The 144,179-nt window shown below is 46.7% G+C and overlaps 2 protein-coding genes and 1 long non-coding RNA gene across 3 annotated transcripts in view; 1 reads left to right on the forward strand and 2 right to left on the reverse strand.

Moving 5' to 3' along the window:
* The window catches only part of LOC134969746 (uncharacterized), a 44,865-nt gene extending 27,697 nt beyond the window's left edge, over window positions 1-17,168 (forward strand). The window contains exon 3 of the long non-coding RNA XR_010189520.1: window positions 16,955-17,168. This is a non-coding gene — a long non-coding RNA (uncharacterized LOC134969746). The remainder of the gene's footprint in view (window positions 1-16,954) is intronic.
* Window positions 17,169-24,838: 7,670 nt separating this feature from the next.
* On the reverse strand, window positions 24,839-118,109 carry LOC134969751 (fatty acyl-CoA hydrolase precursor, medium chain-like). Its single transcript, XM_063945908.1, has 13 exons — window positions 117,993-118,109; window positions 98,133-98,337; window positions 97,906-98,044; window positions 91,247-91,380; window positions 70,398-70,551; window positions 69,963-70,076; window positions 52,924-53,019; window positions 51,897-52,037; window positions 51,367-51,444; window positions 49,047-49,194; window positions 47,796-47,945; window positions 28,712-28,784; window positions 24,839-25,712 (listed from the first exon to the last, which is right to left on the reverse strand). Exons 1-13 carry the CDS (start codon window positions 118,051-118,053, stop codon window positions 25,526-25,528), a joined length of 1,680 nt encoding a protein of 559 aa, XP_063801978.1. The 5' UTR covers window positions 118,054-118,109; the 3' UTR covers window positions 24,839-25,525.
* Window positions 118,110-125,508: 7,399 nt separating this feature from the next.
* Window positions 125,509-144,179, reverse strand: part of LOC134969747 (uncharacterized) — a 56,609-nt gene continuing 37,938 nt past the window's right edge. Inside the window, exons 2-4 of the mRNA XM_063945899.1 lie at window positions 128,525-129,112; window positions 127,647-128,343; window positions 125,509-125,590 (exon numbers count right to left, since the gene is read on the reverse strand). Coding sequence (XP_063801969.1) covers window positions 127,957-128,343; window positions 128,525-129,091 — 954 coding nt within the window. The 5' untranslated portion in view covers window positions 129,092-129,112 and the 3' untranslated portion in view covers window positions 125,509-125,590; window positions 127,647-127,956. The remainder of the gene's footprint in view (window positions 125,591-127,646; window positions 128,344-128,524; window positions 129,113-144,179) is intronic.

Below are 144,179 nucleotides of genomic sequence, written 5' to 3' on the forward strand. Positions count from 1 at the left end.
CTCTCTCTCAACCCTCTCTCACCTCTATTTTTCTCCCTCTTTCTCTCTGACTGCTAATATATGGTGCTAGGCACGCCACTCCAGTCGTGCACCCCCTTATAAAATGTGCTGCGCACGCCTATGGGCCCATTACATCCACTCTCTATTCCATCTAAGCCATGGACCTACATTTACATGGATTTTGTGGTGGACTTGCCCAAATCCTTGGGGATGACAGCCATTTGGGTTGTCGTTGACAGGTTTTCGAAGATGGCGCATTTCGTTCCACTGGTTGGGTTGCCATCGGCCAGACGCCTGTCTGAGTTATTTATGCAGCATGTTGTGTGCCTCCACGGGTTGCCACTTGATGTGGTCTCTGACCGTGGATCCCAGTTTGTGGCCAAATTCTGGAGGGCATTTTGTTCTGATCTCCAGATTTCTGTGAGCTTGTCGTCAGGCTACCATCCACAGTCTAATGGGCAGACTGAGAGGGTGAACCAGTCTTTGGAGCAGTTCCTCAGGTGTTATGTCTCCAAGTGTCATACTGACTGTGTTGCTCATCTGTCCATGGCGGAGTTTGCCTATAACAACGCGGCTCACTCTGCTACAGGGATCTCTCCCTTCCTTTGTGTGTATGGGCATCATCCTAAGGTCAATTCTTTTGACCCCCTGGATTCCACGCCTGGTGGTTCCTCTGTGGTTTCGGCCCTTAGGGGTATTTGGAGGAAAGTGAAGAAAGCCCTTGTGTCTGTGTCATTAGTGACCAAAAGGGTATTTGATAAGCGGAGAAGACCCTGCAGCTTCAAATTAGGAGACTTCGTCTGGTTGTCCACCAAGAATTTGAAGTTGAGACAGCCATCTCATAAGTTAGGCCCCCGGTTCATCGGCCCTTATAAGATCACCAGGGTTATCAATCCGGTGGCATTTCAGTTAGATCTGCCCCGTTCATTGGGTATCAATAAAACATTTCATTGTTCCCTTTTAAAACTGGCGGTTAGTAATCCTTCTTCCAGTGGAAGACCTTCTCCTCTTCTGATACGGGGTCAGAGGAAGTTTGTGGTTGAAAGGGTTCTTGACTCCAAGATGGTTCGGGGTCGGCTGTCATTTTTGGTGCACTGGAAGGGGTATGGCCCGGAAGAGCGGTCGTGGGTGCGCAGTTGTGATCTTCATGCCCCCAGACTGATACGCTCTTTCTTCTCGCAGTTCCCCGATAAACCCGGTAGTAGGGGTTCTTTGACCCCTCGTCAGAGGGGGGGTACTGTTAGGATCTCCTGCTCTGTGCTGCCACGTCGCCATGGCAACCGGGAGGCAAGTGTTAGCGAAGTAACCTGAGCGCAGCTGATACTCCGGTTCGGGTTTTTACTGTGCAGTGGTTACAGGCTTTGTGCACGGCAGGGAATCCGGCGCTGGTTTTGTGCTCACAGTCTGTGAGGTCTGAGTGGGGCGTGGACAGCACCTGCTATATAAACCATCCTCTCAGGCTAGGCAAATGCTGCTGAATCTTTGTTTGTTAGTCAGTTCCAGAGAGTTAGCTAGTACTGTGTGACCTTGAATTTACTTGTTGCTTACTGCAAATAGGCCTTGGGATTCGGTACTTCATTCTGCCAATCCGGACCTAGCAGTAAGACTGGAGTCAGTTGTTTAACCTGCTCGGGTTCTTTTGCTATTCTGTGAACCCAGCAGGTTTGCGGCTGTACTCTCAGACCTGCTTGCTTAATCCTCCCTCACTGTGCAGGGCCTCCAGGTGTCAGTTTAGTGGCAGTAAGCTGAACCTGTGCCCTGCAAGTGGGGTTTAGGATTGTGGATACTCTCCTTGTGTCTATATTTCTATCTCTGACCAGGGAGTTTATTCCCACACCCGTTGGTAACCCTTTGGGGTTTTTCCTGTTGCTCTTAGCAACATCATTTCGGGTGCTCCATATGTTAAATCACTACATCTCGCTTCATTGTCCGCTCTATTCCATCTGAGCATTCCTGACACTAGGGAGACACCCAGTTCCTGAGCCTTTGGGCTTCTCCGTTCACTTTGTGTTTATTAGTTATCCCATCACCTTCTGTGTATGTTATGTTATACTGTCTGTGAGTTTGTTTGCTTTGCATCCCTCTCTGTTCATACACCGGTATACTCCTGTTAGCACTGGTGTGCGTAACAATTATTCGTTCTAATCAATGGTATTATTAGTCCAAATCACTGGAAGAAAATGACAAAATCACTGGAATTAAATGGCAGTAATGTCAGGAATTATATCAAATGGCAGTACCACTGGACATATACGAAAGTGTCAGACAGGATGGCACTTGAAAAAATAGTCCCCAAACAGCACATGATGCAAAGAAAAGAGAAAAAGAGGTGCACTGTGGTCGCTGGATGGCTAAGCTAAGCGACACAAACACCTCAATATCACAGGAATTATTTGTTCTAATCAATGGTATTATTGGTCCAAATCACTGGAAGAAAATGACAAAATCACAGGAATATTCGTTCTAATCAATGGTATTATTGGTCCAAATCACTGGAAGAAAATGACAAAATCACTGGAATTATTCGTTCTAATCAATGGTATTATTAGTCCAAATCACTGGAAGAAAATGACAAAATCACTGGAATTAAATGGCAGTAATGTCAGGAATTATATCAAATGGCAGTACCACTGGACATATACGAAAGTGTCAGACAGGATGACACTTGAAAAAATAGTCCCCAAACAGCACATGATGCAAAGAAAAGAGAAAAAGAGGTGCACTGTGGTTGCTGGATGGCTAAGCTAAGCGACACAAACACCTCAATATCACAGGAATTATTCGTTCTAATCAATGGTATTATTGGTCCAAATAACTGGACATATTGGTGGAACACCATGAGGAGGGATATACAAGACTATGTTAACTCTTGTCCACAGTGTGCTCAGCACAAAACTCCTCGTTTGCCCCCTGCCGGTTTGCTTCGTCCACTGTCCATTCCTAGGAAACCATGGACCCATATTTCTATGGACTTCATTACCGAGTTACCTCTCTCCAAGGGTTGCAATACCATCTGGGTGATTATTGACCGCTTCTCAAAAATGGCACACTTTGTTCCGTTGACAGGTCTACCAACGGTTCCCAAGTTGGCTCTACTATTTATCTGAGAACACTTTCGCTTGCATGGGTTACCTCAGGAAATAATCTCTGATCGAGGGGTACAGTTCACTGCAAGGTTTTGGAGGACTCTCTGTTCGGCGTTGCGAATAAAACTCAAGTTTTTATCTGCTTATCATCCACAAACCAATGGGCAAACCGAACGAGTCAACCAGGATTTAGAGACATTTCTCCGCATTTATCTCTCTCCTTCATAGGACAACTGGGTGGAGCTGTTACCCTGGGCTGAGTTCGCCCATAACCATCTGTATCACGCTTCCACTGGTGAGTCCCCATTCTTCATCAATTATGGATTCCATCCACAAATTCCAGAATTACCACTCCTTCCTTTAGAGCAGGCATTCCCAACCACGGTCCTCAAGGCACACCAACAGTGCAGGTTTTAGTGATATCCAGGCTGCACCACAGATGGTTAAATCAAAATAACTGAGCTACTAATTAAGTCACCTGTGCTGAAGCCTGGATATCACTAAAACCTGCACTGTTGGTGTGCCTTGAGGACCGTGGTTGGGAATGCCTGCTTTAGAGGATGTTCCTGCTGTTACTTCCACTCTTCGGCACTTCAGTCAAATTTGGAGTAAGGTTCATGCTAATCTCAAGAAAATCTCCATTCGATACAAGTTCTTTGCAGACAAAAAACGACGAGCAGCTCCTCAATACAAGGTTGGCGACAGGGTATGGCTCTCCACCCGCAACCTCCGTCTAAAAGTGCCCACTATGAAGTTTGCTCCAAGATTCATCGGGCCTTACCCAGTTTTACAAGTCCTAAACCCTGTAGTCTGCAAATTGGGTTTGCCCTCTCACTTTCGTGTACCAAATTCTTTCCATGTTTCTCTCCTCTGGCCTCTCATTTTAAATCGTTTCCAGTCAGTGTCTCCTAGTCCGGTCTCGGTGGAGACCGAAGGTGGAACAGAATTTGAGATCAAAACGATTCTTGACTCCCGCTACTACCACAAGAATCTTCAGTACCTAGTGGAGTGGAAAGGCTATGGTCCTGAGGAAAGAAGTTGGGTAAAAGCTTCTGAAGTCACTGCTCCTCGACTAGTTCGGATCTTCCATTCCAAACATCCAACGAAACCCGGAAAGTGCCCAGGGGCCACTCCTGGAGGAGGGGGTACTGTTACACGCCAGGGGCAGCGGCCGCCGCGCTTACCCCTGCGTGCCCGCTGGTCCTCCTGGCAGTCCCCGCCTCCGGTGGTCGCTGGGTCCCCGGAGCGTGGGCGCCGCCATTGCGCCCGGCTGTCACGTGGGTGGTGGGCGGGTGACGTCGCTGGCTCCCCTCCACCAATCGGAGGAAGGCGGGGAATTCAAAGGTGGACGCCGGACAGAGCCCGGCGCCTGAGTATCGTCTCTCCTTAGTGATCGACTTCAGTGCTCCCTTTGTGCAAGCGTGTTCCCTGTTTCACAGTCTCCAGTGTTCTCAGCATCTCAGTGCCTCCAAGCATCTCCGTGCCTCCAAGCACCTCCGTGCCTCCAAGCATCTCCGTGCCTCCAAGCAACTCCGTGCCTCCAAGCACCTCCGTCCCTCCAAGCATCTCCGTGCCTCCAAGCGCCTGAGCGCCTCCAAGCACCTCGGTGCCTCCAAGCACCTCCGCGCCTCCAAGCACCTCAGTCTCTCCAAGCACCCAGTGCACTTTAACACAGTTTGTTCCTCCAGCACCTGGTATTCTTCACTGATTCATCAGCGCATTTCAAGTTCTGTCTTTCAGGAGACCTTCAGCGTCCACACGTGCTTCCTGTCTGCCGACCTAATCCCGCATGAGGAAAACTTACATTCGGCCATCTCTGCTGCGGCCCAGTTGCGGTTCCTCTTCCCGGTCACCGGAAGAAACCCCGAGTCCATAACGCTCCCAAACCAGGTCAGTGATAGTAAGTTAGAGCTATGTATTTGATAATTACATGACAGGAAGTGATGCAATCACATAGGGGGTATATATAGATGCCCCTGGCTCACCCTCACTTATAGCTGTGAAGGTGATCCTGATACATTGGAAAAAGTAAGTTTTGATGCCAGCATGGTCTCTTATATGTAGGGAAGCAAGATTGTAATGACTGTTTATCAGTGCCTCTTTGTTTAAATGTTTCTTAGCTTATATGGATTATAGCTAGAGTTGAGCGGGTTCGGTTCGTTGAGATCCAAACCCCCCCGAACTTCACCTATTTTACACGGGTCCGAGGCAGCCTCGGATCTTCCCGCCTTGCTCGGTTAACCCGAACGCGGCCGAACGTCATCACCACGCTGTCGGATTCTCGAGAGATTCGTGTTCTATATAAAGAGCTGCGCGTCGCTGCCATTCTCACTCGTGCATTGGAGATTGAACGGAGAGGACGTGGCTGCGTTCTCTCCCTGAAAAGCTCTGTATCTCTGCTCAGTGTGCTGCAAATATCTGTGCTCAGTGTGCTGCAAATATCTGTGCTCAGTGTGCTGAAAATATCTACATTCTCTGCCTGAAAACGCTCCATATCTGTGCTCAGTGTGCTGCAAATATCTGTGCTCAGTGTTCTGCATTGTGGGGACCACCAGTATATAATTATAGTAGTACAGTACAGTAGGCCATTGCTGTATCTTGCAGCTCTGTGTCAAGTATACTATCCATATCTGTGCCGCATTATTGTGAGCAGTATATAGTAGGACAGTGCAGCATTTTGGTGACCAGCAGTATACATATAGTCAGGGCCGCTACGTGTGTGCCAAGGGGGCTTGGCACACAGCGCAGTTGCCCTGAGGGCGCACGGCCAGCGGCATGTAATGAGTCAAATTGACTCATTACATGCCGCCTCTGCTGTGTGCGCCGCTGCCGCGCTGTTGAGGGGAAGACAGAAGCGCCGAGCAGCGGAGAGAAGGAGGAGGAGGGAGGGGGAGCAGGGAGCCGCAGCAGCGCTATTTGATTGGTAGTAAGCGCCGCTGCAGCATCCCCCTCTCCTTCTGTATTGGCTGCCCGGCGCTGCTATGGATGCTGGGATGCGGTTCCTTCATCCCAGCATCCACAGCAGCGCCAGGCAACCAATACAGAAGAAGAGGGGGATGCTGCAGCTGCGATTACTACCAATCAAATAGCGCTGCTGCGGCTCCCTGCTCCCCCTCCCTCTTCCTCCTTCTCATCTCACTGCCCAGTGCCTGCACCGAGGGAGCTGCCAGCACGAGGAGCCTGTCAGGTAAGTATCTCTCTCTCTCTCTCTCTCTCTCTTTTAGGGGGACACCGTCTGCCATAATGTGTAAAAAGGGGTCCTGGCTGCCGCATTGTGTAAAAAGGTGTCCTGGCTGCCGCATTGTGTAAAAAGGGAGACTGGCTGCCGCAATGTGTAAAAAGGGGTCCTGGCTGCCGCATTGTGTAAAAAGGGGTCCTGGCTGCCGCATTGTGTAAAAAGGGGGACTGGCTGCCGCATTGTGTAAAAAGGGGGACTGGCTGCCGCAATGTGTAAAAAGGGGGACTGGCTGCCGCATTGTGTAAAAAGGGGGACTGGCTGCCGCATTGTGTAAAAAGGGGGACTGTCTGCCGCAATGTGTAAATAGGGGGACTGGCTGCTGCAATGTGCAAAAAGGGGGACTGGCTGCCGCAATGTGTAAAAAGGGGGACTGTCTGCCGTAATGTGTAAAAAGGGGGCCTGGCTGCCGCAATGTGTAAAAAGGGGGACTGGCTCCCGTAATGTGTAAAAAGGGGGCCTGGCTGCCGCAATGTGTATAAAGGGGGACACCGTCTGCCGTAATGTGTATAAACGGGGACGCTGTCTGCTGTAATATGTAAAAAGGGGGACTGTCTGCTGTAATGTGTCAAAAGGGGGACGCTGTCTGCTGTAATGTATAAAAGGGGCTCTACCTGGTGTAGTGGCGCTACTGTGCAGCGTAATTTGAATAATGTAGACTACTGTGCACCGTAGTATGAATTGCTATTATTTTGTGGCCACGCCCCTTCCCCATGAAGCCACGCCCCTCTACATTTTTCGCGCGCCTACGGCGCGCACTGCCCCTGTCTTACATGGGGGGGGGGGGGGGCGCCACTGTCGTTTCTTGCACACAGCGCTAAAATGCCTAGTTACGGCACTGCATATAGTACAGTACAGTAGGCCATTGCTGTATCTTGCAGCTCTGTGTCAAGTATACTATCCATATCTGTGCTGCATTATTGTGAGCAGTATATAGTAGGACAGTGCAGCATTTTGGTGACCAGCAGTATACATATAGTACAGTACAGTAGGCCATTGCTGTATCTTGCAGCTCTGTATCACTTCTAGTATCCTGATCAGTGCTCAATATCTGCTGCATTGTTGTGACCAGTATGTATACTGTACTGTGCGACGTGTGTTACACACCTGGTGATTTTATACATCATGTAATCTGTACTGAGCGATGTGTGAGATACACCTGGGGATTATACACCCTGTATACTGTACTATGCGGCGTGTGATACACCTGGTGTTTATACACCCTGTATAGTGTACTGTGTGACGTGTATTATACACCTGGTGATTATACATCCTGTAATCTGTACTGAGCTATGTGTGAGATACACCTGGGGATTATACACCCTATATACTGTACTGTGCGATGTGTGTGATACACCTGGGGATTATACACCCTATATACTGTACTGTGCGATGTGTGAGATACACCTGGCGATTATACACCCTATATACTGTACTGTGCGATGTGTGAGATACACCTGGTGATTATACACCCTATATACTGTACTGTGCGATGTGTGTGATACACCTGGTAATTAATTATACACCCTGTACACTGTACTGTACGATGTGTGTGATACACCTGGAGATTATACACCCGATATACTGTACTGTGCGATGTGTGTGATACACCTGGTAATTAATTATACACCCTGTATACTGTACTGTGCGACGTGTGTTATACACCTGGTGATTACACATCCTGTAATCTGTACTGAGCGATGTGTGAGATACACCTGGGAATTATACACCCTATGTACTCTACTGTGCGATGTGTGAGATACACCTGGGGATTATACACCCTATATACTGTACTGTGCGATGTGTGTGATACACCTGGTAATTAATTATACACCCTGTATACTGTACTGTGCGACGTGTGTTATACACCTGGTGATTATACATCCTGTAAACTGTACTGAGCGATGTGTGAGATACACCTGGGGATTATACACCCTATATACTGTACTGTGCGATGTGTGAGATACACCTGGGGATTATACACCCTATATACTGTACTGTGCGATGTGTGAGATACACCTGGGAATTATACACCCTATATACTGTATTGTGCGTTGTGTATGATACACCTGGTAATTAATTATACACCCTGTATACTGTACTGTGCAACGTGTGTTATACACCTGGTGATTATACAGCCTGTAATCTGTACTGAGCGATGTGTGAGATACACCTGGTAATATCTGTGCTCAGTGTGCTGCATTGTGGTGACCACCAGTATATTATAGTAGTACAGTACAGTAGGCCATTGCTGTATCTTGCAGCTCCGTGTCAGACTCAGTTCTAGTATCCTGATCAGCGCTCAATATCTGCTGCATTGTTGTGACCAGTATATATATAATAGTACAGTGCAGCATTGTGGTGACCACCAGTATATAGTAGTACAGTACAGTAGGCCATTGCTGTATCTTGCAGCTCTGTGTCACTTCTAGTATCCTGATCAGTGCTTAATATCTGTGCTCAGTGTCAGTGCTGCATTGTGGTGACCAGTATACTACAGTACAATAGTCCAGTCCTGTTCTCGCTGCTCAGTGTCAGTTCTCCATTGTATCATCAGTGATCAGTATAATCAGTTCTCAGTATAATCAGTGTGCTGTTAGACGTGTGCCCGTTTTCCGCCATTAGTGCAGTGGGATTTAGACAATTGATGAAGTTATTGTGTCCCCGCTACAAAATCCCATCTAGATTCCACTTCACTAGGCAGGCGATAGCGAGATTTTACCAGTTAATATCAGTGATTTATAATTTCTCTAACGTCCTAGTGGATGCTGGGGACTCCGTCAGGACCATGGGGAATAGCGGCTCCGCAGGAGACAGGGCACAAAAGCAAGCTTTTAGGATCACATGGTGTGTACTGGCTCCTCCCCCTATGACCCTCCTCCAAGCCTCAGTTAGGTTTTTGTGCCCGGCCGAGAAGGGTGCAATCTAGGTGGCTCTCTTAAAGAGTTACTTAGAAAAAGTTTTTAGGTTCTTTATTTTCAGTGAGTCCTGCTGGCAACAGGCTCACTGCATCGAGGGACTTAGGGGAGAGATTTTCAACTCACCTGCGTGCAGGATGGATTGGATTCTTAGGCTACTGGACATAGCTCCAGAGGGAGTCGGAACACAGGGCTCGCCCTGGGGTTCGTCCCGGAGCCGCGCCGCCGACCCCCCTTGCAGACGCTGAAGATGAAGAGGTCCGGAACCAGGCGGCAGAAGACTCTCAGTCTTCATCAGGTAGCGCACAGCACTGCAGCTGTGCGCCATTGTTGTCAGCACACTTCACACAGCGGTCACGGAGGGTGCAGGGCGCTGGGGGGGGGCGCCCTGGGCAGCAATGTATAATACCTGTATGGCGAAAAATACATCACATATAGCCCTTGAGGCTATATGGATGTATTTAACCCCTGCCAGATATCTAAAACTCCGGAGAAGACGCCCGCCGAAAAGGGGGCGGGGCCTATTCTCCTCAGCACACAGCGCCATTTTCCCTCACAGAAAGGCTGGTGGGAAGGCTCCCATGCTCTCCCCTGCACTGCACTACAGAAACAGGGTTAAAACAGAGAGGGGGGGCACTGATTTGGCGATATGTATATATATTAAAATGCTATAAGGGAGGAACACTTATATAAAGGTTGTCCCTGGATAATTATAGCGTTTTGGTGTGTGCTGGCAAACTCTCCCTCTGTCTCCCCAAAGGGCTAGTGGGTCCTGTCCTCTATCAGAGCATTCCCTATGTGTGTGCTGTATGTCGGTACGTGTGTGTCGACATGTATGAGGAAAATATTGGTGAGGAGGCGGAGCAAATTGCCTGTAATGGTGATGTCACTCTCTAGGGAGTCGACACCGGAATGGATGGCTTATTTATGGAAATTACGTGACAATGTCAACACGCTGCAAGCCGGTTGACGACATGAGAGGGCCGGCGAACAAATTAGTATCTGTCCAGGCGTCTCAAACACCGTCAGGGGCTGTAAAATGCCCATTTACCTCAGTCGGTCGACACAGACCCAGACACGGACACTGATTTCAGTGTCGACGGTGAAGGAACAAACGTATTTTCTTTTAGGGCCACACGTTAAGGGCAATGAAGGAGGTGTTACATATTTCTGATACTCCAAGTACCACAAAAAAGGGTATTATGTGTGAAGTGAAAAAACTACCTGTAGTTTTTCCTGAATCAGATAAATTAAATGAAGTGTGTGATGATGCGTGGGTTTCCCCCGATAGAAAATTATTGGCGGTATACCCTTTCCCGCCAGAAGTTAAGGCGCGGTGGGAAACACCCCTCAGGGTGGATAAGGCGCTCACACGCTTATCAGAACAAGTGGCGGTACCATCTACGGATAGGGCCGTACTTAAGGAGCCAGCTGATAGGAGGCTGAAAAATATCCTAAAAAGTATACACACACATGCTGGTGTTATACTGCGACCAGCGATCGCCTCAGCCTGGATGTGCAGAGCTGAGGTGGCTTGGTCTGATTCCCTGACTAAAAATATTGATACCTTTGACAGGGACAGTATTTTATTGACTATAGAGCATTTAAAGGATGCATTTCTATATATGCGAGATGCGCAGAGGGATATTTGCACTCTGGCATCAAGAGTAAATGCGATGTCCATATCTGCAAGAAGATGTTTATGGACACGACAGTGGTCAGGTGATGCAGATTCCAAACGGCACAAAGATGTATTGCCGTATAAAGGGGAGGAGTTATTTGGGGTCGGTCCATGGGACCTGGTGGCCAGGGCAACTGCTGGAAAATCCACCGTTTTTTACCCTAAGTCACATCTCTGCAGAAAAAGACACCGTCTTTTCAGCCTCAGTCCTTTCGTCCCTATAAGAGTCATATCTGCCCAGGGATAGAGGAAAGGGAAGAAGACTGCAGCAGGCAGCCCATTCCCAGGAACAGAAGCCCTCCACCGCTTCTACCAAGTTCTCAGCATGACGCTGGGAACGTACAGGACCCCTGGATCCTACAAGTAGTATCCAAGGGGTACAGATTGGAATGTCGAGAGGTTTCCCCCCTCGCAGGTTCCTGTAGTCTGCTGTACCAATGTCTCCCTCCGACAGGGAGGCAGTATTGAAAACAATTCACAAGCTGTATTCCCAGCAGGTGATAATAAATTTACCCCTCCGACAACAAGGAAAGGGGTATTACTCCACACTATATGGTGGTACTGAAGGCTAGGTGAGACCTATTCTAAATCTGAAAAATTTGAACACTTACAAGGGTTCAAATCCAGATGGAGTCACTCAGAGCAGTGATAGCAAAGAACAAGGGGACTATATGGTGTCCCGGGACATCAGGGATGCTTACCTCCATGTCCCAAAATTTGCCTTTTCTCACCAAGGGTACCTCAGGTTCGTGGTACAGAACTGTCACTATCAGTTTCAAGACGATGCCGTTGGATTGTCCAAGGCACCCCGGGTCCTTACCAAGGTAATGACCGAAAGGAGGATTCGTCTTCAAAGAAAATGGACGACCTCCTGATAAGAACAAGGTCCAGAGAACAGTTGGAGGTCGGAGTAGCACTATCTCAAGTAGTTCTACGACAGCACGGGTGGATTCTAAATATTCCAAAACCGCAGTTGTTCCGACGACACGTCTGCTGGTCCTAGGGATGATTCTGGACACAGTCCAGAAAAAGGTGTTTCTCCCAGAGGAGAAAGCCAGGGAGTTATCCGAGCTAATCGGGATCCTCCTAAAACCAGGAAAAGTGTCAGTGCATCATTGCACAAGAGTCCTGGTAAAAATGGTGGCTTATTACGAAGCGCTTCCATTCGGCAGATTTCACGCAAGAACTCTTCAGTGGGATCTGCTGGACAAATGGTCCGGATCGCATCTTCAGATGCATCAGCGGATAACCCTATATCCAAGGACAAGGGTGTCTCTCCTGTGGTGATTACAGAGTGCTCATCTTCTAGAGGGCCGCAGATTCGGCATTCAGGATTGGATGCTCGTGACCACGGAGGCCAGCCTGAGAGGCTGGGGAGCAGTCACACAAGGAGTGTGATCAAGTCTGGAGAATTCTCTCCACATAAATATACTGGAGCTAAGAGCAAATTTATAATGCTCTAAGCTTAGCAAGACCTCTGCTTCAAGGTCAGCCGGTATTGATCCAGTGGGATAACATCACGGCAGTCGCCTACGTAAACAGAAAGGGCGGCACAAGAAGCAGGAGGGCAGTGGCAAAACTGCAAGGATTTTTCGCTAGGCGGAAAATCATGTGATAGCACTGTCAGCAGTGTTCATTCCGGGAGTGGACGACTGGGAAGCAGACTTCCTCAGCAGGCACGACCTCCACCCGGGAGAGTGGGAACTTCATCGGGAAGTTTTCCCGCATGATTGTGAACCGTTGGGAAAGACCAAAGGTGGACATGATGGCGTCCCGCCCGAACAAAAAAATGGGACAGGTATTGCGCCAGGTCACGAGACCTTCAGGCGATAGCTGTGGACGTCCTGGTAACACCGTGGGTGTAACAGTCGGTGTATGTGTTCCCTTGCTCTGCTTCTCATAACCAAGGTATTGAGAATTATAAGACATAGAGGAGTAAGAACTATACTCGTGGCTCCGGATTGGCCAAGAGGGACTTGGTAACCGGAACTTCAAGAGATGCTCACAGAGGACTAATGGCCTCGGGAGCTAAGAAGGGATTTGCTTTCAGCAAGTACCATGTCTGTTCCAAGAGGAACCGTGGCATCGGCCTTTAAGAAAGGACCTGCTCCAGCAGGGACCTTGTCTGTTCCAAGACTTACCGCGACTGCGTTTGACGGCATGGCGGTTTGAACGCCGGATCCTAAGGGAAAAGGCATTCCGGAAGAGGTCATACCTACCCTGGTCAAAGCCAGGAAGGAGGTGACCGCACAACGTTATCACCACATGTGGTAAAAATATGTTGCGTGGGTGAGGCCAGGAAGGCCCCACGAAAAAATTTCAACTAGGTCGATTTCTGCACTTCCTGCAAACAGGAGTGTCTATGAGCCTCAAATTGGGGTCCATTAAGGTTCAAGTTTCGGCCCTATAGATTTTCTTCCAGAAAGAATTGGCTTCAGTTCCTGAAGTCCAGACGTTTGTCAAGGGAGTATTGCATATACAGCCCTTGTGTGCCTCCAGTGGCACCGTGGGATCTCAACGTAGTGTTGGGATTCCTCAAATCATATTGGTTTGAACCACTCAAATCTGTGGATTTGAAATATCTCACATGGAAAGTGACCATGCTGTTGGCCCTGGCCTCGGCCAGGCGATTGTCAAAATTGGCGGCTTTGTCTTACAAAAGCCCATATTTGATTTTCCATTCGGACAGGGCAGAACTGCGGACTCGTCCCCAGTTTCTTCCTAAGGTGGTGTCAGCGTTTCACCTGAAACAACCTATTGTGGTGCCTGCGGCTACTAGGGACTTGGAGGACTCCAAGTTGCTAGACGTTGTCAGGGCCCTGAAAATATATATATATATATATATAATTCCAGGACGGCTGGAGTCAGAAAGTCTGACTTGCTGTTTATATTGTAGGCACCCAAAAAGCTGGGTGCTCCTGCTTCTAAGCAGACTATTGCTCGTTGGATTTGTAGTACAATTCAGCTTGCACATTCTGTGGCAGGCCTGCCACAGCCAAAATCTGTAAATGCCCATTCCACAAGGAAGGTGGGCTCATCTTGGGCGGCTGCCCGAGGGGTCTCGGCTTTACAACTTTGCCGAGCAGCTACTTGGTCAGGGGCAAACACGTTTGCTAAATTCTACAAATTTGATACCCTGGCTGAGGAGGACCTGGAGTTCTCTCATTCGGTGCTGCAGAGTCATCCGCACTCTCCCGCCCGTTTGGGAGCTTTGGTATAATCCCCATGGTCCTGACGGAGTCCCCAGCATCCACTAGGACGTTAGAGAAAATAAGATTTTACTTACCGATAAATCTATTTCTCATAGTCCGTAGTGGATGCTGGGCGCCCATCCCAAGTGCGGATTGTCTGCATTACTTGTACATAGTTATTGTTACAAAAAAATCGGGTTATTATTGTTGTGAGCCATCTTTTCAGAGGCTACTTCATTGTTATCATACTGTTAACTGGGTTCAAATCACAAGTTGTACGGTGTGATTGGTGTGGCTGGTATGAGTCTTACCCGGGATTCAAGATCCTTCCTTATTGTGTACGCTCGTCCGGGCACAGTACCTAACTGAGGCTTGGAGGAGGGTCATAGGGGGAGGAGCCAGTACACACCATGTGATCCTAAAAGCTTGCTTTTGTGCCCTGTCTCCTGCGGAGCCGCTATTCCCCATGGTCCTGACGGAGTCCCCAGCATCCACTACGGACTATGAGAAATAGATTTATCGGTAAGTAAAATCTTATTTATTAATTACAGTGATCTTGCCAAATAATTACAGTGATTTTGTCATTTTCTTCCAGTGATTTGGACCAATAATACCATTGATTAGAACGAATAATTCCTGTGATTTTGTCATATTCTTCTAGTGATTTGGACCAATAATACCATTGATTAGAACGAATAATTCCAGTGATTTTATCATATTCTTCCAGTGATTTGGACCAATAATACCATTGATTAGAACGAATAATTCCTGTGATTTTGTCATATTCTTCCAGTGATTTGGACCAATAATACCATTGATTAGAACGAATAATTCCAGTGATTTTGTCATTTTCTTTCAGTGATTTGGACCAATAATACCATTGATTAGAACGAATAATTCCTGTGATGTTATCATTTTCTTCCAGTAATTTGGACCAATAATACCATTGATTAGAACGAATAATTCCTGTGATTTTGTAATTTTCTTCCAGTGATTTGGACCAATAATACCATTGATTAGAACGAATAATTCCTGTGATTTTGTCATTTTCTTTCAGTGATTTGGACCAATGATACCATTGATTAGAACAAATAATTCCAGTGATTTTGTCATTTTCTTCCAGTGATTTGGACCAATAATACCATTGATTAGAACAAATAATTCCAGTGATTTTGTCATTTTCTTCCAGTGATTTGGACCAATAATACCATTGATTAGAACGAAAAATTCCTGTGATTTTGTCATTTTCTTCCAGTGATTTGGACCAATAATACCATTGATTAGAACAAATAATTCCTGTGATTTTGTCATTTTCTTCCAGTGATTTGGACCAATAATACCATTGATTAGAACGAATTATTCCTGTGATTTTGTCATTTTCTTCCAGTGATTTGGACCAATAATACCATTGATTAGAACGAATTATTCCTGTGATATTGAGGTGTTTGTGTCGCTTAGCTTAGCCATCCAGCGACCACAGTGCACCTCTTTTTCTCTTTTCTTTGCATCATGTGCTGTTTGGGGCCAATTTTTTTGGGTGTAGTATGGTATGCCGGCGCTCAAGCTCCCGGCGACCAGCATACCGGCGCCGGGAGCCCGACCGCCGGCATACCGACAGCATGGCTAGCGCAAAGGAGCCCCTTGCGGGCTCGCTGCGCTCGCCATGCTGCGGGCACGGTGGCCACACTATTTTATTCTCCCTCCAGGGGGGTCGTGGACCCCCACGAGGGAGAATAGTAGCCGGTATGCCGGGTGTCGGGATTCCGGCGCCGGTATACTGTGCTCCGGGATCCCGACAGTCGGCATACAGAAGACCACCCATTTTTTGAAGTGCCATCCTGTCTGACACTGCAGTGCCTCTCCTAGATGGGCCAGGTGTTTGTGTCGGCCACTTGGGTCGCTTAGCTTAGTCATCCAGTGACCTCAGTGCAAATTTTAGGACTAAAAATAATATGGTGAGGTGTGAGGTGTTCAGAATAGACTGGAAATGAGTGTAAATTATGGTTATTGAGGTTAATAATACTATGGGATCAAAATTACTCCCACATTCTATGATTTAAGCTGTTATTGAGGGTTTTTAAAAAAAAAAAAAAAACACCCAAATCCAAAACACACCCGAATCCGACAAAAAAATTTCAGGGAGGTTTTGCCAAAACGCGTCCAAATCCAAAACACGGCCGCGGAACCGAATCCAAAACCAAAACACAAAACCCGAAAAATTTCCGGTGCACATCTCTAACTTAATCAAATAATATATACTCTGTAAATAGCAACTATCATACATTGTATACCTCCAATGGTTTTTGACTGTTATAACTGCCCAAAACAATATAGTCTTATTGATTGTTATAGCAAATTTATTAATTTATATGGGTGATGGAGATTGTATTCTTTGCTCTATATTATTATATTATTAGATTATTTGATATTGATAATTATTATCTGACCTTTTGATATATGGATCATTATTTATCATTATTTACCATATTTAAAAAATACAAAAAATACCTACTATTCCATGGTTATTGAACCATATTTTTGGATCTCTTTGATTTCCTTCCTCCTGTATATTGACTTATTTTATGATATGATTCTACTTGTATAAATATAAATTGATTTATGATATGATGGTGATATTTCAGATATCTTATGCTGTATGTCGAATATTGCATATATTTCCTGCACTTTCTGGATGTGACATATTGAGAATTACAACCAGTTATAATAATTTCCGTTGTAGAAAATTTGGTATATATGCCAACTTATTATGGTGACAATTTGTAAGTTTCTTTCTTAAACAATGGGTAAAAAAACTTACATTTTTTCCTCCTAAAACCACCTAGATCCATACCCCTGATGAAGTCCTAACGGACGAAACGCTTTGGGTTTCTACTACGATTTGGCTGATTAGAACATACATCTGAATTTACTGGTTGAAGATTGATCTTTTCCAACCAATAGCAGAGAACACCAGATTGTAATTCTTCAAATCATTGTAAAAACAACATCTTCACACACTGTTGATGTATGCAATCCTGAAAAAGATTTTTATATTTCTGCGTCATGAACGTATATAACAATGTTATGAAATTCATTGTTTATTTTATGTAAATAATAAAAAATAATTTTAATATTGTTTTGTGAATCTTGAGGTGGTATAGCTCCCATGAGAACTCTCTACACTTCTTTATCTCAATTCCTATACCTTGTCTGGCAGAAGGCATTTCTCAGAGGTGTAGCTTTGGATCTAGCGCAAATAGGGTCTTAATTTGGTGTTATTACTTACAACTGTATATCTATATATTTTTTTAATGACAGCGTTCAGCGTTACGATCCGACAATGGGGGTCATTCTGACCCATTCGCTCACTGCGTTTTAACGCAGCAGAGCGAACGGTTCTCTGCTGCGCATGCGCCGGTGCCATAGCAGGACAGCGATTGCCTCTGCCTGATTGACAGGCAGAGGCGATCGATGGGCGGGAGGGGGCGAAACGGCGGCGTTTGGCCACTGTTTCGTAGGCGTGGTCCGGCCAACGCAGGCGTGGCCGGACCGAATGGTGAGCGGGCCACAGCGACTGCGTGACTTCATACGCAACCGCTGCGGGCCAGAGAGTGAGGAGTTGCTCCCGGCCAGCACGCTAAAGCTGCGCTGGTCGGGAGCTACTCCTGAAGTGCAAAGGCATCGCCGGACTGACATGCGGGGCAGACTAGCCCCGTGCTGGGCGTCCCCCTGCATATCAGGAAAATATGATCGTAGCTGTGCTAAATTTAGCACAGCTACGATCAACTCGGAATGACCAAAGATGTGCTACAAATTTCTGAAATAAACATGCCTGTAATTTCACAAACTGACCACTAGATGTCGGTATTTTGTAACTAAACTTTTTTATGTTTTGGTGACAATGGCCCTCATTCCGAGTTGATCGGTCGCAAGGCGAATTTAGCAGAGTTACACACGCTAAGCCGCCGCCTACTGGGAGTGAATCTTAGCTTCTTAAAATTGCGACCGATGTATTCGCAATAATGTGATTACTAACTACTTAGCAGTTTCAGAGTAGCTCCAGACTTACTCTGCCTGTGCGATCATTTCAGTGCTTGTCGTTCCTGGTTGACGTCACAAACACACCCAGCGTTCGCCCAGGCACTCCCACCGTTTCTCCGGCCACTCCTGCGTTTTTTCCGGAAACGGTAGCGTTTTCAGCCACACGCCCCTGAAACGCCGTGTTTCCGCCCAGTAACACCCATTTCCTGTCAATCACATTACGTTCGCCGGAGCGAAGAAAAAGCCGTGAGTAAAAATACTTTCTTCATAGTAAAGTTACTTGGCGCAGTCGCAGTGCGAACATTGCGCATGCGTACTAAGCGGATTTTCACTGCGATGCGATGAAAAATACAGAGCGAACAACTCGGAATGAGGGCCCATAGCATTGCTTAACTGAATAGCTGTTATCACAGAGCAGAATGAATACAAATCTTGTCTCTAACATTGAATTAAAATATTTCATTAAAAATAAAAATAAGCATTATTCAATTCAGAATTTCTCATAATAATACAATAATGCACATATACACACATAATAATGAGTTCTGCTACATAATGTTGATATGCTGCGGCACCTTTTTTAAAATTTAACACAGAACCATTGAATCTTGACATACCAACAGAGCCGGCCATAGGCATAGGCAAACTAGGGCATTTTATATGTCATGGGGCATCAGCATCTTCTGCTGATTAACATGATATGCGGCATGCCTATAGTATATTCTGTGTGTAGCATTTCATATGCAGATACAGCCACAGTCTCACACAGGGGCGGATCCAGAAAAAAATTACAGGGGGGGGCGCACCATAAAGGGCGTGGCTTCGTTGAAATGGGCGTGGCTTCGTTGGAATGGGCGTGGCATTGCAGGAAAAGACTACCTTATACCCCAGTTTTGCAACCTGCACGCCCAGACGTTGGCCACCACAGGAAAGAAAAATAATCCTGATTCATGCCCCTTACATTATTTGTCATTTTTCCTCCTTATAGTAATGCCCAGTATACATTATGCCACATACTGCAATGGCCCTTAGACATTATGCCACACACAATAATGCACATGACACATAATGCACACACCGTAATGCCCCCGACACATTATGCCACACACCGTAATGCCCCCGACACATTATGCCACACACTATAATGCCTGTGACACATTATGACAGGAATTGCAATGCCCGTTATACATTATGCTACACACTGCACTGCCCCTGATACATTATAGCACATACAATGTCTGTGACACATTATGACACACACTGCAATGTCCGTGATACATTATACCACACACTGCAATGCCCGATACATTATAGCACATACAATGCCTGTGACACATTATGCCACACACTGCAATGACCTTGAGACATTATACCACAATGCCCGTGATATAGTATACCATACACCGTAATGCCTGTGACACATACCGCAATGCCCGTTATACCCTATGCCACACACCGCAATGCCCGTTATATATTATGCCACACTGCAATGACCCTGAGACATTATACCACATACCACAATGCCCGTGATATAGTATACTACACACCGTAATGCCTGACACATTATGACACACACCGCAATGTCTGTGATACATTATGCCACACACTGCAATGACCCTGAGACATTATACCACATATCACAATGCCAGCGATATAGTATACCATACACCGTAATGCCTGTGACACATTATGACACACACCGCAATGTCCGTGATACATTATGCCACACACCGTAATGCCCATTACACATTAAGTCCTACAGTAAGGCTTCTAATTACTTTTCAAATACCTGCTCGTTGTCAGGGGTTTCATTCACTGGGTGTCATGCTCGTTGCCAGGGGTTTCATGCTCTTGGTTCCATGCACGGTGCCAGGGGTTTTCATGCTCAGGGTGTCATGCTCGTTGCCAGGGGTTTCATGCACTGGGTGTCATGCTCGTTGCCAGGGGTTTCATGCACTGGGTGTCATGCTCGTTGCCAGGGGTTTCATGCACTGGGTGTCATGCTCGTTGCCAGGGGTTTCATGCACTGGGTGTCATGCTCGTTGCTAGGAGGTAGTCCTTGTTGCTAGGGCTGTGCTCCCAGTGCCACATATGTCCCCAGTGCCAGATATTGCCCCACGGTGCCAGGTACTCACATGCCCCCAGTGCCAAATATAGCCCCCCCCATGTGCCAGGTACACATATACCCCCCCCAGTGCCACATATGCCCCCAGTGCCAGATATTCCCCGAAAGTGCCACATATGCCCCCAGTGCCAGAACCCCCCCCCAGTGCTGTATATGCCCCCAGTGCCAGATATTCCCCCCCAGTGCCACATATGCCCCCAGTGCCAGATATTCCCCCCCCAGTGCCACATATGCCCCCAGTGCCAGATATTCCCCCCCCAGTGCCATATATGCCCCCAGTGCCAGATATTCCCCCCAGTGCCATATATGTCCCCAGTGCCAGATATTCTCCCCCCCCTCCCTGCCAAATATGCCCCCAGTGCCAGATATTCCCCCCCAGTGCCAGATATGCCTCCTCAGTGCGTCCCCCCCCCGTTTTCTCCGCCACCGCCGCCGCTCCCCCCGCTCCCCTGCTGTTAGGAGGGACACGGAGGGCACAGCGCACGCCTCCCTGTTTCCCTCCTGGGTCTCCGGCGGCCGCGGGTCACTCTAATAAAGGAAGTGCTCACGAACGGCACTTCCTTTATGAGACCCGCGGCCGCCGGAGACCCAGGAGGGACACAGGAGAGGCGCGCACTGTGCCCTCCGTGTCCCTCCTAACAGCAGGGGAGGGAACGAGACCGCAGACTGACATGCGGACGCTCGTCCGCATGTCAGTCTGCACTAAATCAGTGGCGCCCCCGCAGCCCCTCGCCCCCAAGCCACCGCGAGGGCTGCGGGGGCAGGAGTTACGCCACTGTAACATCCTTCAGGACCAGCAGCAGCAGCCTCATGTCGGGTGGGTGCGCCGCGGCGTGCGCACAAAAGAAAATAAAATAAAAAATACAAAAATCAACTAAAAATGACAGGGGGGGGCACGTGCCTTGGTGCCCCCCCCCCTAAATCAGCCACTGGTCTCACACAGTATGTAGGCATGCTGCATATCATTGTAATCAGCAGAATCTACTTGTGCATCCTAGCCACATAGCAATGCAAATAAGATCCATTTTCATAAAAAAAGGTGCCCGACGTTAGCATTGAGGCAAGATTTATGAGGACACATCTGTATCCAAGCAGAGGCAGAGGTCACAGTGTTAGTGGCAGTGTGAGTGTTGTGTGCATGTGAGTGGGTTGGTTGTGCAGTAGTGTTCAGAATATGTGTAAGGAGCATTATGTATGTCATGTAAAAATGCATTAATAATGTGCAACATATGTGTAAGGGGCACTGTGTGTGTCATTATGTGTATAAGGGCATTAATAATGTGCGGCTTATGTGTAACAGGGTACTACTGTATGTGTGTCATTATGTGTATAGGGGCACTAATGTGCGCCATATGTGTAAGGGCACTATGTGTGTCATTATGTGTATAAGGGCACTAATAATGTGCAGCATATATGTAAGGGACATTATGTGTAAAAGGGCATTAATAAAGGTTGTCATAATATGTAAGGTGCATTATGTTTATAAGGACATTAATAATGTCTCATGTGTAAGAGGCATTACTGTGTGGAATTATGTGTATAAATACATTACTGTGTGGCATTATGTGTATAAGGTGCTCTACTATGTGGCATTGCGTATAGAAAGGGCACTACTGTGTCGTCTAATGAGAATAAAGAGCAATAGGGTGTGGTGTAATGTGAATAAGGAGCAATTCAGTGTGATATAATGTGAATAAGGGGCTCTACTGTGAGGAGTAACGTTTATAAGGTAAAGTGATACTACTGTGGGATGTAATATGAATTATGGACACTATCGCATGATCAAATGTGAATAAAGTTGCAGTACTGCGTGGCGTAATTGGAATTGGGGTTACTATTGTGTGACCATGCCCCTTGCCAGCAAAAACACACCCCTTTTTGGGCTGTGCGCCAAATGTGCAAACTGTTCCTATTTAAAATATAGGGGGTACGAACACCAAAATAAGGACTGCTATGGGTGAGGGGTGATGGTGCTGGGAAAGAGGTGCAAGATCAGAGGCGGAGGGATGTCCGTCTAGACGAGACTCCCATCTTATAACGAAATGTCCGCCATAAAGCTAAAGTGGGCCCCACAGTAGGATGGAATGAGCGGCTAATTTTAGGAGACCAGGGTACTGCCTGTAAATTAAGATTAGTGGAAGATGCCTCCAGATCAACCCACTGTTTCCTATATGGACTGGGGCGGGACCAATCGACAATCCTATGCAGTAGTGTGGCATGATAGTATGTAGAAATCATAGGCAGTTGTTGTCCGCCCTGAGATTTCAGTCTAGATAAATGGCTATGCTTGAACCTAGGTTTCCGACCACCCAAATGAAATGGCTTATCGCCTTGGGTGCTTCAGCTAAAAAGTTAGGAGAGAGTTCCAGAGGGATGGTTTGAAAGAGATATAACAGCCTAGGAAGAATGTTCATCTTCACTATAATTTATACGGCCTAGCCATGAGAACCTCTGCGTGAGCCAGTACGCCATCTCCTGATGCAGTTTGCGGAGGAGAGGGGTGTGGTTAATGGCAACTATGGCATTGAGCGTCGAGGGGATTTGAATCCCTAGGTATGTAATATGGGATTTCTGCCATGTAAATTGAAATGATTGCGCCAAAAGGTAAGCCGTAGCAGGTGGGAGCGTAATATTAATTGCCGTAGACTTAGAATAGTTAATTTTAAAATTTGATAGGTTTCCGAATCGCGTAAATTCTTTCTTGCTGGCTGGGTAGAGAAATTAAGGGGTTCGTTATGACCGCCAATAAGTCGTCTGCGAAGAGGGCCAAGCGGTGGTCAATCTTGATCGCACGGGCCAGAGCCTCCATACATAGGACAAAGATTAAAGGTGACAGCGGGCAGCCCTGGAGTGTGCCATTGGATATCGGTATTGGTTCGGAAAGAACGCCATTCACCCTAACCCGAGCAGATGGAGCTCTATACAATGAGAGAATCCTCTGCAAGAAAACCTCCCCCAGCCCCAGGCGTCTGAGCACCGCCTCCATAAAGTCCCAGGCCACCCGATCAAAGGCCTTTTCTGCATCTGTGGAGAGGAGCATAAGAGGAACATTATTTGCCTGTACGGGCGCTATCAGATCAATGACTCTGATAGTATTATCCCTTGCCTCTCTGCTCATAACAAAGCCCACCTGATCAGGGTGTACTATATCTGGTAATAATGGCTTAAGGCGATTAGCCATAAGTTTTGCAAATAATTTGATATCTACAGTCAGCAGCGATATCGGCCTATAGCTGGAAGGGAGTGTCGGATCTTTGGATTCTTTCGGAATGACAGTAATATGGGCACTCAGGGACTGGCCCGACAGAGGGGTCGCTGATGATATGGCATTGCAGGCCTGCAGGAGAAGGGGGCGGAGCCTATCATGAAAGGCCTTATAATATGTGATCAAGTATATCGCCTTATAAAGAAAAGTACTTATAAGCTCTATAATACCAACTGTGTATAACAGTGGTTTCCAAACTATTTTGAATCACGGCACCCTAGAATATCAGAATTTTTTTCACGGCACCCCTAGGCCCAAAAATTTCTTATTGAGAAATTTAGAAAGAAATATTACATTAAGTAGATCACGTTTATATGTCATCCTTAGGGTCAGTTGTGTGGTGAGGGACAAGATTTGCTTCTGTTTGGCCACATATTGTATGACTGGCAGCCACCAGCACTGGTTTTGCCTATTATATTGACCATGAATAATTTGAATTGGTCCTGGACCACCAACCCAGGGCACCCCTGCAAGTGTCCCGAGGCACCCCAGGGAGCCACGGCACACAGTTTGGGAACCTCTGGTGTATAAGGAGATATACTTGATGTTCCTTTCTCTTTTTTATGAAAGGTTCTCTCTAACAATAACAACAGCTACTGTGATATTTACACTGATTTGTTTATAATAAAGGAAGCAGGAGTGACTTATTAGTTACATAGCATTCATTGTAACAAATGTAACTATTGCAGGAGGATATATCTCTCTACTTAAAGTGATCTCTTCAATAAAATAACTGTGTTTATTAATAACCCCACTCAATCACTATATAGATATATGAATAATGCACTTATATAATTGGTATATATATGAACATTACACAGTTTGCACTAATTATGATTATATATATATATATATATATATATATATATATATATATATATATATAAATATGTGCAATATCTATAGAACACTGGGAGAACTATTAAATATTCCTATACATTCACATCACTCACTCAATATTCAGCATTTATTTACATGCTGACACTTTCTCTTCAATAGCCACATGGCACCTTATTATAACAGCTAGAGTTACTATAGGAGATTACACTGACTGGCTTGAAATAAGGGAAGCTACTACTGAAGGAATATTGTAGTGAATGACATTTGGAACTATTGCCAAACTAATGATATAACTATCAGTATACAATTAATAAATATTATAAAGTATTCAGCATCCTAATATTGGGCTAATTATAATTAATAAGCCAATAACTGATATAATGAAGTGTACGAATACAGTACAGCCTGCTTAGGATACATTAAATTTGGATCAATAAAGACACGACACAGGTAGCGAACCTTGATTTTTATAATTTATTTTCATTCACCATATATGATAATTATATCACACAAGTTTATTGCACTTTCTTTATTTCGTGGTTAGACCATTTTAACAAATCTATTAAAAGTACATTTTTAATTTTCATCTGTGTGCCAGCAAAGAGACATTCTTTCCTCCTTTTTTCTTTTTCTTTGTATAGCTCAACTTGTCTCTGGTAGCACCCCCGAACGTCCAGTAATTAGTACCTAATCAAACTGACGGACATTTATCGTGGGTTCTCTCTCTTTTTTCTTCAAATAGCAATTATTTAGAATTAGTAGCTGGTGCAGAACATATCCCCCTCCCCTATTTCCCTACATATCCAGTAACTAGAAATGATTCGTCTTGTTGTCCATTTACTTTGTGTTAGTGACATGAGGAGATATAAAGTGAAGAAGGGAATGAAACAACGGATAAAACAATTTTTCTCTTTAATTAGTTATTTGATCATATTTCTCAGTATCATACTTAACGTTGGACCATCAATCAAACCAAATGCTTAATAGGTGTTAGTAGGAAGTTCTTCTGTTCCTGCAGCTCCGTGCATGGTGTGTTCTAGGTTATACAGAGCCCGGAACCTTCTACCTGCACGTGTTCCCCATACAGAGTACGGCTGGCGTGCATTTTGGTCTCGTTGTTCTCTAGGATGGTCTGGGGATCACCTACAGATCAGAATTGGCCTCGCCTGTCTTCTGCAGCTCCTGGAGTCTCTCGGGAAGGGAGGTCGTCCAGAATTTGTACTTATCCGCTTTCAGCCCTGTAGCAGATGCCTGCTCTAGATTAATCTTCAGATAACTTTCATCTTGGCCATATTGAGGCCAGTGGGTGAGGCCCGGCCCATTGGGATTGCTGGAAAAGATCAAATCATTGATTGTTAAATATATATCAGAAGAGATGATCATCTCAGAAACTAGAATTTCACAGTCAGCCAAACAAATCTCCAGAGTCAGCTGCACTATTACAGGTCTCAGGGAGCTTCTACACTTCAGGGGCGCCTGGTGGCCGAACAAGTGGCGGACTGAAGACTGAAAAAACATTCAACCCAAGGGGAAAGGAGAGTTGTACACAAGGAAAAAAGAAAAGTGTGTGTGAGTGTGTTAATGATAGATGTGCTAAATGTATTTATATTATATATAATATATCTATCTATCTATCTATCTATCTATCAATATATATATATATATTGGTATCAACAGCCCGGCAGTGTATATGGAGATATGAAGTGCCCCGGTGCCCTCAGGATCAAATGAACACAAACTGAAGAAAAGGACCGCGGCACTCTAGGACTTTTGAAGAATCACTGTATTAAGTGCAATACATCGTTCGACGTTTCGGGGATTTTGACCCCTTTCTCAAGATGTGGTAGATGTGTCTCTACCATATCTTGAGAAAGGGGTTAAAATCCCCGAAACGTCGATGAACGATGTATTGCACTTAATACAGTGAATCTTCAAAAGTCCTAGAGTGCCGCAGTCCTTTTCTTCAGTTTGTATATATGTATATATATATATATATATATATATATATATATATATATACACACACACACAAATATATATACATACATATATACATACATATATATATATCTAAACAAAGATACATGGGCAATTGCTCCCCCAGCCAGTGACTGAAATCATGACCATTATAGCACTAGTATATACACACACAATATGATGTATTAGTGGCCGAGCGTAGTTGGAGCTTCTCCAGCCAAATCTGCTGTGTGTCTGGATCTGAGCACTAAAATCAGTACAGTGGATCAGGAAGACCAGAGAGCAGCTGCCAGCAAGAAGAGACAGGTGTCTTACCATGGGGTGGGAGAATGTGCACATAGCAAACTCAGTTCTGTCTCCTACTGGTTATACTAGATATGAATTATTATTATGGTATGTGTAACTTCTTGGTCGTTTAAATCCACCCGTAGAGCAGGGACTTGAATTATGTAATGGTGCTCACATCCAGAAAAAACATAAACATTCAGCTCTCTTTTCCTACGGGACTAATCAGCACGGTAGCCAGGACAGGACACAGCCGCATTTCCTCTCCGCACAGTGCCAGTGGTCACCAGCAGTCTCTCTCCCCCACATATCCTACGGACGGTGCCAGTCCAGGGAGATCGAGGCGTTCCACCAAGGTACTCTCTCTGCAGCGGGTTCCCTCCAACAGCAGTCACACACCTGTCCTTCCCCACAGATTGCTACGGGCGGTGCACGCCCAGGGACAGCAGGTTTAACAGTGGGACCCCGGCTAGCACGGCCAGTGCTTCAAAATTCTGCAGCTTCATTGGAGTTTTCTGGCTTCACCCGAGGACGCTCGGGACCAGCCAGCCTACCGGAGAGGTAATCAATTAATTCACTAACACCTGTCATCGGCTCCTGGAACTTTGAGACGTTACATAACATAGCTCTTGAATACAGAGCGAGTGAGTGCATTCTACATCCATTAATTCTTTTCTTTACATCGCAACAATTGTGTCTGAATATACATTCAACATTGTTGAATAGATAGCTTGAAGATCTGATTGCAACAATTGTTACCACTATATTGCTGCTAGTTATCTAGCTGACACCTGCAATTTGATGTGAATGTAGAATAGCTCTTGGCAATAGAATTGCAGTGAGGATAAAGGGTTTTATGATAGGATATAGATCTGGTTTATTGTACAATTTTTACTGTATTATAATAAATATACTTTTACATTTAAAAATCCCCAAAGACACCTTGGTTGTTATTTAATTTTAGATCACAGGGTCAGTGAGTGTTGAGCGCTTCTATTCTATATCCACTTTTCCTTAGCTTGTTAATCTAGGAGTAACACACTACTCCTTATAGAAGCGCACACATCTCTGACACTTGGGATCTTATTTTCAAGTTATAAGCTATTTCGCTCAATTTATTAGAGGAATAGAGACACATCGGCGCAGCAAAATTATTTCTCTTCTTCATTCAGCTCAGGCAGACTAGGATCGTACCTTCTCTAGAGATATGCGGGATCAGTTTTACTCGGATTTACTCGGGGCTCGAAACGGCATCTTATTGGATCACGGAGGTCACGCGTTTTGGATAGCCAATAAGCAAAACCCGAAATACCAGAGTAAAACCGAACCTGCTCATCTCAGTGCTCCATCTAACAGCTTGCTTTAATCGCTGTCCCTATAATCTGATGTGGTTTCTGTTGGGTCAGAACTGAAGTGGGATAAAGCCTGCACATCTGCGGAATGTCTCCTGGTCTTCCTCCCCTGTAACCTCTGGTTGTTTTCATGGAGGGCCATCGTAATGTATTGGCCCACTGGGCAGCTGGCCAGGGCCCCACAATTCTAGGGGCATTCGAGCAGAGTCAGGTGGTGGTTACACAATCAGAGTGGCGAGGCAGCATTCTTTACCTGCCTCCCAGCCTGCAGCCAGACAGTGAGTGGCTGTCAGCATGCTGATTGGTGGATGGCTGGAATTTTACACCAATCAGAGTCCAGACAGCCAGTCACTGTATGGAAGCATGTGGAGAGAGGGCACAGAAGGGGCAAGTTATGTGTTTGCATTGATTCCCGTGCATTACTTTGCCCATTACCTACTGTTGGCAAGACAGCCTCCTGTCCATGCAGCATCTCACCTGTGTTATACTATTATTTGATACTATGCCGATTGTGCGCTGTGTGTTGCTGGCCTATGTAATGGCCGCTAGTGCGCACCGGGTGGTAAATGCACAATTATATCAAGATAGGGTGAAGCTGTAATGAGACCCTGGTAGAGCAAGGACCCAGGATATACAGTCCCAAGTCCGTGGCCTCAGATCTTATATCCTGACAAGCCAGACATCAGGGTGGGTGAGCAGTCAGCAGATATCTTACCCAGTGCGGGCAAAGTTGGCCCAATATTTCATCACTGTCTTACTCAGAACCTTCTCTTCTTCCTCCGCGGCACCTAGAGAAACACAATAAGAGGTTAGTACCACAGATGTGGATGTAGAACAATGAAAATGACGGGTGATGTGCACTCAGGTGACATGTAGAGTCTGCCACATACAGTAATAAAGCAATATATATGCTATGACCTCCGGGCATGTATAAGTCATCTGCAGGTGGAGGACTCCATGAAACATGCTGGATTCCACACAAGATGCTCCTCCTGGGCGTGACCCATTGGCCATTTGACAGGGATTTGGAGGACTGCCCGCTAGGAGCAGACGCCTGACGGCTACTCTGGGTTGAGGCAAATCATAGAAACATAGAATTTGACGGCAGATAAGAAACACTTGGGCCATCTAGTCTGCCCTTTTTCTTTTAACCATATTTTTATCTCAAAGCTTACTTGATCCTTATTTCTGTGTAAGGATATCCTTATCATGTTAAATTGGTCTACTGTCTTAGCTTCTACCACCTCTGATGGGAGGCTATTCCACTTGTCCACTACCCTTTCTGTGAAGTCATTTTTCCTCATATTTCTCCTGAACCTCCCCCCATCCAGTCTCAGTGCATGTCCTCATGTCCTATTGCTTCTCTTCATATGGAGAATGTTTCCCTCCTGGACTTTGTTAAAACCCTTGATATATTTGAAAGTTTCTATCATGTTTCCTCTCTCTCTTCTCTGCTCCAAACTATACATAGAGATTTTTTAGTCTTTCTGGCTATGTTTTGTGAAGGCCATGCACCATTTTAGTTGCCCTTCTTTTTTTTTTTTTACTTGAAAATTTTTATTAGAATTTTTGTTCCGTTCGAATTCGGAAGGGGAAGGGGAAGAGGATACAGAAAAGAGAAAGGGGAAAAAGGGAAGGGGTACAGGGGGAAGAGTCTGTAAATACCAAATTGCTTTCTAACAAATATTTAAAATGCCCGCTCTAATTTATACTGCGGACTCCAGGCTCATCTTTAGTACCATATACGATAAAAGTGCGCTGTACGTCGCAAAACACTACATCCCTTAAGAGAAAACAACACACCCACACATTATCTGAGTTCCAAAGCTCATTGATGTATATACTTGTTATTAAAAGGATATGTATTCAATATATCACAATGTACAGTATACATATAGTTACATGGTTACAATTTATACAGCAAGCAGTTAATACAAACTAAATCAATTACATACAGTTACAGGCCAGCATACAATACCATCTCCCTCAATGCTCACTACGCTCCCCCTCCATGCTCAAAGGAGCAGAGTATCTGCAGAACCATCTCATTCCGGATGCAGGGGAAAAAGACCAGAGACTTCTGTGTGTCTCTTCAGCAATACACTGTGTAGTTTTGGGGGAGTGCACAGACTAGTCTAGGGGAGGGAACTTTCTCATTTGTGATGAGTCACTGGTCTGTTCGTATGCTAACAAAGTTCAGCCTTGAAGACATCAAAAGGGATGGCCTGAGTTTACTGTCCACCACCTGCTTGGAATGTCCATTGTTCTAATAAGAGTGACCTTAGCTTTCATACATTTAATCATAACTACTCATAGCAATGTCCTACAACTTAACAACAAGCATCAAATTAATCTACACATTAATCTGGTTACTGTAATGCCAAACACGACATGTCTATCTTGCTCTGCTCCAATAATACACATACACGACGTTACTCAATTTTATAATTTTAAATCATTATGATGTCTGGGGCTTGATATGTTATAATTATGTGCTGTATGAAATATGTGTTGAATCTATCTCTGTGGCATGTCTGTGTAAATGCGTATGTTACCATATATTGCTGTGCTCGCTGTGCGTATTTACAAGCATAGCGACTCATATGTGTGGAGTCTGTATGTTCTCTTTATGTAAACTTTTTGACTTCGACAAGTCCAATTTACATATGCAACCGCATGGCGTAGATAAAAAAAAAATAATAATCAGAAAGTGTAATTATTCCGAATCAAATAACAAGGTCGCCCCATCTCTTGAGGACATATAAACCTGCCAGCGAGCCCACTTAATCAACGAGAGATTAGCCCCGGAAAAGGGAGATACACCCATGGTTTCCATCTGGAATGAATAATGTATTTTCCGTACAATTTTGTGGACTGAAGGCGGGGAAGGTTTCTTCCAGTCTTGAGCTATTGCTGCTCTTGTGGCAATAAAAAAGTGACCGAGAACATAACGGTCACTACTGGGTAGATGTGCAATAACGCTAAAGAGGGGGACATTTGGAGGAGGGTATGTAAAACAGTAGAAGCTAGGGCAAACACCTCACTCCACAGCTGCCGTAATTTTGGACAAGACCAAACCACATGTACGGTATCGGCCTTCTCCAAACAATTTCTCCAGCACAAATCAGAGACCGAAGGCCAGATTCTATGTAATTTAACAGGAGTGTAATAAATATTATTTATTAATTTGAAGTGCATCTCAATGTGGTTCATACATTTGGACATCTTATGAGAAGAGAGAAGTATCGCCTCCCATTGCTGCAGGGAGAGAGAACACGATAAGTCCTTTTCCCACTTAGCGTGAGCAGATGATTTGTCCCCTCTCTGATTTACTGGTACCACAGAATACCAAAATCGAATCGCTCCCCTGCAATTACCCATTAACAGTATTGTTAATAGATTGGGAGGGGGCAAAAGCACTGGACCCGAGGATATTAGCAAGCACATTAACCAGTGGCTAATACGAGTATATGTAAATAATTATTTCGCAGGGAGATGGTATTGATTTTGTAGAGTACTAAACGGAGTAATCACTGTACCATCTACCAATGGGGAGTTAGAATCAATGCCAGAGGAGATCCACTTAGTAAGGCTTAGGTCTGGAATCAATTTAGAAAGGGCAAACAGGGATAATTTGCGGGAAGGGAGAGAGATCAGTTTAGTCGAAACTACTGAGTCCCAAGCTGTGAGGGAGTCTGCAATAGTACGGAGAGGTGTAGCAGAGGAAGGCCTCTGCTGGATCGGGATCCACAACAAGTCTAACAAAGGAGCACTAGTATACAATTCTCTCTCAAGGTCCCCCCACCTTTTCTGGCCAGCCGGCAGGGACCACTCACTCAACTGGGCTACTAGTCATGCATATTGGTATTGTCTGAGGTCTGGGACTGCTATACCTCCACAAAGTCTAGGTTTAGTCAGCTGTTGATACGCTATATGGTGTGGGGGGGGTTCTTCTTCAAAAATATTCTTCAATATTAGCGAGTGTATGCGACCAATAATACGTAAGGGAACAATGTAAGGGATTGCTCTAAAAAGATACATTAGCCTGGGGAGAATCGACATTTTAAACGCAGCTATTCTACCTAGCCAAGATATTTCTAAACCAAACCAAGATTTACATAGGGAATCTATGTAAGCGAGCATCGGACTATAATACATTTCCGTCGTAGTAGACAGAGAATTGGGAATAGTAATGCCCAGATAAGTAAGAGATTCTTTCTTCCAATTATAATTATAAACAAGTTGAAGTGACAGGAGCTCCACTGGCATCAGATTGAATGGTAAGGCCTCTGTTTTAGATGTATTCAATTTGTAAAAGGAGGTTGTACTAAATCGGTCAATGATCTCATGTAAAACTGGCAGAGCGGAGACGGGTTTGGCTATAAATAGGAGCACATCATCTGCAAATAAGCTAATCTTGTGGGTAGATGTTCCCACTTCTATACCACAAAAAGTAGAGGATTGGCGAATCGCCATAGCAAGAGGTTCAATAGCCAATACATACATAAGGGGGGGGGGGGGGGGGGGGGGGATTTAGGGGCATCCCTGCCTAGTTCCATTAGTAATTGTAAAAGGAGAAGACGAGAAGCTATTACTGAAGACTATAGCATTTGGGGAGCTGTAGAGCGCTGAGATGGAAGAGAGAATGGGACCCCGGAACCCAAATTTATCTAAGGTATCATCAGAGCTGGATTAAGGCATTGGGGGGCCCGGGGTTCTTAAGATGGGGGGGCCCTAAGGTCTAAAATTATATATATATATATATAAAAACGACAATGTGTCCAGCACTCCTATAATGTGGGTTACCATCACCCGGTACCCTCGCAAATTACAGGATGCAGGCAGGCGACGGCGCGGCACTCAGGGCTTGGAGAAAGAAAACAACCAGCGACAACCAAGTCTGCAACAACGTTTCAATCAATAGATTTTCATCAGGTTATCGTGTCGTGATTCCGGTGTCTGTATTTCGAATGCTGGGATCCCGACTTCCAGGATCCCCATCCTGCTCATATATATATTGTTTATTCTGTACTATACCTCCACCCCACATTGTAGCACACTGAATGAGCCGAAATTCACATTGTAGCACACTGAATGAGCCGAAATTCACATTGTAGCACACTGAATGAGCCGAAATTCACATTGTAGCACACTGAATGAGCCGAAAATCACATTGTAGCACACTGAATGAGCCGAAATTCACATTGTAGCACACTGAATGAGCCGAAATTCACATTGTAGCACACTGAATGAGCCAGAATTCACATTGTAGCACACTGAATGAGCCGACATTCACATTGTAGCACACTGAATGAGCCGAAACTCACATTGTAGCACACTGAATGAGCCGACAGTCACATTGTAGCACAGTGAATGAGCCCAAATTCACATTGTAGCACACTGAATGAGCTGAAATTCACATTGTAGCACACTGAATGAGCTGAAATTCACATTGTAGCACACTGAATGAGCTGAAATTCACATTGTAGCACACTGAATGACACAAAATTCACATTGTAGCACACTGAATGAGCCCAAATTTACATTGTAGCACACTGAATTAGCCGAAATTCATATTATAGCACACTGAATGAGCTGAAATTGTGACAGCGGGGACAGCCAGAGTGACAATAGGGAGAGAGAGAGTGACGACAGGGAGAGAGAGTGACGACAGTGATGACAGGGAGAGAGAGTGATGACAGGGAGAGAGAGTGACGACAGGGAGAGAGAGTGACGACAGGGAGAGAGAGTGACGACAGGGAGAGAGAGTGACGATAGTGACGACAGGGAGAGAGAGTGACGACAATGAGAGAAACTGACGACAGTGACGAAAGGGTGAGAGAGTGACGACAGGGAGAGAGAGTGACGACGGAGAGAGAGTGACGACAGGGAGAGAGTGACGACAGGGAGAGAGAGTGACGACAGGGAGAGAGAGTGACGACAGGGAGAGAGTGACAACAGGGAGAGAGAGTAACGACAGTGACAGTAGGGAGAGAGAGAGTGACAGTGGGGACAGTAACGACAGGGAGAGAGGTGACAGCAGGGGAACGTTACTTCATTTGTTGCTGGTGGCGGTGAGCGGCGGGCGGCTGGTGGCTGGCGACAGTGAGCGGCTGGCGGCGGTGAGCGGCTGTGAGCTAGTACAGCGCTCTACACAGCTGCCGTGCAGGGACGGGGAGCACCATGTGCAGCAGGATGGCCACTTCCCTCGCCTCCTGCTGCACTTTTAGTTCCTCATTTCCGGGTCCACTTCGACCACTGTATATATATAAATATATCTAAAACAATCCGTCACTCCCTCGTATGCCACAGAAATAACCTGCCAGTGTGCCCTGCCAGGGACCAGCAAAGCCCATCCATTATGCAAACAACAAAGGCGGTACTCCCGGACATTTAGTACTTGGTGAAAGATAAAGTGCTTTACTGCAACGTTTTGAGGTAATCCCCCCCGTCATCAGGACACACTTGTCCTGATGACGGGGGAGAAGTATCCCAAAACGTCGAAGTAAAGCACTTTATCTTTCACCAAGTACTAAATGTCCGGGAGTACCGCCTCTGCTGTTTGTGTGTGTGTGTGTGTGTGTGTGTGTGTATATATATATATATATAGATATATAGATATATATAATGTGTGTGTATATATATATATTTTTATATATATATATATATATATATATATATATAAATTATATATATTGTGTGTATGTATATGTGTGTATATATATATATATATACATGCATATACACACACAACCCAGAGCCTACGTTTGAATGTAATACATAACTTTAAAAAAAAATTAAACAACCCATCCTGACCTTACATCAAGGATGGAGCCTGTCTCTAGTCTTCACCCGGCCAGTACACACGTGCTAGCAGGGAGCTTCCTTCTTTCCTGCAGCCTGTGTGCTGAGCCAATCGCTGAGCAGCAGGCTTGCAGGGTGATACACTATTGGGCAGCTGAGTCGTCACTCAGCAAGCAGCCCAGGAAGCGCTCAGCGGCGCCAGCGGCTCTGTGAGTGACGGCTGCTGCTGGGCTATTAGTGGGGAGGGGAGCGCAGTGCAGTGCCGCGGATCGGTTCGGATTACAGATCCGATCTGTGGCGCGCGAAGGGGGGCCCTTTCAGACAGGGGGGCCCGGGGTACTTAACCCCGGAGCCCCCCCCTTAATCCGGCTCTGGGTATCATATAGGAAGCCCCAGTGCAGCCTGTCAAAGGCCTTCTCGGCATCAAGAGAAAGAAAAAAAGTGCTGCCTCCTTCCCATTAGAGACATGTTCGGCTAGATCAAAAACCCTCCTCATGTTGTCCGATGCCTGGCATCTGGTCATAAAACCCACCTGGTCTGGATGAATCAAAGTAGGGATAAGGGGAGAGAGTCTATTGGCAATAAGTTTTGAAAAAATGTTCAAGTCTGTGCTCAACAGCGCTACTGGCCTATAGTTTTGGCAAAAAGAAGGGTCCTTGCCAGGTTTATGTATTGTAATAATACGGGCCCGGAACATTTCCTCCGGCAGAGAACCGCTAGTAGTAGCGTGATTATATAGGGTAGTTAGTAAGGGCTCAAGTTCTGAAACATTTTTTATAAAAGGAATTAATGAAACCATCTGGGCCCGGGGCCTTCTCCAATGGTAGAGATTTAATAACCGAGATTATTTCTGCCAACGACCAAGGAGCATTAAGGAGATCTAACTGGTCTGAGGTCAACTGAGGAAAATGTAAATCTGCCAGGAAAGAAGATATTATATCGGGGGTAGGTTGAGTAACAGTGGGATCTGAGGCCAAGTTATAAAAATTATTATAATAGGAAGCAAAAGCGTTAGCTATGTCGGCTGGATTCAACAACTTCCGTCCAGCTGGTGTCTGGATAAATTTAATTCTATTCCTAGTGTGGCGTAGTCGCAGTTTATGGGCTAAGAATTTACCTGATGTATTGCCCAAGGAGTAAAATTTCTGTTGGAGTTTAGCATAGGCACTTTCTAAAGTTTCTTGGAGATTCATGGATTGTCGTTTCAACCTGGCCCCCGCCTGTACAAACGTCCCCCGCAAAACCGCCTTCAAGGCACACCAATGCGTGGGAATTGATGTGTTTGAGGGGGAATTTGTAGATAAATATGTGGACAATGAGTCGGCGATAGCAGAGGACGCAAGACGTATTCCGGCAGTCTCCACGTCATATGCGAAACCCGGAAGGGGGCACTCTTCCACGACCATGTCACTGCTGCATGGTCGGACCAAGAGACCGGAAGAATACGTATTCTAAACGTAAGTTGTAGGGACCATTTGTCAACCAAGATCAGATCTATACGAGAGTATGAGTTATGGACATGAGAGAAGAAGGTATAATCTTTACCCGTAGGGGAGTGTACACGCCATTCATCATATAAATCAAATTCCACTAGTAGATGGGCTAAAGTAGTCGGGGAGCGTGACCCACGGAGGGCTCTAGTGGGAGGGGGGGGGGGGGGGGGGAGTGTTTTGTCCAGTCTTCCATCAGGGACCAGGTTGAAATCTCCCATCACAATCAATCTGCCTTTCCGTACCTTGTGGATAGTGGTAAACAATTGACGGAGAAAAGGCAGCTGATTAGTGTTAGGGGCATAGAGAGAAACTAGCGTTACCTCAACATCTTCCAATTTTCCCTCCAAAATCAAATATCTGCCCTCCTTATCTGATTGAGAATCCAAAACAAATTGAATAGAGTTATGGAAAAGGATAGCAACGCCATTTTTTTTTAGAAGAATCATTTGCAAAATAGGCTTACGGATAACGAATGAAAGACAGGTGGGGCAGAGGATATGAAATGCATCTCCTGAAGAGCAACAACTCTAGCCTGTTCCATATAAAAGGTATCTAAAGCCTGGCGTCTCTTACAAGGGGAGTTTAAGCCATTAGCATTTAATGAAAAAAAACGTAACCATTAGGGAGTGTGAAGAGTATCGTTGTAGGGTCTATGTAATCATTCGGGAGAGAGTGGACTTCAACAAAGGGAGTAAAAACAGTGGGAACAGAGAAAGTTGAGGGAAAAATGGAGAAAAGAGAAAGAACAGTGGAGAAAAAACAGAAAAAGCCCTTACTTCAGGGCCACAGCGTTTGCCACAAAAAAACCATAGTGGCAAAACAAAAACCATCGGGGAAACAGGTTCAAATGGGTCTCACACAGGCCATGGAGGAGCTCCACACAGAAGGATGAATAAACTGATAAGGGGAAAGAAACAATAATATCAACAATACCGCACATTATTCAGAACTACAGGGCCTGCATACAATCGAGAAACATTATAACATATGAGACAACAACAGGTAGAATACAGACTAACATCTATAAGATATAAGACATAAATACAAAAAATTAAACTAGGATGTAGGCAACGGCCCTGGGAACTAGAGGGCTCAGGAGGTCAATAACAAACATCTCGATCTCCATGTGTGCATCTAGAGATAGAGTAGGACAGTCGAGCTAACGACTCCGGGTGCTCAGGTATCCGACACTGGGGCCGGGGCAACAGCTTTTGGTTGCGCAATTTGAATGTCCCAGTCATCCAGTAACTTCACTCCAGCCTTAAACGTAGAGATGATATAAGTGGAAGAGTCATACGTAATAATCAACTTGACCGGGAAGCCCCACTTGTAGTGAATGTCGTTATCGCGTAGGGCTGCCGTAATCGGGCGCAACGCCCGTCGTTTATCCAAGGTAAATTGGGAAAGATCAGGGTAAATTTGCAGACCACCCATAACATCAGAGTCCTCTGCTTGTCTGGCAGCTCTGAGAATGTCCTCTTTGATATGAAAAAACTTAACTCTTAACAAAACATCTCTCGGAAAACTGGATGAGTAGCCACCCCTCGGCTTAGGTAAGCGATGGACACGATCCAGGAGCAAATCATGAGAGGATGCAGTAGGAAGAAGAGTCTTGAAGAATTTGGTGACATAATCGCGCAACTCTGCCGAAGCTACAGAGTCAGGTACTCCTCTAACTTTAAGGTTGTTTCTCCTCGATCTGTCCTCCAGATCTGTGACCTTCTCTCGCAATGAGACGACGTTGTTCTGCAATTCAGAGTGGGATGTGAGAAGGTCATTATGCAAGGTCACCAACTCCTGCATTTTTTCTTCGAGATGGTCAGTATGCCCCGCTATGCCACTGAGATCAACTGGAAGTGACTGAATTGGGGAATCAACTCCGGATAATATATCCGTGCGGAACGCCGAGAACATCTTGAGCATCTTTTGTGTGGTAAGGGAAGCTTGAGGGTCAATATCCATATCTAAATCAGATGGTGGGTAGGAAGCATAAGATTTAGACTGGTTAGTGGGGGTCCCAAAGCTCACCGCCGATGCAGCAGCGGAATTTTGATGGACTCTGGTAGCTTTAGGAAATTGTATAGGAGCAGGTTTTTTGGGGGTTTTCCCCCCTCTTTTCGGTGCCATAGTAAGAGGCGTAAATTCTCAGAGAGACCGGTCACACACGAAGAGCAGGCGGAGTGCCTATGGGAACTCGAATGCTATGGTTATTGCATGGATAAACGGGCGAGAGACCCGTAGATCATAGAAAGAGCACGTCAGAACAGGAGACCCATTTAGGAACACTATTAGTGGCAGGAGAAACAGGCAGCCATTCCAAGGGCACTTTGATTACCCTTAAGGGATAATGGCATCTCCACAGAAAGCGTAGGCTGGGTGCATGAAGGAAGCCGCAATATCCCCCCACATTAGCAGCTGAGGCAGACGTGAGATAATCAGGGCCTGGTAGTCAAAGGGCTTGTTGCCACACTATGAGGTGCGTGCGCTGGTATATGCTACACTAGTTTCTCAGCACCAATATTAATGCTGCAGGAGGGCTCTGACATCCCCTCTCACCCTCAGGAAGATTATTAAATGGGACCCCCGGAGCACCTTATAATAGGGCCGCTCACGCCAGGTCTCCGCTCTGGATCCAGCACCTGGAGGGCTCCGTGCAGCCTCTGGAGATCAACCCAGTTAGGGGGGGCAAAATGGCGGGCGGCGTCTGCAGCCGCAGATGGCCAGCCCGCAGAAGGGAACTGAGACCGCCGAGCGGGAGCTCCCGGCCGGGCCGCGGGGAGAGAGGAGATCAGTGGCAGCAGCTAGCGCAGACGCTCCCCAATCACAGCGAGGCACAAGCGGCAGGAGCAGCAGAGTCCTGTATCACGGCCCGTGGAGAAGGAGCAGAAAGCCAGACCATCCAGTGGTCCGACGGGTAGCCCCGGCGGGGGACTCAGCGGGCGGGGGAGCCACAGGAGACTGAGGTAGGCAGCGTGGAGAGGATCCCAGCGGGTCTCGGTGAGGGGAGGAACAGGACTACGGGGGAGGGTTAGGGAAATCTGGTGCGGGATCCGGCCGGAAATTGAGACCTCGGCTTCAGTAAGAAAATCAGGCCACAACCCGCAGACCCCACCCTACCCCCGGCTCCGTGAACCAGACAGCTGCAGTGGGGAAGGTGGACGGCCTCCGGGGCAATATACAGGGAGAAGATATTATGGGGAAGAATCCCAGCAAGTGGCAAATTAGGGCAGTTGAAGCCAAAGCTCATGTAAATCTAGACTGCTCTCAAGTGCACAGTGTCCCCTCGCTTCGCTCGGCACAGATTACCATTCCAATCGTAATCCACGTGGATCGTTAAGTGTGAAAAAATTCAAAAAAAGAAAAAAAAACAGTGTGAAAAACTCATGTCAACCTTTAGACCTGTCGACCTAGCACATGTCGACCTAGAAACCCTGTCGACCTTCCATCCATGTCGACCTAGTGACTGTCGACTTATAGTGGTCGACCTAGACATTGTCGACCTTCAGACCGGATTCCATTTTTGAGACCTAAGTGCATGATTTAGCATTTTTGGGCATTAAACTGTAATTGCCACTCTCTTGATCATTCCTCTAGTCTACCTAGATCCTCAGTCATTTGTTTTACCCCACCTGGTGTGTCTACCCTGTTGCATACCTTTGTGTCATCAGCAAAAAGGCATACTTTCCCTTTAATGCGATTTGCAATGTCACCAATAAAGATATTAAAAAGCACCGGTCCAAGTACAGATCCCTGGGGTACTTTTCACTCCTGTAAATGCACTCCATTTACCACAACTCTCTGTTTTCTATCCTGCAACCAAGAACCATTCAATGGCCCTCATTCCGAGTCGTTCGCTCGGTAATTTTCATCGCATCGCAGTGAAATTCCGCTTAGTACGCATGCGCAATATTCGCACTGCGACTGCGCCAAGTAAATTTGCTATGTAGATAGTATTTTTACTCACGGCTTTTTCTTCGCACCGGCGATCGTAGTGTGATTGACAGGAAATGGGTGTTACTGGGCGGAAACATGGCGTTTTATGGGCGTGTGGTTAAAAACGCTACCGTTTCCGGAAAAAACGCAGGAGTGGCTGGAGAAACGGGGGAGTGTCTGGGCGAACGCTGGGTGTGTTTATGACGTCAAACCAGGAACGACAAGCACTGAACTGATCGCAGATGCCGAGTAAGTCAGAAGCTACTGTGAAACTGCTAAGTAGTTTGTAATCGCAATATTGCGATGACATCGTTCGCAATTTTAAGAAGCTAAGATACACTCCCAGTAGGCGGCGGCTTAGCGTGAGCAACTCTGCTAAAATCGCCTTGCGAGCGATCAACTCGGAATGAGGGCCAATAATCCTAGTATCTAATCCCAAAGTCCCAAGTTTATTTAGCAGTCTGCAATGTGGAACAGTGTCAAAAGCCTTACTAAAGTCTAGATAAGCTATATCCACGGCTCCACCTTTATCCATCACTTTAGTCACATAGTTAAAAAATAAGATTTTAAACCTACCGGTAAATCTTTTTCTCCTAGTCTGTAGAGGATGCTGGGGACTCCGTAAGGACCATGGGGTATAGATGGGCTCCGCAGGAGACATGGGCACTATAAAGAACTTTTAGTATGGGTGTGCACTGGCTCCTCCCTCTATGCCCCTCCTCCAAACCTCAGTTAAAGAAACTGTGCCTAGAGGAGATGGACAATATGAGAAAAGGATTTTGTTAATCTAAGGGCAAGATTCATACCAGCCCACACCAACCACACTGTATAACCTGGAATATACGCAAACAGTCAACAGTATGAACAAAAACAGCATCAGTCAAAGACCGATCTCAACTGTAACATAACCCTTATGTAAGCAACAACTACATACAAGTCTTGCCCAGCATCCTCTACGGACTAGGAGAAAAAGATTTACCGGTATGTTTAAAATCTTATTTTCTCTTACGTCCTAAAGGATGCTGGGGACTCCGTAAGGACCATGGGGTTTATACCATAGCTCCAAACCGGGCGGGAGAGTGCGGATGACTCTGCAGCACCGATTGAGCAAACGCGAGGTCCTCATCAGCCAGGGTATCAAACTTGTAGAATTTTGCAAAAAAGGGTTTGAACCCAACCAAGTAGCTGCTCGGCAAAACTGTAATGCCGAGACGCATCGGGCAGCCGCCCAAGAAGAGCCCACCTTCCTAGTGGAATGGGCCTTTACCGAATTTGGTACCGGCAATCCAGCTGTAAAATGAGCATGCTGAATCGTGTTACAGATCCAGTGAGCAATCGTCTGCTTAGAAGCAGGAGCGCCAACTTTGTTGGCTGCATACAGGACAAACAGTGCCTCTGTTTTTCTAACCCTAGCCGTTCTGGCTACATAAATTTTTAAGCCCTGACTACATCCAGGAACTTGGAGTCCTCCAAGGCGCCCGTAGCCACAGGCACCACAATAGGTTGGTTCATATGAAATTAAGAAACCACCTTAGACAAAAATTGAGGGAGAGTCCTCAACTTGGCCCTATCCTCATGGAAAATCAAATAGGGGCTCTTGTGAGACAAGGCCGCCAACTCCGATACCCGCCTTGCAGATGCCAAGGCCAATAACATAACCACCTTCCAAGTGTGAAATTTCAATTCAACTGTTGGAAAAGGTACAAACCAGTGAAATTTCAGGAAACTTAATACCACGTTAAGGTCCCATGGTGCCACTGGAGGCACAAATGGAGGCTGTATGTGCAGCACTCCCTTCACAAAAATCTGGACTTCTGGGAGAGAAGCCAATTCCTTCTGAAAGAATATAGATAGGCTCCATTTAAGGTACAAATTTCGGCCCTAACTTCAGGCCCATATCCACTCCTGTCTGTAGAAAGTGGAGAAACCGGCCCAGATGGAAATCTTCTGTAGGAGCTTTCTTGGCTTCACACCAAGATACATACTTCCTCAAGATACGGTGATAATGTTTCTCCGTCACCTCCTTCCTAGCCTTTATCAGAGTAGCGATGACCTCTTCCGAAATACCTTTCCCAGCTAGGATTCGGCGTTCAACCACCATGCCGTCAAACGTAAGTGCGGGAAGTCTTGGAACACGCAGGGCCCCTGCTGCAACAGGTCCTCCCTGAGAGGGAGAGGCCACGGATCTTCTGTGAGCATCTCCTGAAGATCTGAATACCAGGCCCTTCGAGGCCAATCTGGAACAATGAGTATTGTGAGGCGTGATGCCATCATGTCTATCTGAGGAAGTCCCCAATGACTTATCATTTCTGCAAAAACTTCTTGATGAAGTCCCCACTCTCCTGTATGGAGATCGTGTCTGCTGAGAAGTCTGCTTCCCAGTTGTCCACTTCCGGGATGAAGACCGCTGACAGAACACTCACGTGATTTTCCGCCCAGCACAGAATCCTGGTGGCTTCCGCCATTGCCGCTCTGCTCCTTGTCCCGCCTTGGCGGTTTACATGAGCCACAGCTGTGATGTTGTCTGATTGAATTAGCACCAGTAGGTTATGCAGAAGATTCTCCGCTTGTCGTAGGCTGTTGTATATGGCCCTCAATTCCAGCATGTTGATGTGTAGACAAGCCTCCTGGCTTGACCATAGTCCCTGAAAATGTCTTTCTTGTGTGACTGCTCCCCATCCTCGGAGGCTCGCGTCCGTGGTCACCAGAACCCAGACTTGAATGCCGAACCTGCGACCCTCTAGAAGGTGAGCACTTTGCAGCCACAACAGTAGAGACACCCTGGCCCTGGGGGACAGGCTTATCTTTTGATGTATTTGTAGATGGGACCCTGACCACTTGTCCAGAAGGTCCCACTGAAAAGTCCTCGCATGGATCCTGCCGAAGAGGATGGCCTCGTAAGCTGCCACCATTTTCCCCAGAACTCGAGTGCATTGATGAACAGACACTCTTTTTGGTTTTAGCAGGTCTCTTACCATGTTCTGGAGGTCCTGGGCTTTTTCCATTGGGAGAAAAACCCTCTTCTGTTCCGTGTCCAGAATCATTCCGAGGAATGATAGTAGAGTCATTGGAATCAATTGTGACTTTGGCAGATTGAGAATCCAACCGTGCTGTTGTAGCAACCTCAGGGAGAGCGACATGCTCTTCAGCAATTGCTCTCTCGATCTCGCCTTTATCAGGAGATCGTCCAAGTATGGGAGCACCATCATCTCCGCCATCACCTTGGTGAAAATCCTCGGTGCCGTGGAAAGCCCAAATGGCAACGTCTGAAACTGGTAATGACAGTCCTGTACAGCGAATCTCAGAAACTACTGATGAGGAGGATATATGGGGACATGAAGGTATGTATCCTTTACGTCCAGTGACACCATAAAATCCCCCCTTCCAGACTGGATATCACAGTCCAGAGTGATTCCATCTTGAATTTGAACTTTTTCAAGTACAGGTTTAGGGTTTTTAGATTTAAAATGGGTCTGACCGAACCATCCGGTTTCGGGACCACGAACAGGGTTGAATAGTACCCTTTCCCCTGTTGGGCCAGGGGAACCTTTATAATCACTTGCTGTTGACACAGCTTTTGAATTGCAGCTAACACTACTTATCTCTCCTGGGGAGAAGCTGGCAACGCCGACTTGAAAATCGGCTAGGGGGCACCTCTTCGAATTCCAGTCTATAGCCTTGGGAAACAATTTCCAGCGCCCAAGGATCCACGTCTGACAGAACCCAGACCTGGCTGAAGAGTCGAAGACGTGCCCCCACCAGTGCGGACTCCTTCAGTGGAGCCCCAGCGTCATGCGATGGATTTAGTAGAAGCCGGGGAGGACTTCTCCTGGGAACTAGTTGTAGCAGGCGTTCTTTTCCCTCTGCCCTTACCTCTGGCAAGGAAGGAAGAGCCCCGACCTCTTCTGGACTTATGCGACCGAAAGGACTGCATCTGACATTGTGGAGTTTTCTTTTGCTGTGGGGGAACATAAAGCAAAAAAGTGGATTTACCCGCAGTAGCTGTGGAAACTAGGTCCGCGAGACCTTCCCCAAACAAAACCTCACCCGTGTAAGGTAAAACTTCCATATGCTTCTTTTAGTCGGCATCTCCATTCCATTGGTGGGTTCACAGAGCCCACCTAGCTAAGACCGCCATGGCGTTGGCCCTTGAACCTAGCAGTCCGACGTCTCTTTGAGCGTCTCTCTTATATAAGACTGCGTCTTTGATGTAACCCAAGGTCATCAAAATGGTATCCCTATCTAGGGTATCAATATCAGCTGACAAGGTATCTGTCCAAGCAGCTACCACACTACAGACCCAAGCCGATGCTATAGCCGGTCTGAGTAACGCACCAGTATGTGTATAAATTGATTTCAAAGTTGTTTCCTGTCTGCGATCAGCAGGATCTTTGAGAGCTTCCGTGTCAGGGGACCTTTTTGGATAAGCGTGTCAACGCCTTGTCTACCCTGGGCGAGGATTCCCACCTGTGCAGGGAAAGGATACGCCATAAGAATTCTCTTGGGAATCTGTAGCTTTTTGTCTGGAGTTTCCCAAGCTTTTTCAAAAACAGCGTTCAGCTCATAGGATGGGGGAAATGTTACCTCAGGTTTCTTTTCCTTAAACATGTGTACCCTCGTGTCAGGGACAGAGGGGTCATCTGTGATATGCAAAACATCTTTTATTGCAATAATCATATAATGAATACTTTTGGCCACCCTTGGGTGTAACCTAGCATCATCGTAGTCGACACTGGAGTCAGAATCCGTGTCGGTATCAGTGTCAGCTATCTTGGATAGGGGACGCTTTTGAGACCCTGAAGGGCCCTCTTCTCTGGACTCTGCTATGTCCAATCTCTGATGTAACAAGATCACATTCGCATTTAAAACATTCCACATGTCCAACCAATCCGGAATCGGCGTTGCCGACTGAGACCCCCCAATCATCTGCTCCGCCTCCTCTCTAGAAGAGCATTCCATTTCAGACATGCCGACACGCGTACTGACTTAAACCCCCCCCCCCCCCCCCACACACACACACACACACACACACACACACACACACACGGATTGTATATATTAATATGGAGACAATTCCCCCAATAAGGCCCTTTGGAGAGGCAGAGAGAGAGAGAGTATGCCAGAACACACCCAGCGCCAATAACCCTGGAAACAAAAATTCCCAGACACAAAACGCTTTTATATATTGATATAGATAAATCTATAACCTCACTGCGCCTTACAAAGTGCTCCCCTCCCTTTTTTTAAAGCCCCCTTTCGCAGTGTTCAGCAGGGAAGAATCCGGGGAGCCAGCTTCTGCAGTGTGCTGTGGAGAAAATGGCGCTGGTTAGTACTATGAGATCAAGCCCCGCCCCCTCAGCGGCGGGCTTCGGTCCCGCTTACTTTTATTTATACTGGCGGGGTATTAAAGAATATACTGCTGCTGTAGCCTATATATCCTATTTAGCCAGTCCTAGAGGTTTATTGCTGCCCAGGGCCTGTAGTGTGTGTGTGTAGCGTGGGAGCAATGGTGCGCAGCGTTACCTCATAGAAGATCTGAAGTCTTCTGGATGCCTTTGAAGTCTTCTCTCTTCTTATACTCACCCGGCTTCTATCTTCCGGCTCTGTGAGGAGGACGGCGGCGCGGCTCCGGGACGAACGACGAGGGTGAGACCTGCGTTCCGACTCCCTCTGGAGCTAATAGTGTCCAGTAGCCTAAGAAGCAGAGCCTATCATTTAAGTAGGCCTGCTTCTCTCCCCTCACTCCCACGATGCAGGGAGCCTGTTGCCAGCAGTGCTCCCTGAAAACAAAAAACCTAACAAAATTCTTTATTCAGAGAAACTCAGTAGAGCTCCCCTGTAGTGCACCCACTCTCTTCTGGGCACAGAATCTAACTGAGGTCTGGAGGAGGGACTTAGAGGGAGGAGCCAGTGCACACCCATACTAAAAGTTCTTTATAGTGCCCATGTCTCCTGCGGAGCCCGTCTATACCCCATGGTCCTTACGGAGTCCCCAGCATCCTCTAGGACGTAAGAGAAAACTCAATAAGATTTGTTTGACATGCATCTCCCCACAGTGAATCCATGCTGTTTGGGATCCTGTAAATTGCTAGATTTGAGATAATCTACAACTCTTTCTTTTAAGAGTGTTTCCATCAATTTCCTACTACTGATGTAAGACTCACTGGTCTGTAGTTTGCCTATTCCTTGCTTCCACTTTTGTGAAGTGAGACTACGTTCACTCTTTTCCAGTCCTCTGGAATTACTCCTGTAGCTAATGACTGGTTGAATAATTCTGTCAATGGTGCTACCAGCACCTCTTTAAGTACTTTTAGTATCCTTGGCTGTGTCCCATCTGGTCCCATAGATTTGTCCACTTTCAGCTTTGAGAGTTCTGTTAGGACCTTCTCCTTTGTAAATGTACTTGTTTCATTTTCTTGAATATCCCTGTTAATAAACTGTGGCCCCTTCCCCTCTCTTTCAGTAGTAAATACTGAGCAAAAATAATCATTAAGATGATCTGCTATTACATTGTCTCCCTCAACAAGACGCCCAGTCTCTGTCTTTAGTTTTATAATTCCACCTTTTGTTTTTCTCCTTTTGCTTATATACCTAAATAAAAGTTTTGCCTCCTTTACCCACTGCCTGGGCCATTTTCTCCTCCGCTTGTGCCTTTGCACATCTGATTACCTTCTTAGTCTCCTTCTGTCTAACAATATATACCTCTTTGTCTTCATTATTTTATGTCTGCTTATATTTCCTAAAAGCCATCTTTTTTCCTTTCACAATATTTGCTACTACTTTCGCAAATCACGTTGGCTTCCTTTTCCTTGTGTTTTTCCAAACACGCTTGATACAAAGGTCTGTTGCCTTTAATATTGCAGGCAACAGACCTTTGTATCAAAAGTGTTAGGAAAAACACAAGGAAAAGGAAGTCATTGCTCTTTGCTTCACCTTATGAAATAAGCCCCAAATGCGTGATTGTGAGAGTAATACAATCTCCTGCACTGACTGATACTTCTGCTGACAGTTATTAGGATGGTCCTAGTTTTCCACCACATTTTCCATAATGCTCCTCATCCGTATTCTGTATTAACTCACTGAGATTACTATTCCATCACCTGTAATCTCCCATCTGTGATGTCACCTCTGCCCCCAGCGACTGAGACAACCTCCGCCCTTCTGTGAGAACCAGAGACAGACGATATCCCCACATCTATTGTATGGAGCATTTACCAGTCCCATTCCATCAGATCTGCTACATTATGTCCCAGCCGCCTCTGTACTACATTGCCTGCTCTGTAATAATGCCCCCTCCTTCCTGCCTACACAACATGAGGTGCCCACATTGCCACACATCCCTATGCTGTATAATCCCTATGCCACACATTTCTATGTCACACATCTCTATGCCACACCTCCCAATACCACGCATCCCTTTGCCACACATTCCTATGCCGTACAATACCTACGTTACACATCTCTATGGTACACATCCCTATGCCACACATCTCTATGTCACACATCCCAATGCTACGATCACTATGACACCCCTTTCTTAGTTCTTATCTCAGCCACTATGGATATTACCTGTGAACAGCAGACCCTCTGGCATGAAGGGCCCTCCTATCACGAAGAACAGCTCATCTCCATGGTCGGCTTTGACAAAATCTGGTTTAGAATCCTTAAAGATTGATGGACGGCGCTGGAATTCATAGAAGTAGACTGGATTCCCGGCATCTGTTGGCCAATAATCAGAAAGCATGGAGGAAACGGGTGCATTGAGAAACCATGGAGGAAACGGGTGCATTGAGAAACCATGGAGGAAACGGGTGCATTGAGAAAGCATGGAGGAAACGGGTGCATTGAGAAAGCATGGAGGAAAAGGGTGCATTGAGAAAGCATGGAGGAACAGGTGCATTGGGAAAGCATGGAGGAACGGGTGCATTGAGAAAGCATGGAGGAACGGGTGTATTGAGTAAGCATGGAAGAACGGGTGTATTGAGTAAGCATGGAAGAACGGGTGTATTGAGTAAGCATGGGTGGAATGGAAATGGTGTAGTAAAGTAGACTGGTCACTGGGCCTATGATGTAACATACGCACTCAGTACCAAACGTGCACAGATTTATCAAGCCTTGGATAGTGATAAATTGCACGGTGATAAAGCACCAACCAATCAGCCCTTAACTGTCTTTTTTCAAACACAGCCTGTAACATGGCAGTTAGGGGCTGATTAGTCGGTACTTTATCACCGTGCAATTTTAGCACTCTCCAAGGCTTGATAACCTGGCCATGGTTTCCCCAGAGCTCCGTTTCCATAGTAGGGAGCATTTCTGTGCCCCACGCTGCCCCCTGACAGCTTAGGACAGGCCTAGTGCATTGCTACAGCTGGACTTGGCAGGAGAGTTGGGTTGGAAGAGTAGATGGCTTGCTTCTGGCCGGCTTCCTCCATAGCTCGCGGCTCTCCTGCACTGCACTCTGGAGGAAGCACACAGGGGAGAGTTAGGGATGGGACAATACAGGCATAACCTCAATGTCACCATCAACACATGACCATCGGTGTCAGAGACCCATCGGCTGCTAAACATCGATGATGTTATATGCAAAGCGATTTATGGAAACATTTTGTCCATCTCTAGGAGAACGTCGCCCCTAAGTGTCAGGGTTATTTGTTGATATATAATGCATTAGTGGACCTTGTCATGGTTCCTTTTAACTGGTCTTCATGAAGGTGTAACCTCAACACCTTATTCCATAATACAGTATAACTACCTCATATGCTAGACCCAATAGAAGCTGCTGAGACAGGGGATGTGCTACGCCCGGGGTGGGCCTCATACCTCTATGATATTTGGACTTCTTAAGCGCCGGCATCACAAACATGAAGTCTCCGCACAGGTCAAACAAGCGGTTGCGGATTACAGCGGGATCGGTGGCGTCCCCCAGGTACTCATCCAGCAGCAGAGAGGTGGAGCCGACCAGAGGACCCTGGAACATTTACAGATATTGTCACACCATTAATCCCAGTCTCCGGTTCCAGTCATGAGGCATAAACAGTGGCGGTTCTGCCGGGGTCAGGGCAGGGTCACCCCCAGCCTCGCTCACTGTGGGAAGCTGTATTACATATGTATATCAGTAGTGATGTAATAGAATTTTATAAAGGATAAGACAGGAATATGTATCACATGTATCACATAATGGTATACACCTAGAGATGGTTATTGGGCTGTGAGCCAGTCTAATTGTTCATTAAATGAGTAACATGTACTGACTAATTGTGAATAATTGTGAATAATTGTGAATAATTGGTGGGTGTCTGCCGGTGTGGTCTTCAGTATGCCGGCTCTTAGGATCCCGGCACACAGTATACCGGCGCTGGGATCCCGACAGCCCGCATACCGACACTTATTCTCCCTCGTGGGGGTCCACGACCCTCCTGGAGGGAGAATAAAATAGTGTGGTGCGTGTAGCGAGCCCGCAAGGGGCTCATTTGCGCTCGCCACACTGTCGGTAAGCCGCCGGTCGGGCGCCGGTATGCTGGTCGCCGGGAGCCCGGCCGCCGGCAGATTGTAGTGAACCCGTCTGCAGCATCCTTCCATTAGGCTACATGTCGCAGCCGGCACCGACTGTTTATACAGAACTGTGCATTATAAAGCCTGTGTGTATTATGTTTTATATCTTCTTATAACCTTACATCTGTTAACTTGCCGACAATATTTTTTCATTGTCGACATTTTGACTGCCAAAATGGTGTCTGCCGCCTCCATGACCATGTTGACCTCATGTCAGTGCCAACCTTTGAGGTGTCGCCATTTTGGGTGGGGCAGATGTAACATGTGCAGAGAGAGAGAGATTTGGGTGGGGTGTGTTCAAACTGCAATCTAATTTGCAGTGTAAAAATAAAGCAGCCAGTATTTACCCTGCACAGAAACAAAATAACCCACCCAAATCTAACTCTCTCTGCACATGTTATATCTGCAGTGCACATGGTTTTGCCCAACTGCTAACAAAATTCCTGCTGCGATCAACTTGGAATTACCCCCATGGGGAGAACAGTACATAACACAGTAAGCATTGCGTTCTATCATTCCAGGATCTAGGCTGCAACTTCATTACACTTTGCTAATCTTTATATGTTCTTCTAAAGTTCTCCTCAATGCCTTATAGTAGGTTAGGAGCATAACTGGCTCTTCTCGCCTTATACAGTATAACAATAGCATTCAGTCCTCCATACAGCCATATTCCTGCTGTCCTGGCCTTGCACTGACCTTGCGCATGTCAGGCCCTGCCCCCCCGCACAGGTACAAAAGCGTTGCACCGCGGTGATGCTTTTGTACCTGCAAGTAGCTCCCTATCTGCGCAGCTCCTGTGCACGGGCAGGGAGCTACCCGCTGCGTTCCGGGTCACAGCGGCTGTGTGACGTCACACAGCTGCCATGGCCCGCTCCCCCAATGGTCCAGGCCGCGCCCTGACAATGGCATTCTAATACCACCTCCCACCCCGCGACCACCTTTGCCTGTCAATCAGGCAGAGGCGATCGCAGCCAGTTAGATGCTGATAGCATCTCACTGGCCTCCCGGGGTGCGCAGGCGCAGTACGGCCGCTGCAGGTGCGCACTCCACATCGCTGCAGTCTGAATTACCCCCTAATTCCAGTCTCTGGTGTTATACGGAAGGTAAAATTGGGAGGAGAGGAGGAACAAGGCTCGGAAGCAACACTGAGGAGTGTAGGATGGATAGCCAGAGCTCATATAGCATATTGTTTCCTCCTGACGTAAGAGATGGGTATTGTATTACACCCGACAGAGTTACAAAACCGGATTTTATACACGTACGCGACCCGGCTGAGGCCCCTTTCAGAGTGGCGTCTGGATCTGGGCGACACAGGTGCAGTGCCGGCGCTTCGAGATGAGATCATCTCCAAGCGCCGACTCTTCCTATGCTGTGAACGGGTCCCGGATCATATCGACCCAGATTACCCATTCACACTGAGTCTTACCCGGGGTCCTCCTCACTAGCAGGGTTAGATTCCTGGGTTACTAGACCAAGATGGAGCCATTTCCACTGCCAGAAATCCCGGGTTCATGTGCAATAACCATGGACCTACACATCGGGGAATAAGGGGTATTAGTAATCAGAGAACACGGCGCACAGATCTCACCAGCAGGGGGATGTTCTCTAGCACTTTGTGGGCGGTTTCTCTGTCCATTCCTTCTCTAAAGCCGCTGATATTCAACGCCTGGCAATAACACATAAAACATGTTAAAATAGAGTTATCATCCAAAGATACCAATTGCCACGATCCTACCTTATTTCCACATTCTCTAACAACATCCACTCTAGACTTAGAGGGTTATTTAGGTTTGTCAGCGGACCCAAAAAGTTAGCAATTGGGCAAAATCATGTGCACTGCAGGGGGGGCAGATGTAACATGTGTAGAGAGAGTTAGATTTCTGTGGGTTATATTGTTTCTGTGCAGTCTAAATACTGTCCGCTTTATTTTTACACAGCAATTTAGATTTCAGCTTGAACACACCCCACCCAAATCTAACTCTCTCTGCACGTGTTACATCTGCCCCACCTGCAGTGCAGCATGGTTTTGCCCAATTGGTAACTATTTTGATTTGCTAACAAACCTGAATAAGCCCCTTTATCCGCAAAATAACTTATTGTACAGAGGGAGTAACGTACCATTGGAATCATCCAACCAAACTCCTGCTCCGTCACGCCAGTCATAAACGGAACAGGGCTAGTCTCCTTATCAGCCAGAATCTGTTCTACAGGCTTAGGAAAGAACGTTCCATCTATACTCCCGGGAAGGGGCAGGGATTTCTGCACAGATAGAGAAAGTGATAGATAGATAGATCAGGTCAGCGGCATTCATAGGGCATCATAACATGTGTGCAGAAGGCACATATATCAGATCTGTCTGTAATCATAGTGGCCTCGGGCAGTTACACAAATGGAAGTGTGTGTGTGTGTGTGTGTGTGTGTGTGTGTACGGTTACACTTCTATTATGTTTTATTGTGAGGGTAGTTTGTTAGTTTGTGTGCTTGCTGGAAGCTCAGCACTCATGGAAAAGGAGACCAGGGAAACAGGGGAAGACGTAAACCCAATTTTGATGCAGTTCTTTTATAATAGACAATGGTTTTGTGACGGCAACCACAGAGAGAATTCCCAAAATGATTGTAGGCAGCCACTGGGACACGTGAAGATACTGGTGGGCTTCTCTGTACAGACCCAGGTGGCTGCTTCTGGAGCATACGAGAGAAACAAAACAGTAGATTCTTCTTAAACAGACCAGTATGGGTGGAAGCTGGCTCAGCGTGTCTGTGGTCTCTGAATCACACTGGAACCGAGTCTGTAACTATGTGACTTTCCTTCCACATCTGTATTAAAGCTGAACCCGACGCAGAGCATCACAAGAACAGCTGTACATGTATGTGCGTATAGACTACATATGAAGAACATGCTATGTTCCTCTGCTATCAGCCAATGACCCCAGGATCCCAGCTTTACCGCAGGAAATGTAGCACTGACTCAGAGCTGGTGATCTTGTGACTGCTAGCAGCAGCTGTCTGTAGTGATGTGCATTTAGGGCTTCTTCATGTCATAGGTGAGAACTGTACGGTGGTGCTCGTTATCTGTATATATAGCCTTCCCTGTGTGCCCAGCGTTATACGGTGATACAGGGTAATATGATGACATGTACAGTACCAGGCTGGAAGCTATAGCAATGATCTCCTCTTCAGTTTTTGTCCTGAAACAGTCCAGCATCTTGTTCTGGTCACAACCGGACACATTTGAAACGATCTGCAAAATTTGCAATTATCCGGTTACAAGAAGATCTGCAGTGATTCCCAATATTCACTAGGACAGCGTTTCCACATGCATATGTTTAGCACTTGAGCTCAGCTTTGAAGTGACTATAGGGTTGGATTCCCTTGCTATAGAGCAACCTGTACCTAATCAGACAAAAACTCACCAAATGTCCAGCAGTATACACTGCTGCACCTGTGTATAATGCCCACATGTGTATATACCGCTGCACCTGTGTATAATGCCCACATGTGTATATACCGCTGCACCGATGTATGATACCCACATGTATATACTGCTGCACCTGTGTATGATATCCACATATATTATATTATATATATATATATATATATATATATTGTTGCACCTGTGTATAATGCCCACATGTATATACTGCTGCACCTGAGAATAATGCCCACATGAACCCTTTGGCTCATATATTATGTGTAAATCTGTCTCTGGTACTAGCCAGTGCCTCCTGAGCAATTTACCTTACTGCACGTCCCTGCCAAGATGGCCGTCTATAGTGTATGTGCGCATGCGCTGCTACATATTGTTCACTGTATGAATGACATGGTGGAGAACGGCCGTCCTGCTCTTAGATCCAGAAACTTGAGCCTTCACCATGCAATACCGCTGTTCCAGAATCCTGCACCGCTACCTGAAACTAAGGGACAGTCACTGGCTGGTGAGCCGTCTACACCCTGCTCCACTACAGACCCTGCTTCATCCAACCAAGCAGTGTAACCAGGGAGTGTAGTAGGGTATGCCAGCGGACGGACTCCTGGCGACCAGCATACTGGCGCCAGAATCCTGACCACCGGCATGCAGACAGCTGGGCAAACGCAAATGAGCCCCTTGCGGGCTCGCCACGCTATCTATTCTCCATCCAGGGGGGTCGTGGACCCCCCCAAGAGGGAAAAGAACTGTCTGTATGCTGACGGTCGGGATTCCGGCGCCGTATGCTGGTCGTAGGGAGCCCGGCCGCTGGCAAAGTGAAGACCACCCGTAACTAGGAGTACCATCACTTTGGTAATAAACCACATTGCCTGGTTAGTGGTTAAGCCCCTGGACTTGTTCTTGCCTAAATTACAAGCCACTGGTCTGACAGTGGCTGGTGTGTACAGTACTCTGCTCAACACCAGACTGCAAACACATTCCCAACAGGTGATGGTCCCAGACACAGAAGAGTGAAAGTGTCACTAGGTATCCAGGCACACTGCATGAAAGCACCAAGAGTGCATAACTGTAACAGACACCCAGGACAGTAAAGGGTCTATTTACTAAGCATTGGAGAGAGATAAAGTACCAGCCGATCAGCTCCTAACTGCAATGCTACAGAGGATGTTTGAAAAGTTACAGCTAGGAGCTGATTATTGGTACTTTTATCTTTCCCTAAGGCTCAGAAAATAGACCCCTAAAATACAGAAGGGGCACCTCAATATACAAATGGGAGAAGAATCACCAAAGCATACAGACTGTATAAAGAAGCAGTGGGAAGTTTGTTATTAACACCAGACCAGCGCGGAGGCACCATCTTGGCCACATGTAAAAGATATTCATGAAGAAGTGAAAAGTAGAGATGAGTGGGTTCGGTTCTCCGAGAACCGAATTCCCCCGAACTTCACGTGGTTTACACGGGTCCGAGGCGGCGTCGGTTCTTCCCGCCTTACTCGCAAAACCCGAACGGGGGAAAATATCATCATCCCGCTGTCGGATTCTCGCAAGATTCGGATTCCATATAAAGAGCCTTGCTTCGCCACCATTTTCACTCGTGCATTGTAGATTGAGCGGAGAGGACGTGGCTACGTTCCCTGAGTGAAAAGCTCAATATCAGCTCAATATCTGTGCTCAGTATCAGTGCTGCATTGTGGTGACCAGTATACTACAGTACAATAGTCCATTACTGCATCTTGCTGCTCCGTGTCAGTTCTAGTATCCTCATCAGTGCTCAATATCTGTGCTCAGTGTCAGTGCTGCATTGTGGTGACCAGTATACTACAGTACAATAGTCCAGTGCTGTTCTCGCTGCCCAATGTCAGTTCTAGTATACTCATCAGTGCTCATTGTCTTGCTGCTGCATTGTGGTGACCAGTATACTACAGTACAATAGTCCAGTGCTGTTCTCACTGCCCAGTGTCAGTTCTAGGATCCTCATCAGTGCTCAGTATCACTACACATTGTCTTGTGCTGCATTGTGGTGACCAGTATACTACAGTACATTACTAAAAGTCCAGTGTCTTGTGCTGCATCTTGCTGCTGTAGGGTGCTGTGGTAGTGTCCTGTCACTGTGCATAGGTCAACATCATTCCAGTCATAGTGATATCTGGTATCTATCTAGTGGTATCTAATTCCAGATATTACTGCCATCTAATTCCAGATATATTACTGGCATATAATTCCACACATTAAAAAATGGAGAACAAAAATTTGGAGGGTAAAATAGGGAAAGATCAATATCCGCTTCCACCTAGTGCTGAAGCTGCTGCCACTAGTCATTGCAGAGACTATTCAATGCCATCAACGTAGTCTGCCAAGGCCGATGCCCAATGTCATATTAGAGAGCATGTAAAATCCAAAAAACTAAAGTTCAGTAAAATGACCCAAAAATCAAAATTAAAAGCGTCTGAGGAGAAGCGTTAAATTGCCAATATGCTTTTTACGACACGGCGTCGCAAGGAATGGCTGAGGCCCTGGCCTATGTTCATGGCTAGTGGTTCAGCTTCACATGAGGATGGAAGCACTCATCCTCCCGCTAGAAAAATGAAAAGAGTTAAGCTGGCAAAAACACAGCAAAGAACTGTGTGTTCTTCTAAATCACAAATCCCCAAGGGGAGTCCAATTCTGTCGGTTGCGATGCCTGACCTTCCCAACACTGGACGGGAAGAGGTGGCTCCTTCCACCATTTGCACGCCTCCTGCAAGTGCTGGAAGGAGCACCCACAGTCCAGTTCCTGATAGTCAAATTGAAGATGTCAGTGTTGAAGTACACCAGGATGAGGATATGGGTGTTGCTGGTGCCGTGGAGTAAATTGACAAGGAGGATTCTGATGGTGAGGTGGTTTGTTTAAGTCAGGCACCCGGGGAGACACCTGTTGTCTGTGGGATGAATAAAGCCATTGACATGCCTGGTCAAAATTAAAAAATAAAATAAAATCAGAAATGCAGAAAATTGGTGTCAAGCCATGTGTTGCCTTTGTCAAGCTGTAATAAGTAAAGGTAAGGACGTTAACCACTTAGGAACATCCTCCCTTATACGTCACCTGGAGCGCATTCATCAGAAGTCATTCACAAGTTCAAAAACTTTGGGTGACAGCTGAAGCAGTCCACTGACAACTAAATCCCTTCTTCCTCTTGTACCCAAGCACCTGCAAACCACCCCACCAACTCCCTCAATGTTAATTTCCTCCTTAGACAGGAATGCCAATAGTCCTATAGGCCATGTCACTGGCAAGTCTGACGAGTCCTCTCCTAACTGGGATTCCTCCGATGGATCCTTGAGTGTAACACCTACTGCTGCTGGCGCTGCTGTTGTTGCTGCTGGGAGTCGATCATCATCCCAGAGGGGAAGTCGGAAGACCACTTGTACTACTTCCAGTAAGCAATTTACTGTCCAACAATCCTTCGGATGAAATATCACAGCAGTTATCCTGTTGCAAAGTGGATAACTCAGGCCTTGACAACTATGTTGGTGTTAGACGTGCGCCCGGTATCCGCCGTTAGTTCACAGGGACTTATAGAATTGCTTGAGGTAGTGTGTCCCCGGTACCAAATACCATCTAGGTTCCACTTCTCTAGGCAGGCGATACCGAGAATGTACACAAACGTCAGAAAAAGTCACCAGTGTCCTAAAAAATGTAGTTGTATCCACTGTCCACTTAACCACGGACATGTGGACAAGTGGAGTAGGGTAGACTAAGGACTATATGACTGACAGCCCACTGGGTAGATGTATTGCCTTCTGCAGCAACAACAGCAGCAGTGGCGACACCAGTAGCAGCATCTCGCAAATGCCAACTCGTTCCTAGGCAGGCTACGTTTTGTATCACCGCTTTCCAGAAGAGGCATACAGCTGACAACCTCTTACGGAAACTGAGGAACATCATCGCAGATTGGCTTACCCCAATTGGACTCTCCTGGAGATTTGTGACATTGGACAACGCCACCAATATTGTGTGTGCATTACATGAGGGCAAATTCCAGCACGTCCCATGTTTTGCACATACAATGAATTTGGTGGTGCAGAATTATTTTAAAAACCGACAGGGGCGTGCAGGAGATGCTGTCGGTGGCCCAAAGAATTGCGGGCCACTTTCGGCATTCAGCCACCGCGTACCGAAGACTGGAGTACCAGCAAACACTCCTGAACATGCCCTGCCATCAGCTGAAGCAAGAGGTGGTAACGAGGTGGAATTCAACCATCTATATGCTTCAGAGGATGGAGGAGCAGCAAAAGGCCATTCAAGCCTATACATCTGCCTACAACATAGGCAAAGGAGGGGGAATGCACCTGACTCAAGAGCAGTGGAGAATGATTTCAATGCTGTGCAAGGTTCTCCAGCCTTTTGAACTTACCACACGTGAAGTCAGTTCAGACACTGCCAGCCTAAGTCAGGTCATTCCCCTCATCAGGCTTTAGCAGAAGAAGCTGGAGAGATTGAAAGAGGAGCTAAAACGGAGCGATTCCGCTAGGCATGTGGGACTTGTGGATGGAGCCCTTCATTCGCTTAACCAGGATTCATGGGTGGTCAATTTGTTGAAATCAGAGCACTAAATGTTGGCCACTGTGCTCGATCCTAGGGTTAAAGCCTATATTGTATCTCTCTTTCCGGCAGACACAAGTGTGCAGATGTTCAAAGACCTGCTGGTGAGACACTTGTCAAGTCAAGTGTAACGTGACCCGCCAACAGCTCCTCCTTCATTTTCTACCGCCACTGGAGTTGCCAGGAAAAGGATACATTTTCCAAAACCACCCGCAGGCGGTGATGCAGGGCAGCCAGGAGCAAAAACTGACACCTGGTCTGGACTGAAGGACCTGCCAACGAGTACTGACATGTCGTCTACTGTCACTGCATATGATTCACCCAAATCCGACAATAATTCTTAAGGGAGGTTTTGCCAAAATGTGTCCGAATCCCAAAAACACGACTGCTGAACCAAATCCAAAACACAAAGCCCGAAAAATGCCCGCTGCACATCTCTAGTGAAAAGAGTGGAGAAGTGAGCCAGTAGGAGAAGTTGCCCATGCCAACTAATCATATGTTACACATTATTTTATAGAATGCACTTGACAGATGCTACTTTAAAGCTGATTGGTTGCCATGGACAACTTCTCCACTGGCTCACTTCACTCTTTCACTGCTTCATGAATAGACCCCAGAGAGGACTGCAGCAGAACAAAAAGAAAGTGTGTTTTAATCTAAAAGGTGTCACAGCAAACACATTTACAAAACCAGATCTGCAGAGTAATGGCTGTAAGGAACACACACAGAAATTACATCTAGAAATGGTGTTAACTGAACTTAAATGTACGGAGAACTACACTACCTGGAAATTTGATACAGTAATTCAACTTAGGTGGAAAACAGTGCAAAGTTAACAATAGACACAGTTAGAGGAAAGCTATTACAGTTTTAGAAACATGATAGCCACTGAAAGGATTCTTGGTATATTGATTCAGGTGTAACAAGACATTAAGCTGCAATGAGGAGTGGTTCACCAAGATAAATGAGTGTGACTCTATCGCAATCAATCAAAGGAAATGGCAATCACACATTGACAGCCACAAAAGTTGGGACAGTTAAAGTTTTCATGAGAATTAGATCAAGAATAAAAAAGTTACACAAATCCAAAATGTATTCTATGTACCAGTGATGGGAACAAATATTAACACCATCAGTGTCCTACAGCAAAGAGGTCACAAAGTTCAATTTGACCAAGGAAAGTGCATTGGGAGAAACAGAAGTGGGGCAATCATCGATACAAGGCACAAGTCTTCATCAATTGCTAAGCAATGATGACAAATGAGTCACAGTCTCTGGAACTCAGAGAGAGAAGATTTGGTCACCTTGGATATGACAGTGTTCAGAAGCTGCAGAACAGGATAGTTACAGGAATGGTTACAGGAATGTCAGTGACTAACACAGAGATATCTGCCTGTGAAAGCTGCATATTTGGGAAACAAAGCTATGAACTGTTTCCAAAGTCAACCAAAAGAGCTACAGCACCACTTGAAATATTACATTCAGACGTTTGTGGACCAGTGGAAGTAAAGTCTGTCAGTTGATACAGATCCTTTGTGACATTTATTGATGACTGCACGAGAAAAAACACACTTACTGTATACTTCATAAAGGAGAGATCTGAAGTGGCAAAGAAGATTGCAGACTACAAGAGACGCAAAGTTCTGAGATCTAATAACGGTGGAGAGTATCTCAAGAGATATGTGGAACAATTCATGAGAAAACAGGATTTTAATTACATACCGGTAAATCCTTTTCTCGTAGTCCGTAGAGGATGCTGGGGTTCACATTAGTACCATGGGGTATAGACGGGTCCACCAGGAGCCATTTGCACTTTAAGAGTATGAGAGAGTGGGCTGGCTCCTCCCTCTTTGCCCCTCCTACCAGACTCCATCTAGAAACTGTGCCCGAGGAGACGGACATACTTCGAGAGAAGAAGGATTACACAGATAGTGGCGAGATTCACACAACAAGGCAAACCAAGCTAACTAGCTTGAAACTCAGCAACAGCTGAAAAACATTACTTAACCAAGTACCAACGCAGTACAAAACTAAAAACAAAGTCGTCTAAGTCGTTTTAAGTGAATTAAGTAAACACTGCAGGATAACGAAGCGCTGGGCGGGCACCCAGCATCCTCTACGGACTATGAGAAAACGATATACCGGTAGGTAATTAAAATCCTATTTTCTCTTACGTTCTAGAGGATGCTGGGGTCCACATTCGTACCATGGGGATGTACCAAAGCTTCCAGAACGGGAGGGAGAGCGCGGCGGGTCCTGCAGAACTGATTGACCAAACTTTAGGTCCTCAGAGGCCAAAGTATCGAACTTGTAGAACTTAGGAAATGTGTTCGACCCTGATCAAGTAGCCGCTCGGCAAAGTTGTAAAGCCGAGACACCCGGGCAGCCGCCCAAGATGAACCCACCTTACGAGTAGAGTGGGCCTTAACAGATTCTGGACACGGCAATCCTGCCATAGAATACGCATGCTGGATAGTGAACCTGATCCTGAGAGAAATCGTCTGCTTAGAAGCAGGACCCCCAAGTTTCTTCGGATCATACAGGACAAAGAGTCCGATTTTTTGTGATGAGCAGTCCTCTTCACATAGATTTTCAAAGCCCTCACAACATCCAAGGACTTAGAAGTAATTGAGGAGTCAGTAGACATGGCACCACAGTAGGTCGGTTGATATGAAAAGGCGACACAACCTTTGGAAGAAACTGCTGACGCATCCTAAGCTCAGCTCTATCTTCATGGAAGATCAACTAGGGGCTCTTACACAAAGCCCCCCTCTCCGACACACGTCTAGCAGAAGCTAAGTCCAACAAAGTTACAGCCTTCCATGTGAGAAACTTGACCTCAACCTCCTGTAGAGGCTCGAACCAAGCCAATTGGAGGAACTGCAACACCACGTTAGGATCCCAGGGTGCCGTATGTGCCACAAAGGGAGGCTGGATGTGCATGACCCCTTTCAAGAAAGTCTGAACCTCAGGGAGGGAAGCTAGCTGTTTTTTTTGGGGGAAAAAATGGATAGGGCCGAAATCTGGACCTTTACGGATTTCCAACCTCAGGCCCATATCCACACCTGCTTGCAGGAAGAAGAGAAACCATCCTAGTTGAAACTCCACCGTAGGAAACTTCTTGGATTCACACCAAGACACATACGTTTTCCAAATGCGATGGTAATGTTTAGACGTTACTCCTTTCCTACCCTGTATCAGGGTAGGAATAACCTTGTTTGGAATGCCTTTCTGAGCTAATATCTGGCGTTCAACCTCCATGCTGTCAATCGTAGCCACGGTAAGTCTTGATAAGTGAATGGCCCCTATTGTGGTAGGTCCTCCCAAAGAGGAAGAGGCCTCGGATCTTCCAGCAGAAGACCCAGAAGATCCACGTACCAAGCCCTTCTTGGCCAGTCCGGAGCAATGAGGATTGCCTGAACTCTTGTTCTCCTTATGAGTTTTAGAACTCTTGGAATGTGTTCCGCCCTGCCGGTTTATGTAGGCCACTGCCCTTACATTGTCCGACTGTACTTTAATGGTTCGATCTCGCTGAAGATGAGCCACTTGGAGAGGACCGTTGTAAACTGCTCTTAGTTCCAGAATGTTTATCTGAAGTCTGGGTTCCAGGCTTGACCACCTTCCTTGGAAGATTACCCCCTGAGTGACAGGACCCCAGCACCTGAGACTTGCATCCGTGGTTAGAAGGAGCCAATCCTGAATCCCGAACCTGCAGCCCTCCAGAAGGTGAGGTAATTGCAGCCACCATAGGAGTGAAATCCTTGCTTTAGGCGACAGACGTATTCTCTGGTGCATGTGGAGATGTGAACCTGACCACTTGTCCAGGAGATCCAGTTGGAAAGACAGACCATGAAACCTTCTGTACTGTAGAGCCTCGTAAGAGGCAAACATCTTCCCCAGAAGGCGAGTGCACTGGTGAACAGATACCAGGGTGGGCTTCAGGACGTCCCAGACCATTGTTTGAATCACCAATGCTTTCTCCTCTGGTAGAAACACCCTCTGTACTTCTGTGTCGAGGATCATTCCTAGAAAAGAATCTCCTTGTCGGCTCCAAATGTGATTTTGGTAGGTTCAGGATCCAACCGTATTCCCTGAGCAGATAAGTTGTGAGAACAATGGACTGCAACAACAACATCTCCCTGGACGATGCCTTTATCAGCAGATCAACCAGATATGGGATGATGTACACCCGTGCCTGCGGAGGAGAACTATCAGCTTGGTGAACACCCTCGGTGTTGTGGGGAGGCCGAACGGTAGTGCCTGAAACTGAAAGTGACTGTCTAACAGTGCGAATCGGAGATAAGCCTGATGCGGCGGCCAAATCTGAACGTGGAGGTACGCATCATTGATATCAAGGGATGCCAGGAACTCCCCCACCTCCAGACCTGAGATCACCGCTCTTAGAGACTCCATTTTGAATTTGAACTCCCTCAGAAAAGAGTTTAGCGATTTCAAGTTCAAAATTGGCTTGACTGAACCCTCCTGTTTCGGTACCACGAAAAGGTTCAAATAATAACCTTTGTTTTGCATATGAGGTGGAACTGGGACAATGACCTGTGACTGTTCCAATTTTTGGATGGCTTCCTGTAGGACAGCTCTTTTTGCCAATAATGCTGGCAAGCCTGATTTGAAGAAACGGTCAGGTGGGAGTTCTTGAAAATTCCAGTCAGTACCCCTGGGACACAATATCCTATACCCAGGTATCCAGGCCGGACACCCAAACGTGGCTGAAATGCCTGAGTCTCGCCCACATCGGCCCCTCCTCCAGCCTGTGCGGTCCACCGTCATGCTGAGGATTTTGATGTACCAGAAGCAGGCTTCTGTTCTTGGGAACCTGCAGTAGCAGTTTTTGGGGATTTTGCCCGACCTCCTCTAAAGAAGGTGTTAGAAGGCTTGGTCCTCTTTGTTTTAGCCATCCGAAAGGACTGTGATGTAGAAGAAAAATGTTTCTTTGTAGCTGGCGAGGCTGAGGGAAGAAGGGGTGACTTACCCGCGGTTGCCGTGGAAATACACGCATCCAACGCCACCCCAAATAGAGCCTGACCTGTGTAGGGTATGGTCTCCACACCTCTCCTGGATTCCGCGTCGGCAGACCATTCGCGTAGCCAGAATCCCCTGCGAGCCGAGACAGACATGGAAGATATCCCTGCAGCCATCGAACCCAGGTCTTTCATGGATTCCACCATACATCCTGCAGAATCCTGTATGTTACGTAAAAACAAATCAACGTCACTTTTATCTATTGTATCAAAGTCCTCAAGCAACGCGCCTGACCACTTTACAATAGCTTTAGAAATCCATACACAGGCAATAGTAGGTCGCAGTATCGCCCCTGAAGTCGTGTATATGGATTTTAGCGTAGTGTCAATTTTGCGATCTGCCGGTTCTTTTAATGCGGTAGATCCGAGACAGGTAAAACCACCTTCTTTGACAGTTTGGAAACAGATGAGTCAACTATGGGTGGGTTTTCCCATTTCTTTCTATCCTCCTCAGGGAAGGGTAAAGCAATCAGAACCTTTCTTGGGATCTGGAATTTTTTCCCCGGTTTATCCCAGGATTTTTCAAATATAGCATTAAATTCTTTAGATGCTGGGAAGGTTAGCGAGGCTTTCTTATTATCCGTGAAATAAGCCTCCTCAACCTGCTCAGGTGTTGTGTCAACAATATTCAACACCTCTCTAATGGCCTCAGTCATCAACTGCACTCCTTTTGCAAGAGATGTCCCCCGCAGCACATCCCCATCACCGTCTGCAGTATCAGAATCAGTATCCGTGTCATCTTGTATAATCTGGGCAAGAGCACGTTTTTTTTGAGGGTGTACACTAGTGCCCCCAGAAGGAACAGAACCGGACCAAACCGCCATAGAATTCTGTAAAACCTGAGTTGCAGTCTCACTAGGGTATTCAATTATCTGCAAATTCGCTGCAATTTTTCACCCGAAAATTTTTAGCGGCAATCGGCCGAAAATTGCCGCGAAAACGTTCCGTTTCGACCTATTCAATTCCGACCGGGTTTCACGTGAAAATTCTTGCAGTGAAAAGTGCAGGTGAAAATGGGGAAATCGGCCTGTACCCCAAAAAATGCTAAACTAACATAGGAAAACAGAAGAGAAGTGTGTTAGAGATCACATTAGAGAGTTTTTGGGGACTTAAATTGTGTGAAATGGCTGTTATATGCATTTTTTTAAAAATACAAAAAAAATGATAGAAAGCAAGTTTTTTTGAGCAAAATAAATGCTCTCATTAAATTTGGGGTACATGAAAATGGGTATAAGTATATATTTGGGTCATTTTAGGGTACTTAAAAAAAAAGTGGAAACAGACCGATTACTCCCATCTGCAAGCCTAAAAAACACCTGTCCCACTCATAAAGCACCCCAATATACCTGTCCCATACCTTGAACCTCAATTTCCATCACTTTTTACTTTTTCACCCCAAAAATGACATGTCATTATTGGCCAATTAAAAATAATTAAAAACTTCAACGTGCCTAATTAGTCATTAAGGGAGGTGTCCCAGGAGTTCTGTACCATATCCAAACATTTTTACCTTAAAATAGTGACTTTTCCCAACTTTTCACCTGCTTCAGAGTAGGTGAAGTGAAATTAGTGAAAAAATGATCAGTGATAAATTTTCCAGGATAATTGAATAGGCTGTAATTGCGTTTCACGTGAAAAGTCTGTTTTTTCACCCGAAAACCGGACTTTTCACGTGAAAAGTCCGTTATCACTGCTAATTGAATATACCCCTCAGTCTGTGCTACCCTAGTAGAAATCTGAGAAATCATACCCTTGAGAGGCTAACCACTCAGGCTCCCTTTCAGGGATCTGTGATAAAACAGTACAATCCGGATTACATGGGAACTATCCTCTGCAGCATATGACACAGAGTCCCTAGACATGGGTTTTGGAGACCGCAAACACTTCATACACACACAGGGACAGGACAGATACAGTTTCCCCCAAAGAATGCCAAGAGAGCCACAGAGATTGGAGCCAACTCACACACAGCGCTTTTTTAGATAGAGGGAAGCCACTACCCAGCGCTTACTGTGCACCTTAATAGGCTACACAGCCTCACCCCCCTCTACAACCCCCTGGTACCGTACAGGATAGCTGGAGTTGATTTGGAGGGACAGCTCTCCCTGTCAGCATCTCCACAGTGATCTGCAGGCAGGAAATATGGCGCTGAACGCTGCTGGGTCCGCTCTGAGGAAAAGCTCCGCCCCCTTTCATAGCGCAGCTTCCCGCTCCACTGTTTGTTTATACTGGCCTGAGGATTATGCTGGCATAGGAACCGGGGCCCCTGACAGACTTGAATACCAGTGTAGGGTACGGCGCTAGCTCGGGGTGCCCCTCACAGTGCCGCACTAAGTACCGCTGAGCCTCTGGAGTCCAGTTAGTACTGCGCTCCCACCCTGTTGCCGCCATCTTCACACCGGCTCCCTGCTTGATAGGGGAGCTGGTGATTCACTCCCCACTTGAATCTTTTGGCTCTGTAAGAGGGTGGCGGCATGCTGTGTCACCTGTGGCGGTGAATGATCTTTCCCCTCAGGAGCTCAGTGTCCTGTCAGTGGAGATAGTGGCTCAGACCCCTCGGGCGGACACAACCCCCCCCACCCCCCCCCCCTTAGTCCCACGAAGCAAGGAGGCTGTTGCAAGCAGCCTCCCTGTGCCTATACTCTAATAAAAAAATAAAACCAGACAAACTGCTATGGAGCTCCCCTAGCTGTGACCGGCTCCTCCGGGCACATTTTCTAAACCGAGTCTGGTAGGAGGGGCATAGAGGGAGGATTCAGCCCACACTCTCACACTCTTAAAGTGCTAATAGCTCCTAGTGTACCCGTCTATACCCTATGGTACGAATGTGGACCCCAGCATCCTCTAGGATGTAAGAGAAAATATGGAATAGAACACAGGTTCTCAAACTCGGTCTTCAGGACCCCACACAGTGCATGTTTTGCAGGTAACCCAGCAGGTGCACAGATGTATCAATTACTCACTGGCAAATTTTAAAAGGTCCACAGGTGGAGCTAATTATTTCACTTGTGATTCTGCGAGGAGACCTGCAAAACATGCACTGTGTGGGGTCCTGAGGACAGAGTTTGAGAACCTATGGAATAGAACATCAGTTGACCATTGCTTACAGTTTAGAGCGAAACAGTGTTAGTGAACTAGCAAAGCATACACTAGTGGAGAAAGTAAGGCACATGCTTGCTGAAGGACATAAACCTAGAGAAACAGTGGCCCTCATTCCGAGTTGTTCGCTCGGTGTTTTTCATCGCATCGCAGTGAAATTCCGCTTAGTGCGCATGCGCAATGTTCGCACTACGACTGCGCCAAGTAACTTTGCTTTGAAGATAGTATTTTTACTCACAGCTTTTTCATCGCTCCGGCGATCGCATTGTGATTGACAGGAAATGGGTGTTACTGGGCGGAAACACAGCGTTTTAGGGGCGTGTGACTGAAAACGCTACCGTTTCCGGAAAAAACGCAGGAGTGGCCGGAGAAACGGTGGGAGTGCCTGGGCGAACGCTGGGTGTGTTTGTGACGTCAACCAGGAACGACAAGCACTGAAATGATCGCACAGGCAGAGTAAGTCTGAAGCTACTCTAAAACTGCTACGAGGTTTGTGATCGCAATATTGCGAATACATCGGTCGCACTTTTAAGAAGCTAAGATACACTCCCAGTAGGCGTAGGCTTAGCGTGTGTAACTCTGCTACATTCGCCTTGCGAGCGAACAACTCGGAATGAGGGCCAGTAATGGGTGTAAGCCATTTCCATAGTTCTCTACTTAGAGAACCGTTCTACAGCAGCTGCCCTAAAGGCCATAGCACCAATTAAGCATACTTGCCTACCTGACCCTCTCCATGAGGGAGAAAATGCTCTGTTCCTGGACTTTCCTGGTAATGTATGATTGCCATCACCTGTGGTGAGCTAGTTAATTGATAAGAAAGGTGTTTCACCACAGGTAAAGGCAATCATACATTACCAGGAAAGTCCAGCAACAGAGCATTTTCTCCCTCATGAAGAGGGTCAGGTAGGCAAGTATGCAATTAAGGCCTGTTCAAAGAGAAAACCAAGTGTAAAACATCTAAGAACATGTGGGAGTACTGCTTATGTCCATATACTAAAGGAAAGAAGATGCTAGCTGGATTTAAAATCAATAAACTGCATAATGCTCAGTTATTCTCATGAAAGTAAAGCATGCTTGCCTACCTGACCCTCTCCATGAGGGAGAAAATGCTCTGTTCCTGGATTTTCCTGGTAATGTATGATTGCCATCACCTGTGCTGAGCTAGTTAATTGATAAGAAAGGCGTTTCACCACAGGTGATGGCAATCATACATTACCAGGAAAGTCCAGGAACAGAGCATTTTCTCCCTCATGGAGAGGGTCAGGTAGGCAAGTATGAAGTAAAGGCTATAGATCAGGCATTCCCAACCGCGGTCCTCAAGGCACACCAACAGTGCAGGTTTTAGCGATATCCAGGCTGAAGCACAGATGGTAAACTCAAAAAATAACTGAGCTACTAATTAAGTGCTGAAGCCTGGATATCACTAAAACCTGCACTGTTGGTGTGCCTTGATGACCGTGGTTGGGAATGTCTGCTATAGATTGTGGAATCCAGCTACAAGGAAGCTTGTCAAGTCACGGGATAATATATTTAAAGAGACAAAACAAGGTACAGAAAAGCTGGATTTTGGCATGCAGAGCACATGTGTCATTGGACATGCCAGTAGCTAGAGCCTGGTAAGCTGAGCCTACTATGGATCACAGCAAAGGGTTGACCCTAATTAAGTTAACAGTCATTAGGTCAGCCACTATTGGTCAACATGGCAAAGGTAGACATGATGAAAAGGTCGACACATGAAAAGGTCAACAGGGACAAAAGGTTGACACTGTAAAAGGTCAACCCAGAAAAGGTTGACGCACCATTTTTTTTTTAAATTGTTTGGTGTCGTTTTCACCATCACAGCACATGGAACCCCAATTAGTGTACACATCCCCTCACATGGCTTGCTAGCTTCGTGCAAGGTTACTTTTCCTATTCGTACTACACGTGGACGGCAAAATATGAAAAAGTAAAAAAAAAATTACACACTACAAATATGAAAAACGCCCAAAAAAGCAGTGTCGACCATATGCATGTCGACCGTCTCTACCAGTCGACCATAAGCACTTTCGACCTAATGACCACGTCAACATTTTGTCCATGTCGAACTAATGCATGTAGACTATTGGTGGTAAATGTATTGACTGTCGACATAATTAAGGTCGATCATCCAGATACCAACTGAACCAGAGGCTACCAGCATGGAAATTCTACCACAACAAAAGATCATCTGTTAGATCAAACATCGGTAAATCACCCAGAATAAATGATGAGAGATTTAAAAACATTGCATACTGTGTGCCTAAGGAGATCCAAAAGCAACAGTCAAAGACTGATTGGTGTGAATCGAAGTCCACAACAGGAATAGAGACTTTTCAAGAGCTCGGAGTCCATAGTACAAATGACATCCAGCATCTAGACAGTGACAACAGTCCAAAAGTTCTGAATCAAGAGACTGTTACTTCATTTACTGCCCACCTATAGTGTATCTGCGCATAAGCGGCGCTAGGGCACACATTGGTGCAGAGAGTGAGGGGTAAGCAGGTACGTTTTACCCAGGCCTGATGGAGAGGCCCAGAAGGGTCCCAAGAGCACCCCAATCTCACCTGGCAGCAGCACTTTCAGCTCTTCTCCACGCTGCTGTGTGCTGGGCTGCAATGTGGCCAGGAAGGCACGTAAAGTACTATATTTTCAGTATTTTTTTTAAGTGTTCAGGGCCACGCCTCCCATGATTAGGCCACACACCCCAAAAAAGAACATAAGCCTGGCCAGGCTATCTACTGCCCTGAGGGCACCCCAGGGTGCCACGATACTCTGTTTGGGAGCCACTTAAAATCCACCACAAGATTCCACACAAAACAGTCTAACAATTCTCACAGGAGCTGAAAGCAGCAGATTCCTGTGTTCACCTCAAAGTTACTCTGCATAACCAACCCCTGTCTGTGTGCCAGGCTCAGCTAGTGGTAGGAGCAGGATCCCCAGCAGCACAGAGTAGGGATGTCAGGCTGCTGTCACACTGATACAAGAAGCCACAGGCTGAGAGTTATATAGTGGTAGGAGCAGGATCCCCAGCAGCACAGAGTAGGGATGTCAGGCTGCTGTCACACTGATACAGGAAGCCACAGGCTGAGAGTTATATAGTGGTAGGAGCAGGATCCCCAGCAGCACAGAGTAGTGATGTCAGGCTGCTGTCATACTGATACAGGAAGCCACAGGCTGAGAGTTATATAGTGGTAGGAGCAGGGTCCCCAGCAGCACAGAGTAGTGATGTCAGGCTGCTGTCACACTGATACAGGAAGCCAGAGACTGAGAGTTATATAGTGGTAGGAGCAGGGTCCCCAGCAGTACAGAGTAGTGATGTCAGGCTGCTGTCACACTAATACAGGAAGCCAGAGACTGAGAGTTATATAGTGGTAGGAGCAGGGTCCCCAGCAGTACAGAGTAGTGATGTCAGGCTGCTGTCACACTGATACAGGAAGCCACAGACTGAGAGTTATATAGTGGTAGGAGCAGGGTCCCCAGCAGCACAGAGTAGGGATGTCAGGCTGCTGTCACACTGATACAGGAAGCCACAGGCTGAGAGTTATATAGTGGTAGGAGCAGGGTCCCCAGCAGCACAGAGTAGTGATGTCAGGCTGCTGTCACACTGATACAGGAAGTCACAGGCTGAGAGTTATATAGTAGAAGGAGCAGGGTCCCCAGCAGCACAGAGTAGGGATGTCAGGCTGCTGTCACACTGATACAGGAAGCCACAGGCTGAGAGTTATATAGTGCCAGGAGCAGGGTCCCCAGCAGCACAGAGTAGTGATGTCAGGCTGCTGTCACACTGATACAGGAAGCCACGGACTGAGGAGTTATATAGTGACAGGAGCAGGGTCCCCAGCAGCACGGAGTAGAGATTTCAGGGATTTGAGCTATAGATGCTAGAAGACTTAGGAATAGGAACAAATGCATATTTCTGTATATGGTGCAGGACCGGGTCTGTGCTGGTGTAAGATTGCAGTTACAGTATTTACATGATAACCACAGGACAGCTATATCCATTAGAAGATACTTACATTTCTGGTAAAAATAACTTCCTTGACTGAGTTGGCAATGAATCCTGGAATGATGGCTACTCCGCTCTCTGCAATGGCTCTGTGGAATAAGCCTTTGGCTAAGGGAGATACCATCTAGACATGGAAAACACACAGCATGTGAGAATTGTAAATAACAGTAACTTTTTTTTTGAATCAGGAAATAAATATTGAATAGTATTAGCGCTACACACTGATCACATTACCTGGGTGAGTTCTTAGCACGGAGGGATCATCCCACATCAGTGTTATATGTGCACATGCAGATGCTTTTTTGTATTTTACAGAACACATCAGTGATATATACAGTTATGTGCAGTCTTAGAGGCATTTCTTATAGCATTCCAATTTTACCCTCCGCCTTGTATGGACTAAATAGAGAGAATACAATATAAATATGATATTAATACATCATACCAGGACAGAGACACTGACTCCTCCAGCAGACTCCCCAAATATTGTGACAGAGTTGGGGTCCCCTCCAAAATTCACGATGTTCCCCTGAACCCACCGGAGCGCCTGCACCTGATCCAAGAATCCGTAGTTTCCCGGTAACTGCTCATCGCCAGAACTAGGACAGAGAAACACCGTCAGTTACATCACCTCTTACCAATATATAGAGCTGATTATCTATTAGAGCAGGAGATCTCAGCTCCAACCACCCAGCATCCACAGTAGGTCATGTTTTCAGGATTTCGGTCTGTGGAAGTAGGTGGGATAATTACTGACCCACATAGATTATTTCACCTGTGCAGGTTTACAGACATCCAGAAAACCTGACCTGTTGGGGGTACTTGTGTTGAGAACCATCACATTAGTGTAACCCCCCCGCCCCCTTTAATCCCAGGGGTATATGGGCTACCTACAATACTACCAATGTGCCTCCTCCCAAGTATTGGGAAGTATTTATGGGCCTACTTGGGAAAACCCACGTGTAAATGATACCATTGGAATGTAATGGTGCAATAAGAATTTGGTACAACAAGAGTACACAGTTATAGAAACCAATAGTGGTGTTTATTTTCCACTGACCACTTTAGCCGACCTTTTCTCAGTAACCTCTAACACGCTCATGTGAGAATCACAGTAATATGACATACGGATATTTATAATGGTTTGATGTATTCCGAGTAAATCATATACTGCTATTCATATTTATTATGTATTCAGTATATAGTAGAATGTACTTCTATAGGTATAAAGCTTACATTACAACACAATGAACCTCTGAAAATATAATGTTGCAATTAAATTCGGGTTTAAGTCAGAGTTGCCGCCTTCTGGGCTGCTCTCTCCGGGAGAGCAGCCCGTCGGCTCAGCAGGGGGGGGGGGGACGGGGGGGGGCCTGAGATGCCGTGCAGGGGGTGGGCCAGAGGCGTAACGGGGGCGGGGCTTCTGACAGCATCGTTCAAGCCACGCCCCCTGCTGTATAATGCCGCGATTACCGGCATTATACAGCAGGGGGCGTGGTTATGATGACGCGATTCAACAAGAATTGCGTCATCACCTGCCCGGACCGCCCACTTTACTCGTTAAGTGGGCGGCCGGGCAGAGGGGGACCCCTGTGACCGGGAGACTTGCCTGCTCTTCCGGGGGGCCGGGAGGGTCACCCGTTTTTCGGGAGCCTCCCGCCCATTCCGGGAGGGTAGGCAAGTATGGTTTAAATTAGTCTCTTTAGGTACTTTAGTAACTTTAGTGCACTCGTTGGGGCCCTTCTTTTTTTGTAAATCCAATATACTGTAGATGTGGCTCATGACCAATTGTCATACGACTTTAGCTGAAGAAATATGTAACTTTCCCGTATCTAGTGTTACTAGAAAATGTTCCAGGGTTGTTACAATAATATACCATTTAATGTAGACTTTCTCTAACGTCCTAGTTGATGCTGGGGACTCCGTAAGGACCATGGGGAATAGACGGGCTCCGCAGGAGACTGGGCACTCTAAGAAAGATTTAGTACTACTGGTGTGCACTGGCTTCTCCCTCTATGCCCCTCCTCCAGACCTCAGTTAGAATATGTGCCCGGCCAGAGCTGGGTGCTTTTAGTGAGCTCTCCTGAGCTTGCTAATAAGAAAGTATTTTAGTTAGGTTTTTTATTTTCAGAGAGCTTCTGCTGGCAACAGACTCTCTGCTACGATGGACTGAGGGGAGAGAAGCAAACCTACTAACTGCGGCTAGGTTGCGCTTCTTAGGCTACTGGACACCATTAGCTCCAGAGGGTTCGAATACAGGATCTTAACCTTGGTCGTCCGTTCCCGGAGCCGCGCGGCCGCCCCCCTCGCAGAGCCAGAAGACAGAAGCCGGCAGAAGCAAGAAGACATTGAAATCGGCGGGAGAAGGCTCCTGTCTTTACATGAGGTAGCGCACAGCACTGCAGCTGTGCGCCATTGCTCCCGCACTCCACCCACACACTCCGGTCACTGTAGGGTGCAGGGCGCAGGGGGGGGGGGGGGGTTGGGGGCGCCCTGGGCAGCAATTAAGTACCTCCTGGCAAAAGCAGCATATATACAGTTGGACACTGTTATATGCATGAGCCCCGCCATTAATTTTACTCAAAATCGCGGGAGAAGCCCGCCGCTGAGGGGGCGGGGCCTTCTTCCTCAACACTCACCAGCACCATTTTCTCTCTACAGCTCCGCTGAGAGGAAGCTCCCCAGGCTCTCCCCTGCACGATAGAGAGGGTGGAAAAGAGAGGGGGGCACATAAATTTGGCGTAAAAACAATATATACAGCAGCTACTGGGTTAACACTAAGTTACTGTGTGATTTTTCTGGGTCATATAGCGCTGGGGTGTGTGCTGGCATACTCTCTCTCTGTCTCTCCAAAGGGCCTTGTGGGGGAACTGTCTTCAAATAGAGCATCCCCTGTGTGTGTGTGGTGTGTCGGTACGTGTGTGTCAACATGTTTGAGGTAAAAGGCTCCCCTAAGGAGGAGGTAGAGCAAATATGTGTGCGAGAGGGTGTCTCCGTCGACAACGCCGACAACTGTTTGGATATGTGTAAGAGCTGAATTTATTGCACAAAAGATTAGAGAACAGACAGGAAATCTACCCATGTCTGTCCCTATGTCACAGAGACCTTCAGAGTCTCACAATGCTCACTATCCAAAATAAAAAACACTGATATCGACACAGAGTTTGACTCCAGTGTCGACTATGATAATGCAAAGTTACAGCCAAAATGGCTGAAAGGTATTCAATATATGATTATTGTAATAAAAGATGATTTGCATATCACTGATGACTCATTTGTCCCTGACAAGAGGGTACACATGTTAAGGGGAAGAAAGCCGAGGTAAATTTCCCTCCTCTCATGAGGAAAAAGAGCGGGAATCTCCAGACAAGAGACGGCAGCTTCCCACAAAGAATTCTCAGGCAGTATCCTTTCCCCACTAGGGCCAGGATGTGATGGGAATCTTCGCCTAGGGTGTCCCATTTGCACAGAAGGTAGCACTAGCTATTCTCAGGGATCCTGCAGATAGCGTGCACATTCTAGTATACTACTCAGACCGGCGATTGTCTCGGCATGGGTTTATAGCGCTATGGCAGCGTGGACAGGTACCTTATCAGCAGAGATTGAGACCCTAGTATGTATATATATATATATATATATATATATATTAAAGATGCTGTCTTAAGTGATCGGTATATACATATACATATATATATATATATATATATATATATATATATACATACATATATATATATATATATATATATATATATAAAACATGCCCAAAGAGACATGAGTATACTGGGTCCTAGAGTCAAAGCTATGTCGATTTCTGCTTGACGTGTCCTGTAGAATATGCAATGGACAGATGATGCCGACTTAAGAGGCATGTGGAAGGCTGAGGATTGTGTGGAGAAGGGTTCTCGGACCTGGTCTCCACAGCTATAGCTGGTAATTCTGATATTTTGCCTTATATTCCTGCACAGCCTAGGAAAGCACGACATTATCAAATGCAGCCTTTCAAATAAAGAAACAAGAAAGTCCGAGGTGCGTCCTTTCTTGCCAGAGGCGGGGGCAGAGGAAAGAAGCTGCACAACACAGCTAGTTCCCAGGAACAGAAGTCCTCCCCGGCCTCTACAAAAATCCACCGCTTGTCGCTGGGGCTCCACAGGCGGAGCTAGGCCCGGTGGGGGCACCCCTTTGTAAGTTCAGCCACACGTGGGTTCACTCCCTGTTAGATCCCTGGGCAATAGATATTGTGTCTCAGGGATACAAGCTGGACTTTGAGAAGATGCCCCCTCACCGACGGCCCTGCCGGTTTCCCCCCCACAAGAGGGAAACAGTGTTATTTGCAATTCATATGTTGTATCTTCAACAGGTGGTGGTCAAGGTTCCCCTCCTTCAACAAGGAGGGGGTTATTATTCGACCATGTTGTAGTCCCGAAACCAGACGGTTCGGTCGGACCCATATTGAATTTAAAATCCCTAAACATATACCTGAAAGGGTTCAAGTTCAAGATGGAATCGCTAAGAGCGGTTATTGCAAGCCTGAAAGGGGGAGATTTTATGGTGGGAGGGGAGACTTACCGTGGCTGCGTTTGACGGCATGGCGGTTGAACGCCGGACCCTAGCGGAAAAAGGCATTCCGGATGAAGTTATTCCTACGCTGATAAAGGCTAGGAAGGACGTGACAGCAAAGCATTATCACCGTATATGGCGAAAATACGTTGCTTGGTGTGAGGCCAGGAAGGCCCCTACAGAGGAATTCCAGCTGGGTCGATTCTGTACAGTCAGGAGTGACTATGGGCCTAAAATTAGGGTCCATAAAGGTCCAGATTTCGGCCCTATCCATTTTCTTTCAAAAAGAACTGGCTTCACTGCCTCAGGTTCAGACGTTTGTTAAGGGAGTGTTGCATATTCAGCCCCCTTTTGTGCCACCAGTGGCACCTTGGGATCTTAACGTGGTGTTGGGTTTCCTGAATCCCACTGGGTTGAGCCACTTAAGACTGTGGAGCTAAAGTATCTCACGTGGAAAGTGGTCATGCTGTTGGCCTTAGCTTCGGCTAGGCGTGTGTCAGAATTGGTGGCTTTGTCATGTAAAAGCCCCTATCTGGTTTTCCATATGGACAGGGCAGAATTGCGGACTCGTCCGCAATTTCTGCCAAAGGTGGTGTCATCTTTTCATTTGAACCAACCTATTGTGGTGCCTGCGGCTACTTGTGACTTGGAGGATTCCAAGTTGCTTGACGTAGTCCCGGCTTTGAAGATTTATGTAACCAGAACGGCTGGAGTCAGGAAGACTGACTCGCTGTTTATCCTGTATGCATCCAACAAGCTGGGTGCTCCTGCTTTAAAGCAAACTATTGCTCGCTGGATCTGTAACACGATTCAGCAGGCTCATTCTGCGGCTGGATTGCCGCATCCAAAATCAGTGAAAGCCCATTCCACAAGGAAGGTGGGCTCGGCATTACAGCTTTGCCGAGCTGCTACTTGGTCGGGTTCAAACACATTTGCAAAATTCTACAAGTTTGATACCCTGGTTGAGGAGGACCTTGTGTTTGCCCATTCGGTGCTGCAGTCATCCGCATTCTCCCGCCCGTTTGGGAGCTTTGGTATAATCCCCATGGTCCTTACGGAGTCCCCAGCATCCACTAGGACGATAGAGAAAATAAGATTTTACTCACCGGTAAATCTATTTCTTGTAGTCCGTAGTGGATGCTGGGCGCCCGTCCCAAGTGCGGACTTTCTGCAATACGTGTATATGGTTATTGCTTACTAAAGGGTTATGTTATGTTGGCATCCATTGGTTGATGCTCTGTTGTTTGTTCATACTGTTAACTGGGTAAGTTTATCACAAGTTATACGGTGTGATTGGTGTGGCTGGTACGAGTCTTACCCTGGATTCCAAAATCCTTTCCTTGTAATGTCAGCTCTTCCGGGCACAGTTTCCTTAACTGAGGTCTGGAGGAGGGGCATAGAGGGAGGAGCCAGTGCACACCAGTAGTACTAAATCTTTCTTAGAGTGCCCAGTCTCCTGCGGAGCCCGTCTATTCCCCATGGTCCTTACGGAGTCCCCAGCATCCACTACGGACTACGAGAAATAGATTTACCGGTGAGTAAAATCTTATTTTTTTATCCTTGCACAGTCTCTCAGCAGAAAGGAAATTAAGTCACGGTAACTATAGCTTCTCTCCTCTGGATATACGTAGTGTTTAATGGGGGTCATTCTGAGTTGATCGCTAGCTGCCGTTGTTCACAGCGCAGTGAGGAGGCTAAAAATCGGCATTTCTGCGCATGCACTGCAATGCTCACGCACAACATATGGGTGCAAAGCCCGTTGTGGTTGTGCACTGACGGCCGCAAGAAGATTGACAGGATGGGGGCGTTTCTGGGTGTCAACTGACCGTCTTCAGGGAGTGGTTGCAAAAATGAAGGCGTGTCTGAAAAAACGTAGGCGTGGCTGGGCGTTCGCTGGGCGGGTGTATGATGTCAAATCCGGACACGAATAGTCTGAAGTGATCGCAAGCGCTGAGTAGGTTCAGAGTTACTCAGAAACTGCACAAACTGTTTTTGCAGAGGTCGGCTGCATATGCGTTCGCACTTCTGCTAAGCTAAAATACACTCCCCAGTGGGTGACGGCATAGCGTTTGCACGGCTGCTAAAACTAGCCAGTAAGCGATCAACTCTGAATGAGGGCCAATGTCTCTCCCTATCGGAGGAGTTTCCTATAGCGTGCCTCTATTATGTGAAGATCCCAGGAGCGGCTGCTAAATGTAGACAGTCAGTTATACACCACCTTGGCTACAACCTGGGACTCCTAACCCATATAACGTGACTGAAGGCCCATGACTGTATATTAAAGGCTTCCTCATCTCTCACCCACAACTGAGCCTCCTTGCAGTGAGCTGCACTGGTATGATAATAATAAGCTGGGCAGCTGTTACAAGATAGTGAGGGCGCCATTCACCAGTATTACTCCCCCGACCCCCTGCTCCGCAGACTGGCACTGGGAAGCTCTATTTCTGCTGCAGCCTCCTGAATGCCTGTCACTGGGAACACTGCCTCCTGGATCCGCCCCTTAGCCGCCAATCAATCTGCTGCTCTGCCTCCAGCTGCTCCTACACGTTGGGCTTGCTGCAGCCAGTCACCTCTACAGCTCCACCCTAGGCTGGGTGTGTGCGCAGGGAGTATTTCATCTCCATAGTCCTGCACCAACAGCCCTGAGCTGCGCCTCTGCCACACCACCGCTGATGCCGGGACACCGCTGCACATGTCACAGCAGCTGACCAGGACTACAGGCTGCACACTACGGAAAGCTGGCTCTGAATCTGCCCACTTGCGATGCTGCCATCACCAGATGTCACAGCTCCCCGGCTGCTGTGATCTCCAGTGCGGCGGCCAGTGAGCAGGTATAGCAGTCAGTGAGCTCCACTTTATAATAGGGACATCACAGCTCCAGCTGTGTTCCCAGCTCCCTCTCCGCCATCACTCCCCTCCCCCTGTGCCCAGCAACCAGTTTACAGCAAGATGTTACAGCTCCACTGCGTGGCACACCGGGGGAGGTGTGAGCCCTGGAGGGAGGGATCAGGAGACTGTCAGCTGCAACTGACAGCTCTTATATATCTCCCTCTCCTAGAGGTCACATGACCCCTCCTGAGGTGATGCCCCACCCACTGGCAATCACCCCACTGGATGATTGACAGCTAGGAGCAGAAGGATTTGCTTGAAATGTTCTGTCAGTCACTGGCCACCGATGTGTACATTAATAGGTTTACACATATAATATATTTTAGCATGTATATGAATACAAATACATATGACTGGGGTACATTATCATACATTAATTATTTTTCCTTTTTACATTGTCTACCCTGCATTACAACAAAGAGAACAATATGAAGTATACATATAAAAGTTACCCAGGGGTGTAACGAGGGTGGCTCCAGTGGAGCGCATGCTCCGGGTGCCGGAAAAGCTAGAGGGCGCACCGCCACCTGCTCACCCCCTCCTTCTGCCCACTATACCACACTGACTCAGACTCTGAGACTAGGGCCAATATTTACTAAAAAAACGTGTTGGTCCGATTTGTGTTTTTTTTTTTTTCTAAGTCCCAACACGGGAATTCACAAAGCACCAATCTCGGCAGTGTTTGGACTATTTGTAATGGTTTGAATGACAAAGTTCAGAAATACAAATGAATAGACCATCAGTCAAACGCGGCTGTTATTTCATACAACACGGGTATTCACTATTTATTCGTATTTGGGTGTTAGTCTCTGAGTGCTCAAGTGCGGGTGTATTTTTTTGCGAATCGTTAAAAAAAGCAGCAAAAAAATAGCCAATTAGTTTGGAAGGGGCGCTCAGGCTGTGGCTCCAATTTAATAAATGTTTAGCAGCTGTCTGTATAGGCTAGTCACACCTATACCATTACACAAACAAAATTAACCAAACAAAAATAAGACTCCCTGACTGAGATGGATTGTAAGATTAATTTACAGTATTATTTAATAATAATTATGCAATATAAAAACACATAAAAACGTTCTCTGATAGGGATAGAACATTGGAAAGAGAAAATAAAATAGAAACATTAGAACACAAAAAAAGAACAACCTTAGAACCAGGAGCAAGGCCAAAATATAAGGAACTAACCACAACCAATAATAAAGATGTTTTTTTAGAACAACGAAAACAGGGGACTTGGGACAGAGACAGAGGGGTATATGCAATTGTGGTCGAATTCCCGAAATTGTCGAATTTCGGGTCATTTTCGACCAAAAAAAAAAATTCCCCTATGCAATCCAGTGCTTTCCGACCAAAAAACGGACTTTCAAAATTCGACTTTTTGAAATTCGAATTTTTGCAAATTCGACTTTTCTGCAATGATACAAGTGCTGCAATTCGACCAAAGCATATTCAATTCAAGTTTGGAAATTCGACAGCAGTGCTTTTAGACAGCAAATTCGTCATTTTCAATCCGCCACACTTTGGAGGGTGAAAACAAATAAAAAAAATTTAAACATGTTTTTTTTGGTGTTTTTTTTTTTGGGAATAGCAGATCTATTTATATTAGAAGGGATTAGGTACTTTTTTTTTTTTTTTGGGAGGCACAAATATTATTTATATATTTTTTAAAATATTAATTTTTTTTTTTTTTATGCTGGAAGGGTAAAATCATAAAAAAAAATGGCGTGGGGTCCCCCCTCCAAAGCATAACCAGCCTCGGGCTCATTGAGCTGGTCCTGGTTCTAAAAATGCGGGGAAAAAATTGACAGGGGATCCCCCGTATTTTTAAAACCAGCACCGGGCTCTGCGCCTGATGCTGGTGCCAAAAATATGGGGGACAAAAAGACTAGGGGTCCCCCGTATTTTTAACACCAGCATCGGGCTCCACTAGCTGGACAGATAATGCCACAGCCGGGGGTCACTTTTATGCCGTGCCCTGCGGCCGTGGCATTAAATATCCAACTAGTCACCCCTGGCCGGGGTACCCTAGGGGAGTGGGGACCCCTTCAATCAAGGGGTCCCCCCCCCAGCCACCCAAGGGCCAGGGGTGAAGCCCGAGGCTGTCCCCCCCCATCCAATGGGCTGCGGATGGGAGGGCTGATAGCCTTTTGTGATAGAAAGATATTGTTTTTTCCATTAGTACTACAAGTCCCAGCAAGCCTCCCCCGCAAGCTGGTACTTGGAGAACCACAAGTACCAGCATGCGGGAGAAAAACAGGCCCGCTGGTACCTGTAGTACTACTGGGAAAAAAATACCCAAATAAAAACAGGACACACACACCGTCGACAGTAAAACTTTATTACACACTACCGACACACACATACTTACCTATGTTCACACGCCGACATCGGTCCTCTTCTCCATGTAGAATCCACGGATACCTGAAAAGAAAAGTTCAATATACTCACCTCAACCAGGGTCCAGAGATAAATCCACGTACTTGGCAAAAAAATAAATCGCAAATACCCGCTCCATAACGGACTGAAAGGGGTCCCATGCTGACACATGGGACACCTTTCCACGAATGAGACCTGTCAGTGACAGCTGTCACTGACAGGTCTCTAAGCCAACCAGGAAGCGCAACTTCGTTGCGCTCACCTGATTGGCTGAGCGCTGTCTGTACTGTGACAGCGCATCGCACAGCTCCCTCCATTATATTCAATGGTGGGAACTTAGCGGCTAGCGGTGAGGTCACCCGCCGGTCAGCGGCTGACCGGCGGGTGACCTCACCGCTACCCGCAAAGTTCCCACCATTGAAAGTAATGGAGCGGCTTTGCGAGGCGCTGTCAGAGTCCAGACGGCGCACAGCCAATCAGGTGAGCGCCACGGAAGTAGCGCTTCCTGATTGGCTGAAGGGACATCAGTGACAGGAGTCACGTGGTGTCCCGGCATTCGGGAGAAAGGGGTCTGATGTGAAAACATTGGACCCCTTTCTAGTCCGGTAAGGATCGGTGTGCGGTTTTTTTTTTTGCCAAGTACGTGGATTTACCTCTGGACCTGGATGTACCTCTGGACGCTGGAAGGTGAGTATAATTTTTTCACAGGTACCCTCGGATCGTCGGCGACCGTGACAGTCGGCGTGTCAACATAGGTAAGTATGTGTGTGTCGGCAGTGTGAATAAAGTTTTACTGTCAAGGTGTCTGTGTCCTGTTTTTATTTGGGTATTTTTTCCCCAGTAGTACTACAGGTACCAGCGGGCCCGCTTTTCTCCCGCATGCTGGTACTTGTGGTTCTCCAAGTACCAGCTTGCGGGGGAGGCTTGCTGGGACTTGTAGTACTACTGGAAAAAACAATATCTTTTTATTATCACAAAAGGCTATCAGCCCTCCCATCCGCAGCCCATTGGATGGGGGGGGACAGCCTCGGGCTTCACCCCTGGCCCTTGGGTGGCTGGGGGGGGGACCCCTTGATTGAAGGGGTCCCCACTTCCCCAGGGTACCCCGGCCAGGGGTGACTAGTTGGATATTTGATGCCACGGCCGCAGGGCACGGCATAAAAGTGACCCCCGGCTGTGGCATTATCTGTCCAGCTAGTGGAGCCCGATGCTGGTGTTAAAAATACGGGGGACCCCTAGTCTTTTTGTCCCCCGTATTTTTGGCACCAGCATCAGGCGCAGAGCCCGGTGCTGGTTTTAAAAATACGGGGGATCCCTGGCCAATTTTTCCCCTGCATTTTTAGAACCAGGACCAGCTCAAAGAGCCCGAGGCTGGTTATGCTTTGGAGGGGGGACCCCACGCCATTTTTTTTTTGGGTTTTTCACGGTTTTTCCCGTTTTTTTAAATCGCGGCAAAATCCGCCAAATCGGCCGATTTTCGCCCGCGATTCTGGCGAATCCGTTTTTCATTGAATATGGTGAATTCCGGAAGCCACCTTCCGGAATTCACCTGGCGAATTTGGTCGAATTAAAAAACGGCGATAATTGCCGCGAATTCGACCGCAATTGCATATACCCCAGAGAGTGGCAAAGGGACTCCCAAAAGAGAGGAAGAAATCCAAGTTTAGAGGAAGAAGAGGAGGCAAGAAAGAAACATTCAAGAGACTAAAAGCCCTTAAGAGAAAGAACCAAAGTAAAAACATATTTAACTTATCGTCAAAAAAACTATCAGAAAGTGAGATACAAATACTAACCAAAGGATTAAAATTTTCCCCCACGGCACCTCCAAATATTTTTGATTTATTTGTAGAATTAAATCGGTTCGTAAGAACCTTATGTCGCAAAAAATATTTTGCAAAACAAAACTTAAGAAAAAATGAAGAAGAAGCTTACCCCATATTACTAGATACGGGAGATACAGCAGCAATACAGATACTTACTGAACTCCTAGAGGAGAATCCAATAACACCTTCCCCTGAGAAGATTTTTGACATTAAAGGAGAACGAAAATTCTTCAAAAATAAATCAGATTTTTATCCGATTAAATCCAAGGGTGTTAGTATAGAAAGTTTTTATAAAACTACACTAGACGATTTTAAAACATTATGTGCAGATAATACTAAGATTACAAAGAAAAAACAGAATATAAATAAATGGGAAAAGAAAGCTTTAAGAAAACTCACTAAAGACAGCTCAATTATTATTAAGGCTGCGGATAAGGGGGGGGGGGGGGTCTCATTATACAAGATAGGACAGACTACATAAAAGAAGCGGAGAGACAGTTGGGAGATAAAACCTTTTACTCAATACTACCAACTGATCCAACAGAGAAATATCTAATAGAACTTCAATACTTACTTTCAGCTGCAGTTGAGGAGCAAGTTATCACCAAAGAAGAACACCAATTCCTTTTCTGCTCTCATCCAATTGTACCCACTTACTATCACCTCCCTAAGATACACAAGTCCCTCACTTCACCTCCTGGTCGTCCTATTATTTCTGGTATCAGTTCCCTCACGTCTAATTTATCCCATTATGTCGACTCGCATTTACAACCACGTGTTTCTACCCTGCGGTCTCACATCAAAGATACTACACATTTTCTAAACATGATGAAAACAATAAAATGGAAGGACTCTTATGCGTTTTTGACATTAGACGTACAGAGTCTATATTCGAATATTCCGCATGATATTGGTATACAAACGATTGCTAAGAGATTGGAAAAAGATGGAAACCTCAGGGAGAAACACAAACAGTTTATTTTGGATTCTATTTCCTTTATCTTAAAGCACAATTATTTTTTATTTCTGGACACTTTTTATCTTCAGGTGATGGGCACAGCCATGGGGACCAGGTTCGCGCCGAGCTACGCCAACCTCTACATGGGCGAGGTCGAAGACCAGCTTGTGTGGGGTGGTGGGTTCGGCGCGCACCTGGTCCTCTATGGGCGATATATAGATGATTTATTTATTATTTGGGATGGGGATTTTGCATCTGCACTTTCATTTGTCACACATCTCAATAAAAATTCATATAATCTCACTTTCACTCACTCTTTTAACACTTCCCGTATTAATTTTCTGGATGTTTCATTAGAAGTGATTAATAATGAAATAGCCACATGTAACTATATAAAAGAGACGGGCACTAGCGCCTACCTACACTTTAATAGTGCACATCATTTATCCTGGAAAAAAGGTATTCCTAAGAGCCAACTATTACGTATCAAAAGAAACTGCTCTACCATGACCTCTTTTGATTCTCAAGCAAAAACTATGATAGATTCCTTGACAGATAGAGGATACCCGAGTCATATATTAAAAAAAGCATTAAATGAAGTAAAAAATATTGAAAGAGATCAAATCCTGAATCCATCTAAAGATAACTAACAATAAAAATAAAAATACCATAGAGGAAAACTTGCCCTCAGACATATCATTTATCTCAACCTATAATAACTGTCATGCAGAAGTAAGAAATTATATCAAAAAACTACAACATACTCAAACAAGATAATATACTAGTAAACATTCTCCCGAAGGTACCTAACTTTATTTTCCGAAAAAATAAATCTCTTAAAAATATGTTGGCCCCCAGCCACCTCAAAAGAATTGAGGAGAAAAAAGACCCTAAAAAAGATATTGAAAAAACAGACTGGCTTACACAGCTGGGAAATAAAACCAAAGGGTTCTTTAAATGTGGCAGGAATAGATGCCTAACCTGCAATTTTAGAACTGACCGCACCACAATGGTTAACATAGATGAGAAAGAAAAACCATATGAGATAAAAACATATATGAACTGCAATACATCTTATGTAATCTATATGCTGACCTGCGGATGTAACTTAAAATATATTGGCAGAACTACACGCCCTTTAAAAGTGAGATTTCTTGAACACCGCAGAAATATTCTAAAAAAAGTGTTAACACATAGTGTATCAAAACACTATGTGGATTTCCATAAAGGAAATCCCAAATGTCTGAAGGTGACAGGTCTAGAATTTATTAATAAGACAATAAGAGGGGGAGATCGATACAAGACCCTCTGCAAGCAAGAAGTATTCTGGATGCTTAAAATGAATAGTATCTTTCCGGCAGGTCTAAACGAGTCGGTAGAGCTTAATTGTGTGATTTAAAATATAGATACCTGCCCGACATATATTTAATCTCATGATCCTTTTTCCACCATCTCCTCAATTTGCGTCTCCTATGTCTTTGTTTCTCCCCCACCCCCTCCCCCTCCTCCCCATATGTTCTTGAAGTAAAAGTAAAAGTAAAAATAAATCCCACGAATATAAGTGAATGTCCCAGATGGAGCAGAATCTACTGCTATATTTAAAAACTGTCTTTCGAACATAAATGTTATAAGAAACATCTGCCACCTGGAAATGATATATTAATCTTTTCAATGAATATGTATTTATTGAGATACCTGTATATATATATATATATATATAGATATTAAAACCATATGAAGCATTTGCACTTTGTTTACACCAACGATAATTCTTTATATTGACTGCTCAGATATGATTATCCTATTAAATGAAACTCTTTCTAGAATTTATTCCAACCATAATAGTTAATTTATAACCTTGTTGATAATAAGACCAAAAGATGAATGTATTATGCACCTACTAGCTCTGATCATGTGGGAATATATATATAATATGTTTAGAAGAGGGAGGTTATATTCTCCATAATATTCTATGCGGGCCACGGACTAGAAATATATTTAATTTAGCTTATGATGCGTTACACGGAGCATCGATCACATGACCGTGTGCACACCATATGATTGGAGGGGAGACGGATTCTATCCCCATGACAACTGTTATACGTCACGGACTACAACATAACCCTGTCCGAGACATGCAAGTAAAAAAGTTCAGTCTTCTCAGTAACGAATGCGGGCCATAAGCCGGAAGTCCGCGTTCGTCATAAGCCGGAATTCCGGAAGTCCACGTGCATTCCAGCACGAGCGCACTGTTCTAAATACAGTTTCCTAACTAATAAAGTAATAAAGTTTATGAATTATATTTAACTTCCTTCATTGCCTTGAGTCTATCCATATAAAATGATGTTTTTATTAATTTTTAAACATGTGATGAGATGAATTGTTCTATCAGCTGTAATGAATTGAGTAATTAACTTAGGTATAAATTACACTGCCAGCAAGGATCAAGTCACCTTTGATAAAACAGCAGGTAGCTGTGAAACGCGTCAGGTGTGAGCCTGTGTCACCTTTACTGGATATCTACCATCACTTGGACCCCTAAGGATTCCGCAAAATAGCGCTATTTACACCCAAATCCACTAACAAGGACCGAACAGCAAGACTACCACGCATTACTGGTGAGGACTTCCCCGTTGGATTGCCAAACCACTGGGACAGCTATTCCTCCAGCGTGGTCTTTAATACTATATTTCGGCCCGGGGACTGTGCTACAACCCCAGGATAAGGGACATTTGAATGTGCGGACCCTACAGGGACATTCCATCAAGCAGCAAATGAATAACAATCCATGTATGGTGACTATAAACCCATCAGTGCAGTGAGATATTTTTTTTATGTGTTTTTATGTGTTTTTATATTGCATAATTATTATTAAATAATACTGTAAATTAATCTTACAATTCATCTCAGTCAGCGCTGTCTTATTTTTGTTTGGTTAATTTTGTTTGAGCAAAAAAATAGACCTGCTTTTTCCAGTCGAGTTTGGATAACCATGCACGGATCAGTGAGATCTGTGCATGGTTATATATGGAAGAGGGTCTGTTTAATGTAAAAACTTTGGAAAAAATTTGCGTGGGGTCCCCCCTCCTAAGCATAGCCAGCCTCGGGCTTTTTGAGCCGGTCCTGGTTGCAAAAATATGGGGGGGGGGGGGGGGGATGACAGGGGTTCCCCCATATTTTTACAAACAGCACCGGGCTCTGCACCTGGTCCTGATGCCAAAAATACGGGGGACAAAAAGCGTAGGGGTCCCCCTTTATTTTTGGAACCAGCACTGGGCTCCACTAGTCAGAGAGATAATGCCACAGCCGGGGGACACTTTTATATAGGTCCCTGTGGCCCTGGCATTACATCCCCAACTAGTCACCCCTGGCCGGGGTACCCTGGAGGAGTGGGAACCCCTTAAATAAAGCCCCCCCCCTCCAGCCACCCAAGGGCCAGGGGTAAAGCCCGAGGCTGTCCCCCCCCATCCAAGGGCGGCGGATGGGGGGGGGGGGGGGGCGATAGCCAAGTGTAAAAAGAATCAGAATATTGTTTTTAGTAGCAGTACTACAAGTCCCAGCAAGCCTCCCCCGCAAGCTGGTATTTGGAGAACCACAAGTACCAGCATGCGGTTGAAAGCCGGGTCCGCTGGTACCTGTAGTACTACTACTAAAAAAATATCCAACAAAAAACAGGACACACACACCATGACAGTAAAAGTTTATTACATACATGCACACCTCCATACATACATACTTACCTATGTTCACACGAGGTTCGGTCCTCTTCTCCATGTAGAATCCTCGGGGTACCTGTGAAAACAATGATACTCACATAATCCAGTATATCTTCTGTTTTTGTCTAATCCACGTACTTGGCAAAAAAACTAACCGGAAACCCGACCCACACACTGAAAGGGGACCCATGTTTACACATGGGACCCCTTTCCCCGACTGCCAGGACCCCCCCTGACTCCTGTCAAAGAGGGTCCCTTCAGCCAATCAGGGAGCGCCACGTCGTGGCACTCTCCTGATTGGCTGTGCGCTCCTGTAGTGTCAGTGAGGCTGCACACGGCAGAGATACAATGTTGCGCCTATGCGCTCCATTGTATTCAATGGTGGGAACTTTGCGGTCAGCGGTTGACCGAAAGTAACCTCACTGCGGACCGCAAAGTTCCCACCATTGGATACAATGGAGCGCATAGGCGCAACATTGTATCTCTGCCATGTGCAGTCGCACTGACACTACAGGAGCGCACAGCCAATCAGGAGAGTGCCACGACGTGGCGCTCCCTGATTGGCTGAAGGGACCCTCTTTGACAGGAGTCAGGTGGGGTCCTGGCAGTCGGGGAAAGGGGTCCCATGTGTTAACATGGGTCCCCTTTCAGTGCGTGGTCGGGTTTCCGGTTTGTTTTTTTGCCAAGTACATGGATTAGACAAAGAACAGAAGAAACCCTGGATTATGTGAGTATGCATTTATTTCACAGGTACCCCGAGGATTCTACATGGAGAAGAAGACCGAGCCTCGTGTGAACATAGGTAAGTATGTATGTATGGAGGTGTGCATGTATGTAATAAACTTTTACTGTCACGGTGTGTGTGTCCTGTTTTTTGTTGGGTATTTTTTTAGTAGTAGTACTACAGGTACCAGCGGGCCCGGTTTTCAACCGCATGCTGGTACTTGTGGTTCTCCAAGTACCAGCTTGCGGGGAGGCTTGCTGGTGCTTGTAGTACTGCTACTAAAAACAATATTCTGATTTTTTACACTTGGCTATCAGCCCCCCATCCGCCGCCCTTGGATGAGGGGGGACAGCCTCGGGCTTCACCCCTGGCCCTTGGGTGGCTGGAGGGGGACCCCTTGATTTAAGGGGTTCCCACTCCTCCAGGGTACCCCGGCCAGGGGTGACTAGTTGGGGATGTAATGCCAGGACAGCAAGGACCTATATACAATTGTCCACCCGGCTGTGGCATTATCTCTCTGACTAGTGGAGCCCGGTGCTGGTTCCAAAAATACGGGGGACCCCTACGCTTTTTGTCCCCCGTATTTTTGGCACCAGGCGCAGAGCCCGCTGCTGGTTGTTAAAATATGGGGGAACCCCTGTCATTTCCCCCCCCATAGTTTTGCAACCAGGACCGGCTCAAAGAGCCCGAGGCTGGTTATGCTTAGGAGGGGGGACCCCACGCAATTTTTTTCAAATTTAAAAACAATTAAAACACCTTTTTAAAAGGTACACAATGAAGCCCTGCACGGATCTCACAGATCCGGCCGGGATTCCTTGTGTTTTGTCAGGCCGTGTTTTACTCATCACTCCCGTAAAACACTGCCTGACATTACGAATCACATCGACATCGGAAAAAACGAGTGTGCAAAACTCTGCAGCTTAGTAAATGATCGTATCAGGATTCAAAAAGTTGCAGTAAAATGCACCCAATACCATTCGAGTTCAAACACGCTTAAAAACGGCAAAAACACGAATCTTTGTAAATATACCCCTAGGTAGGGAGCAGGGCAGGTCAGAGGAGTTAGCAGGAGACACCGACAGCGAACACATGCCGGAGCTCTGCCACCCTCCTTATATGTCTCACTGTCTGCTTGTAGCTTGTGCAGCAGGGTTACTTCTGTCCTGCTATACCACTCTCTGCCCCACCTGCTGCAGCACCTCTTTCTGCCCCGGCTACTGCAGCACTTTTGTCCCAGCTATTGCAGCATCTCTCTCTGTTCCAGCTGCTGCAGCACCTATCTCTGCCCCAGCTACTGCAGCACCTCTTTCTGCCTCGGGTGCTGCAGCACACATCTCTGCCCCAGGCTGCTGTTGCAGCACTTCTCTCTGCATAAGAAGCTGCAGAGTAACATTTATAAGTGGCTCTACTATGGCATAACCTCGCCTATATTTTTGTTGCGCTCCTTTGGCGTGCAATGTCCCTGTTTTAAACATGACAGGCGCTCAAAACAAGGTCTAGAACTGACCCGGTCACCAGTTTTGGATTTTTCAATAGTTTTTATTTTCAAGTGTAACATGCACCCAATTCAGTATAGGGGAGGGGGGCGTCGAAACATACCCTTGCACCGGGCACCATGGCACCTAGCTATACCTCTGAAGTTACCTCACTTTTACCTATTTCTGTTCACATATATATATATATATATATATGTATAACCAGTGCTGTAACTAGACATTTTAGTGCTGTGTGCAAGAAACAGCATCGGCGCCCCCCAGTATACAAAACAGGGCCAGTGCGCACCGTAGTCGCACACCAAAAATACAGGGGCATGGCTTCATGGGGAAGGAGCATGGCCGCAGAGTTCCCTTTTACACATTACGGCTGGCAGAGCTCCTCTTTACATATTATGGCAGTTGAGTCCCCTTTTTACACATTAGCCAGACAGAGTCCCCTTTTTACACATTAGCCAGACAGAGTCCCCCTTTTGTACACATTACAGCAGCAGAGTCCCCATTTTACACGCTACGGCAGGCAGAGACCCCTTTTTTTACCCATTACAGCAGCAGAGTCCCCATTTTACACTCTATGGCAGGCTGAGTCCCCCTTTTTTACACATTACAGCAGCAATGTCCCCATTTTTACTCATAGGCAGGCAATGAGCACTCTGCCTGGCAGTGTGGGTGGTCATTGCTGCAGCAGTGGATGTCCCTGTGTGGGTAATGGTAGTAGAGACCGCCGGGCACAGTTGCTGCCACCTGCTGCCAGTCTGCTAAAACTCCATCCAACTGGCCTCCGCCTTCCGGCATTCGCTATGCGGCTTGCGGCCGAGGAGGCACGTCCCCAGCCTGCGCTGCAGGGTGCTGGCTGCGAGCAGCAGGAAGGGGGAGCGGGCTGGAGCACACAGACACTGCCCAGCGCTGCCTGCTATAATATATTATTAGCAGCAATGTGTCCTGCATAGAAGGAACCCGGTGCAACGCTACTATTATGTATTATAGCAGGGAGCGCGGCAGCTTCTGGTGGGCAGTCGGGTGGATGTGGATGGTGCACCCACAGCGCAACTGCGCTGTGTGCATTGCACCATCTACCCACACGTAGTTACGGCATTGTGTTTAACCCCTAATTAAGGTTACATTAGATAATAGCCACAAATCTCTGCTTTTTGAAACCTTTAGCAACATTTACAGTACAAATAAAAATTTCCAGTTATTTCCCCTTTCTTATAATGCTGCATGCAAACATGAAGTATTAACCATAAGTCACCTTTGTTAGTACTTCTGAACATTTCTCTAGTCTGGGTATTTATAATACAGGGCGAATGTTCTCCTACACTCGCTTACCCAGCTTCCTTACTCCCATTGCCAAGGCTTTCACACCTCACTCCTATCTCCGCAATGGGTGTAGTACGGTATGCCGGCGCTCAGGCTCCTGGCGACCAGCATACCGGCGCCGGCATACCGACAGCGTGGCGAGCGCAAAGGAGCCCCTTGCGGGCTCGCTGCACTCGCCACCCTGCGGGCACAGTGGCGTGCTACACTATTTTATTCTCCCTCCAGGGCGGTCGTGGACCCCCACAAGGGAGAATAGTTGTTGGTATGCCGGGTGTCGGGATTCCGGCGCCGGTATACTGTGCACCGGGATCCCCTGACATTTGGCATACAGAAGACCACCCTCCGCAATGCATGCATCTATCTGCACTCCAATGCCTCTACACTGCCACTCACCTCTCATATCCCTCAGAAACCATATCTTCACCCTACCTCTTCTTCCAGCTACCACCCCATTCCTCTCCTACACTTTGCTTCCAAACTAATCAGTGTACAGGCAGCTAACCCACTGTCTCTCCCCTCACTCTCTCCTCCATCCTCTACGTTCAGACACTGGGTGGACTAAAGTGATTAAAGAATTACTCACGGCTAAGATGAAGGATCACTTCTCCCTACTCGCCCTCTGTGACCTCTCTGCCACTTCCAGCTCAGTCAACTCCCTCCCTTCCCTTGGCATTCGTGGCCCTGCTTTCTCCTGACTCTATATAAGTTCCTTCAATGCCAGCCACAGCCTTCCCTCCCTTTTCAATCGTGTGACTGCTTTCTCCTGACTCTATAAAAGTTCCTCCAATGCCGGCCACAGCCTTCCCCTCCCTTAGCATTCATGGCACTGCTCTCTTCTGGTTCCTCTCCAGACTCTACATAGGGTCCTCCAGTGCCGGCCACAGCCTCTCCTCCTTTGGCATTCATGGCACTGCTCTATCCTGGTTCTTCTCCAGACACTACATAGGATCCCCCAGTGCCAAACACAGCATTCATGGCACTGTTCTCTACTGACTCTACACAGGTTCCTCTAGTGCCAGCCACAACCTCCCCTCCCTTGGCATTCATGGCACTGCTCTCTCCTGGTTCCTCTCCAGACACTACATAGGTCATCCAGTGCCAGCTACAGCCTCCCCTCCCTTAGCATTCATGGCACTGCTCTATCCTGGTTCTTCTCCAGACACTACATAGGTCATCCAGTGCCAGCTACAGCCTCCCCTTCGCTTCCTGAATCTGCTGGGATTCCAGTTTCTGTAGTCTGTGGACTTCTGCCGCTAGATTGCAAGCTCTCAGTAGCAGGGCTCTCTGCCTCATGTGTACACCTCACTTGTTTTACGTACAATGCACATCTGCTATGATTTTTTATTCTGCAGAATTTGATGGCGCTGTACAAAAAACAATGAATACTCGTGTAACAGTTATGTCATTCGCGTGTTACATGCAATATATGACTTACCTGAGGAAACCCATGAGCCCCAGCCGATACTGGATGGAGACAACAACAACATTTTCATAGGCGCTTAATGCTACGCCCTCAAACATCAGCGCCGCTCCCATCGTCAAGCCACCTCCATGTATAAACACCATCACCTGTACACAGACAAGAAATGTACCATTACATAGGCAGTATTCAGTGACATGTCCATATCTTATCTCTTCACTCGGCAATCTGCCCCTTACAGGAATGAAAGGAAGCATATTCGCATTTGGACTACACGCGTGAGCATGTTATACACAGTAAGTATACTATATTCTACTATATTACTACCTCTTGCTTCAGTTGTTGGCAGGCAAATTAAATTGTTCTTGCAGGGTGCTGCAAACTTCTGCATGCAGTTGCTGAATGCCAAACATGTCCCAAAATTTCTCAGGCCATAGACAGCTTTTCCTGCACGCCCCTGTCATTTTTATTTTATTTTTAAAGCCCTGTACCACTAAATTGATCATGTGACCAAGACAGGGAACGTGTTGGAATTCACCCATCTGTAATGCTCTCAAAATATTTGTGACATTTTCAGAAATCACAAATCATGATTAGAGTCCAAGTGGGATAAGCTACATATGTTGCTATGATATCCCTTAGTTTTTCTAAAAGGTTTTCAGCAGTATGCTTCTTAGCAGTGCCGTTTCTTGCGGCGGGTGAGGAAACGGTAGCGTTTTTTCCCACACGCCCATAAAACGGCCTGTTTCCGCCCAGAAACACCCATTTCCTGTCAATCACACTACGATTGCCTGAGCGAAGAAAAAGCCGTAAGTAAAAATCCTAACTTCATAGCAAATTTACTTGGCGCAGTCGCAGTGCGGACATTGCGCATGCGCACTAAGCGGAAAATCGCTGCGATGCGATGGAATTTACCGAGCGAACAACTCTGAATGAGGGCCATAATTTCACACAGTAATGCCCCTAACACATATGAGACACATTATTAATGTCCTTATAAACATAATACACCTTACACATTATGACAACCTTTATTAATGCCCTTTTACACATAATGTCCCTTACACATATGCCGCACATTATTAATGCCCTAATACACATAATGACACACATAATGCCCCCTACACAATTTCTGCACATTGTTAGTGCCCCTATACACATAATGACACAGACAGTAGTACCTTGTTACACATACTGTATGCCGCACATTATTAATGCCCTTATACACATAGTGCCCCTTATACATATGTTGCACATTATTAATGCTTTTTACATGGCACACATAATGGTCCTTACATATTCCGAACACTACTGCACAACCAACCCACTCACATGCACACAGCACTTACACTGCCACTAACACCGTGACCTCTGCCTCTGCTTGGATACAGATGTGTCCTCATAAATCTTGCCTCAGTGCTAACGTCGGGCAAATTTTTTAATGTAAATGCATCTTATTTGCATTGTTATGTGGCTAGGATGCACAAGCAGCTTCTGCTGATTAAAATGATATACAGCATGCCTTTATACTGTGTGAGACTGTGGCTGTATCTGCATATGAAATGCTACACACAGAATATAGGCATGCCGCATATCATTTTAATCAGCAGAAGCTGCTGATGCCCCTAGGCATATCAAATGCCCTAGGCAATTGCCTAGTTTGCCTATAGCTATGGCCGGCTCTGCATGTCTGCGTACTGTGTAAAATGGGGACACCTGCCTGCCGTACTGTGTAAAATGGGGACACGTGCCTGCCGTTTTGTGTAAAATGGGGACTCTTGCCTGCCGTACTGTGTAAAATGGGGACACGTGCCTGCCGTATTGTGTAAAATGGGGACACGTGTCTGCCGTACTGTGTAAAATGGGGACACGTGCCTGCCGTACTGTGTAAAATGGGGACACGTGCCTGCCGTACTGTGTAAAATGGGGACACGTGCCTGCCGTACTGTGTAAAATGGGTACACGTGCCTGCCGTACTGTGTAAAATGGGTACACGTGCCTGCCGTACTGTGTAAAATGGGGACACGTGCCTGCCGTACTGTGTAAAATGGGGACACGTGCCTGCCGTATTGTGTAAAATGGGGACACGTGTCTGCCGTACTGTGTAAAATGGGGATACGTGCCTGCCGTACTGTGTAAAATGGGGACTCTTGCCTGCCGTACTGTGTAAAATGGGGACACGTGCCTGCCGTATTGTGTAAAATGGGGGCTCTTGCCTGCCGTACTGTGTAAAATGGGGGCTGTAGCCTGCCGAAATGTGGAAAATGGGGGCTCTTGCCTGCCGAAATGTGGAAAATGGGGACACTTGCCTGCCGTATTGTGGAAAATGGGGACACTTGCCTGCCGTAATGTGGAAAATGGGGACACTTGCCTGCCGTAATGTGGAAAATGGGGACACTTGCCTGCTGTAATGTGGAAAATGGGGACTCTTGCCTGCCGTAACGTGTAAAATGGGGATTTAATGTATCAAAGGCATTGCAGTGTATGGCGGAATATATATATATTTTAATTTTTTTCCTGTGCTCGCCGTGATCTGTCTGTGCAAGGTCAAAACTGGGTTGTAAGGTAGTCTTTTCTGATGAGGTCATGCCCATTTTACAGAGGCCACGCCCATTTTACAGAGGCCACGCCCCTTCTGCCTTCGACGTGTGCATACCTTTTACTTTTTATAACTATGGGGGGGGCGCATTTTTTTATGTCAAAGGGGGGGGGGCATTTTTAAATCTCGCACTGGGAGCCAAACTGGCTAGAAACAGCCCTGCTTCTTAGTGAAGCCGGTGATACACAGAGTAGCCCGCCTCTGAATGAGCTGGTATGGTTTGTTAGATAATTCTTCTGCTGTTTCTGCTGCAATTCACCCACCCAGAGATAATGTTATAGTCATGTGATCTTTAGTTTCCCCAGTTCCACTTGACAACATATCTATTGTTAAGTGGACTGTGGCATTTCTAGGCCAATCATTTTTATTTTACATTTTTTAACTTTCTGGTACAGACACAGAATTGCTTTTTGGGTAAAATGGAACGGAGGTGGAAAGAATGGAGCTAGCTGATGCAGGACAGTTTGTTGTTAAATTTTAGCATAAATTTCTGATTTTGCAAAAAAAAATGTAATCGCTGCAAATGACATAACAGGGAAGATGGTCAGCGTCACTAGCACTACTTACTGTGGCTTTACAAATGCTAAAAATGGCTTGACAACTGTTGTCAGAATTTGGGTAACTATAATCACACACAGAAGAGCTGGATATTTTGGTCTTACGCTCAGGCATGACAGTGGCCTTCTTATCATTGTCAAGAACTGCATCCACTTGTGCCTAACTTGCACAAACATCTTCATCCTCATGATCAGCATCCTCACTAGCACCAGCTACATAAATATCCTCCTCACCCTGTTGCACTTCCACAGTAGCATCCACAATTTCTATGTCAGCATGTTGACTTGTGCTGCTCCTCCCCACATTTGCAGAGGGTGCAGATATGGTGGAAGGCGGCTTCTTCAATATCAGTATCAGAAAGGTAAAGCCCACACATAGTACTCTTGGACACACTTAGACTCTCCTCAGGGATTTGTGATATTTCTGAACATACAGTTTGTTTTACTGCATTACTGTTTTTGTTTCAGCACTGATTTTCCAGTTTTCATTTCTTTGATACCTCATCTAGACTCTGAGTGAGAAGGTCTTGCATCATCATGAGAGGCAGAAGAATATGACTCACCGATAGCTGCAGAACAACCAATCGTAAACAAAGGCCAAGACCTGATCTTCACTTGCCACTGCGTGTGGTGAATGGCATTTTGGCAATTGTATGTTTTGGGGTTTTTTAGCATTGTAAAATATTGTATCGATTTCAGGTGCCCTTCTTTAAACCCTCTGTGCCCCTGAGTACTGGCTTTAGCAGATGGTGAAGTACTGATATCACAATCATGACCGTCAGCAGCCGCAGCACTAGTACTTGGTTGCTGCTCCTTCTTTTCCATCAACTGATCGTGATCTATACTGACTCAGTGGGGCACCTACTCTGCTTTACTGAATGCTCAAGATGTACAAAAATAAAACAGCTTTGTTTTGTTTGTTTTTTTTACAAATGACAATTCACAAAACAGACTCACAGGGGTATATTTACTAAGCTCCCTATTTTGACCGATTTGGTGTTTTTTCTTCTAAGTGTCATCTCGGGAATTTACTAAGCACAAATCACGGCAGTGATGAGAGCATTCATATTTTTTGGAAGTTCTAGTAAAAAAATATGAATGAATACAGCTTCGGTCAAACGCGGCTGTTTAGGTATGGATCACGGTAATTTACTAACCATTCGTATTTGTAATATGGCCGTGAAAAAATACAAATCGTAAGAAAGTGCTAAAAAAAAAACAGATCTGCTTTTTATTACCGTGTTCTGATATGCATGCACGGATCCATGAGATCCGTGCATGTTTATCAGTGGGAATGGGTGGGAAAGTGTTAATTTAAAAAAAAAAATGTGTGGGGTCCCCCCTCCTAAGCAAAACCAGCCTCGGGCTCCTTGAGCCGGTCCTGGTTGGAAAAATATGTGGAAAAAAGTGACAAGGGTTCCCCCATATTTAAACAACCAGCACGGGCTCTGCGCCTGGTCCTGGTTCCAAAAATATGGGGGACAAAAAGCGTAGGGGTCTCCCGTATTTTTAAAACCAGCAGCGGGCTCCACTAGCCAGGTACATAATGCCACAGCTGGGGGACACTTTTATACAGGTCCCTGCGGCCCTGGCATTACATACCCAACTAGTCACCCCTGGCCAGGGTACCCTGGAGGAGTGGGGTCCCCTTCAATCAAGGGGTCCCCCCCCCCTCCAGCCACCCAAGGGCCAGGGATGAAGCAGGAGGCTGTCCCCCCCATCCAAGGGCGGCGGATGGGGGCCTGATAGCCTTTTTGAAAAATTATGAATATTGTTTTTAGTAGCAGTACTACAAGTCCCAGCAAGCCTCCCCTGCAAGCTGGTACTTGGAGAACCACAAGTACCAGCATGCAGTTGAAAACCAGGCCCGCTGGTACCTGTAGTACTACTACTACTAACAAAATACCACAATAAAAACATAAGACACACACCTTGAAAGTAAAATTTTAATACATACATCCACACCTCCATATACACATACTTACCTTATGTTCACACGCAGGTCGGTCCTCTTCTCCATGTAGAATCCATGGTGTACCTGTTGAAAAAATTATACTCACAAAATCCAGTGTAGATGGCTCCTCTTGTAATCCATTTGTAATCCAGGTACTTTGCAAAATAACAAAACGGACACCCGACCTTGCACTGAAAGGGGCCCCACGTTTTCACATGGGACCCCTTTCCCCGAATGCCAGGAACCCCCTCTGACTTATGTCTAAGAGGGTTCCATCAGCCAATCAGGGAGCGCCACGTTGTGGCACCCTCCTGATTGGCTGTGTGCTCCTGAAGTGTCTGTCAGGCAGCACGCGGCAGTGTTACAATGTAGCGTCTATGCGCTCCATTGTAACCAATGGTGGGAACTTTGTGGTCAGCGGTTGACCGAAAGTAACCTCACCGCTGACCGCAAAATTCCCACCATACTTTTTCTTTTTTTTTTGAGGGGGGTTTTACATTTATATATTTTTTTTACATGTTGCCAATAACTGCGATTTTATTCGTAATGCCTAGCCCTGAAAGCAAAACTTTATAATTAAATATATATACAATATAAATATATATATATATATATATATATATATATATATATATAAACATTTAACACAACAACTTCACACTGCAACTCACAGCACTTATATTATTAATGAAGTGGCCCAGCCTGGCACTAGGTTTTTTTTTTTTTTTAACACACTGCTGAGAATGTGATTATGATAGTAATTTATTATAGTAATGGTGGCACGCACCAGTGTGCACAAATAAAGGGTTAATGCTGCACTGCGGGCAGTGAAAAAAAAAATGTTCACCAAGAGTTAATGCTGGGCAGCACTGTGGGCAGTTACAACACCAGTAAAACGTTAGTGCCTCCTTGTATTAGTAGCTCTGGGCAGCATTGCGGGCAGTTACAGCACCAGTAAAACATTAGTGCCACCTTGTACTAGTAGCTCTGAGCAGCACTGCGGGCAGTTACAGCACCAGTGTGATTGCACCAATAAAGGGTTAATCAAATAATGGCATTCAATAAAAGCTGCCCTTAGGAGAAACTCCAGGCTGTCTCCAGTAATGGTCCTCATAATAAATATTGCTATAATGCCCTGGCAGTCTAGTGGACGTGTGCTCTGCCTGAATTACTGTGGGAGCTACCACTGGTGGCTCCAGAGTCTGGGCTGCAGTGCAGCCCAAATTTCAAATATGGGAGGCACACCAACTGGCGGTGAGTACCGGCCGGCGATGTTTGGCAACAGTTGGTGCGGCACGCCTATTTGAATTTTGGACTGTGCGGCAGCCCCTCCTCTGGAGCCGCCACTGAGAGGGACTTATACCGAATCCCGAACACGCGAGATCCAATGCCGGGAAGATGGCGTTTTGCCTCGTTTAGAAAGACCTGAGCTAGGGCTCGGATTCTCTTGGAAACCGGATGTTTGGGAAGGCTCGCGCATCTCTAATTAGAACAAGTGGATTGTGTGAACTTCTGACTTGACCCAATATTACCATGACATTAATCACGCATGTGGCGTACTTACAGGTAATCTCGCGTTCTGCTCTCGGTCAGCTGGAGAGAAGATATTCAGGTACAGACAGTCCTCGGACACTGGCGGTAACGTAATTCTGTCCTTAAGCGTCTTCATTAATTCTTCTACTATCTCTACATTCTGCAGACACCTGGAAACATGATCAGAATTTATATATAGGACAATTAGTTCAGCATCTGCTGGAATCCATCTAATCCTCTCCACCACTTTGTACTCACATTGGGGGTTGTTCTGTGGCCTCTCGGACAGAGCCCCAGGGCTCCGGGGGTTCTGGGCTTGCAAGTCTTAATGGACCAACTGGTGGCTTTGCAAATGGGACGCCATGGAAAGCGTGCACGGTTCTGTCCGTCTCCTTCACCGCTACAGTCTTCCCTCTGAGCTTCCCGTACTGTGTGACCACCAGGGGCCTGTCCTCCTCCTGCCCTGTAATCACACACACACACAATTATAGTTCGTTAGCTGGACAAGTGCACTTAGGGGGTAATTAAGAATGGATTGCTGCTGTGCATTTTCGCACCGCATGTGATCAGATCTGAACTGCGCATGCACCACAACGCGCAGACTCGTCGCACAACAGTGACAGGCGCCGGCACCTAGCGATGGGATGTGCAAAAAAACAACAAAAAAATGATCGCACAGGTGATCGCAAAGGGATCTGGCGTTTTCAGGGAGGGTGTCTGACGTCAGGTACGGCCCTGATCAGCAGGATCACAACGCAGCGGCAGAGTAAATCCTGGGCTGAGCAGAGACTGCGCAAACTGATGCAGCTCTGCTACAAAAGCGATCGCACACCAGCACAGCACTTTGTCCAGGGTACACCCAGCGTCTCCAAACTCCGCCTTCCGCCTGCTACCATGCTGTGCTTGGCAAGCGATGATTGGGGATTCGTCAACACCACACAGGTGTGGAAAGACAGAGTGTTGACGCATACAGAGCAGAACCATGGTTCCAGATGCCACGGCAGGGAGGAGGAGTCTGGTGATGGCAGCGTAGTACCTTCCTACTGCGTAGTGGGTGGAGCCAGTAACAATCGGTTACTGATGGTAAGCAGGAATCCCCTAATTGGCCATGGCCCGTGTGACCTACATCTACATTCTGTGTACTGGGCGGTACGCGAGGGCGATGAGGGCTTTCATATGGGACCATCCGGTCACGAATGGTTTATCATATATTTGTAAATCGGTGTAAGTTGTACTTACCTAGTGTCACGGAATGTCCAGAATTCTCAGAGAGTCCACCAAACTCCCGCAAAAGTAGGTGGCCCTCCGGTATCCCTGCAATTTTCTAATGAAGTTGATGGGATGGGCAACATAATGCCAGGACTTGTGGGTCCATGGGAAGGGACCGGGGACCCACAATTCGTGAGAATCATGATGCATTGGCTCCGCCCCTCATCTAATACCAGGGCCGGCGACAGGGGGGGTCAAAGGGGACACCTGTACCGGGCCCCAAGGATCAGAGGGGCCCCAAGTATATGCCACTTAGTGTCCAGCAGGGGATCATCATGGAGTTATAGGGGAGAGACAGACCGTGGTGTGTGTGGTGGAGGAAGGAGAGATATACATATTTATATCTCTGTATACTGTAGATAAATAAAAATATATATATTTATTTAATAACAGTTTATTATATAGCGCAGCAAATTCCGTTGCTCTGAGGGGGCCCCAGAGATATCACTGTACAGGGCCCCAAGATGTCTGTTGCCGGCCCTGTCTAATACCTGCAATTTGCAGTGTTATGCTGTGAGAGGGTGGTGCATAATGATGGCAGCACCTGGTCTCCCCTCCATCAGTGGACAGCTGCATGTCACCCCTCCCCACCCCGGGCTTCTACAGAAGGGGGAGAGAAAAAGTCTGCAAGTGCTGTGTAACAGGTTCTGTATATCTTGTCGATATTCGTCATGTCGACAGGATTAGAATGTTGACAAAACAGTGCGTCCTGGTGCAGCGGTCTCTCCTATCTGCTAGAGGATATCCGGCAGTGTCTTCTGTGTCCAGCAGTCAGGGGATTTAACTTTGTGTGTCATGGAGCAATTTTGGTGGTAAATAAGTACCTAACTCTAAAGGGCCCTACTCACTGGCCGACCCGCCGCCGAGCTGCCGACGGCGGATACGGCAGACAAGCGACCCGGCGACGGGGGGGGGGGGGGGCAGTGACAGGGGGAGTGAAGTTTCTTCACTCCCCCGTCACCCAGCTGCATTGAAGTGCAGGCAAATATGGACGAGATCGTCCATATTGGCCTGCATGCACAGCCGACGGGAGATCAGCGATGAACGAGCGCAGGGCCGCGCATAGTTCATCGCTTAAGTCTCCACACTGAAAGATATGAACGAGTTCTCGTTCATTTCTGAACGAGATCGTTCATATCTTTCAGAATATCGCCAAGTGTGTAGGGCCTATAACCCTAACCCTCCAGTCCATGCAGATGTTCTATGTAAGCATTGCAACAATGTAAATATCATTGTGGTGTCGACATTTTGCCATTTTCTGTGTATCTAAATCTTCTGCATGTTATTTACATGTAGGGTGCTGGCTTCTATACTGATGTATTGGGCAACCTTTTATGTGTCCTTCCTGCACTTTGTATATAACGGAACTTAAGTGCAATTAAAGACCACGCCCGTAGAATGAGTGGCACCACGTCTTTCCTCTGCAAAATTAGAGATGAGCGAGTTCGGTTCGTCGAGATCCGAACCCCCAGCCCCCCCCCCGAACTTCACCTACTTTACACGGGTTCGAGGCAGCCTCGGATCTTCCCACCTTGCTCGATTAACCCGAACGAGGCTGAACGTCATCATCCCGCTGTCGGATTCTCGCGAGATTCGTATTCTATATAGAAGAGCCGCGCATCGACGCCATTTTCACTCGTGCATTGGAGATTAAACGGAGTGGACGTGGCTGCGTTCTCTCCCTGAAAAGCTCCGTAATCTGTGCTCAGTGTGCTGCAAATATCTGTGCTCAGTGTGCTGAAAATATCTACGTTCTCTTTCTGAAAATGCTCCATATCTGTGCTCAGTGTGCTTTATTGTGGGGACTGGGGACCACCAGTATATAATTATAGTAGTACAGTACAGTAGACCATTGCTGTATCTTGCAGCTCTGTGTCACTGCAAATATCCATTCCATATCTGTGCTGCATGTTTGTGAGCAGTATATATAGTATTACAGTGCAGCATTTTGGTGACCAACAGTATATAGTTGTACAGTAGGCCATTGCTGTATCTTGCAGCTGTGTCACTGCAGTATCCAGTCCATATCTGTGCTGCATTATTGTGAGCAGTATATAGTAGGACAGCGCAGCATTTTGGTGACCAGCAGTATACATATATAGTACAGTAGGCCATTGCTGTATCTTGCAGCTCTGTGTCACTTCTAGTATCCTGATCAGTGCTCAATATCTGCTTCATTGTTGTGACCAGTGTGTATAGTGTACGACGTGTTATACACCTGGTGATTACTGATTATACATCCTGTAATCTGTTCTGAGCAATGTGTGAGATACAGCTGGGGATTATACACCCTATATTATTATTATTATCCTTTATTTATATGGCACCACAAGGGTTCCGCAGCGCCCAATTACAGAGTACATAAATAATCAAACAGGAAAACAGCAACTTACAGTTGATGACAGTATAGGACAAGTACAGAGTAAATAAACATAGTTACATCAGCAGATGACCCTGGAATAAGTATCAGGTGGCAGAAAACTGCTGGATGTGGTACAGTTGAAGATTATTAAAGTAAGACAAAGGATAAGCACATGAGGGAAGAGGGCCCGGCTCGTGAGAGCTTACATTCTAAAGGGGAGGGGTAGACAGACATGGAAGATGAAATAATGCACAACTACCTCATGGAAGCCAGATACAGTATACCAAACAGTACTTAGCAGAGTTAGGAATGAGTGCTTATGAAATACAGTAACATTTTGTCATAATATTTCAGAAACTGTATGGCTGGTCTCTTGCACTCTTTTGCTCTAATACACCACCTGCTTTAGGATTTATATTCAAAAACATTATGTCTCCATAATCCCAAAAATGTCAGTCTTCTTGGAAAGTGGTTTGTTCCTTTGTAAGGGAAAGAGAACAAACGTTCTCAAACAACGGTTTCTCAATTTATTTTTCCTCTGGGAAGGGATTGTGAATTTGCAGGAATATCTGAGCATTTCTGTAATCAGATAGCAGAGACTTTCTACAAATGTTTACAAATATTTCCTGTGATTTTATCATTTTTTTCCAGTGATTTGGACCAATAATACCATTTATTAGAACAAATAATTCCTGTGATATCGAGGTGTTTGTGTCGCTTAGCTTAGCCGTCCAGCGACCACAGTGCACCTCTTTTTCTCTTTTCTTTGCATCATGTGCTGTTTGGGGACTATTTTTTTAAGTGCCATCCTGTCTGACACTGCAGTGCCACTCCTAGATGGGCCAGGTGTTGGGACGCTTAGCTTAGTCATCCAGCGACCTCGGTGCAAATTTTAGGACTAAAAATAATATTGTGAGGTGTTCAGAATAGACTGGTGTCAAAGTCGAAAAATATTGTAACGCATACATCATGTACTAACCACTCACACATGCCCGCTGCGCATGCACTTATTCCGTCGTGCGTGCACATATCCGCAATTTGCGTAGGACTGCTCACTCGATCCTGCGCGTGGTATGGGTATTTACGGCGGGGTTTGTGTGCGCATAGAGGGTTATCAGAACATTACATATTTAACCCAAATAGTGCATTTTGTACACATAGCCACCCTACACCACATCAGCAAGTATCAACAGTTTAAATGATTTCAGGACTAAGGGATTCACCTTTGCATGATAGGAATGGACAGACAAAGGTTATAAGGTGATGTCTAGTATCCAGCTGTAGGGTATTTTAAGGGTAACATTCCGGTGTTGGTTAGAGAAAGATTGCATGTTCCTGCGTATAGTTATGTGCAGAAGTAGAATATAGATATAAACTGTATTTACTGTATATTATGTATGCGGCAGGAATCCAGAGGATACCACCCACAAGAGCAGTTGAGAAAGACATCGCCCACCTTTTCAAATCAACCTATGACCTCTCCTGTAATGTAAAGATGCATCTCAGTGTCCAATAGACAAAGGGATTACAGTGACCATTGTATATGGAAGTTGTGTATAAAAAGCCTGTTGTTGCCTGGCTGGTCAGAAGACTCTGAACGCTATTCACAGGCGTGCGCAGAGACTGACTGGCGGGTGCCGCTCTGGACTCCCCCCCCCCCCCCCCTCCGTGGCATTATAGTGTTCTCTCACCTCCCCTGTCCTGGATATAGACTGCTCACCTGGGCGGAAGGATGCTAAGAAAATGATCAGACGTGCAAAGGCAGAAGCAGAGGAGAAAATGGCCCAGTCAGTAGAAAAAGGGGACAAAACTTTTTTTAAGTATATAAGTGAAAGGAGAAAATCAAATGGAGGAATAATAATATTTCAGACAGAGAGTGAGCATTTGGTGGAGGGAGACAAGGCAATAGCAGATCACCTAAATAATTATTTTTGCTCCATTTACTACAGAATAAGGAATGGGGCCACAGTTAAGTTGAAAGGACATTCACAAAAATAAGGTAGATGAAAGTACATTTACAGAGGAGGAGGTCCTAACAGAACTTTCACAACCAAAAGTGGATAAATCAATGGGACCAGATGGGATACACCCAAGGATACTCAGAGCTAAAAGATGTGCTAGTTACACCTTTAACAGAATTATTTAACCAGTCACTAAATACAGGTGCTATTCCAGAGTACTGGAAAAGAGCAAATGTAGTTCCACTGCACAACAGTGGAAGCAAGGAAGAAGCAAGTAACTACAGACCAGTAAGCCTTACATCAGTAGTAGGGAAAGTAATGGAAAAACTATTAAAAGAAAGAGTTGTGGAATATCTTAAATCAACCCACTTACAGGATCCAAAACAGCATGGATTTATTGGTGGGAGATCATGCCAAACAAATCTTATTGACTTTGACGAAAATAATAGATCAAGGGGGAGCTGTAGATGGAGCATATCTAGACTTTAGTAAGGCATTTGACACTGTCCCACATCGCAGACTGCTAAATAAACTTGAAAGCCTGGGGGTGGATCATAAAACAGTTAAATGGATAAGAACCTGGTTGCAGGATAGGAAACAGACAGTTCTAGTTAATGGAGTGCAATCTATGGAGGGAAATGTTACCAGTGGAGTACCCCAGGGATCTGTACTTGGTCCAGTTCTCTTTAATATCTTTGTTGGTGACATTGCAGATGGTATTGAAGGGAAGGTATGCCTTTTTGCAGTTGATACAAAGATATGCAACAGGGTAGACACACCGGGAGGGGTAAAACAAATGATTGATGTCCTAGGTAGGCTTGAGAAATGGTCAAGAACGTGGCAACTACAGTTTAATGCTAAAAAATGCAAAATCATGCACTTGGGTCTCAAAAACCCAAAGGTTTACTATAGTATCAAGGGTACTATAATGAAAACTACTGAGGAGGAAAGGGATTTAGTAGTCACTATTTCAAGTGACTTGAAGGCAGGAAAGCAATGCAACAAAGCAAAGAGAAAGGCAAGTCAGATGCTTGGTTGCATAGTTAGAGGAATCAGTAGTAGGAAAAAAGAAGTGATAATGCCACTGTATAGGTCATTGGTGCGGCCCCATCTGGAATACTGTGTCCAGTTCTGGAGACCATGTCTCCAGAAGGATATAAATACATTAGAGAGTGTACAAAGAAGGGCAACTAAAATGGTGCATGGCCTACATCACAAAACTTACCCGGAAAGGCTAAAAGATCTTAACATGTATAGTTTGGAGGAGAGAAGGGAAAGGGGGGACATGATAGAAACTTTCAAATATATCAAGGGTCTTAAAGTTCAGGAGGTAAACATTCTTTAAAGGAAGAGAAATATTAGAACTCAAGGACATACACTGAGACTGGAAGGGGTGAGGTTCAAGGAAAATTTAAGGAAAAATTACTTCACAGAAAGGGTAGTGGATAAGTGGAATAGTTTCCCATCAGAGGTGGTAGAGGCTAAGACTGTAGAGCAAATTAAACATGCTTGGGATAGGCTTATGAATATCCTTACAAAGAATTAAAGGTTCAAAAAGGGTTGGGATTGCCTAAAGAAAAAAAAAAAGGGGGCAGACTAGATGGGCCAAGTGGTTCTTATCTGCCGTCAAATTCTATGTTTCTATGACAGTAACTAGGTCAACATGAGTTTCACTTTTTTTTTTTCATACTTTACGATCCACGTGGACTACAATTGGGAATGGTAACCTGTGTGGGGACAGGGTGCACTAATTGGGGTTCCCGGTCACTCTACAAAGAAAAACACCCCAAAAATAGATGTTATGGTAAGAACTTACCGTTGATAACGTGATTTCTCTTATGTCCACAGGTATCCAGAGGATAACATTGGAATATGGTTGAGCGACAGCGGAAATGGCACCAAGCTTTCTGGCCTCCCAGGATGCATCGGGGCTTCCCCATATAGTCCCGCCCACTGACTCAGTCAAATCAGTTCTTTCCACAGCGATTTAGGCAGTAGCATCAGATAGAAACCTATTTAAGCGATAAGAACACACATGCACACCCTTCCATACAAGAGGTTTAGAGATTGTCAAGATCCTCAAATCAGGTGCGTCAGGGTGGGATCCCTGTGGACATAAGAGAAATGATGTTGTTATCAATGGTAAGTTCTTACCATAACGTCTATTTCTCTGGCTGCGTCCACAGGATTATCCACAGGATAACATTGGGATTCCCAAAGCCAATTTTAGTGATGGGGACGCTCCTGATTACACAGGAGGACCTTTCGCCTGAAGTCTGTGTCATAAGAGGCAAAAGTATCCAAGGCATAATGTCTAATGAATGTGTTTATGGAAGACCATGTGGCTGCCTTCCAAATCTGTTCTGCTGAAGCACCCTGTTGTGCTGCCCATGAAGGACCTACCTTACGTGTAGAGTGAGCAGAGACATTAGCCGGAGTAGGGAGATCTGCATGAGAATAAGCTTCTGATATTACCATTCGGAACCATCTTGCGAGCGTCTGTTTACTAACAGGCCATCCTCTTCTATGAAATCCGTAGAGGATGAAGAGAGAATCTATTTTCCTTATGGCACTAGTACGATCTATGTAGATTCTTAAAGCTCGGACTACGTCGAGCAACGCTTCTCCCGCAGATAGTCCAGATACCTGAAAAGCTGGGCCTACAATCTCTTCATTAAGGTGAAACTTTGAACCCACCTTCAGAAGATAACCAGATCTAGTTCTGAGAACTGCTCTGTCTGGAAAAAAACTTAAGAAAGGAAACTTACACAATAATGCACCTAAATCTGACACACTTCTGGCTGACGCCATTGCCAGTAGAAAAAGTACTTTAGCCGTTAACCATTTAAGATCTGCTCTCAGTCTTAAGTGGTTCTAACGGAGGTCCCTGAAGGAATCTAAGAACTAGATTTAAATCCCAGGGAGCTGCAGGAGAAACAAATGGAGGTTGAATATGTACAACTCCCTGAAAGTAAGTACGTACATCCGGTAAATCAGCAATCTTTCGCTGAAACCATACAGTTAACGCTGATACTTGAACTCTCAAGGAAGCTACTTTCAAACCTTTATTCAATCCTGCTTGAAGGAACTCCAAAATCCTGGATACGTTAAAAGATCTTGGATTCAAACTTTCAGTACACCAATGAATATAGGCTTGCCATATTCTATGATACACCCGAGCTGAAGAAGGCTTTCTTGCTCTGAGCATAGTTTGGATTACTTGTTTTGAAAATCCTCTAGCTTCTAGGATAGAGGTTTCAACAGCCACACCGTCAAAGACAGACGATCCAGATGACTGTGACAAGGACCCTGCATTAGCAGATCTGGACGTTGAGGGAGCAGTATCGGTGTTTCCACAGACATTCTCAGTAGATCTGTGTACCAATGACTTCTTGGCCAAGCTGGAGCTATTAGAATTATTGCTCCCTTTGCTTGCTATATTTTTCTCACTACTCTGGGTAACAGAGATATTGGAGGGAACAGATACGTCCGCTGAAATTTCCATTCAACTGACAGTGCGTCTACAAGGACCGCTCCTGGATCCTTTGTTCTCGATCCGTGCCTCGGAACTTTGTTGTTCAAACGAGATGCCATAAGATCTATCTCTGGTAGACCCCATATGTTCACTATGGTCTGAAACACTTCTGGGTGTAATGCCCATTCGGTTTCCTGAATGGTGTGTCGACTGAGAAAATCTGCTTCCCAGTTTAGTACACCTGGGACAAACACTGCCGACAATGCTGGGAGATGAAGTTCTGCCCATCTTAGAATGGGAGTTACTTCCTCCATCAATCTTTTTCTGAGAGTTCCTCCTTGATGATTGAGGTACGCAACTGCTGTCGCATTGTCTGAGCGAATCTGGACCGGTCTTCCTTGGAGACTGTCCTTTGCCTGAACTAGAGTCATATAAATGGCCCTCATCTCCAACAGATTTATTGGTAGGTGACTTTCCCTTACGGTCCATTTTCCCTGGAACCAAAGGCTTCCGAGTACCGCCCCCCAGCCTTGCAGACTGGCATCTGTTGTCAGGACTTGCCATTCTTTTATCCAAAAGGGTCTCCCCTTGTCTAAAGGGTCTGCCTGTAGCCACCACGCTAGAGACCTTTTTACGTTTACTGGAAACTTTATCATCTGCTTTTTTATCGTCTGATGATTTCCGTTCCATTTGGTCAGAATAAGGTGCTGCAATGGTCTGGAGTGAAATTGCGCATATTCCACCATGTCGAAGGTTGATACCATCAGACCCAACAGTTGCATTGCTGCATGGACTGACATTGTCTGGGTGTGCAACACTTCCTGAGCCATGATCTGCACCTTGACTATCTTTTTCTCTGGTAAGAGAACTTTCCGTAGGTCTGAATCCAATATGGCCCCCAAATGAACCATCCGCTGTGACGGATTCAGAGACGACTTTTCCAAATTTATGAGCCACCCGTGTCTCTGTAAACAAACTATTGTCTGTTGAAGATGACTCAAAAGTAACTCCTGCGATTGTGCTAGGATTAACAGGTCGTCGAGGTATGGGAATATTCTTATCCCCCGTTTGCGCAGACAAGCTGCCATAACCACCATAATTTTGGTAAACACCCTGGGTGCTGTTGCTAGCCCAAAGGTCAACGCTTGGAACTGAAAATGTTCCTGGAGGATGGCAAACCTGAGGTAACACTGATGAGACAGTGCTGTAGGCACATGTAGGTAAGCATCCCATACATCCAGAAATACCATGTAATCTCCCGGTTCCATAGCCAACATTATGGAGCATAACATCTCCATGTGGAACCTTGGGATCCAAATGTATTTGTTCAACATTTTCAGATTGAGAATTGGTTGAAATGACCCATTTGGCTTCTGGATCAGAAATAGATTGGAGTAAAACCCGTGTACCCTTTGTGATGGCGGTACTGGGACAATTACACCTGACTGCAGTAATTTTTGGACTGCTTCTTGCAGGGCATTGGCCTTAGACTCTATACGAGACGTGCTGGTGCAAAATAATCTTTGAGGAGGCTGCCTCCTGAATGGGAACCCATACCCCTGAGATACCACCTTCTGCACCCAAGCATCTGTTGTCGACTGTTGCCATATGTGTGCAAAATGAAGGAGTCAGCCCCCAACCCTGGAATCCTCCAGGCGGAGGCCCGTCTCCTCAGGCTGATGGTTTATGTTCAGGCTTGGAAGCTGGCTTTTTGGTAGCCCACTGCTTCCTACCCCTGGTTTTGAACTGGGGTTGCTTAGACTCCTCTTTAGCCTTAGCTTTGCCTTGCCATCAAAATGGCCGAAACTTTGAACCCCTAGACCTAGGGTTATAACTAGTCGGAAATCTGACCTTCTCGACTCAGCTTCCAATTCAAGAATGTCTGACAATCGTTTTCCAAACAATATATTACCAATGAAAGGTAATGCTTCCAATTCCTTCTTGGATTCTGCATCTGCTTTATAAGTACGCAGCCAAGCTGCTCTACGAGCAGCTAACATCAAGGCTGTTGCTCTAGAAGCGATTGTACCCATGTCATCTAGTGATCTAATCCTATGATCTCTATGCGAGCGGGGCTGTCTTGTTTGCAATGAAAGCAAACACAGACCTTTGTCCTATATGTTTACCAGAAACAATGATTAGTTACACAGGGAGATGAAGGGGGAGGCCTTACTAATGGCCAGTACTCATGGCCCGATTTGTACTCCCCCGCTCAGCACAGCACGATGTGTGCCGAGCATGCGGGGGGAGACGGGGGGGCAATCTATCGATAGCGATGTGCGGGGCTGCGCATCGCTATCACTGTGGGGGGTACACATGGAGCGATCATGCTTAAAATCTAAACAATCCAGTCAGATTGCTTAGGTTTTAAGCAGCAATCGCAACGTGATTACCTCCTTAAGGCATTTATCCATATCAGTGACTTTCAATAGAGTGGGCTTACACAGAAAAATGGTAGTGTGCAGTGACTCTATGGGGGTCATTCTGAGTTGATCGCACGCTGCTGTTTTTTGCAGCGCAGCAATCAGGTCACAACTGCGCATGCACCGCAGTGCGCAGGCGCGTCGTACGGTTACAAAGTGGATAGTTGCTGAGTGATGGATCTAATGAAGAATCCATTCGCACAGTGGATCGCAAGGAGACTGACAGGAAGAAGGCGTTTGTGGGCGTCAACTGACCATTTTCTGGGAGTGTTTGGAAAAACGCAGGCGTGTCCAAGCGTTTGCAGGGTGGGTGTCAGACGTCAATTCCGGACAATAACCACACTGATTTGATCGCAGCGACTAAGTAAGTTCAGAGCTACTCGGAAACAGCACAAAACTTTGTACCGCTCAGCTGCACATGCATTCGCACACTTGCAAAGCAATAATACACTCCCCTGTGGGCAGCAACTATCTGATCGCAGTACTGGCAAAAATAACTAGCGAGCAACTCGGAATGAGGGCCTATACTGTGTAAATATTTTGTGGCTTTATTTCCATGTACAGCAAGTTCACTGCTGAACAGGACTCATCTAAACTGGGTACACACTGGCAGATATATCTGCCGATGGTGGTTGCTCATAGACACAGAAAGATGCACCAATATATCTGCAGATAGGTTGGCCATCTGAAGTGCTGTTCAGCAGGTGCAATATATCTGTGTGTCATTCACAAACACATTGCTTGCACACACCTGCAGATCAGCCATAGATATATTGGTCGAACAATTGATTGGCCAATATATCTGCCAGTGTGTACCCAGCATTAGAGGTCTCCACTGTGATATGATGGAACGCAAATGAACATCTATCCATGACCTCTTCATCTCTGACCACTTCAACCTGATAGCTATAACTGAAACATGGCTCACACAATTGAACATGGCCTCCCCTGCAACACCGTCACCATCACCATCCACTTCACACACACCTCCAGTCCTGGTGACAGTAAAGGAGGTGGGGTTGGAATATTACTGTCCAGTCTGTACATACACAGTTCTACCACAGTTTCTATCACTCACATTCACATAATTTGAAGTTCACTCTATCAGGATATACTCTCCTTTCTCTCTAACATTCACCAGACTATGGGGGTCATTCCGAGTTGTTCGCTCGCTAGCTATTTTTAGCAGCATAGCACATGCTAGGCCGCCGCCCGCTAGGAGTGTATTTTAGTTTAGCAGAATAGCAAATTAAAGATTAGCAGAATTACGAATAAATAATTCTTAAGAGTTTCTGAGTAGCTACAGACTTACTCCTACGCTGCGATCATCTCAGCCCATTTCGTTCCTGGTTTGACGTCACAAACACGCCCTGCGTTCACCCAGCCACTCCCACGTTTCTCCAGGCACTCCTGCGTTTTATGCTGGCACGCCTGCGTTTTTCCGCACACTCCCAGAAAACGGTCAGTTTCCGCCCAGAAACACCCAGTTCCTGTCAATCACACTCCGATCACTTCAACGATGAAAAATCTTTGTTCGGCCATGAGTAAATCTACTAAGTTTTGTGCTAAAATACTTAGCACATGCGCACTGCGTGCCATGTGCATTTTTGCCTTAATCGCTCCGTTGCGAAAATCGGCAAAGAGCGAACAACTCGGAATGACCCCCAATGTTCAGTTTCAGAACTCACTAACACGCCTTTCTCAGATTACAATCTCATCACCAGGATACTCTCCTTCATTACTTCAAACTCAGTGTCACTGAAGTCTTCCCATCCTCCTCTAACCCACAGAAACATTATCCTCCTGCCTCCAGAGTCCCCAGTGACAATAGCGGTGTTCAGCTGAAAAGGGGGTGGAGCTACACAGGACAAGAACCAGACTGCTACAGATCAATCCTGCCAGATCAGTAAGGTGGGTGGGGAGAGAGAGGGAGATGTCAGACTGTTTTTAGGTTTGGGGGAGAGATCTTTAGCTCTCGCTGTACCAACCCCTCCCGTGTTCTGTCACCCTGTCACCCCCACTGTGTTCTGTCACTGTGTCACACTGTGTCACACTATCCCAGGGGCCTTAAGACACTGGATAATTTGCTTGCTGCGCAATGATTATCCCAAATAAAATGTTAATGTGTAAAAGGGACTCTACCTGGTGTAATGTGTAAAAGGGGCTCTACCTGGTGTAATGTGTAAAAGGGGCTCTACCTGGTGTAATGTGTAAAAGGGGCTCTACCTGGTGTAATGTGTAAAAGGGGCTCTACCTGCTGTAATTTGTGTAAGTGATGCTACTGTGTGACGCAATTTGAATAATAGAGACTATTGTGCAGCCTAATATGAATCTGTATTATATTTTGGCCATGCCCCTTCCACATGAAGCCACGTCCCTGTATTTTTGGTACGTGTGGGGAGCTGCTATTTTGCGTGTGGCCCTCGGATACTGACAGGAAAGTGTCAAGTGGCCCCTCAGCTGAAATAATTGCCCACCCCTGCTCTAGAGAGAGCCCTTGATGATGTGGCTCCAGCAATCCCTAGGTCTCCAGGACACAGCTCTATCCAGGTTCTCATCCTATCTAATCGCTCTTTCAGTGTCTATTTCTCTGATTCCACCTCCTCGTCTCTACCTCTCTCAGTTGGAGTACTGCAGGACTCAGTCTTAGGTCCTCTGCTTTTCTCTATCTATACCTCATCTCTTGGGAAACTAATCTGCTCTTTTGGATTTCAGTATCATCTCTACGTAGATGAGACCCACATCTACCAATCCTTCCCAGATTTGTCTCTGTATTGGGCCGTGTCACTGATGCCTCTCTGTCAATTCATCTTGGATGTCATCTCGCCACCTCAAACTTAATATTTCCAAAATAGAATTAATTATCTTTCCAATAGCAGTTACCAACCTGATATCTCTATCACTGTTGAGAACTCTACAATCATCCCTACCCCACAAGCTCGCTGCCTAGGTGTCATCCCTGACTCTGATCTGTCCTTTATCCCCACATTCACTCTGTCTCACAGTCATGTTACATACATCTAAGAAACATCCAGAATACGCCCTAATCTTACACAGAACACAGCAACACTCTGATCCACGCTCTCATCATCTCCCACATTGATTATTGTAATAGTCTCCTGACCGGTCTTCCCAAACATAGGAGGACATCCATATCCGGTCGCTGCTGTGCCTTTCCACACGCGGGTGATCAGATCCAAGCTGCGCATGCGCCTGAGCCGCACTGCGCCGGTGCGTCGCACAGCTACAACATGCATCAGCGCCCTGCGACAGGATAGTGTGAAGGATCCATTTGACGGGCGTTCACAAGGAGATTGACAGGAAGAGGCCGTTTGTGGGTGGCAACTGACCGCTTAAAAAGAAAAAAATGCAGTGTCTGGAAAAATGCGGGCGAGCTCAAGCGTTTTCAGGGAGGGTGTGCGCCACCAGCTCCGGTCCCGATCAGCCTGTTCTCATTGCACTGGAGGAGTAAGTTCTGGGCTGCGCAGAGACTGCACAAGATGAGTTTGTACAGCTCTGCTACACATGGGATCGCACCCCTGCACAGCGACTATACACTCCCCCTGGAGGCAGCGACTATCTGATCACACACCTGCACAGCGACTATACACTCCCCCTGGAGGCAGCGACTATCTGATCACACACCTGCACAGCGACTATACACTCCCCCTTGAGGCAGCGACTATCTGATCACACCCCTGCACAGCGACTATACACTCCCCCTGGAGGCAGCGACTATCTGATCACACACCTGCACAGCGACTATACACTCCCCCTGGAGGCAGCGACTATCTGATCGCACACCTGCACAGCGACTATACACTCCCCCTGGAGGCAGCGACTATCTGATCACACACCTGCACAGCGACTATACACTCCCCCTGGAGGCAGCGACTATCTGATCACACACCTGCACAGCGACTATACACTCCCCCTGGAGGCAGCGACTATCTGATCACACACCTGCACAGCGACTATACACTCCCCCTGGAGGCAGCGACTATCTGATCACACACCTGCACAGCGACTATACACTCCCCCTGGAGGCAGCGACTATCTGATCACACACCTGCACAGCGACTATACACTCCCCCTGGAGGCAGCGACTATCTGATCACACACCGACTATACACTCCCCCTGGAGGCAGCGACTATCTGATCACACACCTGCACAGCGACTATACACTCCCCCTGGAGGCAGCGACTATCTGATCACACACCTGCACAGCGACTATACACTCCCCCTGGAGGCAGCGACTATCTGATCACACACCTGCACAGCGACTATACACTCCCCCTGGAGGCAGCGACTATCTGATCACACCCCAGCACAGCGACTATACACTCCCCCTGGAGGCAGCGACTATCTGATCGCACCCCTGCACAGCGACTATACACTCCCCCTGGAGGCAGCGACTATCTGATCGCACCCCTGCACAGCGACTATACACTCCCCCTAGAGGCAGCGACTATCTGATCGCACACCTGCACAGCGACTATACACTCCCCCTGGAGGCAGCGACTATCTGATCACACACCTGCACAGCGACTATACACTCCCCTGGAGGCAGCGACTATCTGATCACACACCTGCACAGCGACTATACACTCCCCCTGGAGGCAGCGACTATCTGATCACACACCTGCACAGCGACTTTACACTCCCCCTGGAGGCAGCGACTATCTGATCACACACCTGCACAGCGACTATACACTCCCCCTGGAGGCAGCGACTATCTGATCACACACCTGCACAGCGACTATACACTCCCCCTGGAGGCAGCGACTATCTGATCGCACACCTGCAAAGCGACTATACACTCCCCCTGGAGGCAGCGACTATCTGATCGCAACCCTGCACAGCGACTATACACTCCCCCTGGAGGCAGCGACTATCTGATCGCACACCTGCACAGCGACTATACACTCCCCCTGGAGGCAGCGACTATCTGATCGCACACCTGCACAGCGACTATACACTCCTCCTGGAGGCAGCGACTATCTGATCACACCCCTGCACAGCGACTATACACTCCCCCTGGAGGCAGCGACTATCTGATCGCACCCCTGCACAGCGACTATACACTCCCCCTAGAGGCAGCGACTATCTGATCGCACACCTGCACAGCGACTATACACTCCCCCTGGAGGCAGCGACTATCTGATCACACCCCTGCATAGCGACTATACACTCCCCCTGGAGGCAGCGACTATCTGATCACACACCTGCACAGCGACTATACACTCCCCCTGGAGGCAGCGACTATCTGATCACACACCTGCACAGCGACTATACACTCCCCCTGGAGGCAGCGACTATCTGATCGCACACCTGCACAGCGACTATACACTCCCCCTGGAGGCAGCGACTATCTGATCACACACCTGCACAGCGACTATACACTCCCCTGGAGGCAGCGACTATCTGATCACACACCTGCACAGCGACTATACACTCCCCCTGGAGGCAGCGACTATCTGATCACACCCCAGCACAGCGACTATACACTCCCCCTGGAGGCAGCGACTATCTGATCACACACCACACACCTGCACAGCGACTATACACTCCCCTGGAGGCAGCGACTATCTGATCGCACCCCTGCACAGCGACTATACACTCCCCCTGGAGGCAGCGACTATCTGATCGCACCCCTGCACAGCGACTATACACTCCCCCTGGAGGCAGCGACTATCTGATCACACACCTGCACAGCAACTATACACTCCCCCTGGAGGCAGCGACTATCTGATCACACACCTGCACAGCGACTATACACTCCCCCTGGAGGCAGCGACTATCTGATCGCACACCTGCACAGCGACTTTACACTCCCCCTGGAGGCAGCGACTATCTGATCACACACCTGCACAGCGACTATACACTCCCCCTGGAGGCAGCGACTATCTGATCACACACCTGCACAGCGACTATACACTCCCCCTGGAGGCAGGGACTATCTGATCACACACCTGCACAGCGACTATACACTCCCCCTGGAGGCAGCGACTATCTGATCACACACCTGCACAGCGACTATACACTCCCCCTGGAGGCAGCGACTATCTGATCACACACCTGCACAGCGACTATACACTCCCCCTGGAGGCAGGGACTATCTGATCACACACCTGCACAGCGACTATACACTCCCCCTGGAGGCAGCGACTATCTGATCGCACACCTGCACAGCGACTATACACTCCCCCTGGAGGCAGCGACTATCTGATCGCACACCTGCACAGCGACTATACACTCCCCCTGGAGGCAGCGACTATCTGATCGCACCCCTGCACAGCGACTATACACTCCCCCTAGAGGCAGCGACTATCTGATCGCACCCCTGCACAGCGACTATACACTCCCCCTGGAGGCAGCGACTATCTGATCACACACCTGCACAGCGACTATACACTCCCCCTGGAGGCAGCGACTATCTGATCACACACCTGCACAGCGACTATACACTCCCCTGGAGGCAGCGACTATCTGATCACACACCTGCACAGCGACTATACACTCCCCCTGGAGGCAGCGACTATCTGATCACACACCTGCACAGCGACTATACACTTCCCCTGGAGGCAGCGACTATCTGATCACACACCTGCACAGCGACTATACACTCCCCCTGGAGGCAGCGACTATCTGATCACACACCTGCACAGCGACTATACACTCCCCCTGGAGGCAGCGACTATCTGATCACACACCTGCACAGCGACTATACACTCCCCCTGGAGGCAGCGACTATCTGATCACACACCTGCACAGCGACTATACACTCCCCCTGGAGGCAGCGACTATCTGATCACACACCTGCACAGCGACTATACACTCCCCCTGGAGGCAGCGATGTTCTGATCACACACCTGCACAGCGACTATACACTCCCCCTGGAGGCAGCGACTATCTGATCGCAGGGCAGCAAAAAACGCAGCTCAGCGATCAGATCTGAATGACCTCCATAGGCTCTCACCACTACAATCCATCCTGAACGCAGCTGCGAGGCTAATCTTCCTCGCACTGCAGGTGGGGCAGATGTAACATGTGCAGAGAGAGTTAGATGTGGGTGGGTATATTGTTTCTGTGCAGGGTAAATACTGGCTGATTTATTTTTACACGGCAATTTAGATTTCAGTTTGTACACACCCCACCCAAATCTAACGCTCTGCACGTTACATCCGCCCCACCTGCAGTGCACATGGTTTTGACAAACTGCTAACAAATTTGCTGCAACGATCAGGTCTGAATTACCCCCAGTGAGAGTCAAGTACACCTGCAGCCCCCGACAGAGAGAGGCGAGTACACCTGCAGCCCCCGACAGAGAGAGGCGAGTACACCTGCAGCCCCCGACAGAGAGAGGCGAGTACACCTGCAGCCCCCGACAGAGAGAGGCGAGTACACCTGCAGCCCCCGACAGCGAGAGGCGAGTACACCTGCAGCCCCCGACAGCGAGAGGAGAGTACACCTGCAGCCCCCGACAGCGAGAGGCGAGTACACCTGCAGCCCCCGACAGCGAGAGGAGAGTACACCTGCAGCCCCCGACAACGAGAGGAGAGTACACCTGCAGCCCCTGACAGTGGAGGTAATTCCAAGTTGATCGCAGCAGGACATTTTTTAGCAGTTGGGCAAAACCATGTGCACTGCAGGGAGGGCAGATATAACATGTGCAGAGAGAGTTAGATTTGGGTGGGTTATATTGTTTCTGTGCAGGATAAATACTGGCTGCTTTATTTTTACACTGCGAATTAGATTGCAGTTTGTACACACCCCACCCAAATCTATCTCTCTCTGCACATGTTACATCTGCCCCATCTGCAGTGCACATGGTTTTGCCCAACTGCTAACAAAGTTCCTGCTGCGATCAACTCAGAATTACCCCCAGTGAGAGGTAAGTACACCTGCAGCCCCTGGCAGTGAGAGGTATGAGGAAGGTAATGTGATGTCTCACCTGCAGCCCCTGACAGTGAGAGGTAAGTACGCCTGCAGCCCCTGACAGTGAGAGGTAAGTACACCTGCATCCCCTGGCAGTGAGAGGTAAGTACACCTGCATCCCCTGGCAGTGAGAGGTAAGTACACCTGCATCCCCTGGCAGTGAGAGGTAAGTACACCTGCATGCCCTGAAAGTGAGAGGTAAGTACACCTGCAGCCCCTGACAGTGAGAGGTAAGTACACCTGCAGCTGACAGTGAGAGGTAAGTACACCTGCAGCCCCTGGCAGTGAGAGGTATGAGGAAGGTAATGTGATGTCTCACCTGCAGCCCCTGACAGTGAGAGGTAAGTACGCCTGCAGCCCCTGACAGTGAGAGGTAAGTACACCTGCATCCCCTGGCAGTGAGAGGTAAGTACACCTGCATCCCCTGGCAGTGAGAGGTAAGTACACCTGCATCCCCTGGCAGTGAGAGGTAAGTACACCTGCATCCCCTGACAGTGAGAGGTAAGTACACCTGCAGTCCCTGACAGTGAGAGGTAAGTACACCTGCAGCACCTGACAGTGAGAGGTAAGTACACCTGCAGCACCTGACAGTGAGAGGTAAGTACACCTGCAGCCCCTGACAGTGAGAGGTAAGTACACCTGCAGCCCCTGTCAGTGAGAGGTATGAGGAAGGTAATGTGATGTCTCACCTGCAGCCAGAGCCCCCAGTATGAGGCTGTACAGTATAATTCCTCTCATCAGAGCCCCCATGTCTCAGCACCGTGCAGCGTTACCAGCAGATCCCCGAAGTGTGAATGAGAATTGCTGACTGTGGGCTGTTTTTTTGTCCTCAGGGCACGCCTGTAACATGACTTGTGATTGGCTGCTGCATACTTCCCAACATGACCCTCTCCAGGAGGACACAATGTTCTGCTCCTGTACTTCCTGTTAATTGATGATTGTCATCATCTGTGCTGAATTACTTTCATTAACCCAGTGGTTCCCAAACTTTTTGAAATCACAGCGCCCTAGCCTAGAGCATCAGAATTTTTTTCACGGCACCTCCAGGTGCCAAATGCCCAAATGCTTCTTATTGAGAAATTTAGAAATACAGTATTAACTGAAGAAAATTGTGTTTATGTGTCATCCATTAGTGATATTGTGTGGTGAGAGACAGGATTTGCCTCTGTTTGTTCACATATTGTAGGATTAGCTGCCACCAGCGCTGGTTTTTCTTTTTACATTAACCATAAATAATTTTCATTGGTCCTGGACCATACTTGCCTACTCTCCCGGAATGGCCGGGAGGCTCCCGAAAATCGGGTGACCCTCCCGGCCCCCCGGAAGAGCAGGCAAGTCTCCCGGTTTGCGGGGTCCCCCCCTGCCCGTCCGCCCACTTAGTGTTTAAAGTGGGCGGTCCGGGCACTTGATGACGCGATTCTTGATGAATCGCGTCATCATAGCCACGCCCCCTGCAGTGTAATGCCGCGATCGCGGCATTACAGAGCGGGGGGCGTGGCTTAGACGAGGCCTCGCTGTGGTCACGCCCTAGCTCCGCCCCCACCCCACCCTTTCTCCGCCCCCATCCCGCCTCCGGCCCACCCCCTCCACGACGTCACAGCCTCCCTGCCTGCCCCCTGAGACGACCTGGCTGCTCTCTCCCGCAGAGAGCAGCCAGAAAGTAGGTAAGCCTGGTCCTGGACCACTAATCCAAGGCACCCCTACAAGTGTCCTGACGTGCCCCAGGGAGCCTAGGCAGACAGTTTGGGAACCCCTGCATTAACCTGTGCAAATCAGCTGCCGGCAATCATACATTGGGCCTGATGTATAATCAGTTATTTGCGTAAAAAAATAGACAGATTTCATTTTTCTATACTCACATGTTTTACTATCGTCTGAATGTATGTAAGTTTTTCGATTTTATTTATTGGGGTATTTTATAGCTAATTTATACTTTTTTACTTTTTTGTTGAACTTTTCTAACGTCTATTGAAAATGAATGGGAACTTTATGTATCACTGGATTACCGTGAAAATAGACTGTAACTTTTCACTTTTTTTGCCAGCTTTTTCTGGTGAGTTTAGCAATAGGCCATGATTGTTCTTGTAGTTCCACCTCTAAATTTACTTTTTTTTTTACAAAAAGAATATGATAAAATATCTCCATATAAACATTCTCTCATATATACTGTATATAGAAGGACAAAAGCAGCGGCACTCCAGGGTTTAGTAAAAATATAAACATTTTGTGTATTGAAAAATCGTCACATCTGGCCAACGTTTCGGGGCCCGTAGCCCCTTTATCAAGCCCTTTGTCAAGGCGTGTACGGGCCCCGAAATGTTGGCCAGATGTGACGATTTTTTAATACACAAATTGTTTATATTTTTACTAAACTCTGGAGTGCCGCTGCTTTTATCCTTCTATCCATTACCATTTGCCACGGAGGGCACCTAGGTCTTCGGCTTGTCTGCAAAGAGTGCAGGGCATCCTGCTATACCATCTCCTATATAATAGTCCAGATCTGTGACTCTGTGCCTGGGCCTCTAAGGCTATGGCGTGGCTAGGAGCTCTCATTGGGTTAGCAGCAGGTCTATCACACCCAGTCCACAGCTGATTGGGCGAGAAACGCCCTCCCACACAGGTTACATTCAATGAGAGGCTCTGCCCTTTGGCTGCTGTGTTTTCACAGAGCAGGATTAGCAATGGGACTGATAGAGCTGCAGCTCCAGGCCCACACCCCAAAATAGGCCCACTGCATCTGCAGCAATATACCATCCAACAATTTACACATAAAAAACGGTACAAATTCGAAAAGGGGGCGTAGACACGGATACAGCGGTGTGGCCACGCCCCTTTCAATGGAGGCTTGGAGAATCAAAAATCGGAAAAAAAACCCATCATTTCAAATTTAAACATTACATCGGCCTACACAACCATTGAAGAGCAATTCAACATAAAATCGATGCAAGGGACGACATAAGCCATGTTTAGGGATATCCATGCTTGAAAACAGACCGAGACATCACATTTGCTCTAAATTAAGCCCCAAAACTATTAGATTACCAGTGCTCAAGCAGGACTATACTTAAAACATGGATTTCAGGGGTCAGCATTTACCGGCACCTGCCACTATACTATAACACTGACACTGTCCCTATAACTCTGACCTATACTATAACACTGACACTACACTATAACACTGACACTGTCCCTATAACACTGACACTACACTATAACACTGACACCGTCCCTATAACACTGACACTACACTATAACACTGACACTACACTATAACACTGACACTACACTATAACACTGACACCGTCCCTATAACACTGACACTACACTATAACACTGACACTATCCCTATAACATTGACACTACACTATAACACTACTCTATAACACTGACACCGTCCCTATAACACTGACACTACACTATAACACTGACACTACACTATAACACTGACACAGGCCCTATAACTCTGACCCTATACTGTAACACTGACAGTATCCCTATAACACTCACACTGTCCCTATAACACTGTCACTGTACTGTAACACTGACACTACACTATAACACTGACACTGTCCCTATAACACTGACACTATCCCTATAACACTGACACTATCCCTATAACACTGACACTACACTATAACACTGACACTACTCTATAACACTGACACTGTCCCTATAACACTGACACTGTACTGTAACACTGACACTACACTATAACACTGACACTGTCCCTATAACACTGACACTATCCCTATAACACTGACACTACACTATAACACTGACACTACTCTATAACACTGACACTGTCCCTATAACACTGACACTGTACTGTAACACTGACACTACACTATAACACTGACACTGTCCCTATAACACTGACACTATCCCTATAACACTGACACTACTCTATAACACTGACACTACACTATAACACTGACACTACACTATAACACTGACACTGTCCCTATAACACTGACACTATCCCTATAACACTGACACTACTCTATAACACTGACACTACTCTATAACACTGACACTGTCCCTATAACACTGACACTACACTATAACACTGACACTGTCCCTATAACACTGACACTATCCCTATAACACTGACACTACACTATAACACTGACACTACACTATAACACTGACACTACACTATAACACTGACACTACACTATAACACTGACACTATCCCTATAACACTGACACTACACTATAACACTGACACTACACTATAACACTGACACTGTCCCTATAACTCTGACCCTATACTATAACACTGACACTACACTATAACACTGACACTGTCCCTATAACTCTGACCCTATACTATAACACTGACACTACACTATAACACTGACACTGTCCCTATAACTCTGACCCTATACTATAACACTGACACTACACTATAACACTGACACTGTCCCTATAACTCTGACCCTATACTATAACACTGACACTACACTATAACACTGACACTGTCCCTATAACACTGACACTACACTATAACACTGACACTACACTATAACACTGACACTGTCCCTATAACACTGACACTGTCCCTATAACTCTGACCCTATACTATAACACTGACCCTATGCTGTAATATTGACACTATCCCTATGACATTGACACTATACTGTAACACTGGCAGTTCTCCTCCTAGGATGAGTGACCAATAATCACAGCAACACAGAAAGAGGTCTGTCAGTAAACACTGGCTCATGTTGGTAACACACTGAGTTGACACTCAGCACCCACTTTGTTCCTTTTCTCCAGCCAAGCCATGCCCTCCATCCATGATGCAAGCTGCTTTATGTGATTTTCTTACATTTTAAATAGGTCACCACTGCTGTGCTGCTGCCTCCTCCCCCGCCACTGCCACCTCTGCCATGCACACAGACTCGCCTGCCACTGCCCCGCCCCTGCACTTCTGAACTGGCGCATGACAGTGAGTGTACTTGCAGAAAGTTGGCGCCCACAGTGTGACCCTGTCCCAATGCTTTCCCACCACCGGCTCCCTGTTTACCTCATATCACGTCCAGTGGTGACAGGGAGTTAGTGGGTGACTGATGAGGAAGGAGTGATGGGGAGATAGTGGGTGACTGAGGAGGTAGGGGTGACAGAGAGATAGTGGGTGATTGGGGAGACAGGGAAATAGTGGGTGACAGGTAGATAGTGGGTGACTGAGGCAGGGGTGACAGGAAGATAGTGGGTGACTGGAGCAGGTGTGAAAGAGGGATAGTGGGCGACTGATGAGGCAGAAGTGAAACAGGTGGCGGGTGACTGATGAGGCATGGGGACCGGGAGATAGTGGGTGACTGATGAGGCAGGAGTGAAAGGGAGGTGGTGGGTGACTGATGAGGCAGGGGGACAGGGAGATAGTGGGTAACTGATGAGGCAGGGGTGACAGGGAGATAGTTGGTGACTGAGGCAGGGGTGACAGGGAGATAGTGAGTGTGCTTGTAGAAAGATGGCACCCACTGTGTGTGTCCCAGTGCTTTACCACCACCGGCTCCCTACTTACCTCATCTCACAGTCCTGGCTCTCTTTGTGGACAGGGCAGCAGGGATGGGAGCACATCTCGGGAGGCTGCAGTGGAAAGCAGTCAGGATGGAGGAGGCAGGGTCAGCAACAGACATCTTGAATCCCGGCATACTGATACCTCTGGCAGACGGCGGTTCCAGCTCCCATTAGGTGGTCCAGGGCACAACAGCAGGTACAGAACATGAAAGGGACAACAGTGCAGCCAAAGTATAATTATGTTGCGTTATTCATATATGCAGCACAGCACATGACAAGGGGGGACAGCGGTAACTTTGGAGGGAAAGGGTGTCTTGATAACGTTTTATTTTTTTTCGAAAGTGCCCTGCTCTGGACAACCGGTCGGCGCAGTTTCTAAATCGCTTTTAGCAAATTTACTTGACGCAGCCGCAGTGCGGACATTGCGCATTCGCAGTTACCGGAAAATCGCACCAATGCGAAGAAAAATAACGAGCGAACAACTCGGAATGAGGGCCATAGGGGGGAATTCTGAGTTGATCGCAGCAGGTTCTTTGTTAGAAGTTAGGCAAAACCATTGGGTGGGTTATTTTGTTTCTGTGCAGGGTAAATACTGGCTGCTTTATTTTTACTCTGCAATTTAGATTGCAGATTGAACACACCACACCCAAATCTAAAGGGCCCTACTCACTGGCCGACCCGCCGCCGAGCTGCCCGACGGCAGATACGGCCGACGAGCGGCCCGGCAGCGGGGGGGCAGTGACGGGGGGAGTGAAGTTTCTCCACTCCCCCCGTCACGCGGCTGCATTGAAGTGCAGGCTAATATGGACGAGATCGTCCATATTGGCCTGCATGCACAGCCGACGGGAGACCAGCGATGAACGAGCGCGGGGACGCGCATCGTTCATCGCTTAAGTCTCCACACTGAAAGATATGAACGAGTTCTCGTTCATTTAGGAACGAGATCGTTCATATCTTTCAAAATATCGGCAAGTGTGTAGGGCCTATAACTCTTTCTGCACGTTATATCTGCCTCCCCTGCAGTGCACATGGGTGGTCATTCCGAGTTGTTCGCTATTTTTTTCGTTCGCACAAGGTATGAGCAATTGCGAACATGTTGTAAAATTGCGAATATCCGCCCCCAACGTATTTTTGCCAATTCGTCCGCAGTATTACACAAAGTGGGCGTACGCAAAATGACATCGCAGCAATGCAAAAGCATCTCATTAACACAAACCCCAACGTAAAAATACTAAGTTTTCGTAGATTTACACATTCTTCTTAAAAGTGCACACTGTTGCGGAAAAATGAACAACAATGGCCCTCATTCCGAGTCGTTCGCTCGGTATTTTTCATCGCATCGCAGTGAAATTCCGCTTAGTGCGCATGCGCAATTTTCGCACTGCGACTGCGCCAAGTATCTTTGCTATGAAGATAGTATTTTTACTCACGGCTTTTTCATCGCTCCGGCGAACGTAATGTGATTGACAGGAAATGGGTGTTACTGGGCGGAAACACGGCGTTTTAGGGGCGTGTGGCTGAAAACGCTACCGTTTCCGGAAAAAACGCAGGAGTGGCCGTAGAAACGGGGGAGTGTCTGGGCGAACGCTGGGTGTGTTTGTGACGTCAAACCAGGAACGACAAGCACTGAACTGATCGCACAGGCAGAGTAAGTGTGGAGCTACTCTAAAACTGCTAAGTAGTTTGTGATCGCAATATTGCGAATACATCGGTCGCAATTTTAAGATGCTAAGATACACTCCCAGTAGGCGTAGGCTTAGCGTGTGTAACTCTGCTATATTCACCTTGCGACCGATCAACTCGGAATGAGGGCCAATGTTTTTTTTTTCTATTAAGTGAAATTACACATTTCAGTTTAAAGTCCACAAGCCCTCCTCAATTACGAATCCAATTAGTGTAATGAATGACGATGGTCCTGACCAATTAAGTCTTCAAAGAATACCAGAAGAACACTTTGTAGCCGTAATTGGCCATAAACATTGATCTGGAAAAATTACAAATATAGATATGGGAAATGTGCCTGGTCTAATGCAAATGTTTGAAGTATTGTGTAGACGTGTAGTGTGTGAATAAATGTGTTTACATGTATTTATAATCCATAACCTCCTAACGTTTTTTAAAAAAAAAATATTGTTGGTGTATTTTTATGAAATTATTCTTAAGTAATAGGCCCTACACACTGGCCGATATTTTGAAAGATATGAACGATCTCGTTCATAAATGAACGAGAACTCGTTCATATCTTTCAGTGTGGAGACTTAAGCGATGAACGATGCGCGGCCCCGCGCTCGTTCATCGCTGATCTCCCATCGGCTGTGCATGCAGGCCAATATGGACGATCTCGTCCATATTTGCCTGCACTTCAATGCAGCCACGTGACGGGGGGAGTGAAGAAACTTCACTCCCCCCGTCACTGCCCCCCCGCCGCCGGGTCGCTCGTCGGCCGTATCCGCCGTCGGGCAGCTCGGCGGCGGGTCGGCCAGTGAGTAGGGCCCATAAGATGTGTGAACTGTTTAAGGTCACCAATTTCTGCACGCCAATCTGCTGTTCCTTTATAGCATAAATAAACACAACACCCGCTTAAATTCAACAATTTTTTAATTTTTTTTAATTTTTTTTAAAGAAATTAAAATGTGAACCAAATTAAAATTATAAACTTAAAAAAATTTTTCTATGGCCTCGATGTCAGCAATGACGGCCCTTAAATTGCCTTTTAGGCGTAGTAACAGTGCCGGCAAACTGGTGGGATCTCCAACTGCAGCATCTGAAAAGAAGAGTCAAAGAAAACATTACTAACTTACTCACATTACCTATTATACTAGCAAGGCACAAAGGACACTTTAATGCAGTCATGTCCAAACTGAGGCCCTCCAGCTGTTGTGAAACTACATATAACAGCATGCCAAGACACAGTTTTGGGGTCAGAGATTGCAAAACTGAGTCAGGGCATGCTGGGATGTGTAGTTTCTCAGCAGCTGGAGGGCCGCAGTTTGGACAGGCCTGCTTTAATGCCTAAGTGACTACATCATGTCTGTTTTAAGGATAAATCAGTAGCAGAACAACACACAAGCCTGCTCAGCAATGTTTGTTTTTAACAATTATTTTTTTATAAAGTGTACCACACCATGGGGTACAGTTATTAATATGGGAGTTCTATTTAAGATGGGACGTTGACCATAGCAACCAATCAAATTCAACATATTATCTTGTAGAAGAGGCCACAAAAATTACAAGTATAATCTTATTGGTTGCTATGGGCAACATCCCATCTTAAAGATAACTACCATCTTAGTAAATGTAACACCATGTTGGCATTCATTCACATCTGGAGTGAAGCCGACTTATAATTTTTGGGGTTGGCCCTGCATCATCACACTGCATATCAACATCTTCAGAAGGACAACATATCCTAGCATACCCACACTCCCTGAAAGCCTGCCTTACTTACTACATAAGGTCAAACCTGTTTTTAAATTAAATGTTCTTTATTTTTTAGTGTAAATTTCACAACACAAATCACTGTGTCCTTAGCCAGCCTAACAAAGTAAAGCATACAAATTCAATGTGCAAATATTGGAATACCCAACCACAAGTGTAAAAGTCCAACAACATACTACACTCCACTCATGTCTAACTGTTTAGCAGATAATGTTGCACATACAAACCCTGTTGTCCTGGGCAACCCTGTCGACATAATGAGTGTCGACCTAGAGTGGGCATCCTCAACATTGCAGATGTAGACACTGTACATCTAATGTTCCTCACACAAATGTAAATGCAACATCCATACCATGATGAAGAAGACAAACATTTTACCTTGGCAAAAGATTTACCCCAGTACAACACTGCATTTATTAGAATGTGAAGTTAAATTCGGTAACAAATTAAATGTAAATGAGTGTCAATTTACTGTCCTGTGACACTTGAGCACCTCCCATAAGTGCCTCCGGGGCCTCTGCTGCCCATTCCGAAGGTGGGGATGGTGGCTGGATGGGGGAAGGAGGCTGGATGGGGGAAGGAGTCTGGATGGGGGAAGGAGGCTGGCTGCGGGAAAGAGGCTGGAAGGGGGAGCTTGGTAAAGAGGGTGGGTCAGATTGAGAGGGGGAGGGTGGCGGAGAGGTGGGTTGGGTCACAGAGGGGGAGGGGGCCAGAGAGGGGGAATGGGAAAGAGAGGGTGAGGTGGGCGGAGTGGTGGTTTGTCCTACAGAGGTGGAGAGGGACAGAGAGGGGTATTGGTAAAGAGAAGGGGAGGGGGGCTGAGAAGGGGACTGGGAAGGAGAGGGGGATTGGGCGACAGAAGGGGAGGGGGGCTGAGAAGGGGACTGGGAAGGAGAGGGGGATTGGGCGACAGAAGGGGAGGGGGGCTGAGAAGGGGACTGGGAAGGAGAGGGGGATTGGGCGACAGAAGGGGAGGGGGGCTGAGAAGGGGACTGGGAAGGAGAGGGGGATTGGGCGACAGAAGGGGAGGGGGGCTGAGAAGGGGACTGGGAAGGAGAGGGGGATTGGGCGACAGAAGGGGAGGGGGGCTGAGAAGGGGACTGGGAAGGAGAGGGGGAATGGGTGACAGAAGGGGAGGGGGGCTCAGAAGGGGACTGGTCGTGGCTCCCAGCAGCAGCATCAGCTTGCTGTTGTGTTCGTCCTAGAATGACATATGTAATATTTTGGTTGTAGCATGAAAATTTCTAACAACAGCATTTTTCTATTACTCTGTTCTGTCCCATGTTAAAGACACAGGGGTAACATTAATAGTTTTATCTATTTTTGAATCTGGTGATGTTGCCCATAGCAACCAAATTAAATGTAAATGAGTGTCAACTTACTGTCCTGTGCCACTTGAGCACCTCCCAGAAGTGCCTCCGGGGGCCTCTGCTGCCCATTCCAAAGGTGGGGATGGTGGCTGGATGCGGGAAGGAGGCTGGATGGGGGAAGGAGGCTGGATGGGGGAAGGTGTCTGGATGGGGCAAGGAGGTTGGCTGGGGGAAAGAGGCTGGAAGGGGGAGCTTGGTACAGAGGGTGGGTCAGATTGAGAGGGGGAGGGTGGTGGAGAGGTGGGTTAGGTCACAGAGGGGGAGGGGGCCAGAGAGGGGGAATGGGAAAGAGAGGGTGAGGTGGGTGGAGTGGTGGTTTGTCCTACAGAGGTGGAGGGGGACAGAGAGGGGTATTGGTAAAGAGAAGGGGAGGGGGCTGAGAAGGGGACTGGGAAGGAGAGGGGGATTGGGCGACAGAAGGGGAGGGGGGCTGAGAAGGGGACTGGGAAGGAGAGGGGGATTGGGCGACAGAAGGGGAGGGGGGCTGAGAAGGGGACTGGGAAGGAGAGGGGGATTGGGCGACAGAAGGGGAGGGGGGCTGAGAAGGGGACATGGAAAGGAGAGGGGGATTGGGCGACAGAAGGGGAGGGGGGCTGAGAAGGGGACTGGGAAGTAGAGAGGGAATGGGTGACAGAAGGGGAGGGGGGCTCAGAAGGGGACTGGTCGGGGCTCCCAGCAGCAGCAGCAGCAGCTTGCTGTTGTGTTCGTCCTAGAATGACATATGTAATATTTTGGTTGTAGCATGAAAATTTCTAACAACAGCATTTTTCTATTACTCTGTTCTGTCCCATGTTAAAGACACACGGGTAACGTTAATAGGTTTATCTATTTTTGAATCTGGTGATGTTGCCCATAGCAACCAAATTAAATGTAAATGAGTGTCAACTTACCGTCCTGTGCCACTTGAGCACCTCCCAGAAGTGCCTCCGGGGCCTCTGCTGCCCATTCCAAAGGTGGGGATGGTGGCTGGATGGGGGAAGGAGGCTGGATGGGGGAAGGAGGCTGGATGGGGAAGGAGTCTGGATGGGGCAAGGAGGTTGGCTGGGGGAAAGAGGCTGGAAGGGGGAGCTTGGTACAGATGGTGGGTCAGATTGAGAGGGGGAGGGTGGTGGAGAGGTGGGTTTCGGTTCACAGAGGGGGAGGGGGCCAGAGAGGGGGAATGGGAAAGAGAGAGTGAGGTGGGTGGAGTGGTGGTTTGTCCTACAGAGGTGGAGGGGGACAGAGAGGGGTATTGGTAAAGAGAAGGGGAGGGGGCTGAGAAGGGGACTGGAAAGGAGAGGGGGATTGGGTGACAGAAGGGGAGGGGGGCTGAGAAGGGGACTGGGAAGGAGAGGGGGATTGGGCGACAGAAGGGGAGGGGGGCTGAGAAGGGGACTGGGAAGGAGAGGGGGAATGGGTGACAGAAGGGGAGGGGGGCTCAGAAGGGGACTGGTCGGGGCTCCCAGCAGCAGCAGCATCAGCTTGCTGTTGTGTTCATCCTAGAATGACATATGTAATATTTTGGTTGTAGCATGAAAATTTCTAACAACAGCATTTTTCTATTATTCTGTTCTGTCCCATGTTAAAGACACAGGGGTAACATTAATAGTTTTTTTTTTTGTTTTTTTTTAAACTGGTGATGTTGCCCATAGCAACCAAACAGATTATATGTAACATTTATTAAGATGCTTCTAGAATATAATAGATTGAATCTGATTGGTTGCTATAGGCAACATCACCAGTTCTAAAAAAACTTCCACCTTATTAAAATTACCTCACTGAGCAAGTAATTGGGTTCAGTTGACAGCCTGTGTAGCAACTCTGTACAACAACATGCACTTTTTCAGAAGCACCTTGCTACACAGTCAGTACTGCTTGCCCTACTCACACACACTCATGTTTATTCTACAAGTTTATTGTAAGTGTGCTAATTTTCACACTCTCACTTAGTGAAAGTATGCAAAGTTTATGCTAAAAATCTGTTATTTACTGTAATATTTTACTTACTGCGACTACGTAGGGTACGGATTTGCTGGCGGAGCTCCGCCAACTGGTCCGGCGTACGCCTGCAGAGGTCGCTCCATCGCCTTTCCAATTGGATTACGGTCCTCCGGCTGCGGACGCGTGTCCGCAATAAGCGGCAGACCTCCGCGTAGGCCTCGCGCTTCACCCTTTTTGGGACAAAGGGCCCTGCGAGGCCTACGCGGCGGTCCATCACTGCCACCAGGACGCGCAGCTCGCGGCGTGTGAATACTGCTGCGCGCATCATGGCAATGGCGTTTCCATATATGGGCTTATATTTATAGTTTGTGGTTGCATGTGATTGGTTGGAAATGTATAGTGTCATCTGTAATCAACTTTATTGATATGTGTACATTGATGTGCAGGACAGTTTGTATAGTTCTCATGGGCGGTGATTCGCACATGCGGACACACACACACACACACACACACACACACACAAACAAACACACAAACACACACATCATTCAAATATGACTTCACATCATAAACATATTAGTCTTCACATATCTATAAAATAAATACTTTTTAAACTAATTAAAACTATTGGATACAACAATCTTACACAACATACATGAAAAGGAGAATATTGCCTTAAAAAATTGTACTGAAACAATATAAAATACTCTCAAAACTCACTGAAATGTGCTCACTCAGAAATGTCCACCGTGCTTCAGTAATTTTCAGCATACACCCACACACAGGCTGCATGCAAGGCGTTCATATAGCCAGTGCAGCAATTACTGGACCAATTAGCATAATATACACCTGCGCGGAATTCCGCACCGGAAAACGCAAGCAGCTATAAATACCTGAACACTCGTGCATACACACATGCTACCAGCAACATGGATACTCGTGAGCAGATGGCAGCAGAGATGGACGAGGTGCAGAAGCAGATGGCAGCACTAACACAGAGAAGATTAGCACTTCTGAGGCAGATGCTTGATTTTGCAAATGCTGACTCAGAAATACCAGGACCCAGTACTATACAAGCTCCTTCTGCTACCCAGGAGTTAGGAGTGAATCCCCTGCCAGACATAGCTAGTGGGGAAACTGAGGGTGATTCTGGACTAGCAGCTCAAACACAGACTACACAAGCAGCTAGTGAAGAGGAAGATGGTGATGAAGGTCAGGATGATAACTCACAGGCTACTTCCAGAAAAAAAGACAGCCCGCCTTCACTAAGAGGGAGTTACGGATTTTGGTCACACAGGCCATGCAAAAAATACATCGAGGACCCAAAAACATGGGTGCTGCAACCAAAGACAGAATTTGGAGGGACATCACTAATTCTATTAATGAAGTCGGCTCAATAGTCCGCACGTCGCAGGAAGTTCGAAGACGGTAAGTGTATATTGCCAGTCCATTTTCTGTGCCAAGTATTATAAAAACGTAACTTAGATGTGATGTTGCCTATAGCAACCAAATGCATAGCATGTGTACTATATATTAAAGCAGGTTTCCAAAATTTAACACTACCTTGCCCCTGTTTTTCACCACATATGTAGTTGGGCCGACTTCAAATCCCGCCTGAAGGGCAAGAGGTATGCGGAGTGGAATGCCTCGAGGGCAACAGGGGGAGGACCAGCTGCCACTGTGGACTACACAGATCTGGAGGAGATAGCGATGGACTGTGTGAGCTACGGGGAGGGGGTTGGGGTGTCTTATATGGACACGGACCTGCCTGAAATACTCCATGCACTTGACTTGCCAGGTAAGTTTACACACATATTTTTTATTTTTTTTGATACAAAAGTCTAATTTGTTTTTATCTACTCTTTTTCCACTCATTCTTCTATTTGCTTTGCACATAACACAGCACAGGGGGGTGAGCAGGTAGAGTCACAGGAGGGTTATGTGGCTGAGGCTGAGGCGGAGGGACCTAGTGTGTCTGGCAGTGTGGGACCACAAATCCCACCCATCCAGATTCCAACTGGCCCCCCCACCCAACCCTCTGCTATCACGGAAATCCTGACTGAAATAGCCAGGTATGGTGAGAGCCTGAATGCTTTTCAGGACAGGATGTTCCAGGAGGTAAGCCAGATACCTGTCCGGCTCACTGAGCACAGAACCAGTGTGGAGCAAGGTGTAGCTCAACTCTGCCAAGGTCTGGCAGAGATCAGGCAGGGACAAGATCAACTCGCCTCCTCCTTCCATGAACTTGCCAATTCCATTTGGCAAGGGCTACAGGACATCGCTGTCTCCCTTGCCCACAGTGGGAGAGAGCCAGCCACATCGGCTCCCTCCCCTCCCCCTGCCCAGGAAGAACATCTCACTGGGCAGGGCCCTCGAAGGTCGCTCCGCAGACCAAGCCAAGAAGAACATCATCAGGCGGGGAAAAAAAGAGAAAGTGATGTCTCTCCAGATGGGCAGCACCCATGTTTTACATGTTGCCTCAATGTATTTTTTTTATTTTGGCTTGTGTGGCCAGAATGTAGAACTCCCTCAAAGTGAAATGTTTTCTTTAAATTGTAGTCTGTGAGTTATTTGTGCCTACACCTGAGCCATCTTCCTCTTCCTAGCGTGCTGTGTATGTTTGTGTTTGTGTGTTTGTTCCGGAATCTACCTCAGTTCCCCTAGAAGTTTAGTCTGGCTGAGGGTTCACTTACTTAATTGAAAATATCAAATTCTGGCAGAATAAGGGGTTACCATAGTACTGGGTTCTGCTATGTGCATTTGCCCATTGCCATCTGCTTGCTTCTATGTCCAACTCTGTATGTGATGCTCATTTGTAGCCATGTTGTGTTGTTGATTTTGAACTTTATTTGAAGTAAAAAAAAATTACTTTACAATTGTTTGTGTGTTTTATTAAAGGTTATGCACTCATGAAAACTGTGCCCTGGAAACTTGAACATGGCATACTGACATTTGTGGAACAAGGGAACAATCAGAATATTAAGATAAACATTGCATAGTGTAATTTGAAATCTGTATGCCTTGCACAACACTTAATTTAACATATACAAAAAATTAAACAAAAAAAACTTGGGTTACTAGGGGCAACGTGCCATAGTATTGGATATGGACACATATTCTTAAAAAAAACCCAAAACAAATATTAAGTCACATTAAATCTAGGCTGCATTATGGTGCTCATGTTATTTGGTATGTACAAAGGAATATGTCTATGTTGAGAAGATTTAGCTGATGTAGTTTATAAGTTAGTTTAGTCCATACTTGCATACCTGACCCTCTCCATGAGGGAGACAATGCTCTGTTCCTGGACTTTCTGGGTAATGTATGATTGCCATCACCTGTGGTGAGCTAGTTCATTGATAAGAAAGGTGTTTCACCACAGGTGATGGCAATCATACATTACCAGGAAAGTCCAGGAACAGAGCATTTTCTCTCTCATGGAGAGGGTCAGGTAGGCAAGCATGATTAAAACATGCATTTAACATCAGTTAATTTTTATTGGTACAAAAAATACAGTGTATTATTTGTGAGTGTGTCAGATTTGTTTGTGCTAACAATACAAATATGAAGTGGTCATATAATTGCTGCTTGTATTATTTTGTAAGAGCAGTGTTTTGCAAGTAAATGCTCAACAGGTGAATTCAGTTGCTAATCAATTGCTAATTAGAGCAGACACACACTTGTAACCAGGGCCGGTGCTAGGGTGTTCGGCGCCCTACTGCAAAATATAAATTTGCGCCCTCCCATACTTTACATGTAGGGCCGGGGGGTTACCATGGCCTCTTGGGCCCCTGAGCTGCAGGAGATCCGTGTAAGCCTATGGATGTGAACTCTCTTGCCACACTCACTCTGTGCAGCGCTAGTTACGGCCCTGCACACAGACAGTGCCGTAACTAGACATTTTACCGCTGTGTGCAAGAGAGGGAATCGGCACCCCCCTACACACACACACACACACACACACACACACACACACACCTGCATGTACAATAGGGGCAGTGCGCGCTGCAGGCGCGCACAAAAAATATAGGGGCGTGGCTTTGCGGGGAAGGGGTGTGGCCACAAAATAATACCAATTCATATTACATATTATAGTAGTCTCCATTATTCAAACTATGCCGCACAGTAGCGCCACTACACCAGGTAGAGCCCCTTTTACACATTATGGCCGACAGATTCCGCTTTTTACACATTACGGCAGACAGCGCCCCCCTTTTACACATTACGGCAGACAGCGTCCCCTTTTTACACATTACGGTGGACAGCGCTCCCCTTTTTACACATTACGGTGGACAGCGCTCCCCTTTTTACACATTACGGCGGACAGCGCTCCCCTTTTTACACATTACGGCGGACAGAGTCCCCTTTTTACACATTACGGCGGACAGCGCCCCCCTTTTTACACATTACAGCGGACAGTGCACCCCTTTTTACACAATACGGCGGACAGCGTCCACTTTTTGCACATTACGGCGGACAGCGCTTCCCTTTTTACACATTACGGCGGACAGAGTCCCCTTTTTACACATTACGGCGGACAGCGTTCACTTTTTAAATACAAACACACACACACACACACACACACACACTTTCTCTCTCACACTCTTTACATACCCTTACCACAATCTTGCTGGCCAGATCTTCCACAGTCTGCTAGCCTGGTCCGTGTAGCTCCGCCCCCTTGGTCAGTGTAGCTCCGCCTCTTGGTCCGTGTAGCTCCGCCCCCTTTAGTCAGACAGAAAACACTCCTCTCCCTGTCACAGGGGACAGAGGAGAAGGAGTCATGCTGCCGGCGCTGCTGCGGTTGCCTGTCAGTGTGACAGGGCAGGCGCAGCAGCAGCAGGGGGGACAGGACGGCGCTTCAGCTGGGATGCAGAGCAGTGAAGGCGCCTCTCCTGCCCGGCGCCTGCCTGCATTGCATCCCTTGCTGAGCGGCTAGCGCCGGGCCTGCTTGTAACAGTACTTCGCAACTCGCAAGTGCTGAGTAGCTGCAGACTCACTCTTCTGCTGCGTGAAGATAGCGAACATTTGTAATGTACTTTTAACATAGGATACGCATTTTTGCCAAACACACGCCTACTGCTGGATGCATACTCCCACACTAGCCGCCCACTTTCACGCCCATTTCGTAGGATTGCGAAGCCGTGCCTCTGCCACGCCTCCGTCACTCCCCGCTTTCGTTTGTGTATTACGAGCAGTTTTCTTTGTAGTAATTCTGCACAAGTGTCGTATCGCTACCTTTGCGCATGCGTATTTCCGCTTTTGTGCATGCGCAGTTTGTGGTTATCCTGCCATTTGCGATGCGATTATCCGCTGCAAACAACTCGGAATGAGGGCCATGGTTTTGCCCATTTGCTAACAAAGTTCCTGCTGCGATCAACTCAGAATTACACCCATAATACCCCATGTAGTAGAGACGCTTACACATGTAATGCCCCCTGTACCAGAGACGCTTACACATGTAATGCCCCCCTGTACCAGAGACGCTTACACATGTAACGACCCCTGTGCCAGTGACGCTAACACAAGAAACACCCCTGTAGCAGTGACGCTTATTCACGTAACGCCTCCTGTACCAGTGACGCTTACACATGTAATGCCCCCCTGTTTCAGCGATGCTTACACACGTAACGCCCCCTGTAGCAGTGCCGCTTACACACGTAGCGCCCCCTGTACCAGTGATGTTTACACACGTAACGCCCCCTCTGTACCAGTGATGCTTACACACGTAGCGCCCCCTGTACCAGTGCCGCTTACACACGTAGCGCCCCCTGTACCAGTGCTGCCTACACACGTAATGCCCCATGTACCAGTGACGTTTACACACGTAATGCCCCCCCCTGTACCAGTGATGCTTACACACATAATGCCCCCCCCTGTACCAGTAATGCTTACACACGTAATGTCCCCTGTACCAGTGACGCTTACACACGTAGCGCCCCCTGTACCAGTGACGCTTACACATGTAGCGCCCCCTCTACCAGTGACGCTTACACACGTAATGCCCCCTGTACCAGTGACGCTTTCACACGTAACGCCCCCTGTAGCAGTGCCACTTACACACGTAACGCTCCCTGTACCAGTGCAGCTTACACACGTAACACCCCCTGTACCAGTGACGCTTATACACGTAATGTCTCCTCTACCAGTGACGCTCACACACATTATGCCGCAGTCACACATACACACACACACACACACACACACACACACACACACATATATATATACACAAACGCACACATACATACATACTGTACATACATTACACACATACACAGTCACACATATATACAGTATACACAGACATTTTTTATACACACACACACACACACACACACACACACACACACACACACACACACACACACACACACACACACACACTCTCTCTTTCCAGACACTTAACTACTGAAGTCTGGCTGGCCGAAGCTGTAGCAGCTCATCCTCCTGCTGCTGCAGCATGGTCCCGTCTAGCTCCGCCCCTTATTCCCGTCTAGCCCCACCCCTTTGGCTCCCGGCCGACCACTGAATGTCACACAGGGGAGGGGGATAGGAGGCTTTTTGCTGCCGGCACCGACTGGGAGAGGAGGTTTTGTGCTGCCTGCACCGCTGCATGTGTGACAGCAGCCGGCAGCAGCAGCAGCAGGGATAGCAGCAGCAGCTCAGCACAGGGATGCAGAGAAGGGAGAACACCGCTCCTTCCTGATGCCTCCCTGCACTGCATCCCTTAGCTGAGCGGCTAATGCCGGGCCTGTGTGCAGTGTCACTGACACTGCACAGCCCTCTCACTGACACTGCACAGCACTCTCACCTTTTACATTGATTCAGCCAGTCACTCAGTTCTGCCAGCCAGTCACAATTGTTAGCACCAGTGTCCCAACGTGCCGCATCACAAGGAAGTAGACGCACTGAATAAACTACAGCTCCCAGCAGCCCTTAGCGCCGAAGCATTCCGCCCCTTAGGGCTGCTGGGAGCTGAAGTTTAATGAGTGCATCTTCTTCCCTGTAATGCGGCGCGTTGGGACACTGGCACTAACAATAGTGACTGACTGCTGTGCGAGTCTCCGGGAGAGCCACTGCCAAAGGGAGGACAGCAGCTTAGACCAGTGGAATTTCATCTTAGTAACATCTTTATAACAGTCATTAGAATAACCAATCAAATTGTCTTTGTAAAAGTTCCTCCCCTTTCAGTTTTCCAATAGGTGTCCCCATAGTAAAGTAGCTATTCTATTCTGCTGTAGGTCCGGTATGTGCTGAACACCACCATGGAACTCACTGCGCATGTCCGGCTCTGAAACAGACCACGCGCACTTCATTTCATTTGTTTGAAATGCGATAAAACGACCAAAAAGTAGAGCGATAATTATCACATTTTCGATTAAAATAAAAAAGATACAATTTTTTTTTTTTAAAAAGTCATGAAAAACACACAATTTTTTTTTGAAACTTAGCAAATTTTTTGTACATTTAAGGTAAGGGAGGAAAAAGGAAAGGATCTGTTTCTGGTGCACAAGCTTAAATTTAAATAAAAATTAACTTTTATTTCATTTCTTTAAAATATGTAATGACATGTTCTATTTCATGTCTTCTGGAGTAACTTATGCGAAATATTCTAAAAACATATACATATATTGCGTGAACATAACAAAACTGTGAATTACACAAAACAATGGACAAAAAACACAACGGAAGTCAGGAAAACATACTGTCACTGTGCAGAAGGTATCACTCACTATAATAATAAATATAAGGTCCAACCTATACTATACATATATATTATGCGTACAACTGGATGGTAGCCCACTTGAACAAATAAGCATATCAGATATATGTATATAATAATTGAGTCACACTCTAATTAATTATATATGCTCATAACTACCGGTACATATAAATATAATTATTATTAAACAATCACTGCCTGGACGAAAGGCCCCAACGGGGAGACTCAATTATATATATAACACACATATAATAAAGCCAAAATAAGGTATCTATCTAAATAAGTATCCACTATCTATATGAGTAGGAGAAAGGAACTTTCTGTGGGTGAAAGGGAAGAGTATACATTTATCTCCTCTGATATTATAATATTATAGAGTCTGACACCGTTGGGTGAGAGACCCAGAAGAATCAAATCTAGTACATACGGGAAACATCAATTGCAGAATCTTACAAAAGAATTTGATGATAGTCAAGGAAATAAATTATTGGTGACATTATTATTTATTATCTATTATATGTCAGATTATTCATCAACAAATCAATACCTGACACTATAAGTGAGAGGTAGAAGTACTGTACATCTGACACTATAGGTGAGAGGTAGAAGTACTGTTCATCTGACACTATAAGTGAGAGGTAGAAGTACTGTACATCTGACACTATAGGTGAGAGGTAGAAGTACTGTTCATCTGACACTATAGGTGAGAGGTAGAAGTACTGTACATCTGACACTATAGGTGAGAGGTAGAAGTACTGTTCATCTGACACTATAAGTGAGAGGTAGAAGTACTGTTCATCTGACACTATAAGTGAGAGGTAGAAGTACTGTTCATCTGACACTATAAGTGAGAGGTAGAAGTACTGTACATCTGACACTATAGGTGAGAGGTAGAAGTACTGTTCATCTGACACTATAGGTGAGAGATGATGAGATGATTGACCGACACGTATTGTGGAACTACATATGAGTGACATCTGACACTATATGTGGGGGGTGTCAAAGTCAAAAAATATCATGCTTCACATTGCCATATACTAACCCCATGCACATGCCCGCTGCTCGTGCATTCAATCTGCTGTACGTGCACATGTCCGCAAATTGCATACACTCGCTCCGGCGATTACGCGCGGTATATGCGTATTTACGGTAGAGTTTATGAGCTTGTAGAGGGCGACTCGTTTATAGCATAGTTAACCTTTATAGTGTGTTTTGTAGATATTAATCCCCTTAATAATGTCTGCAAGTATGTTTAGTGTAAATGGTTCGTGAACATAGGGATTCCTCTTTGCATGATACGAAGGGTCTGACAAAGGTTGAACAGTGGTGTCTAGTACCTAACTGAAGAGTATTTTATTAGAAACATTCCGGTGTTGGTTAGGAAGAGATTAGTCGCTCCTGCGTATAGTTATATTTAAAAGAAGTTTATGGACATTTACAGTATTTGCAGTTCATTATCCATGCGGCGGGAATCCTGAGGATTCCTCCCATCTGAGCAGTTTGAAATAGTCACAGCCCACCTGTTCGAATCCACCTATGACCTTTGGTTATAATGCAGAGGGACATTCCTGTGTCCAATGAACAATGAGATTGTAGAGCCCTTTGTAGTGTACAGTATGCTGTGTATATAAAGACCCCCATAGCCAGACCAGCTCTCACTTCTCTCCACAAGGTTTTCCCCGTGATGACTGAGAGCTGGTTATCAGATAGCGCATGCGATTTATTCCCAAGTGTGTAAGTTTTCTCTGTGGCCATTTCATTACTCTGTGTGTATGCAATTCGTTCTCATCTTGTTATCCTTTAAGTGTTTGCCATTTTATTCTCTTTGTGTTTATTATATGTATCTGTGTTACGATCGTTCGCTATTGTGTATATTTCTATTTAGTTATTCTGTTTAGTTATTAATGTTAGGTTTGTAGTCTATAAACTGTAATCTGTATTCTTTTCCCTTTTACTTACTAAAACTCATCTGGTAAGGTGTTGGAACCTTAACAAGTGTTTGTGTGATTCACCATATAAGTGCTAAGGGTTTCAGAGCATCTCAATTGCTCAAACAGCTTGCATACTCACAAAGGTTCAGTGTTACACCATTATAGTACCACGGTATTAAGGTTTACAGTGTAAGCATATTCTGTGTTTAAAGTTTATAAAGGTTACTGTCTGAGTGTACGCTCGCTGTGTGTATTCCGTACACCCAGCGCAGCGTGTGTACATAACTTGCGTACCACGTGTGAGGTCTTTGTACGCAAATAGCGTACGAAGTGCGTAGCACGTGCACGGGGTTTAGCGGCCATTACGGCTACACGGTATTAGTAAATAGCTTATGTAAAAGGTAAGTAATTAGCTTTATCAGGGGTAACTTACTGATCCAATTATTAGTAAGTACATTTGACACTATAAGTGAGAGATGATCCACATATTTTTATTGTGGAGATACATGTGAAGCAGTGGCGTGCAGTGAGGTCAGTGGCTGGTGAGGCATGCCCACTAAAGCCACCGCTACGGCCGCTGCCAGAGGTGAGTTTAGACCTCATGGGGCCCTAAGCAACACACCGATTTGAAGCCCCCTTCCTCATACAATCCATAGCACTATATCATGTCATCACCACCCCTGGCTGTGCCTCCTGTGCTCGTGTCTCCTTCTACCTGCACTACAGCAGTAGGGGGCAGATTCTGGAGCCTCCTTTTGGGCAGCATGGGGACAGAATCTGCTCATCGCCATTCTCCGCCAGCAGCAGCAGGTCTGCCAGGACAACTGCTGCTTGTGCTGGAGGCTGGAGACAAGCAGAGTCATCCCTGGCCAGCAGTACCAGTTTAGGAGTGGGCTCTACCTGGCGCAGTTTAGGAACAGGCTGCAGGCAGTGAGGGTTGGGGGGGGGGGGGTTGGAGATTGGAGTTAGGGCTTTACCCTAACAGTTGTCGGGATCCTGTACATCGGGATGACGCTGTCGGTATTCTGACCGTCGTCCTCTCAAGCGCCAGGATTTTGATACCATCCCTCACAGTGATAGAAGTGGAATTTTGAAATGTGGATATGGAAGAGTGAAGGTTGTAATTATGTGCGCTCTGGATAAGGGGGCGTGGCCACTCGCAAGGGGGCGTGTCCTTCAGTGTAGTTTACCACACCATATACGCCTTAGACACCGCAATAGTAGGACCCCTTATACTGTCTAGTACTGGTGCCCATTTCACATTATACCGCACTGAATGAGCCGAAATTCACCTTGTAGCACACTGAATGAGCCGACAGTCGCCTTGTAGCACACTGAATGAGCCGACAGTCACATTATAGCACACTGAATGAGCCGACAGTCACATTGTAGCACACTGAATGAGCCGACAGTCACATTATAGCACAATGAATGAGCCGACAGTCACATTGTAGCACACTGAATGAGCCGACAGTCACATTATAGCACACTGAATGAGCCGACAGTCACATTGTAGCACACTGAATGAGCCGACAGTCACATTATAGCACACTGAATGAGCCGACAGTCACATTGTAGCACACTGAATGAGCCGACAGTCACATTGTAGCACACTGTATGAGCCGACATTCACATTGTAGCACACTGAATGAGCCGACATTCACATTGTAGCACACTGAATGAGCCGAAATTCACCTTGTAGCACACTGAATGAGCTGAATCTCACATTGTAGCACACTGAATGAGCCGAAATTCACATTGCAGCACACTGAATGAGCCGACAGTTACTTTGTAGCACACTGAATGAGCCGAAATTCACCTTGTAGCACACTGAATGAGCCGACATTCACATTGTAGCACACTGAATGAGCCGACAGTCACATTGTAGCACACTGAATGAGCCGAAATTCACATTGTAGCACACTGAATGAGCCGACAGTCACATTGTAGCACACTGAATGAGCCGACAGTCACATTGTAGCACACTGAATGAGCCGACAGTCACATTGTAGCACACTGAATGAGTTGAAATTCACATTGTAGCACACTGAATGAGCCGAAATTCACATTGTAGCACACTGAATGAGCCGAAATTCACATTGTAGCACACTGAATGAGCCGAAATTCACCTTGTAGCACATTGAATGAGCCGAAATTCACCTTGAAGCACACTGAATGAGCCGACATTCACGTTATGCCACATGGAATGAGAAAAAATTCAGGGAAAGTGACAGCAGGGACATAGGGACAGGGAAAGTGACAGAGAGAGGGACAGGGAAAGTGACAGTAGGGACAGGGAGATTGACTGAGGGACATGGAAAGTGACAGCAGGGACATAGGGACAGGGAAAGTGACAGAGAGAGGGACAGGGAAAGTGACAGTAGGGACAGGGAGATTGACTGAGGGACATGGAAAGTGACAGCTGGGACAAAGGCACAGGGAGAGTGACAGAGGGAGGAACAGCAAGGGCATACAGTAGGGACTAGGGAGAGAGAGGCAGCAGGGCATGGCCCGGCACTACAGCTTCCCCAGCTGCCCAATGACCTAGAGACCAGGAGGCTGACTGTGAGCTGGGGGTGGAGCAACGGGCCGTAAATTCCTCGGCTCGCGGTTCCTCCCCCAGCTCACAGCTTCCTGGTCTGTTGCGTGTGCAGCCGCGGCGACGTAATGTCAGGGCACCCATCAGCAAAAAAATAGATCGGCAAAACAGGGTGGGGGGTGTTTGGGAGTTTACAAGCTACTCACCTGTCAATAGCGGCTGTGGTCTCTCACATATTGCCAGATGTTGCGGCCAAGACTCTGCAACTTCTCCTGCCTTCGCTCCAGCTGACAGGTGAACGGCGGGCGGCAGTGGGGGGGGGGAGGGGAGTGAGCAGTGAGCGGCGCTGAGCTGGGGGTGATGAGCGGGAGGGGGATGATGAGCAGTGAGCGGCGGTAAGCGGATGGGAATGGGGGTATTGATTAGTGAGCAGATGTTATGAGCAGCGGTGAGCGGGGGGGGGTGATGAGTAATAGCAATGAGCAGCTGTGATGAGTGGGGGGGGGCTTGGGGGTGACGAGGAGAGGGGGAGCAGTGAGCAGCTGTTATGAGCAGAGATGAGGGGGGGTGATGAGTAATGGCAATGAGTAGCTGTGATGAACGGAGGGGGGGGTCTGTTGGTGATGAGGGCGGTGATGTGATGAGCGGCAGGGGCTGGGGGATGAGTAGTGAAATGAGGGCGATGAGCGGGGGGAGGGCGGGTGATGATCAGTGAGTGGTGCTGGCGAGAAGAGGGTGATGAGCGGGGGGGGATGTGATGTGATGAGTAGTGAGCGGCGCCGGCGGGGACAGGGGCTGGGGGTGATAAGCGGCGAGCAGAGGGTGATGAGGGGGGGGGGGGATGTGATGGGTAGTGAGCAGCGCCGGCTGGGGGTGATGAGCGGCGAAAAAGAGTGATGAGTGGGGGGGTGGGGTCGGTGATGAGCGGCTCCTGCGGGCGGAAGTGATGAGCAGGGGGGTAGTAGTGTCAATTCAGCAGCCGCGCAGTCAGGGGAGCAGAGTCCACCAGGAATGGAGAGTTGGGAGAAAAGCCGCAGGCCGGGGATGATCGGTGATCGGTAGGCTGGTCCACAGGGTGGGCCTAAATTCTGGTGCCCAATCATATCTGCAGCAGTGACAGGGGCGTGCTTTCATATGTGCTGAAAGCACGCCCCTGTCACTGAGGCACTCACACTGGTGCCGCTTCTCATGCTTTTTGGAATGGGCTTTTACAGCCTTCTACTTGGCCGCCACCCCTGCCCGCCCCCCACTTCCAGACCTTTAACATTATCCACAGGAGGCACCGCTCTCGGTGCCTCCAAAACCAATTTCAACCTGTTTTAAAATGTACAAATCATTACAGTAATATAAAGCATATACAAAGGACACAGAATATGTGTCATAAGTATTTTCTTTATATTATTGTAATCATTAATGATGGGAGAATGACAGGGGAGGCACTGCCTCCCCTCACTGCACGTCCCTGATGTGAAGGACACCTGCCCCTATATGTGAGAGGTGACAACTATTACAATAAGTAAGTACTCCCACTCTATAATTGGATTCTGCATGTGAAGAGTGTCTCGGGTTACACAATATTATATATTTATACTCCGTAGGATACAAATAACCTTCTCCCTTATTAGTACAGAAGCTATGTTATCATCAGGCCTGTTGACCTTCTACTCATTGGATAGAAAGGTAATTAGAGAATAAGGATCTACATACACAGACTATTTCTTTAGCTGCAATATATGAGAGATTATTTTTTAATCTTATTTTACCTTAAATAGAGTGTGTGGGCAGTGATCTAAGGACCAAAGAAACTAATAACAAGAGACAGAGTGTTACGAAATTATAACTGTATCACTCACAATTGTATCCAACCCTTCTGCAAGATTATACACTATAATCTTCTAAAGGACAGAGCTGTAGGAAAGGATTGATTACTTTGTAACCAAACTCCCTCTTAGTGGAATGTCTGGGCAGTGAGCCAAGGACTAAAGGGCCCTACACATTTTACGATGCGCCGCCGAGGTGCCCGACGGCCGATACGGCCGACGAGCGACCCGGCGGCGGGGGGGGGGGGGGCAGTGACGGGGGAGTGAAGTGTCTTCACTCCCCCCGTCACCCGGCTGCATTGAAGTGCAGGTAAATATGGACAAGATCGTCCATATTGGCCTGCATGCACAGCCGACGGGAGACCAGCGATGAACGAGCGCGGGGCCGCGCATCGTTCATCGCTGGAGTCTCCACACTGAAAGATATGAACGAGTTCTCGTTCATTTATGAACGAGATCGGTCATATCTTTCAGAATATCGCCAAGTGTGTAGGGCCTATAAAGAAACTAACAACAAAGAGATACAGTATTATAAACTCATAACTACATAAATTACAGCTGCATTCAGTCTTTCTGTTGGACGATTTATTTCAAAGGAAGACACTTAAA

This window comes from Pseudophryne corroboree, chromosome 11 (assembly GCF_028390025.1).
Source record: "Pseudophryne corroboree isolate aPseCor3 chromosome 11, aPseCor3.hap2, whole genome shotgun sequence".
In the NCBI taxonomy this organism is placed as follows: Eukaryota; Metazoa; Chordata; class Amphibia; order Anura; family Myobatrachidae; genus Pseudophryne; species Pseudophryne corroboree.

What these genes read in the sequence shown, in the direction of transcription:
- LOC134969751 (XM_063945908.1), bottom strand. Translation starts at nt 118,053, where the DNA reads ATGGGGGCTCTGATGAGAGGAATTATACTGTACAGCCTCATACTGGGG. An exon ending in GGGCTCATGGGTTTCCTCAG is followed by an intron (nt 70,552 to 91,246) that starts GTAAGTCATATA and finishes TCTCTGTCCTAG; the next exon opens with TTCTGGCGATGAGCAGTTAC. An exon ending in GCCAACTTTGCCCGCACTGG is followed by an intron (nt 25,713 to 28,711) that starts GTAAGATATCTG and finishes GATCTTTTCCAG; the next exon opens with CAATCCCAATGGGCCGGGCC.